Below are 144,179 nucleotides of genomic sequence, written 5' to 3'. Positions count from 1 at the left end.
TTTAGCCATTGTGCATTTGTCTATCTGTTTGTGTGAAGCCGGTTTTGTAACAGGCTGCTCACCTGCCAACACTGGAAATACCTTAGTCCTTGGTTAAAATGGTTCAGGATTTCGTTTTCTTTTTAGGTGTTGCCTTTTTGAGAGAAGTGTAAACAAGAAGCTTCATTTGTCCAGGAAGCTGCCCTATCTGCCAGTGACAATGCCCACAATGTATGCATTCTTCCTGTTGCCGCTCCTAATTGCATGCTGATATGACCACTGTTTCTTCGCAACTTCTATAGCCTCAGGCAGAGCTTCTGTCAAAGAAGCACATCTAACTAAAGTTCACTTTGCTGATCCGGTAGGTAAGTGGCAAAATAAATTTATACATCATGACCTCCAATTTTTCGTTGCACGTCCCCCAGCTTCTGTGAGAGGTGCTTGCGCACGGCTTTCGGTCTCTTCTCTGCAAGCTCCTTTGGTATGTCTCCCATGTAGATATGAAACAGAGCTGCACAATAGAACACAAAATAGGCCACATTTGAACACAACTAGATACATGATAAATGCAAAAGTGAGATTCAGAATTACCACTCTCATTGTAAAAACACAGAAACGAATGTTCGCCATTAAAGGGGCCATGAAGCCTACTTTCGTGCATACCCTTGTTGTAGCATTTAATTCCCAACACATTAAATTACAATACCCAAAACTTTCAGTTGATTCCGTGCGGCAGATATCTTTAAAACGATTTTCGTTTCCTTTGCGAACTGACTGCTTGTCTGGCAACCTCTGATTGCTGAAGACACATGGGCCTACCCACTCCGCGTCTGCTGTGTGTTGTTGGATGCATTGAGATGCTTGCATGAAAACCAAAGACAGAGATTACTCGAAACAACGGGCAATGCTATTTATACATTCTGTGCAGATATGTCAATTGCACTATCTTTGTCGCAGCAAGATCGGAGAACGCGCACAATGACTTGCCACCAGTCGTTGAGAACGCTAATTTCACAACCAAATAGATAAATCAGGTTACTGGCAGAACGGATCTTAGCGAGAGCCACACAAACAGTGTGGAGATCTCTGAAAGTGCTGTGATAGAGCCTGCATGAAGAAACGTATGGGCATAACACACCTTGCAAAAACTAAACGTCACTTTTGCCCGACTTTGCAGTTTTGGATGCAATAAGGACATTGCAGTTGTTACAAACCTCGGATACAATGAACAGGATCTCCATGACTATCACGCTTTCTGTAAGTGAGCGCGACTGTATTTGGCTGAAGCAAAGTTTGATTGCCTAGGTGTTACTCAAAGCAAAGAAAAAAAAGCACTAGCACCTTTCAGAGAAGAGACTTTTTCCGGTGTAAGTGCCGGTTTCGCCTCTGTTCTGCCAAGAGACCGGCACTTATTTGAAAGCACGCCAGTCACGCTGCGGCTCTTCAGCTCATCAGGTGTCCAATACACCTGATTAGCACCGCGGCAGAACATTGAGTCTGTTGGTGCTCTCAGGAGCATCTGCCAGGCACCAGGCTCCATCCAGAGCCCACTGTCTGCATAGACCTGCAGCAAACGTGGAGAATTTCGCATTTGTACACATTAACAGCAATGAATCAAGGGATTTTAAATATTTCATAACTTAAAACAAACAGCTGAAAAACATAAAAATTATGTAGGCATGAATGCACTCTTTTACAGCGAGCAGTGTCCAAAATCAGTAGATTTTTTATTTCTAGCCTTATAATTCGAAAAAAAAAAGAAATTGCTTGCGTGCAACATGAAATATATAGCACAATCTTCTGACAGTTCTAGCTTCTCTTCATTCCGAGTCAAATACCGCCAAAAGTTGAAATAATGTTCTCTGCCCCAATTGAAACAAACTTCAGAAATGAGAATAAATTTCACATACCAACAACTAGGCATACCTGACAGAACAAGGCAGCCTCCTCATGATCAAAAATTATTTGTGTACTAAGAATTTCCTCAGGACAAGAATAACTGCAGACCCATTATGGCATCGTCAGGTAATGAAGTACAAAAATGACAAATTAGAAATGCTGACCTGTGCCTTACATGATATTGTCTGAAACCACACATCTATGCTTTGCACACTACCCTTTTCGGCACACTTACTGGGACTAGTATAAGTTTCTACTGTAAGCTAGCATCATCCTCTAAACTGTACCCATTTCACTATGTACCAGCCCCAATTTAATTAAGAATCATTCACTCACTCTACTATGGTATTTGATACACTATATGACTTAAGAACACGCACAATCACCTTTCCATCATCCCTAGCAGAACCTATCACAGCGTCCTGCCCACCAGGCAGCTGGAGCTGGCAGTCCGCGTCGCTCTCCATCTCCTCGGCTGAGCATACTTTTTTGACAAGAAAAGGAAGTACACAAATATCAATGCACCTCAGCAGCACATATAAGCAAAAAGCAAACTGAGTTCAGTTTGACATTGTGGGCTATCAAGTAAATGAAAAAAATTAAGTATTTTGCTCTCAAGGTAACAGTGAAAGCTTTGCACAGTAGAACCTCGCTGCTGAGTTGATGGGTGCTGCATTTTCCTGGCTGCTACACATTGTAGTGGTCTAGATCTGGCATGATGATAATAGGGTTCCATGCATTATAAACCCTGCTGTTCGTTGCAATGTAACTTCGGCCACATTCCTACACAGTAATACTTGTGAAATAACACCCCATGCCAGCCTAAATGAGAAACGGTGGCAGTCATATGTTTACTTCTAAAGCGGCTTTACTTGGCCTGGCATGTCTAGCACCACTGTGTTAGGCAGACGGCCTTCAGACAGGCTGTGCCATCATCATCAACAGTGGTTGCACTTTTTTTGAAGCAGTAGCTTCACTGCTACAGGTGCACGGCTGAGATCGCCATGTACGCAACATGACCTTCAAGTCTGCCACAAATAAAATAAACAAACAAATAAACCTCACAATCAGTGGGATTCAAACTCAGGTCCATTGGGCGAGAGCCAGGTGCGCTAACCACTAAGCTTCAGACCCACGGTGTGACAATTCAATAAAACTGGAGATATACAGGGTGTCCCAGCTAAAAGTAACCAAGCTTGTTAAAAAGAGGATGATCCCTAGCCGAGTGAGACCAACTGAGGGTTGTTGATAGTCGCGTGTCCTAGTCTGCAGTATTTTTTTATTATGCAAACGTGATTAATTAGCAAAGACTAATTAGCTAACTTTTTAATTATTGCTTTCAGGAAGAAGTTGTCAATGCAGGAGTTGTAGATCCCATAGAAAAATAATCGTGTGCCTTGTTTGCAGCTAAGTACCACTGATACAACTTCTTTTATCTGACTTAAAAGAAAGCCCGCGAAATACAAAAAGAACCACGTGATAGGGAAGCAGTTACAGCGCTCCCAAACGAGCGATCAAGCAACGACATCCGCTTATGTTTGCAACGCTGTCCCGTACAGCTTTTGGCGTCTTGAGGAGGTGGCGAGATATGCACCAGGGGCGCGATTACGAGTTTTTGTCTCAATTTTGAGACTCTGACGTCAAAATGACGACACCGCGAGTTGTTGACCGCGGAATCAACCAATTAGCAGCGAGGTTGTGGTGTCTAATAGTAGGGTTCCACCCAGGAAGCATTTAGTTGCGCAATAAGGGACCGTATACTAAAGTTTTGCTGTAAACACGCCGTTAATAATTTGAAGAATGTTTTATTTCGCTAACAAACTACGTTTCAAACTGAACGACATGAAGCAAAAGAAGAAGCGTCCTCAATTTTGCAATTAAGTTTGCTCTTCAGTCACTTTTGCTGCCGCGAGGGTGCGCTGACGCTGGAAAAGCGTCGGTAGCGGCGGCTAGGCGCCGTGAGCTGCCGCCTGATTCAGCAAGGTGTGTTGCTGGGCGAGTTGGTTGGGGAACATCTTGAGAACAAACAGCGCTTACAGACAAAGGACCAGAACAAGAAGGACACACAACTGCGCTGACTAACAACTTTTATTTGGGAAGGGAGCCGAACCGCACCTTTTATACAGAACTGGAGGGAGTGAAGCGCATGCGCAAAGATCAGGAAAGGGGGAGCACGGAAAGTGCCAACACATAGACCAAGTATTCTTATCGTCACTGATAACCAATAACGCAGCAAAAAACAAGCGAGAAAAGCAGGGGAGACAAAGGCAGGGAGCGTTAAGAAACAATTGTAAAAAATCTAAAAGATCCTGAACAAGCCAACAACCAACACGGCTAAACGAATGAAGATGAAAGGTGACAAAGATAAAGGCACTAAAAACTGAACAGACTGAAGCATAAAAGGTGCAGGAAAAGCCTGCGGAAGATGTAAAAAATCGGCACGGCTGAAAGATGACGGAATTAAAAGCATTAAAACAGATAAAAGCAAAAACCTGAGAAGCCGATGAGAATAAAAACACGCAGGAAAGGAGGTCACTAAAAAAAAAAAATGAAATTGAACAGACAACAGATCTCTAAAGACAAGCAATGAATCGAAAAAAACGTGTGGGCGATAAAACCTAAGGTGAGATAACAGAAAACTTTTTACATAAATGTTTAGGATAAAAACCATCGTAATAAAAAACACGGGATAAAACCAAAATAATGCGCTGAATCAAATCGAAGCAGAGAGGAATGAACACTCTTTGTCTAACAGGGCAACTGACGGCGTGCTAACGCACTCATCTTTTAGCTTGATAATAGTGGCTGCTTCAATGATTTCTCGGGTCAGTTGATTTACGTTTTTCGCCAGAATATCTGTTTCCTTGAAAGTGGGGGAGATGCGACGGCAAGGACTGCAATCACGGCAGTGGATGGCCAAATTACCGGACCTTTTATCCTCAGCAGTAGCTTTATGCTCTAGTAACCGCTTGTTAATACATCGGCCTGTTTGGCCGATGTACTTCCTGCCGCAGGGTAAAGGTATCGAATAGACAACGCCCGATGAGCAAGCAACAAACGGATCCCGATGCTTAATTGTGCAGTCTGGAATTTTTTCCCCAGAGCCATTGACCCTTCTGCAGAGTCTAGAAAGACTCTTATTTAGTTAGGGAGCGTGCTTCCCCCGCGGCATCCGGACATTATGGACACTGTGGGCATTATTACGTGCAGTGAATGACTTTTGTTTGCAGGGCGACAGGAGTCGCCGTCGTGCCTTGAGTGACCGCTTTTCCGTAATCGAGCGACACTAGTCGCGAACTGTACGCTTGTATTTTTTGAGGAACTGTGGTCCCTTATCGTGTAACCATGGGGTCCAATAAAATTCTCTTCAGTTACTGCTGTATTTCAAGCCAGTTTTGCGACGGCCGCGAATTTTATCTTTCAAATCATCTTCAGAACCGAAACCCATGCCACGTTGGCTGCAGATTAAAAAAAATATAGTAATGGTGCATTACTGGCGCCCTGACAGAGTGGTCATTTTAGTGGCGCTTTATTTATTTATTTATACAGAATACCCCGAAAGGCCCTCGAGAGGGTATTACATAGGGGGGGGGGGGCACAGACAATTGAACAGAATAAAACAAAACCACAAATATAAAACAAACAACAAGAGCACAAATAAGACACTTTGGATGACATAACTAAGCAAAAGAATCAATCAAAAGCACAAATACGACACATTGCATGACATACGTAAGCAAAAGAATCAAAATAATGGCAGCGCGGCAAAGAACGAAGATTACTGCAGTATTCAAATTATACAAAGAGAACACTAATACAATGAATCTTTTTAGTAACAAACCCTGCAAAAAAGGAAGCCATGAACAAATAAAATAACCATGTATGCGAAGAGTTAAGCAGTAGTTATTGAAGATATAAGTTTAAAATATTTATCAGGATCAGTGGTGGTTGCGATATGTGAAGGCAGAGTGTTCGAGTCAGATATTGTGCGTGGTAAGAATGAATGGGCATAGATAAACGTTCTGCACGTGAAACGTCTAACTTTAAAGGGATGATCGCGGCGGTCAAAAATCGAAGGAGGCAAAGAAAAAAAGTCGTTATGAAGTGATGGATGATGATAAAGTTTATGAAAAAGTGATAGTCGTGCAATTTTACTGCGGAGACATAAATCCTGGAGACCTGCGCGTTTCTTTAAGGCTGTGATGCTGGTGTTACGTGAATAATCGGAGTAAATAAAACGAACGGCGCGGTTCTGCAATGATTCAATGTTATTTATTACGTAAGATTGGTAAGGGTCCCAAATAGCCGAGGCATATTCAAGCTGGAAACCGAAGGAAAGTGGTAGCTTGGAAAGCAAAGGCACATAATTGGCCCCCTGAAACATTGGACACCTCAGTCGTGCTTTAAACTACGTGGCGGTCCGTTCCCTTGGGGCAGTGGAAACTTTCAAATGACCTTTATAACCAAAGCCTTGCCACATTGGCTACCGATAAAAAAAAAAGAAGGGAAAGGTGCATAACTGGCCCCTTGGGGCAGTGGGCAGCTTACTCGCGGGTTAGGCTACGAAACAGATGAAGAGTGGGAGCTTCTAAAGCAAAAGAATGGTGCATAACTGGACCCCTGGGACAGTGGACACCATTGTCGCGCTTTAAGCTACGTAGCGTAGCGGTAGTCACAAATGTGCGCTGCATGCGTTGGCATTACACAACGTTGTGGCAGAAGCGCTGCAATGAAGCCGTAGGCCATCGGCGTACATTGTGTTCATTGGGGGTGACAACGCTTTGGACTGCGGTCATTTCAAGGCGGAAACCTTTAATGCTTCATCATTGTAAGCAGGAGTGTTCGACAGAAATGTCACACTTTTCAATTGGTCGAAATGGTCGTGACGTCACAGCGCGCGCATTTCAAACGGGGCTAATTGTACTTCGGCTAGTAACCGTGCAACCAATTAAAGGGATGATATACTGATGCTCCAAGTAAGTGCGCTTGAATTTAGTTAATTATTTAATTAAACAACTAGCCTAATTAACCTCTATAGTCAGACCAGATAAATAAATAAAACCGAGTAGGAAATTGGTCGAGTTGAGGAATCGAACCAGGGACTTCGGAGTGCGTGACGAGCTCACTAACCACTCCGACATGCCAGCTCGATGGTTTGAAATGAACAAAGGCACGTCCAGTGAATACGGTTTCTTCGTTCGCTCCCATCTTTGTCCCTTCCATTACGGCGAGGTTCAGGTGTCGATAGAGACATGCGAGACAGATTTAGTTTCCTCAAAAACCAATTTACCGACGAGCGAGGCGCACAGCCGGCCGGGTAAACTGATAAATTGGTTTTTGAGGAAAGCAAATGGCGCAGTATCTGTCTCTCATATCTCGGCGGACACCTGAACCGCGCCGTAAGAGAAGGGAGGAAGGTAGGAGTGAAAGAAGAAAGAGGGAAAGAGCTGTCGTAATGGAGGTCTCCGGTAAAATTTCGACCACCTGGCGATCTTTAACGTGCACTGACATCGCACAGCACACGGGCGCCTCTGGCGTTTCGCCTCCATCGAAACGCGGCCGCCGCGGTCGGGTTCGGACCCGGGTACTCCGGCTCGGTAAACGAGCGCCTTACCACTGAGCCACCCGCGGCGGTAAAGTGCTTTCGTCACTTCACCTCCGCTGCTCTGTGCGCATCCGCTGGGTTTCTATTAGCGACGGAGGCGCCCGTCGTCTGCTTACTACGTACCCCGGCCAGCGCAGCCCTAAACGGTTTGCGATGCTCTGCAAGTTCGGCTTAGCTTAGTTTATTAAGTTTTATTACCCTTTAATGCCTCATAATGTCGTTAGCCGCCCTGTCGGCAGCCGTGTCGGGAGATGTGTAGGGAGATGTGTTCGCGTTTCGGCGTCACTACTTAAAAAAAAACTGTGTCGAGGCTGAGAATCCAACCAGGGCCTTAGGCATTTGAAGTCATTAACTACTCATTTGGAATTTGAACTAGTCATTAAGCACTCATGACCAGTTAGCCGTAATTGGTTAATGATTAACTAGTGATGGCTATCAAGTCATGACTGGTAGTCATTAGTTAGTCATTAATCACCCATGATTGTTTAGTCATGATTGGTTAGTCTTGGCTAGTTATTCATTAACCAATATGACTAGTCATGACTGGTGAGTCATTAGGCATGGTTAGTGATGACAAATTATGACCAATGACTTATTATTCATGACCGGTTATTCATTAAGCAGTCATGACAAGTTAGTCATTAACTAGTCATGACTAGTTATGACTGATTAATGATTGATTTACTTATGGCTAGTCATCACTGGTTTGCCGCGGCTGGGTAGTCATGACTAGCTAGTCATTAAACAGACATGGCTAGTTCGTCATTAAGCAATGATGACTAATTGGTCATCAACTAATTAGTTATGACTAGCTAGTCATAAACCAGTCATCGTTTAACTAGTCATGACTAGTTTGCCATTAGCGAATGATGACTAATTATTCAATAACCAATCATAACTAGTATGTCATCAGTCATGACTAATAAGTTGTCACACAATTAGTCATGAGTGGTTAGTCATGACTAGAGACCGGATTTTAGGCAAATGCCTATTTTTTTCAACGCTTCGTAGGCGCACCATTTTTACATATGAGCACGAATTAGGTGTTGACAATATGTTTAATACTGTTTTATAGTGCCTATAAATGCCTATTTTGGGTGTCAGTGCCTATAAATGCCTATTTCCGGCGTCGGTGCCTAAAATTGCCCTATTTTACAGAAAAGGGGCCTTAAATACGCTGTGGTTTTGCTTTCAAATTCTTTTTGCTTTCGAATCCATTTCGGTTTTGAGTAGAACACGCACGTGGCAACATGAGATGACCTCGTCAGTTGGCTGTGGTGAACACTGCACCTACGCCGGCTGCGTACACAATACCAACCACGTCAGCCGAAAATATCGAAGCAACCTTTTTCCTATTTTCTGTCATTTTATCGTTGCGGCTTGTTGATGACTTTGGCGGTTAAAGTGGTAGTTGACCAGATGGCACCACATTTCGGAAAGTATACAGAACAAGTTATAGGTTCGTCGAAATAATTCCCAGTTGGTTCCAATTGAAACCAACTCTAAAATGTTCCATAAACCTGCTGGAAACAGTTTAACTGGTTAAAATTTCCACCTGGGTAACCTGCCTTACTTTCGTTCCTTGTGCCCCAGCCGCATGCCATCTTCATCAAATGGCATTTGGCAGTAATCTTGTTGGAGCAGGCCACACTAGACAGCTGGCAGTCCTGCATGCATACGAAAACGCATTCGTGCACTCAAACCATAGAGTAAATGACTCAATGACTGCTTCCAATGCTTTAACAGTGATTTCTAGATGGATGATGTTTATTTTACCATGGATCCTCGTGGATGTACGTAGGCCCGTGCAAAACTATGATTCTTTTCGACATATTCCGCATCAAGCAGCACTGTGTGTAACATTTTCTAGCATCACGTATTTATGGTTTCCAGACACTTCTGATGGCAAGCCCCATTTGATAGTCGCGTGGCTCCAGACACGTGAAGCCACAAACTATAAAACACTGTTTACACAAATGACAACATATTAAGGCGGAAGCCTTTAATGTCTCATCATTGTAAGCAGCAGTTGTCGACAGAAAATGTCACGCTTTTCAATTGGTGGAAACGGTCGTGACGTCACAGTGCACGAATTTCAAACCGGGCCAATTGTACTTTGGCTAGTAACCATGCAACCAATTGAAGGGATCGTATAGTGATGCTCCAAGTAAGTGGGACTGAGCTTAGTTAATTGCTTAATTACCCAATTAGCCTAATTCGCTTCACTAGTCAGGCCATATAAATAAATAAAACCGATTAAGAAATTGGTCGAGCTCAGGAATCGAACCCCGGTCTTCGGCGTGAGAGACGAGCATGCTACCCACTCCGCCATGCCTGCTTTTTTTTTTTTTTTCATGGTATTTATTTACATGGTTTTGTATACAAAGCATATATATACATGTGTGTGTGTGTATATACACACACAAAAACAACTATTTACAGAGCACCTAGGTAGGCGCTACGTGGCAGAAACATAATAGTAACATATTATAACTAAAAGGCCGGTAAAGATATACAGCGCATCAGGAGAGGAAACCAATCCGGTACAAAGTCCGATTTTTTGTAAATGTCCGTTACCTGCAGCAACATTCGGCTAAAGTGAATTCTGGGCGAAACAACAGGTTCAACGTTGCGATCTTGCATGCGCGTTTTCCAAAGACTATGAAGTCCAATCAGAAGAATCATATCATAAGGATTCGAGTCAGGTTGGGAAACAACAAGGTAGCGCACACTGTAGGAATTTAGGAGGAAATCTTTCTGTAGCGTCCTTTGCAACACATCCCAAAACAAAATCGCGTCTTTGCAGTCTATAAAACAATGTTCAATTGTTTCAGGCACATTGCACAAGCGACAGTTTACAGAAGACACAAAAATGTTTTTCCTATCGAGCCACGTCTTGACAGGTAGAGTTTCAGTGTGTAATTTATAGAAAGATGTTTTGGTGCAAGGAGAAATTGGCATTTTACGCACTCGCTTTAAAACATCATGACCCATGAGCCCAACGTAGACGGAACGATACAGTGGGGGCGGGAAGAGCATGGATATCAAATCCCTGTACAGATTTTTGCGCGAAACAGAGTATAAGTACTCATTTGAAAACCGAACTGTCAAAAAACGCACGGAGGCATAAACTTCCTGCATAAAGCCTAGTAAACGGGGTCGTTCAGTAAAATTGGAAGAAACTACTATGTTCGGAAGTAGAGTCATGAAGTTAACCTGCAAGAATGCTCTAATAATCGGAAGGGAACAAGCGCGAAAAAAGAAGAAACGGGCAACCAACTGTCTCACATACAGGTGCTCTAGGCCCAGGCCTCCTGCACAAACAGGCCTGAAAAGGTTATCACGCCGCATGGGCTCAAATTTGGAGGACCAAATAAACGTCGCAAATATACGATGGAAACGCTGTATGTAATGTCTGGCGCAGTGAAGGACCTGGAGTACGTAATAAATTCTTGTTGCCAGAAAGGTGTTGCAAGCCTGGGCTCGACCAAAAATTGAGAGGCGATGCGGTACAAACGTCTGAGCGTAACGCTCAACAGCCGGAACTCGCTCTCTCCAGTAATGGGCACTGGATTTGTAGGCATGAAGTGGAACGCCAACATATTTAGGAGGCACACAAGACCATTCTATGCCAGCGTACAGAGGTGGAGTTGTGCCCCATGAACCAAACCATAGGCCAGAACTTTTGGAGCGATTCATTTGAGCACCAGAAACGATGCCGAATTGATCGATTGTGGACAACACATTATCAATGCTGGGCTTGTCAATGCAGAAAAATGCAAGGTCGTCAGCATATGCCAGCAATTTGACTTCATTACCCAAAATAGGGAACCCATGGATATTACTGTTACGCAAAACACTCAAACAAAGCGGTTCCAGGTAAAGAGCAAAAAGCAGAGGAGACATCGGACAGCCTTGCTTCACAGAAGAGCGGATTGGCACAGGGTTCGAGAGCTGGCCATTAATGATCAATCGTGTTGAACAGTTGCTGTAGCAAAGTTGCACCCCTTTAAGTACAGTAGAACCCACGTTTGCTCGCTCTAGAAGTGAAAACAGAAATGAATGGCGTACGCGGTCAAATGCTTTCGCAAGGTCAATCTGAAGGAGGGCAAGCTGCTCATGACAGCTGGAGGAATATTCAAGTATTGTCCGCGCAATGTGCACATTACTTTGAATGGAGCGGCCTCTCAAACCGCAAGTCTGGTGAGATCCAATGAGTACCGACATTGCAAATTGCAGGCGATTTGACAAGACTTTAGCAAAAATTTTGTAATCCACATTTGCCAATGTAATGGGCCGATAACCTTCTACGGAGCGCAGTTTTCCTTCATCAGTAGTTTTCGGAATTAGGACTGTGTGGCTTTTTGTAAAAGACCATGCCTGCCATGCCCGCCATGCCTGCTCGATGGTTTGGAATGAACAAAGGCGCTTCTAGTGAATACGGTGTCTTCACTCACTCTCATCCTCCTCCATTCGCTTCCCGCGAGGTTTAGGTGTTCACCGACAAATGAGAGACAGATACATTTCCTTTCCTCAAAAACCAATTTACTGACGAGCGAGGCGTAGAACCGAATGGGCGATGGCGTTCTATGGACTCCTTGGCAGCGTTGCAAGACGCTGTCGCGTTCCACTCTTAGGGGCATCAGTGACCACACTTTAGGTCAAAATAGTGCCCCCCTGAATTTTGTGAGACAGTTACTGTGTAATTTGCTTTCCTCAAATACAATTTTCATTTTCTTCATTACGGCTCCTTTTTATCTATCTTATTTCACTCCCACTTCCTCCCTTCCTCTACGGTGCGGTTCAGGTGTCCACCGAGATGACAGAGAATTACTGCGCCATTTCCTTTCCTCAAAAAGCGTTGCGTTCAAAGGGCAAGGCATCGCGCTGAATGGGTGGTGTTCCGTGGACTCCCTGGCAGCGCTACATCGCGCTGTCGCGTTCCACTCCTAAAGGCGAAGCTTAAGCCTGATTAATTAGCAGTTAATTAGTATTCATGCATTAATCAGTAATTAACCATTAATTAGCGATTTGTCATCACTTAGTAATTGGTACTCAATTATATGTGACGCCACCAGTGCCACAGAAACAGCGAAGGTGGTGCGGATAACGCTTCCGCCTCTACCCACTTTAGACAGTCAAAGTGCCCCCTGAATTTTTATTAATGTTGAAGCATCGTGTATGCCTGCAATAAATAAGTTCAATTCCTGTGTGAGCGAAGACTGAACTCATTTGTCAGGTGCTTTGCACTGACAACGTTTCTATCAATTTCTAAATACATGGCCTCCTGTTAAGGTGTTCATTGTTTCTACTTTTGTACACGACAAGCGAATTGTTTGTTTCGAGGTATACGAAAGTGTTTTAAAATTATTGGTAACCGTCCCTTTTGCTCTGCTGAAGCATGTGTATTGTACGAAATGTTGCGTGACAGCTTTAAATAAAAATGGCTTCTAATGTTCGCACCTTGCTTAAGGTCCCAAATTATTCCTGCTGTGTTTTTGTTTTATTTTATGGAAGATATTGCGCGCTGAAGTTCGGAACTGTGTGCACTTTTGATAAAGTTTATAGTGCCTATTTTTCTCCGTTAGGTGCCTAAAATGCAATTTTAGCCGCCTATTTATGGCGCCTAAAACGTGCTTTTTAGTGCCTAAAAATCCGGCCTCTAGTCATGACTAGTCATGACTGGTTAGTCATTACTCATGGTTTGTCAGGACTGGCGAGTCATTAAACAGTCATGACTGGTTAGTCATTAACCAGTCATGACGAGTTATGACTGTTGAATGACTAGTTAGTCATGACTAGTCATGACTGGTTTGTCATGACTAGCTAGTCACTAACAAGACACGACTAGTTCGTCATGAACCAATCATAGCCAGTTAGTCATCAACTAATTAGTCACCACTATCTAGTCATTCACCAGTCATAAATAGTCATCACTGGCTAATGACTAACCAGTCATGACTCCTTAATGACTAACCAGTCATGACTTACCATAAGTAATGACTAACCTCTCATGACTAGTCATGACTAACCACTCATAACTAATTGGGTCACAGCTAATTAGTCATGACTCATGACATACTAGTCATGATGGGTTATTGACTAAGAGGTCATGATTGGTTAATGACAAACTAGTCATGACTAGTTAAACGATGACTGGTTAATGACTAGCTAGTCATGACTACCCAGCCATGACAAACCAGTCATGACTAGTCATTAGTAACCAGTCATAACTAGTCATGACTGGTTAATGAATAACCAGTCATGACTGCATAATTAATAGCCGGTCATGACTAATCAGACATTGGTCATAATTTGTCATGACTAACCATGCCTAATGTCTCACCTGTAATGACTAGTCATTAATGGTTGATGAATAACTGGTCATGACTAACCAATCATGCCTAAATATTCATGGCTGATTAATGACTAACTAATGACTATCCAGTCATGACTGGTTAGTCATCACGAGTTAGTCATTAACTAATCATGGCTAACTAGACATGAGTGCTTAATGACTAGTTCAAATGCCAAATGAGTAGGTAATAATTTCATATGCCAAAGGCCCTGGTTGGATTCTCAGCGTCGACACAGTTTTTTTTAGGTAGTGACGCCGAAACGCGGACACATCTCCTTACACATTTCCCGACTCGCCAGCTAACGACATTATGAGACATTAAAGGCTAATAATAACCTTAATAAACTAAGCTAAGCCTAACTTCCAGAGCATCGCAAACCGATATCACTGACCTCATGTGCGGGCAAGCTTATGGAGACGATGGTACGGGATCGCCTCTCTCCATACCTGGAGAGTAAGGGCTTCTTTGCAGTCACCATGTTCGGGTTTCGCCCTCACATGTCTGCACAGGATGTCCTTCTCCAGCTGCACAGGGATGCAATACGACCCACAACTATGCAACACAATGACAAAGCCATCCTCGCCCTTGATCTGAAAGGGGCTTTCGACAATGTGAAACACGGAAGCATCCTGGCCAACTTGAGTTCTACCGATTGTGGGGCTAGGACCTACGCGTATTTAAGAGATTTCTTGTCTAATCGCCAGGCCTTTCTTCGATTGAGGGCGAGGAATACGGCCCTTACATGATGGGAACACGGGGTACCCCTCAGGGAGCAGTGTTATCACCGCTCCTGTTCAACATTGCTATGATGCGCCTCCCAAGCCAATTGGCCCGGGTGGAAGGCATTCAACACGCGTTATATGCAGATGATATTACAATCTGGACCACTCAGGGGAGCCTTGGGGACATGGAGGACCGCCTTCAGCAGGCTGCTTCCATAGTCGATGCGTATGCTAATGACTGTGGGCTCCAATGTGTTCCAGCGAAATCAGAGCTTCTGCATGTCAGAGCGAACCCAAAGGGTAGGACAGCAATACACATCTCTCTGTCAGGAGGTCCTATTAGAGAGGTGGAGGAGCTCCTTATTCTGGGCCTTTTCATTCACCAGAGACTCAGACCGGACTCCACTATTGCGAAACTCAATAGAGTAGGCGAACAGGTAGGGCGCATGATCCGCCGCGTTTCCACCAAGCGGGGTGGTCTGCGGGGCAGGGACGCGCTTCGGCTCGTCTAAGCCTTCGTGACTAGCCGGATCCTCTACGCCGTGCCATATCTCCGCACTACTAAGCAAGACGAGGCGCGAGTAGACGCCATCATCCGCAAGGCAACTAAGCGAGCCCTGGATCTCCCGGTGCTACCTCTAATGCCAAACTCAAGGCATTGGGGGTGCTAAACTCCTACCAGGAGCTGCGGGAGGCCCACCTCGTGAACCAATACACGCGGCTCACGCAGACGGCTCCTGGGCGCCGCCTGCTAAACCGCTTACACATCCAACACGACTGCACTCCAGAGGAGGCGGAGCGTATCCCAGTACTATGGCGCCATATGCTCTGGGTCTCCCCGCTCCCCTGTAACATGGACACCGACATGCATGAAAACAGACGACAAGCGCGGGCTCGGGCTCTTGAGAGACAACACGGCTCCCCACCCGGTGTATATAATGTAGACGTAGCAGGGCCATCGCCCACAGGATTTTACTCGGCCGCTGTCGTTCACCAGGAAATGCACGTTGATGGACTCTCCTTTCGAGCCCCGAATTCAATGCGGGCCGAGGAAGTAGCGATAACGCTTGCTGCCGCCCACGCCAATTCGAGAATAATCATCACGGACTCCCGAAAAGCATGTGAACATTACTTGGCAGGGGAGATCTCCCCCTTAGCTGCTTGTATTCTACGACGGACTGCCACTGATCCAACACCCAAACGAATCATTTGGGCTCCTGGCCACCAGGGCTTACGAGGTAATGAGGCCGCTGACGCGGCTGCCCGAGCGCTTACTCACCGGGCTCCTCATCCCAGCTCTTCTGGCTCGGAGACTAACCAGCCGCTGCTGCGATTCAGGGAAATATTAACACATTATAGCGACAACCACCGCCTTTTCCTGGCCCCTGCAAAAGGGCTGAGTAAGACGGAGCAGCGAACTTTAAGGCGCCTGCAGACAGGTACTCTACTCTGTCCTGCAGTAATAAAACATTACGATCCTAACACGGATGGGCGATGCCCACACTGTGGGGAGACCTGTGATACCTTCCACATGGTGTGGGCATGTACTCAAAATCCCCACCTCCCCCCTTCCCCTACCCCTTCCAGAGAGGCATGGGAGACTGCCCTCCTCAACTGCTCCTCGCTTGAGTCCCAAAGGGCTCTGGTGAAACGGGCGAAAGACGGGGCCTCGTCGTGCGGTGTCCCGGACTAGGGACGCCGACCATGTAGCGGGGCCACTCTGTGGCTCCCAAACTCTTTTTCACAAAATAAAAGTTTTCACCACCACCACCGTGGTGGCCGCGGCACGTAGTACGCAGACGAAGCGCGCCTCCGTCCCTAACAGAAACCCAGCGCATGCGCACAGAGCAGTGCAGGTGAGATGAAGTGACGAAAGCACATGACCACCGAGGGTGGCTCAGTGGTAAGGCGCTCGTCTACCGAGCCGGAGTACCCGGGTTCGAACCCGACCGCTGCGGCCGCGTATCCATGAAAGCGAAACGCAAGAGGCGCCCGTGTGCTCCTCAGATATGTTGGGGGACAGATATGTGACGGCATCGCCGGAAACCTGTCCAGCAAACGTGCATGGCAACTCCTCCGACACCTCATTGACCCCACACGCACCAAATCAGTAGCACAGCACCACGTGACACGCCTCACACATGAACACATTGACGATCCCGACACCCTTCTAGACACACTTCAAACCATGTACACATCTCCAGGCGGCCCCATACCTCTACCGCACTACACAGGACAAGCAAATCCAACACTCGACACCGACATCACGGAGACGGAAGTCAGAGCGGCCCTCCTGACTCTCCGCGCCAACTCCGCACCTGGTGCAGACCAAATCACAAACTGCATGCTCCGTAATCTGGATGACCAATCGATCACCCACATTACGAAATACTTCAACCAGTGCTGGAGGGAGGGCAACCTCCCGCAGTCCTGGCGCCACGCGAAGGTAATATTTATACCAAAACCCAACAAACCACTCACCATTCAAAACCTTCGCCCGATTTCGCTAACCTCATGCCTCGGGAAGCTCCTCGAGCATGTTGTGTTAGCGAGACTCACAAGTCACATGGCGGACAACAATCTCTACCCGCATAGCATGGTGGGATTCCGCCCTCATCTATCCGCACAGGATGCCATGCTGCAACTCACACACGACCTTTTTGACCCGCTTCTAACAGGTCACACCAAGGCAGTCTTAGCTTTGGATCTCTCCAAAGCTTTTGATCGCATTGAACATCAGGCGATCATGACTGCTCTATCCCCATTGAATGTGGGTGTGCGCACGTATGCCTACATTCAAGCATTCCTGACTGACCGCACGGCTGAGATACACTTCGGCCCTCTGTCTTCCACCTCCTACACACTTCAGAGTATCGGCACCCCTCAAGGGTCCGTCCTTTCCCCCTTTCTCTTTAACATAACCCTCATACCCCTCGCCCGGAAATTGGCAACTATTCCCCACCTCAAGCACACTCTTTATGCCGACGATATCACCCTGTGGACCACCCACGGCAGTGACGGCGACATAGAGAACACCTTACAGGAAGCAGCCACCCTCACCCAAAATTACGCACGGACCATCGGACTGTCTTGCTCCCCAGAGAAGTCCGAACTGCTCCTCATCCGGCCTAAGAACCACCGCTGTCCCCGCTCCCCCATTGCCATTGAATTGAATGGTTACCCGGTACCTGAGGTTGGCACCCTCCGTGTATTGGGCTTGCACATCCAGAACGATGGCAAAATCACCACCACCCTCAAGAAACTCATGCAGGTTGCAGGCGCGATATCGCACCTCATCCGCAGGGTTTCGGGACATCATAGAGGCATGAAGGAGCGTGACCTATGTCGCCTCATTCATGCCTTTGTCCTCAGCCGTGTACTGTACACTACCCCATACTTACAACTATCCAAACATGACATAAACGCTTTGGATGCTTTGATTCGCAAGGCATTCAAGGTAGCACTTCATCTTCCCCTCAACACACCCACAGACAGATTACTAGGCCTGGGCCTCCACAACACGATCGGGAAACTGGTGGAGGCCCACCGACAGGCCCAATACATCAGGCTCACAAAAACTTCCACAGGTCGGTATATCCTGGACTCCCTGGGAATCAAAATACCGGCCAACGACCCAACCCTTCTCGCCATCCCACGATCCCTTCACCGAGAGCTTCTCATCAGGCCGCTCCCGAGGAATATGCACCCGTCCCACCATGAGCAGCGCCGCAGAGCCCGTGCGAAGGCACTCCATCGAGCATACGACCCCCAGCCGGACGCCGTATGGGTGGACGCTGCCTGCACGGGTGATGAAGCGACAGCAGCTGCGGTGGACTCCTCTTCATCCACCCTCCTCACACTACCTCTCCCTCCAGATACGTCCCCAGAGGCTGCAGAGGAAGCCGCCATTGCACTTGCTATAACCCGCACGGAAGCCCGGTATATTTTAACTGACTCTAAAACTGCGATTCTAAATTTTGCTCGAGGCCGAGTTCATGTCCCTGCTTTTGGCATACTGGACTCGCCCGATGCACCCCAGCCCCGCCAAGTGGAGCTGATATGGGTGCCTGCGCACTCCGGGAATCCCGGAAACGAGGCCGCCAACCTTTTAGCCCGAGGTTCTTTAAACCGGGCTCAGGTGGCCTCGGATCGGGGATTCACGAAGGATCGCATGCACTCATTCAGTGAGCTGACCCAGGCATACAGAGCCTCTCGCCAGCTCTACCCCCCGCCCAACCCCTCCCTAGATAACAGACACGCAACACTCTGGCGCAGATTACAAACACATACTCTCCCCTCGCCCCTTACCCTAACCCACTATCATCCCTCCTTCCCCACTCCTGCTTGCGCCCTATGCCCTGAACCCTTCGCTTCTTCCCTCCACATCCTTTCCCTCTGCCCGGCGGACCCTCCCCCGCGGGACCTAGAGAACCTCAAGACCTGGGAGGACTGGGAGACCCTGCTGCACTCGGGGGACCCGGCCGTGCAGACCATCGCCACCGGCCGTGCTGCCAGTGTTATGGACCTCAGGAACATAAACACTTGAGTGCAGTGGGGGCGTGCGGGGACCCTGGGGCGTGCCCCGAATTCCTTTGTAAATAAAGTTTTCTCTCTCTCTCTCTCCCGTGTGCTGTGCGATGTCAGTGAACGTTAAAGATCCCAGGTGGTCGAAATTATTCAATAGCCCTCCACTACGGCACCCCTTTCTCGCTTTCTCCTTTCACTTCTACTTTTCTGCCTTCTCTTACGGCGCGGTCCAGGTGTCCACCGAGATATGTGAGACAGATAGTGCGCCATTTCCTTTCCTCAAAAACCAATTTACCAATTTACCTCTCCCGCCAGGGTGTTTCGCGAGGACGCCGCCTGGGGATAAGCGCATGCGCATTCATGTCTTGCAACAGGAGGATTGACTGATATTGTTGCGCTTCTTTAGCAGGTTCCAGTTTGTTTTAGCGAAACTGGGAACTAGAAATAAACACTTCTGCATAAGATCACTCACACTGCAGTTTTCCGTAATGAGAACTGAGCGATGTAAAGTTGGAGACGGAAGATTCTTGAAGCTAATTACTTTTACAGGGTGCTGCAGTTGGCGCACCTTCAGGAGTGGCTTCGAAGCCGCGTGGGCGTTCAGATCCAAGGTTCATCAACTGTTAATAACGCTTTCTTTCATTCAAAAGAGGCCGTGCGCGGTGTCGGTGCGCGTTCATCGTATTTAGTGAGCGTGCTTCCCCCCGCGATGCCTGGACATTATGGACCCTTTGAACATTCTGTGCTGTGAATGATTTTGTGTGAACGGCGACAGCAGTCGCCGTCGTGTTCTTGTTTCATAGCTTGTTTGTACCGAGCGACACTAGTCGCTGCCTTGTTGTTTTTGTCTTTGTGAGGGACTATGGTCCCTTTGTATGAATAATCAGTCCAATAAACTTCTCTTCAAAAGAGGCCGCATTGTCCTTATTCCTAAAAAGTCTCCTACGTCGACATGTCCGGCAGACTGGCGCCCTATCACCCTGCTAAATTCAGATTACAAAGTATTAGCAAAATTACTCGTTCGTCGTCTACGAGCTCTCCTCCCGTCACTTATTTCCTGCCACCAGGTTTGCTCCATCCCATGCCGTGAAATACACAGTTTATCTTCTGTAACGCGAGACATCCTAGCGTATACTTTACGACGGCGCGCACAGGGTCTTCTTGTTTCCCTTGATCAGGAAAAGGCGTTCGACTTCTTAGAGCACGAGTACATTTACGGGATGCTGGATGCTTTCGGCTTCCCATCTTCTTCCGTGCTTCTCATTAAAGAGATGTAAAGAGATATTTCAAGCACTCTGTTCCTCGATGACCGGGAAAGTACCGCATTTGATGTTCGCCGCGGCGTCCGTCAAGGTTGTCCGCTCTCCCCCCTTTTGTTTGTCTTAGCATTAGAGCCTTTCCTCTTGGCAGTCAATCGCCACTCCTTTATTCGAGGTCTGGCTTTGCCAGGCAGCGAAGCGGTACGCGTCACTGCTTATGCAGACGACATCACTCTGTACTTAGCTGATGAATACAGCCTGCTTGAAACTTTAAATGTTTTCCGTGAGTACGCCTCCTTGTCTGGGGCTGCTCTTAATTACTCGAACAGTTGTTACTTTTTTGTGGGGTCTACCCAGACACGTATTACATTTTCAGTACCTTTGCAGTGGTGGGCGCAGATGTGCAATTTAGGTGTGACCTACGACTGTGCTGGAATATGGAATGGTGTGTGGTCTTCGGTCGTCGAAGACATTACAGCTCGTGTGCGAAGGGCGCAGACATTCGATTTGCCTCTGCTTGAGAGGCGCTACCTGGTTCAGTCCGTCATGCTCGGTGCCTTCTGGTACCTCTGCTACACTGTTAAACCACCCCTTCGTGTCATAAGGCGAGTGCAGACTACAGTTTTTTCGTTCTTTTGGTCAGGCGGAACCGAGCTTGTGGCCCGTACTGTTCTTGGACAACCACGGGAGAGAGGAGGGTTTGCCTTTCCAAATTTGTCCGTCACGTCCTCGCTGTTAGCGTTGAAGAGTATTTTTCGTGTCCTGCTAGGAAACGCGTCTCCGGCGCGAATCCTGGCTCGGTACTTTTTGGGCCCTTCTTTACGCTTTTTGGATCCGGCGGCCCTTGTTAATCATGGACCCCAGTCAGAGCAACCTACAGCTTTCTACGCTTCATCAGTGGCCTTTTACAGGCATGTTAGAGCAGTAGCACCTGCTGTCAACATCGTTGCAGACCGTGTGGTGGACATTATGGGCACGCTATTGTTACCTGTTGTGCCGGCGTCTCGCCGCTCACCTATGCGCCGGGTTCAGTGGGCGCGTTTAGCGTCGACACCTCTCCCAGATCTCCTACATGACTTTGTCTGGAAACTTGGCTGGGCAGTGCTCCCTACTTGTGATCGGTTAGAACGGTGGGGTGTGTTACGCTCCAGTACCTGTCCGAATTGCCCGCTCCCGGAATCTAATCGCCACGCTACAGTCACCTGTGTTGTAGCGCGTCTTTTGGCGCGCGGTTCATGCGGGATTTCGTGGGCAGGGCATTTCGTGCTTCGTCTCCCGCGGCCGCTTCCCCAGCGGCCGTTTTGCTCGCCTGTTAATAGTTGCAGGTCTTTTTAGTTTATGGCGCAGTCGATGCGTCGCGGTCGCTAGTGGCTTTCGAGGCCGCGCTGTGTGGCCAATTCTCGGCCGTCTCCGACGGGAGCTGATCAGTTTTTTGTCCGAGGAACTCTTTTTCTTGGGTGAGGAAGAGTTTCTCCGACAGTGGTCATGCCCATTTATTTCTGTAAATAACGGTCGTATTGTCTTGGTTTTTAGGCCAAACTGGCGCTAAAGTATCCTTTTCAATGTTTCAATGTCCAATTATTGCCTTTTCGCTCTTCTGACAATCGGTATAAATGCATTCCTATTTTACATCGCCCATTCCTGTTAGTTACTTGGAAATTTTTGTGGTACCTCTTTAATTGGCTCGCCTTACATGTGTCATGTGTTCTTGTAAATGTGAATGTATCTAGTAACCTTGGCAGGTGTACATATGTAAATAAAACTTTTTCTAAACATCTTGTTTTGTTACTGCTCTATTTGAAGCCAGTTTTGCGACGGCCGCGAATTTTATCTTTCAAATGATCTTCAGAACCGAAACCCATGCCACGTTGGCTGCAGATTAAAAAAATATAGTAATGGTGCATTACTGGCGCCCTGACAGGGTGGACATTTTAGTGCCGCTTTAAGCTGGAAACCGAAGGAGAGTGGTAGCTTGGAAAGCAAAGGCACATAACTGGCCCCCTGAAACATTGGACACCTCAGTCGTGCTTTAAGCTACGTGGCGGTCCGTCCCTTTGGGGCAGTGGAAACTTTCAAATGACCTTTATAACCAAAGCCTTGCCACATTGGCTACCGATAAAAAAAATGGCTGAGGCTTAACTTGGTCAAGCCTGGAGAATGCGAAGCATCATCGTGTCTCGTAATTTGGAGGCGCACAACCACAGCGACGGCGCGAGGTGGGCCCCCGTTTCTCCACTGTCGTGACGTCATCGTGCCACGTGGTGTGACGTCATGTATCACGTGATTTGGAGGCGCACAACCACAGCGACGGCGCAAGGTGGGCCCCCGTTTCTCCACTGTTCTGACGTCATCGTGTCACGTGGTGTGACGTCATGTATCACGTGATTTGGAGGCGCACAACCACAGCGACGGTGCGAGGTGGGCCCCCGTTTCTCCACTGTCGTGACGTCATCGTGTCACGTGGTGTGACGTCATGTATCACGTGATTTGGAGGCGCATAACCACGGTGAAGGGCTGAAGTGGTAGCTAAAGTAGTATGCTTCGCATAAAAAGAAGGGAAAGGTGCATAACTGGCCCCTTGGGGCAGTGGGCAGCTTACTCGCGGATTAGGCTACGAAACAGATGATGAGTGGGAGCTTCTAAAGCAAAAGAATGGTGCATAACTGGACCCCTGGAACAGTGGACACCTTTGTCGCGCGCCGCCGCGGTGACTCAGTGGCTATGGTCCTCGTCTGCTGACCCAAAAGACGCGGGTTCGATCCCGGCCGCGGCGGCTGGAATTTCTTTGGAGGAGAAATTCTAGAGGCCCGTGTACTGTGCGATATCAGGGGCGCGATTACGAGTTGCTCAAAATCGTCTCAATCGGAAAGTGTCTCAAAAAGTGTCTCATTTGCCCCGTTCCTATTGGTCGGTCGTGACCAGCGGCCATATTGGTTTTTTGCGTCACCGGCCGACGTCAGAAGTGCGCCAGAAGTGGTGACGTTGCTTGCCTAATTATGCGAGCCGATTGAGACGATTTTTTGAGACTGGAACGAGTGATCTCAAACCGCTCGAGACAGAAAATGGCGGTTGTTTACATGGCCGGTGGCCGCGCGAGCAGCGGTGCAAGAGGGTGCATGAAGACGGTTTTGACGCGCCGGGGGAGTTGTTTCGACGTTTTGACATAGGAAGGAGCATAACGGCTGTGCGACGAACTCGCCGTTGAACTTGGAGGTGTGCGGGTGAGTGCGCGGTCAGTGGAGCGGCAAGTGCCTGTGCGCGCCTTCGCCGCCGGTGGGTTTCAAGACACCGTCGGAAATGAAGTAAACGTCGGCGTAGCCCAACCGACTGTGAGCAAGTGTTTGCGGTGAGTTGCGGAGACCACTGTCAAAGTTAAGTCGCAGAAGGTGCGCGCTTTCCGGCGAGACCCCCAAGACAAGGCGGCGGCGAAGGAGGACTTGCTTCGCATAAACTTTCGCCACCGCAGTATCCCCGGCGGCGTCATCCGAGCATCATCCGAACGGAACGGCAACAACACCAACACGAATGACAAGTGCTTAACCCGAAGCGGGCGGCATGAGTTGGTTACGAGGCGTCGTGAGTGATTGTTGGCGCAGTGACCGGGCGCGTGCCGGCTCTTAATTCCCGCAGTGAGATTGCAAGCTCCCAGCAGCTGCACCGGTCTGCTCCCGTGTGTCGGCAGTTGCTGCAGTGTGATTATTCATAGTCGCCGGGTATTTTCGGAACAAAAATAAATAGAATCACGCATCGCCCTTGGAGCACATTTGCCATCGATAGCAGCCTAGGTGAGTTCACACTGGCGAGTCGCGGAGGTCGCGCGACAGGCTTAAATCGATTTGTTACGCTCCCTCCCCGCTTTACATGTGCTTCGCAAACCGTGAATAATTGACCGAAATCGGTCGCCTAGAATACTAGCGCGACGTTTGCAACTCGCCAGTGTGAACTTGCCTTGAAGCTGCCTTCGCCGGTCTTCGAGCCAAGCGCTACTTGCAAATTGATTTCGGCAGGCTCGTAGCGATCACTGCCTTTAAACAGATTTTTCCGCGCTCTTAAAGGCCCCCTGCCCACCCGCGGCCAGCAGACACTCTCTACCTCACTTTGAGCGAGCCTCCTCTCCTTCCATTCCCTCCTCGAAATTTTTCTCTCCCGCTCCTCGTCGAGTAGGCTCGGCAAGGCAAAATCACCCCTTCCTTCTCCGGTGTAAGCCGGAGGCGTGGTGTCTGTGGAGTGCGTCACAGGGCGACGTCATGGCCCCGCCTTCAATAGAATTCTTTTCTTGGTTTTTGCATTTTCTCCGCACACTGAACGATCAAGAGGCGCGATCGGCTCGACCACCTAGACTTGTTAGCGAGCGCATCCTTTCATACATCTGTTTGTCATTCCCAGTTAACGAGCCACCTTTTCATTTTCTTTTAGGCCTCCCCACCGTTTCACGAGCGGAGGGGCGGAAGTCGGTTGTGTTCGAAACACACGGCGAAGCGCGGACCCGGCAACGGCCCGTTTGCTTTTCTCCATGCGTGTTTGTATTCTGTGTGTTTGTGTCTTTTCTCCGCTCCAAAGCATATGTCATTCATTGGAGTCAAGGCGTACGCAAGATGCACGAAAGATAAGCGGTATGTGTGCGGAGCGGTAAACCCTTACAAAAATGACTTTTTAGCTTCAGTTGACGCCTTGTTGAGCTCCTGTTGAATCAACTGGAAACCAACATGAACTCAATGTATGTTGAGCCTGCTCAACACCTGCTACACGGAATTTTTGTTGAGCGTAGTCAAGAGATTTACTGTTGAGCAATTTCTGTTGAATTTCAGTTGAATCATCTCAAAGCAGCCGTTTCTAAGCCTAACTAAATGAAATCATTTCGACATGCATCGTGCAAACAGAACCTGATCACATTACACATATTAAGAACACATGCAGCACCCGTTAAAACTCTCATAAACCGCTCAAAGTCATTTTCTTGCAAAGAAAAATTGCTAGTAGTGCAATATGCTCCTTCAGGCATGCCTTCTTTGGAGGATTCGTATGTGCTCTCATAAAAAAGGGCGCTTAATTAATGCTTTATTTATGTTGTTTATGAATGAATCAAGGTCGTCAAATAATAGACCGTTGCATATGGGCTTGATTACTTCTACTACACATAAAATAAACAAATATTAATAGTAATAACTGAGATAACTTTGCTGATTGGCAGGCCATAACCTGCGCAGGTCCGGACACCCCTTAGTAGGAATATATAAGGGCGAAGCCGAGGTTGCACTTAAGATCGTAGGCTGAACTCTTAGTCAGTTCATTGAGGTCGCCAGAACTTTTCACTTACCATTCCATGAGCGAGCATATCTCATTAAAACCAGTATCATAGCATCTCTTTTCTACGTCGCCAAAATTGCGCGCCCTCCTCGCCGCGTCCTTCAAAGGTTAGCCACCGCGTGTGGTTCTTTCTTTTGGGACGGTAAGACGGAGAGCGTGGGAAGGGTTTTCGTTCGTCTTCCTACAAACATGGGTGGTTTTAGCATCCCAGACCTCGAGATCATGTGTCGCGTGTTGGCCTTAAGGGCCATGTGGGATCTTATCTCCAACACAACTTACCGAGACAGAAGGCTCTCTGCCTACTTAATGGGGACATCACGCCGTTTCTTTGACCTATCAGATTGGAAGGGCCCTGCGGCTGAGAAGCCACCAGCATTTTATTCATATGTGGTGAGATCGCTACATTTTCTAAAAACCATCGTGCCGGAATGTCAACTGAAAGAATTGTCCGCAAGTGAAACGTGTGAACATGTAGCTTTTCTCACTCTCAATGAAGACCAGCGCAGGAAAGCACGAAAAAGAAAGCGGAAACAGGGTGTTGCTGTCTCCCTCCCTGCAGATGTACATAATTTCACCTGGCTTAGAAAATGGGAAGCGTTGCCCACAGCCGACCGCCTTGCGACGTGGGGCGTGGCGCCCTCCGCCTCATGCCCGCAATGCGGTCGAACAGAAACCTTAACTCATACCACTTTTGAATGCCCAGTCGCACGCAGCTTTTGGAGACTAGTGTCCCGCATGTTCGAAATTCGTGTACAATGGCACAGTCGCCACCGTGACGCCTTTGTTTATCTCATAATGTGCATTGGCACCTATGTGCTCTGGAAACGGAGAGGACTGGCTCTCTTGCGGGGACGCCCGCAGAGAGCTATGTTTCCTCTGTTGCATCGCCTCCGAACGTTGCTTTTGAAACATTTAAATGAGGAACTTGTCGTGCAGGGGGAGGAAGCCTTCCTCCTGCACTGGTCCACTAGATTCATTGTTGTTGTGAACAAAAGAGTCACCACGCCTATCCTTCCATACTAGGAAGGTTGACAAGTGCTGTGTTTTCTGTTTTTTCCGTTTGCCTGTTTGTACATAAGTACGAGATGGGTTTACATAAAACCAGCTCTTCTTATCTTGAACTGTAAAAATCGACCACTTGTGATGTGATTTTGAATGCAGTCCACATTGTGAACTTGTTGAACATGTCTGTTGAATTGTAGATCTTTTGGTAAACAATAAATTCTCTTAAACAGCCTCGTGTGCAGTACTCTCCCAAGCTCTTTATCTGATGGAGGTGTAGGGCTAGAGTGTATGTATTTATGTATATTTATATACATACGTGTTTGTGCGTATATGTGGAGCACTACGTCACAGGGGATGATGGCTTCACGTAAACGAGAAATTGCATCAATAAATATCAATATACCGCCGAAAAGTGCATTGGTAGTCGGTCCATCTGGCACAATACGAATGTATTCCCAGGATTTTTTTGCTTTTTTACCCCAGCCAAGATTAAGAATAGCGTGTTGATTCCCTCCCGTAATTCCAACATGAATTCAACATGAACGCAAAGCAGAAATTTCATTGAGAAGGCTCAACTCTAGCACAGTGGCCACTTTTCCAATGAGTTTCAACTCGGCCACAATAATACACCAACACTAGCCCATCCTGGTCACAACAAAAATTCAACATGTCGTGTTGAGTCTGCTCATGAGAACTTCAACACTGTCTCAAGAAGCATTTTTGTAAGGGAAGTGGGCGAGCGAGGGAAAGGCTCTGCTGCACTACTAATTAAAACCTTGTTTTGGGGGGCTCGCATAGAAGAAAAGAAACTGAGAAGGGAGCGCGCACGCAGAGCGTCTCGTGACGGGATCACGGCAGGGGGGGGGGGGGAGGGGGGGGGCGAGCCAACTCCCTCAGTTTTACTGTTTTTTTACTTTTTATGGCTAGGGTTCAAGGGTGTCGCCGCACGCTCCCTCCGCAGTTTTTTTTTTTTTGTTCCTTCATGCGGGTTTGTAGGCATGAGCCAGAACAGAAGGCGCTGCGGAAAGCGTTGTGCAGACGACGCGACGCCAAGGCTACGCCCAACCTTCTCCCGTCAGTCAGAACGATGCACCAATGGAGTGCCTTTAGCGAAAGTAGCCCCCCTTGACGTCAGCGGGGTGCAGAGTAGTGGGCCGGGCCCGTTTTTGAAGGAAGGAAAGAACGAACGGGCTTTGATTTGAATTTTCGCAGCTTTTCGGGGCGCGCATGGCTCTAGTATTTTGCAGAGGTTATCTTCGATGCCTCATCTATGCAGTGGGCTTGTTTTTCAAAAATGTCCGGACCCTGGTCAGTGGCCCTTTAAGACGTCTGCGCAGTACTTTGATTCTACGTAATGTGTAAAAAAATAGGACAGCCCTCGAATCAGCTGATTTTTTTTTCTGTCTGCCATGTTTACGATGGGTGAATATGTGGGTGGAGGGATAAGGCTGAATGTAGCTGAATCCTTTGAATCAGACGGCAGCTCACGCCACCTAGCCGACGCTTTTCCAGCGTCAGTGCACTCTCGCGGCAGCAAAAGTGACTGAAGAGCGAACTTAATTGCAGAACTGAGGACGCTTCTTGTTTTGCTTAATGTTGTTAGGTTTGAAACATAGTTTGTTGGGAAAATAAAGCATTGTTCATTTTATTAACGGCTTGTTTACAGCAGAACGTTTGCATACGGTCCCCTATTGCGCAACTAAATGCTTCCTGGGTGGAGCCCTGCTACTAGCCGCTAAAGCCCCTAGCTAGGGACTTCACTGGCCACCGCTGATTGGTTGACTCCGCGTTCGCATCTTGCGGTGTCGTCATTTTGACGTCAGAGTCTCAAAATTGAGACGAAAACTCGTAAACGTGCAGCATGTTCGCTCGCGAGCACTTTGCGCATGTGTAGCAAATAGAGCTCAGGAAATGTACCCAGGCGAGCGTTTCCAAGCCTAGGAATTGCGCATGGAGTCGCGGGTGCATGAGCCGCACCCTGTTTTGCGACCGTATGTACTGTACCTCGTGTGCATTTTGTGGGAACAGCTTCCAGCCAGATGGAGTTCCGCGGCTCATACCACACGAGCGGAACAACCACAGAGGTGCTAAAAACATGATGTTGGGCTAGTCGGTTCATTGTATACGCACGACGTCGTGTTTGCCAACCGGAAGTTTGTACACGCACGACGTGATACGGTTGCGCCATCTGACGAGAAAAACGAATATCAACTTTGTTTCTCCGTGGCCTCCGTGATCGGCTCCGGATGCGTGCCGCTGTTCTTTGCTCTATCGCGGAGGCCACGGTCCCACCGCTCCGTCCTAGCCAGTCATGACCAATGACATGACACTCCACACACTTTGCAATTACGTAACGTCCTTGCGCTCGCATTTGTGTGGTCTTTTTTTACTTTTCTTTTCCTAAATGCGGGCCCGAGACGAAAGGCGGAGGAAGTGGTGAAAAGTCGTCCGCTTCTACGCACCGCGTTTGAACTTGTTTGTTTACGTCAGTCTTGTTTACAAAATTGTCAGTCCAATGTTTCCAATGCTGCTACAGTCTTGATGCGTCCGGAGCAAAATGTGTGTGTGTGTGTGTGTGTGCGTGCGCGCGCGCCTGTAGCCTGTACAGACGCGTGTTCCAGAATTACAAAGCCGCGAGCGCTGCATCGTTTTAGAAGTTTCAATGATAGGCGAAATACGAAACAGAAAGAAAGCAAGCAAGCGCGCACTTATGCTGCCGCTACACATATGTGTAGCGGCAGCTCCCAAAGGCGATGCGCTCGATGGCAGGCTCGACTACGGAAAGGGACGCCGAGGGTGGCTGCAGCCGTCGGGAAGGGGTTTGAAGCTCCGCTGCGGGACGGGCGAACTATAACGAATGTGGTGAGGGGGAAAACCACTTGCTTAGAAAAGCAAAAGGTGCACGAAGGTCAGCAGCACGGGGGCCGGCCAACCGGCACATATAGCTAGTTCGCTTGCCAAAAAGCGCTGCCGAATGCGGCGCGGTATCTACTAGAATAGTTTAGAAGAGGCAAGCGGTGTACCATTACGAGAGCGCCTAGGGCCCGCCTCGAAGGAAGCGAAAGACGGGAGGTGGCGGTGAGGGAAGGGGAATGGTTCAAACAACGTTATAACTCTGTCGTCTTGCATTCGTGAAAACCACTCAAGTTACAAATTTCCGAACTTAAGACTCGCGTCATGCAGGCAAGCCGAAAAAGTGCTCGTTCACAACGCTGCATTTAGTCACGAACAGTGTATTTGTTCTGACTCGGAAAATCTCTGAACGCTTGTTTCGCGAACTTCGCAAAGCTGTCATACTTCTCCCCTAAGCACATCTCCATCACAGCAACGCCGAAATGCCTGTCGTCCACGCTAAGCCATTGGTGATCTGGTGGAGGCCGTCGAGCATGGATGGGGAGAAAAAAAGAAAAAAAAACGCAGCACGCGACTACGCGCGGCGAGAGCGAACGCCAATTTTCTTCGCTAGACGGCGCAAGCGACCCACGTCGTGCGTGTACAAACCTCCGGTCGGCGAACACGACGTCGTGCGTATACAATCACTCAAAAACTTATGAAAGCGAGCATGTACCCTGCGCACAGTTCCGTACAACAGAGCTGGTTTGGTTTTGGGTTTTACGTTCCAAACCGACTCAGGCGGGGGACGCCGTAGTGGAGGGCTCGCGTACTGACATCGCACAATGCACGGGCCTTTCGCATTTCGCTTCTATCGAAATGCGACCACCGGGGCCGGTGCCGAACCCGCGTCATTCGGGTCAGCAGCCGAGCATCCACTGAGCCACCGCGGCGGTCCATATGAGAGTTCTCCGAGCACGGATTTTCCACTTCGCTCCGCGATGTCGGCAGACCCACTTGTTAGCCCTGTTATTTGTACCTATTGCGCTTTGAAATGCATAGTGCAAAAAGAAAACAAAAACAGGATTGGGCGAGCTGCACATATGGGACAAGTCTATGAGGCATAACTGAACAGCTTTCTACAATACCACATAAGACATTATTGCTGAAGCAAAAATTATGCAACCTAGTAGAACAAGTATATCATTTCTTGATGTGCTTTCTGCAGCAATGTGTTGAGCCTGCAGCAAGCGATTCAGATGCTGTGGCTCTTCCTAGAGAGGTGCGAATATTTCTGGAGCTGTTAAGACAGCAGTGCTTTAAAGAAGTTCATTTTGCCTCATGGATGATGCAAGGCGTATGGTTTGCACTGGCACATCAACAGGAAACTTATCAACATGAGTATATGACACACAGACGTCAGGTTCAACCCTCATTGTGTCAGTCTTTTGCTTGCCATGTTAATATGGCATTGAATTCTGACTTATTGTGTTTCGTCTCAATGGTCATTAATAAACCTGGGCATGAGAAAGAAATCCATATTTTGTGTGTGCATATTTTATAACCACACCAGTATTATCTGTTTTCAGTAGATTTGTGTAATTTCTTTTCAGCTGGTTCACAACTCTTCCTTTTTGAAATTTTTGTAATGTACACTTCACGCCTGGAGTAGCTAAAACTAAAAGCATGCAAAATAATTCATGTAAACTTCAGTATTGCTAAAAATACCCTTCCCTATGAAGGGTATTGATACAACTTTCCTTAGGAAGGGTATTGATTGACAGCTTCTGCAGGTATTGATAGCATTAGTTTTCCCCGTATCTCATTGCTTAAAATTTAAAGCCTCAGCTGCAGACAGCCAAGAAATGGTGCATTCCACTGCAACTGTAGATGGACAGACTTATCAAAACTGGCCGGATGATACATGGAATATATGTCCAGTAGGGGCATGCGAGTATTCAAAATGTTCTATTTTGTCAAGTGAATCATACAGTAGACGCTCAGTTGTTTCAACCTAATCAACTGCGTTCTTGAGTTCTAGAATAATTCTATGCAGCTACACGAATAATACCACAAAGTTTGAGTAAGGCGCTTTCTAGCTTTCTTCAAAGACAGGATCCGCAGTGCAATGTACTTCATTTGTGTGGTAGCATTCGTAATTCTCACACTTGGCTTGGAATATTGGATGATGTGGCAATGCTCCGATGTGCTTGGCAAAGCCTGATTTGATGCCCAATCTCGCAGGCTATGGCTCATATGCACCTCATGCCCCTCTCATCTACTGAGATGTGGTGGTAGTATATTCATAGTATATTCGTAATGTATTCGTAGTATATTGGTAGTATATTCGTAGCTACTGCCGTAACTTTATAAGTTACAGCGTCAAGCAATTAGCTGTATTATTTAGAGCAAATATCTGCAGAAGTTGAGAATGTTTGTAAGAATGTTCGATTCGGTTTTCGAAAAAAAATAACTCGCACATCCCTAGTGTGCAGTTATTTGCAAGGGTACTTTTTCTTTTCCCACAGATAAAAAAAAAACTGCATTGGTACTGTGTACTTTGATAGCACCTTTATTTAACACACCTTTTTACAGCCAACACATCATGAGCTGAACATTTACTGCCATCACTTATCGGTAGAAAACATTAAAAATCACACAGCACTGACTACTGATGTCACTGCCCTTCATTTCCAGTGACCACCAAGAAGAAGCAGGCCAGTCGCTGGCCGATGTTCTCCTTCACAAGGAACGAAATATTGCCCGTGACAGCTGCTTGACACCTGCACACTGTGCGGAAAAACAAGAACTACTGACATGAGCACGGTGGGCAGCCTTCTCACTGTCAAGGGGAATTGCCCACTGCAGCACATTTTCCTCTGGAGAAGCCAACCACTGGTTGCAGGCAAGGCTGCAGGCATCTTGTTTTCTGGCTCGGTGCTGGCTTCAACAGTTCGGTTCCTGCAATCCATCGGGGTGCAAGGCATCACAGAGAGGACATACTGCAACTACCAACGGGCATACTTGCTTCCTGCTACAAATGAGGTTTGCCAATGATGATTCTGTAATACTCGGAATGTATGTGTATGTATCATTCATGCCTAAAACTTGATGGTGCATGCTTTCATAATGAAAACTGGATAACTACAGTGCAACGCAACATAAGTACTGCACCAGTGCCTGCAGTGCAGTGCCACTGACCCGGCACTTATGTTGTCATGGGTTATGCTTTTAAAGACCAACTGCATGTGCTAGTATTGAAGTCATCAGCATTTTTTTCACTCTGTTATCTTGTTCAGTAAATGTGCTGACAAAAAAATCCGAAGTTAATGAAGTATTTCAAGAAACACAAGAAGGAAGGATGCCTTGTGCTAATGCGCATTACTGCAAATACATCACTGTGAGCTTTGTATTGTATTATCTAAACTGTACATGTTCTTCTTTGCGGCTTTTTCCGCAAAAGCAAGCGCAACTTGCCAGTGGCCTTGTGGGCATGCAAGTAGACCTGGCAGGAGATGGCCGGTGCGACTCGCCAGGTTACAGTGCTGGCTGTGCAGACTGGAGCCATATTGCACACTGCACAAGTTCAAGTTGGTGAGGTAAGCCTGGAGCATCTGGAATGATTATTTTGTCACCATTTTTATAATACGCTTACTGTTTACTTGTGCAGTCGCCAGAGGTACCAAACAGTGTATCAGTGGAGAAGCAAGGGCTCCTTAAGTGCTTGGCTGCATTGGAAGATATGGGAATAAACATTTGTTCAATGGCTACACGTAGCATTCCTTGTTCTTGCACTTGGATGCATGTCACATATCACATAAGATAATGCGAATGCACAGTGCTGCATTGTTGCCTACACTCATTACATATAATAAACACACTCATTGCTATCTTTACTCTAGCAACATTAACACTACTAACAACTTGTTGGTTGCAATTTTCCATGATGTACTGTCACCAAGTGCTAAAATACCAAAACCAGATTACTGGCCAGAATGATGGCATGAATAAAACCAGTGGAAAGGACATAGACACAGTGAGGACCACAGGAAGACGCTTGTTTTACACTAGCTTTGCTCATTATGATGGCGATGACACTTATGCATATGGTGACTTCATTTTTGGAAGGTTGCATATGAAGAAGGTTGCCCATGGAACAAGCATGATTCAGTACAATGGAGAGCATGGCCAGTTGGTACTATCAGGGACAAAAGCAACTGAACTTCCTCCAAGTTCCGAACTGTGTATCACTGCATGCGGGCATCACCTGACGCACTCCTAGCATCAAGACCAGTGAACTTGTGGTGTGTAATTTAAAGTGGAGATCAGTTACTTTTGTCCCAGATAGTACACACTAACAAGAATAAAACCAGCAGAAAGGACACAGACGCAGTAAGGAAAGGCGTTTCTTACTGTGTGTCTCTGTTAGTTTTATTCTTCCCAATATGTATCAACTGGCCCAATTCTCCACTTTGATATGGATGTTTTTGATGAGACTTTGACACCGTCATCACGAATTGCTCAGTATTTAACTGCGCTCTTAACATTTTCAACGAGCCCAATCGCTAAACTTCATTTTTTTTTCTTAGACCGCCACCCTGCCATCAGGCGGTACTGCAGGATTAGCCGGCCAGACATCAAGCACTGGTTCGACGTCTGGCATGTTGCTAAAGGCAAGGAACCATATTTTCCCCCCACCTTGATAGGCCTGTTTGTAACATTTCTTTCCTCATTCAATGTAGGTCTCAAGAAGAAGGTGCTTGCTGCCAGCCGTAGGCATGCAGTTCTGACAGCATGGATCCAGTTAATTACCAACCATCTTTACTGGGTAGCTGGAGCAGCAAAAGTTGATGAAGAGCTTGTTATTAGTATGTGGAGAAGCCTGCTGAACCACATCTGCAACAAGCATGACGGACACAATGGCCCTTACAAGCATTGTCTACATGAACCGCTTGAGAACAGGAAATGGCTGAAACCAAGTATGTAGCACCTGAAATGCTACTATATACAATGCTTATGTTGTGCCCCGTTAATATGACCCCCATTAATATGGACTGCGCAAATTATAGACAATATTTCTGGAGACCACACTTGACAGTGTTGGTATTCGGGCCTTGTTAATGCAGGCACCCGCTGTCCAGACAATGGACATAGGAAAGTGCACAGTATTCATTATGGCAAATGTGTTTTTGAATTTAGGACGGAAGAGAGCAAAATTTCTACTGCCACCACCACAGCGGCCAGCATGGGGGGAATAAGACCCCCCCCCCCCCGTGAGCCTTTGCGATCATTTCAATAGACTTGCAAATCAAGTAGATCGGTTAAAGGAGTAGAGACACCACATTTTGCGTTTCGGTTTTATGGCTTTGGTGGATGCCTAGTTACCCAGTCATCATGGAATGAGACATACAAAGTTCGAGCGTGCCACAAATAATTTAATACACAGCGATTTTTCGCTGTCAGTTTTGATTTCCGATATTAGCAGCACAAACTGGAGAGCGACGTTGGCGATGTCATCAAGGTGCACGAGCAACAAGCTAGCGATCACGTCAGCTGAAAAATTTGTGACGCAACAGCATACGCTTCCGTCTGCTCTGAAAAACACGCACGTGATACAACAACACATGCGTCCGCTCTTACCCATGCCATCGTTGTCCCAGATTTCTTTGTGGCCATCCTCGCCATCGTCGAGCGACGTCGACGATATATGGACGGATATATCTGCCAATGATGCGGGCCTGCAGAACCACTTCAGGTTTGACCAGCTGACAAGCCTGCTGCCTGATGGATGCCCATCGCAAAGTGATTCCAATGAGGCTGGCGACCATGACGTTCACTGAGGCAACACAGACTGGTAAGTGGCCGATGCCACGCATGATTTCATTGTGCCACCGCTACGGGTATTTTTTCTCCTTCGTTCTGCACTCACACTAGCTCGCAATTGCACGACAGCGTACCGCCTGGTTTCCGTGCTACAACAATGCCAGGGCCATATGAGTGATCAGAAGAAAGCAGCTGAGTACATGACAAGTTAAATTATAACTTTTTTTACATCCACCTGTGCTAAGATACTGGCAGATGCAACACGGCTGCAGTGCAATCAAAATTAAACAGCAGAGACAGTGTCTTCAGAACTGCAGTCATACCGTGCTGCTACATGTGTTCTATCATGCTCTCCCATTTTCAGCCGGCACAGGAATGCTGCATATCGACAGTTTGTGAGATGGGTGTACCACAAGCTCGGCCAACACAACCGCACAGGGCTGCCAAGCTGCGTTGTGAACGCAATTGGAGATAATTTTCCCTCTTGAGGAGTACAGTGGGTATAGATACCCTCTATATTAATAAAGAGAACAAGCACAATGGGAAAAAAGTGTCTTTAATCCAACTTGCCATTTATAAGTTAACATATGAAAGGGTGAAAACCTCCCTTTCATGTGTACATTAGTACTAACAGCAGAAGTGTCAACCAGGGCACAGAACAAACCGCAATTCATGTGCACACAGTAAAACAGTATTGCACAGCTTAGTTAAGTCCATTACAGATGTATGTTTTCATGCAGACAAGCTGCCGGTGAAATAAACTCCATGCATGCCAAATGTGGCACTAACAAATTAGCTCATCAAATGCAATGAAAGATGGACATTGCTTGCCTATTCAGCATGTGCCAATGTCAAGGTGCGGAGAAAGCACAAACTGCAACCAGTCAATGCATGCAGCTGGCATGATGTCTCATATGAGGAGTCGGCAACAGATGCTGATGAGCAGACACCTAAGCACTCATCCAACTCATTTCGAAGTGACGGCATTTTTTACTGGAGACTGTTACTCTTTGCATAAAGTAGCAAAATCCTACCAAGAAAAGCAATGTGAACAAAACTTTGAAAGGAATGAAACAGGCCTAATCCTGTCGCTCTACAGGAGCAAGCGTCTGCTCAAATTATGCACAGGGCAGAGCTGTCCAATATTTATGGTTGCAAGCACAAGCCCCATTAATTGCTTTGAATGACAAAAGAAGCAGTGCATCAGCAGACAGGCATTACCCCTAAGCTGCAGGAAACAGGTGGGCGCTGTAAAATGTTATTCTGTGCAATTTGCATTAGATAAAAGGTCTCTTTGACTTGGCTTTCACCAGTTTCACTAATTCTGAAAAGGTGCCCCGAGCGAGCAGCATCAGTTCAGTCAGTTCAAGTGCAGCTTAGCACTGGCTGCTTCCAAAGGGAAGGGTCTAGTGCAGACCTGATGATTTGCTAGCCTTGGTGTTGCCGCGAAATCACAGCCAGCTACGTGCTTCCGCCATCAACGGCCGTCAAAATCCTGAACCATGTGAATTTTCAAGCAGAAAATCGCAATGATGTGTTGCCATGATCCAGCCCAAGGAAACCGTTTCACCGAAACGATTCACTGACTGGTTTCATCGCACCTATCACACACTATTTAGGCATATGTGCTGAAATGCTGCCCTCTGAGCTCAACATGACTGCTGAGGTGTACAATTCTGACGTCACAAACTGCTGCCTGGGTGTTACATGGTGAGAGAGAGAGACCAGCTTATTTATATTCTGTGGTATATGAAACCTGTCTAGCACAGGATATAAATTGGTTTTGGTTTTATGTAGTTCAACGCCCCAAAGCAACTCTGGGTATGAGGGACGCGGGTGAAAATTGGGCTGGGGATGACTGACTGCGATTGCATAGCAAAGTGCAAACAGGGTTTTATGCCAGTGACGTACACATTGTGTAGTTCAGTGTCTTTCTTGGTGTGGGCCATGAACCACACATAACCTGAACAGTGCTCAAGGTTGTCTGTGCCGATTCGAAGGATTGTCGCAGGAAATGCACCGCTGGTAAGCAACAAAGGGCAAGAGATGGTTTGCCAAAGCCCAATGCCATTTCTGTGCACAGCAGTATGGCACAATATGGAGAGGTTCTGAAAAGGAACTTGCAAGCCCCACTCTGTGCCATCTTTCCCAAAAGTAGTCGAGGAGCCACGTTGGCGGCCGGAGCGGGCTTGCAGCCGAGCTGCAGCGCTGTGGTCCCCAACACTGGCTGCTGCTGCCAGCTGTGAGCGTGAATTGGCAGACACAAGCTTGTGCCCTTTTCCTTAGATGATAGGAAGTTGGCAGGTATCATGTGCAGGGAGAATTTCACTTGATTCAGAATGTTGTCGTACTGAGCGAGGGCATAGCCTTTTGTCAGCCAGTTTATCCTCGCAGCCAGGGGGCAGCATCGAGGACCGCAGTTCCGCAAGCTCGCCCTCCCAGCCAATGGCACAGCCGCTCAGTTACTTTGGCAAAGATCACATTATCCCCATATCTTCACAATTTTGCCTTGGAATGCATTTTTAAAAACTTCACTACATGAAGCAAAATTAAGTATGAAGAAGACATCAAATGCTCTTGATGCTCACAGTTCCTGCGTTCTCCAGCCTGCAAATCCCACCTTCTATAATGACTATGATTTTTTTTTTCGCATTCCCATGAATGCAAAAGACATATGAGGTACAAAAGTTAATATCATTATATCGGGTTTGCAGTAAAATGCACACAATTGCAATCACAAAAAAGGCCTAGGAAATCAGCAGCACAAGAGAATGGTACCCTAATGCCATCATATGCTTTGAGTCTGCCAAATAGCTGAAAAATTGAAGGTGACCCCAGCAGGTGATTGGAAAGTAGCAGGATACACAAATTCATTGCAATGAACGCCAGTGCACCATTAAGATGTCATGCATCATATTTCGGCTAAAGAAAAAGCCGGCAAATGAAACCACTGACTCTGTTGGCTGTGCTATTGGCTGAGTGGAGGCCAGATGCTGAGGAGTGGTGAAAATGTATTCTCTTGTTGCAGAACAAGCAGCCTATTTTGCTAGCATTCTGTGTACATGGTGACAGTGCTAACCAAGTGGAGCGTCTATAATCCCAAGAGACATGGCAACATTCAGTTTATCCCTTTAAAAAAAGCGCTCCACCAACATTTCAATATGCAACTTCACTTTGCTCACAAAGGAAGCAGTGAAAAAGCACTTCATTACCGAAATGTACTTTAACCTCTACTACTCAAAAAAAAAAAACTTTGCACATACCTAACCACTGTCACAACACTGAACTTCCCTTCACTCTACACTCTATCACCAAGGCACCGCTACGGGTGCCAAACTTCACTGCAACCTATATTCACTTCATGCACAAACACCAAACCACCAAACTTCTTTTCACTGCACGCACAAACACTAAACCAAGAAACAAAGCTGGAACGAGCACAACACCTCCACATGAAACCATCACAACATGAAGCCAAAGGAGATGTAGGTTGCTGGGGCACAAAGAGAAGATGAAGCTGAGCAACTGAACTGTGAATCATGCTGAACACACTGTAGCACTCGTAAGGTGCACTCTTTTCCTTCACAATGAAGCACAATGAAATTCCTGAGAGCACAGCAACGCCTCGCCTCCCTACTTTCATTGCTGAGCAGTCCAAGCTGACTTCTATTGACCTCACTGTACAAAGTAGCCGCATACAGTGGCTAAGCCGAGACATAACTTGGATGCACGCTCTTGTTACACATGGTGGGATATTCACTCTGGCGAGCTGCGCGAGGTGGGCTTGCACTAGTGTTCGACCGCCTTACTGGTTCTCAGCATGTAAGAAGTTTCAACATGATTTCAATGGTGAGCCCGCCCAGGGCCAACTCCTGATTGTTCAGCTACCCCGTCTACAGTAGCAAGTGTTGGTGAAAGACTTGGATCAAGGCACTGCTTCCAGTTTTCTCCACCAAGCCAGGATCACATCACGCTACTTTACTAGATAAGTGGCCAGGCTGAGAATGTCTCCAGACCCTTCCAACCCTCTCGAGAGAATGTACAGATCTTAGAAGCTCTCCTGTCCCTCCTCGAATGCTTGCTCCTTGCCTGTCAGAGACTGCTAAACTCTGCAAACTGATGCGCAGTAGCGTGAATGGCAGTGCCGAGATTGCAACTAACGACATGTCGCGCATCAGCTTCCTGATCTTTAGGAAGGGAATGTGATCGGTTGAGATCGCAGACCTGAAGAAGAGAGGTAACAAGTGGGCACCTCCAGGCACCCCTAGATCCGACATTGTTGACACTGCAGGTGGCAACATACAGCGCAATTAGACCACATATGCCACTCCCACTGAGAAAGTGGTATGTGCGTCATCTGTAAAAATGTGGAAGGAACACAGATTGGTTAGATCAGCAGGTGTTGCAGGAGGAAGGCACTCAGGTGAAAATCTTGAAACTGAAGAGGGATGCTAAACCCACTCGTCGTATGGCATCTGGCCATTAGTGGGGTGAAAACAACGAGAACCACAAATAGCAGGTTCGTTTAAAACAGGAAAGGCACGATTGAGAATAGAGACTGGAAAATTCTATTTCAAAGGGAAGCATCCAGCACTTGAAACGCAGCCATCTGTGTACTGCAACATACGCCAGTATGAGCCAACAGGTGAATGCTCTTTGCGGACAAGGTTAGGTGGACAAGGTCATGCTACTCAGGAGACAGGCCACCAGACAGGAGAGGCATATGCGATAGCCGGAAAAAATTGGGACAATAAAGAAAACGGAAGAGAAAAGGCGAAACTGAAAAATGCATCAGAAGAAAACCAGAAAATTTGGCAGTCAGCAACTCCACTAAGTCAAGTGACCAGAGGAGGTGGTCATGGAAGGTTAGTTTAGGATCAAAATAGATGCCGAGAATCCGGATAGGTGTACCATCTAAGCTAACAGTAGGCTTGCCATAGACCATGTGAATGCCGTTCAGAAAGAGCAGAGCAGACAGCATGAATTAGTGGGACTAATTTGCACGTTAGCGTTGGATGTCCACTGGGACAATACGAGTGAGAACATCAGCAGCCACGTCTTCAAATATTCCTTGAGGAGCACCTGGGGTCACCAGAATGTTATCACTATAGACTTGTATGAGAACCAAAAATAGGACCGGGCTATCAAGCAGTCCATAAACTACAATGTTATAGAGAAATGGCCCAGTGGGCTTCGTCTGCGCAGAGGGAGAATGCCCCAGATGAGCGAAGATGAAGGAGTTGAGGTGCGAACGTGGTGGTTGTGGTGTAGGTTGAACGCCATTGGGAATTGACTAGGCACGCCTGGCGTGAACCTTTCTGGAGCAAATTTTTGCATCTGTAACAAAATAATTAAATTAAATCTGATGTACAGTGTTCTACTAGACAATAATAAATATTACTACCTGCTTCACTGCAGGGATCAGCACGGATCTCCTGATGTGGTCTTAGGTCCGCTCAGTGAAGCAGCTGATGGCAGCGTTCTGCAGGAACCAGAGAGACGGTGTGGGGCTGCACCCAGTAAAAGAGATGCAATCTCAACGTTGCCGAGAGGAAGCTTTCTTCTCATCAGCTGGCTGTGCCACTTGTGTACGTGCCCGTCCTGGCATGTGGTAGTCACCATGGCCAGGGAGCCACACACCTGGAAAAGAAGGCATGAAATATGCTACCAGTTATATGCAGCCATACAACCTGCTGCCACACCACTGAACAGGGTGCATCACAGTTGGCCTCTACATCCCCTTCAGGCACAGCACCCACATTTGTGCACGTGGCATAAATGCTGTCAAATTATCGCGCAGAAGGCGCAATGTGCACAAATTAGAACACTGAAAAACGCCCGAAATTGCGCATAATAGTCCATAGCACCGCATCAAGTGAAGTGAGTGAGATTACCAAAAAAAATCGTTTTCATGATGAGTGCGTGTGCGTTTTATGGCAGAGATGGTACGGCTGTGATTAGTGCAGACTTGCTTGTTTTCCCAAGAGTAGTGCTTTAAATTGCTTAAGATCAACTTATTTGTTTACATACCGAATTTTGCTGAAAATACTGACGAGAAAGCAGTGTTTTGTAACCTGTGTTGGAACACACTGTGCGGATACGAGGACTCAAAAGAAAGTGCTCCATTAGGCATCTGGGAGGAAAGATAATTTTGCTGCGCAATCATGACGTGCTCTTCTGATAAAATCTGAAGCTTTTAACATTCCAGCTGTCTGGATAATAGTTTGTCCCTGAAGGAGATTAAAAGATCTGATGTTACGTGTTAAAAGAAGGTAACACCACTCAAGCAGATCAGGAGCATGGTCAGCAGCCAAATCTGTACGTAGCAGCCAGTGATAAGTTTGAGGTATTTTTCAGGGTTACATGCTACTTACTACCCACGTTTCCAATCAATGCATGCAAGCACAATACACATTTGTGAAACACATGATACGAAAAGCTAGGACATGAATAAAAATGCCACCAAGGGCATGAAACAAACATCCCTTGCATACCTCGTTGGACGATTCTGAAGGAAGGTGGTAGATCCAGCCAAATTTCGTCAAGTCCAGCAAGCACTGCTCATACACTATGAACTTTCCAGTGCAGAAAGGCTCATGTGATGATCTGTGAAAAAAAAACCCTGCTGTAATCTTGCAGGCAAACCCCAGCCTAATCCTACTTTTTCGCAAGAGCCGCTGTGGTGGCTCAGTGGCTATGGTGCTCGGCTGCTGTCCCAAAAGACGCGGGTTCGATCCCAGCCGTGGCGGTTGAATTTCTTTGGAGGAGAAATTCTAGAGGCCCGTGTACTGTGCGATGTCAGTGCACGTTAAAGAACCCCAGGTGGTCGAAATTTCTGGAGCCCTCCACTACGGCGTCCCTCATAGCCTGAGTCGCTTTGGGACGTTAAACCCCATAAACCAAACCAAACCTTTTTTGCAAGATGTGGCGCCTCCTGGTGAGTGGCAAAAATTCGTCTGTTCCTGGTTGAAAACAAATGCACGTGGGAGATGCAGGCACGATCTGGTTCCACGAGGGGCCAGCTACAGCTGTGAAATGGCGAGTGTGTGTGTGTGAAATGGCTGTGAAATGGCGAGCTGCCCCCATCAGTCTCATGTGCCTGTCACTGACATGACCTGTGCATTTGTTTTCAACAACAGTTCAACAACAGCAGTTTTGTTTTCAACAAGTGAACCTGGAAGAAAAGAGGCACGCATGCGCAGAGCAGCCTTGTGAAAAAGACGGACTGCACTCTCCGAAACTTCATTTCGGGCGTCTTCAAACATTACACTTCTATTCCCACTTGGCTTTACTTTTACATGCCATATTATTCCCCCAACTACTTTTGTACATTCTTTAGAGGGCAAGAAACTTTCCACCAGCAAGCGAAACATTCGCATGGAGTACTGTAATAGCTAGCATGCAAATCTTTCAAGAAAAATTCAAGTACACAATTAGTTTTCTTAATATGTTCTTGGTGACTTTCAAAGTAGCTATGAGTCAACCAGCCAAAACTGTGCTATGTTTAACGTGCATCTTATTGCCTGCAAGCCTTTTGCTGAATGCAATCAGAAAAAATTCTTTTTCTAGGCTGGCATGCTGAGGAACACATCTTATGTTCCAGAAGATGCCGTATGGTCACCTGCAAGCGTGCCCTGAATGCAAGTGCGTTACTTCGAAGAAGAGTGCTGCCTGCTTCAAACAGGAGCATAATCCAATTTAACCCAGTGCTGTGTGCAGCATAGATGTAGTAGTTGGAACAATATTCCAGGGCTCCTTACGATCTAGAACTGTCCAGAGAAGCTTGGCACGAGGTGTCACCAGGGTCATCTTGATATGTATGGGCTGTGGAGTGGACCTGTCATGAGGAATGCCTAACAGCAGCATGGTGGTGGACAGCTCATCAGTTTGGCATTCTGAAAAATAAATCATACAGGTATTTTGCAAACTTGAGCAAGGTATGTTGCTTGGCAAGTGGGTTGTTTGCTGGTCCGACTGAAATGTTTTGCAATCCTTTAAATCACAAAATCCTGACACAAAGCTGGGGCAAAACTTTCTATACAGACAGTGTCACAAAAAATAAAGCAGCCTTCTGGTTGAAAATCAAGGGGAATCTGTGTGCAACCAAGCTTTCAGCAGAATTGCAACAATGCTTTGAAATTAGCCCCTTTTTTAAGTGAAATGTAGCCTTATGCACCAACATCTTTTACTTCAACCTTTTTAGACATGTTCACTCTATTTGTCTGCACTTGCTTAATGCCCTTTCTGAGGTGAAGGAGTGTTTGATAATGTGTTTCGTGTTCAGTCATTCACTTGTTCAAGTTTGTTATTGTTTTGTCCGTTGTGCTTACATGGGTTTTCAGGCCTTGCATTTCGGTGATCAACTGGGTCTGGCCAGTGCTTAACTTCTGTAGTTCAACCAGTACAGCAGCACTGCAGTGAGGACCAGGATTAGTCTCAACATCACCCAATAACATGAGCAAGGAATGAATTATATGAGCACACTCAACGGCAAAAATACTTCCTTTTTGGTGCTAACCTACCACCTCCCCCATACCCGGACATCGTGTGCACCCCCTCCTGGGAAAACTTCTGCGGACGCCCTTGTCCACCACTACCTCTTATGGTCCAGGCAGGACCAAAGGATATGAAGGACACACAGAAGTCACTATGCAAGGAATCTTTGACTGCATCAAAATGACACAAAATGGTCAACACTACTGCCACAGCCAGGGTTAGCTAAATTAAGAAGTAATGAATTTGTACTTATTACAGGGAAAGTGTGACGCCATGTTATCACGGAAAAAAAAAGACTGTGATGCCAAAGTCATTTTGTTGGTGTATTAAAACAAACTGATTCCAGAATGTCAAGAGCCACGTAAGACCAAGCAGACACTTATAAAGGAAGACCAGATCCAACTTCCCCCCTTGTATGAGACAAATTTTCTGCACTTTCTGGATGAATACAACAATCAAAAAGTACATGCAAATAAAATGGCATTGAACATTTTCAACTCTCGTTTTAGTCATAGTATCAAGCAGTTTGAATAACCAATGCTAATTCTAGCCTAGAACACACAAGTGAATGAAACGATCTCATCAAACAACGGGAATCACTGAACCCACATGTGATCCTGCCAGCAAAACCATGCAGGGAAGATGCAGCAGTCATAATATAATATGCGTGTTCATGAAACTTCAAGAGACTGTCTGTGAAAACACAAACATCCCACTGCTCTTTAGTTTCTTCAAGCCGACCTCATCATGGGAGAGGAGTAAAAATGAACAGGGACATGCTTACATACAAACGAAACAACTGTCATTTTGGACCAAACAAGGTTCCAAACAAGGCAACTGAAGTGCATCACTTTTCCACAATACAGCAAAACTCACTATTCGACTTCAAGGGACCAGAAAAAAATGTTTTAATTGCCGTATGACCCCAAAAAAGCTGACAGGAACAGCTTTCATCGAGATGTATTTTACAGTGGAAGCTATATTAGCTTTGTCCAAGCCATTCAGTAGAAGCAGTTTAGGCGGTACAACAGCAGCCGTGCCACACGTTATGCGAAATGCGCTATGTGGACACCACCTACCTCAAAGTGTGGTTAAGAGGTCCAGTGACGCAGAGAGCCAGTTATCCACCTTTCCATTCCTCAAAAACAACGCAGGGTTTAGACTGCGACTGAGACAACACCAGGAACTAGACTATTTGCTTCGTGCAAGCAGGCCTTGGAGTCCACGAAGTGTGCCAGGAATCTGATCGAACCGAAGACCTCAAGCGGAAGAAGGCCAAGTGTGCACATGAGTGTAGAGGTGCCACAACGAGCCTGTGAGATGCCAAAATGAGCAGCCGCCTGTGAAACGTTGAAATGGACCTGCCAGTCCATACCTCTCTGTAGCTAATTCCAGTCAGCTTTCGCTGATTACTGAGCTACGACGGTACGCTTACATCTAATAATTTTTTAGGGTATCAAAGACTGCACAATACTCATCTTCTTTCGAGACAAGCATAGCGCCAGAGACACTATCTTTCCCCATCTCCATCAATGCTTCACTACGTGCTCACTGGACACAATGAGCAGAACTGTTATCTTTAAACTTTCTGTACATACACCACTGCTTGCAAACCAGTGCATGGAGACCTGCATTGAACCATAACCAGTCACCCGTTCACCGTGACTTTAGCAATATGTAAAAAAAACAAAATGTTAGAACATAGTGCTGCCCCTGACAGACTTATGAAAGATTGTCGATAATCTCAATCAGCAAAGTGTGTGTGTTGAAGGAGAGAGCATTTCTAAAGAGAATGAGCATTATGGTGATGAAACGGTTCATTTGAAGATTGCACATACATATGGTACATCATTTACACAGACTATAAGAGACTATGAAGATATGATCGCTGGTTTAGCAGATTTCCATGGCCAACACTATGTTTGCAACACCACAAACATTACCTGCTCACTGACACACCTTCTCTGGATGATGAAAACAAACTGTAAGGCATGTTTTTGGTCACTGAAAAAAATTAATTAGTGGGTCACTGCTTGTACAAGCTTGTTTAGCCATTCAACCCTTTGTGCAAGTTTTGCTATTAACCTTTATGATGTCATCATTGAGTTATGCAAAGCACTACAATTAGCCATGCAGCCAGGTTCCGGTTCTCTGTTATTTGCCATTTTAAACTTATTCTCATCAGTAGAAAAAAAAGCAAGTTGTTGCAAGAAAAAGGATTTCTAAAAAAATATAGTGCTGTCATCATATAGAATTATCCTGAGGTTACCGTTACATTCTGTGCAACCATCCAGGTTCTCAATGTGAGCTTTTGTACTGCAGTGCTCTATTATGTTTACATTTTTAAACATCTCTTAAGCATTTCTTGTCGCTGGCATCACAAGGTCTTCTCACTCATGAGTAATCTGTGCACATCCCTGTCAATGCTGCTGGACTGTGTTCAAAGATTCACATTCATGAGCAGGCAATTCTGTGCCACATGGACTTTCTACAAAGACGTATGCCCCTTACTGAGAATGTTCAGTCATCTTAAACAAGGCACAGTCAACAGGCTTGGCAATTCTCATGCTTAAGCCAACTAAGTATGCATCTTGCTACTGCTGCTACTAAGTCCAGTTTCTCTTTTAAGGGCAGCAGTTTGCGCAAGTAAACAGTTTGCTTTTCAGTGCATCCGCAAGCACCCTTGCCTTAATGTCATCTGTGGTGTAGGACAATATCACCTGAAAGTATCACCTGTGCATTGTCTCTGAACTGCTTGATGCCTTAATGGAGCCAGTGCACAAAGCTTCTATATTTTTCTGGCCTGCTATCCAGTAGTATCCACAACCAAGTGATCCCTGATATTGTGCTGTTTCCCGAGATTGTGCCAGCCACCCAGAGATGTTCTGTACATGTGGACATAATCCTGTGCCAGACTGCCTCCTAACTGACAAGAAAGTCAGGTCCAAGACTGAACCTGACTGATCCAGACTGTTCCAAGGAACAACCAGGAACAAGGAACAACCTTTCACTTTGAGCAAGCTTGAACAACGGCTGCATTTCCTTCTCATCCTTTCACAACAAACGAAGCAACACTTACCAGACATGGTTGGTGTGGTACAGACAGACACAGCCCGGCCAGTCAGGGACCACCGAGAACTGGTAGCGGTGGTGCTTGCGCCTCCGGTACATAACCATTGAGTGTAGCCATGCTGCATCAGAAGCACGATCATATGTAGGAGCTGGTGGCATTAGATAATGAGGCCCTTTTGCAACAGCCATCATTTCATGACTTCTACTGGATACTCTTGACAATGAATACAGACCACAATGCCAATGGTTCGCACAGGCACAAGCTTCGCACTGGCCACCTGGGTGGCATGTGAAGAGAGCAACGCTTCACTACTTTTGCATTTGAACAGCACTTGCCACACTGCTTTCCAGTTGTGGCAGTTCCTCCCACGTCCATGAAAACAGTGCTGCACATGAAAGGGATGAGCCAGTTGTGACCAGCAAAGAACTGACTTCACAAAGTGCAGTTACAGGAATTTTCAAGGGGTATTGCTACAGACTTTTACTTTAATGCAACTTCATGGCGAGTGAATTGAGAGAATTTGAAAGTTCAAAACTAGTTTAGAATTCTACCGCACATTTTGTCTTTGACGACTACTATTTTCAAAGTAACACGCGGCTAATAAACACTGCTCAGGTTGGGAAATATTAAGAACAAAGAATGAATAGTAGGTTAGAACTTCCTATAATATAGACCTTAAATTGGCCAGTGTAAACAAACTGTGCAGTTTCTGTCAAAAGTAACCAGGTAGCTGAGACCATAGAAAATGCAGGCTGGCGGCGGATTCTCACCGCTGTGGTCGTCAGCCCTCGTCGGCTGCGAGCATAACCTACATGACTGACAGGAACCTCAGCTAGCACCATCCCCCTCTGGATAAAATAAGTCCCTTAATAGCATCAGAGTTCGTAAAGACAGCCTGCTTACTTTTGCCAAAGAAGCCCCATTCTACCACTTCACTTTGCCTCTGAGAAAAGTCGTTGTGATAACAGAATAATGGAAAGCTGGGCCAGTTGGTTCCGTTTGTAGAACATAGAACAGTAAAATGAGGATGACACAAAGGAACACAGAACAGGTGCTAACTGGTTTATTCCAATGGGAAAGCAACATATACAGGTTACCAAGATGATGAAGTCATACCTGGCCTTGCTCACAAAATGCTCTGCAATGGCGCAATCTCATGCTACTGCAGTGTGACAGATGGCACAGTAACGCACGTGGTGTCAGGATTATGAATATGACAGGCTTCCACTAGCTACCTAAAAGTTTATTTACTGTGCCAAGAACACAAATGTAAACAGATACCAGTGGACAGCCAGGTTACCTTCCTACACAGAAATCAAAGTGTTTAAAAGCTAGTGAAAGCCTTTCATATTCATAAGGCCAGTGCCACCTGTGTTAGTGAGCCATCTATCACACTGCAGGAGCATGAAATTGAGCCACTGGAGAGCATTTTGTGAGCATGGCCAGATATGACATCACCACTGCTACCTTAAATTGAAAGAACCACATGTTCCCACTCTCTTCGTGCCACCCTTGTTTTTCTGCCCTATGTTATATATGCACTGAAGGCTTGGAAAGTATGTGGCCCGGCTAATGTAACAATGGCTCTTTTTTGCACATGAAATAACAGGGTGGAAAAAGCTGTTGCACCACCAGCTGTGAGCCTGATTTATTGTCCATTACACTCCTAGCCAGATATACGGTTCATGTACTTGTATCACCTTGCAGCAATGCCTTCCGATGCTGCAAAACTTTACAAATGAATAGACAGTATAGAAACAGCCCTGCCCGAATAGCTACGCACTACATCAATGTAGCCAGTGCATTTTAGCTGCTTGCAAGGCCGTTCTGGAAAGATTATTTGAATAAACATCTCATGGAGAATGTAAGCGTCATCGTCGTCACAGCTGCTAACTAATCTAATACCTACCTGAACTGATGAAATAAGTGCAATAGTAAATGAGATGATACTACTGCAAAACATTACCTGGCAATGTCTGAAAAAGTGCTGGAAACAGACATGTCTGGCCTGGCCATTCCTGAAGTGATAGCACCACATCCTCAGAGTTCTGGAGAACTCTTACCTCCCGTGTCGCAAGATGGTTAAGAACGCTATTCCCTATCGCCACAGACACCAGTAGTCTCTCCTCATATGTCTAGGTGTGCAGCTTCTTGACACCTTATCAGTCACACTGTGCAGTCCATTCCAAGATGGAGGCGTACAGGTTGACGAAGGAAATGAAATGCCAGGCAGCCCTTGCCGCTCTGGCCACACAAAACAGGAACTTGCACATAGACCTCTTCCTGGTGTAAACAGTGTAGCTTCAAAAAGGTGTGGTCCCATGGGCAAAATCGTCCACTTTTGGTTCTGAGCTGGTTTTTTGCTGTCCCCGCTGCCTTAGTTCTCGATTCAAGATGCCTCACAGCCGTTTTTTTCCCAGTGAGAGCCCCATCAGCCCAGAAACATGTGCACTGATGACGCAGCCTCGGACAGGTCTATTACCACCTTTCTGAACGTAGCGAAGTCTTATGTTTACAAAGTGTGGGAAGAACTGATGTGCTCTGACGGGGATATGGCATCTGTGATGGAAAGGAAAACCCGTCAGTGGTCAGATTTCACCTGACTGCATGATTTTCTCCAGCGGCTGCAAGTCATCTTGACTGACCCAGGAAAGGCAACGAGGGCCATTGCAAGGGAGCTACAAGACTGTCAGGCTCGCCATGCACGAGGTCTTGAGGTATCACTCCTACACAGTGAGGTTGGGGCCATACACATTCGATGAAACTTGGGAGGATCCTCTGCTTCGGTACAAGCACTTGCTAAGCAAGCTGAAGAAGGCTGAAGTGCAAGGATTTTTGTTTTTGCAGCCGAGACGCAATTTGACCAAGACCAAAAAAGCTAACCGCAGTACGGACAAGTGGCTTTGCTCAAGCACTGATGAGGTTTCTACAGTGATGCACACAAAATTTCTGTCGTCTCTGATGGTGTTGACTGGGTGCGGCCAGTGTGACGAGGACTGCATGGCATTTCATTTTCTGCGTCAATCAATACGCTTACATTGTGGAACAAACTGCGTGCCTATATAGATGTGGTTAAAGTACTGCTGTCTATGGTGATAGAGAATTATGTTCTCAAATTCCTTGCATACCCGGCATGTTCAGTGGACTAAGAAATAGTGCTTCATCAAAGGGTAAACTGCTCCAAGATGATGAATGAAAAACGTCAGCCTAATTCAGACTGAACATCAAAACACAATCTCCACAGAGGAATAAAAGAAAGCTGCTCTGCATGATCTTCATCAATTCCATGCAAAAACAAGATTTGCAACACAACAAGGCACATATGAATGTGCTTGTGCGTTTTCCTGCATCCTTCATCTGGTTTTTATGCTGAATTCATTACATCATGATATGCAGACAGGTCCTCAGAAATAATTTGCAATGAAAAAAAAAGCTACTATGCACCTTATGTGTGTCAGCTGACATGTTTGTAATGCCATGATAGCGGAAGTCAAAAGGAGGAAGAGGAACCCCACTTCATACATGAATGGAAACCAGAAAGCCTCCGAGGCAGGTGCCAATGTGGAAAGGGATGTTGCACTTTGCCCCCAAGAGGAAACGGATGAAACTAGTGAAGCAGAAGCCCAATGACGAGTTAGCGGTAAGGGGGGCAGTAGTGGGATCCAGGATATCGCTGCAGAAAAGATGTTCAGCTTTGACTGAGCAAGACTATCTTAATGTTCAAACAGTGAACGATAATCTCGTAGCTATCATTACCAAATGTGCAGTAGAAGTAGGCGGTAGGCTGGTTCAACAGGATACTGGCAAGCTATCTCAGGAGACTAAAGATCTTATTAAGAAATGCCCAAGCATGAAGGCGTTTAACCCCACAGACAGAAGAGATGCGGCAGAGTTAACAAAGTTAACCAAAAAGCGTAAGGTAGCCAACATAAAGAAGGTAATATGGATAGAATCAAGCATGTTCCGAAGAACGAAGGTAGCCTAAAAGCAGTGAAGAGAAAGCTAGGCATAGGCAAAAATCACATGTATGCATTAAGAGACAACGAGGGCAATGTGATTAGCAACATGGGTAAGATAAGTAAAGTAGGCGAAGTGTTCTACACAAACCTATGCAGTAGCCAATGTAATGAGGATGTAAATGAGACAGGCAGTGTCACACAGCAATGGGACATCCCGCCAGTAACGATAGAGAAAGTAAAAGAAGCCTTAGGAGCACTGCAAAGGGAGAAAACAGCCGGTGAACATCAGGTAACAGCAGATATGTTGAAGGACGAATGGAAGATTGTGCTAGAAAAACTAGCCACTCTGTATGCACAATGCCTTATGACCTCGAGCATAACAGAACCTTGGAAGAATGCTAATCTAATCTTAATCCATAAGAAATGAGATGTCAAGGACTTCAAAAATTACAGCCCGATAAGCTTACTGTTAACTGCCTATAACGTATTCACTAAGATAATCGCCAATAAAGACAGGAAAACCTTAAACTTCAATTGACTGAATTATCAGGCAAGCTTCAGTTAAGGACACTCAACAACAGACCATTATCACACTATCAATCATGTGCTTGAGAAATGTTCAGAACATAACCAACCGCTATATAGCCTTCATAGATTATGAGAAAGCATCTGACTAAGTCAAAACCTCAGCAGTCATGCAGGCACTGTAGAATCAGAGTGTAGAAACGACTGATGTAAAAATACTGGAAAGTATAACAACCGCACAGCTACTATAGTCCTTCATAAAGTCAGCAATAAAATTAATAAGAAAGGTTGTCAGGCAGGGAGACATGATCTCGCCAATGCTATTCACTGCCCATTTACAGGAGCCATTCTGAGGCATGGATTGGGAACAGTTGTGGATAAGGGATAATAGAGAATACCTGAGTAATCCGCGATTTGCTGAAGACACTGCCTTGCTTAGTCACTCAGGGGATGAACTGCAAAGCATATGATCAATGAGTTAGACAGGCAGAACAGAATGGTGGGTCTAAAAATTAACATGCAGAAAACCAAAGTAATGCTCAACAGTCTCGCAAGGGAACAGCAGTTCACAGTTTGTAGTGAGGTGCTGCAAGTGGTAAGGGAATATGTGTACTTAGGGAAGGTAGTGACCACTGATCCGGATCATGAGAGGGAAATAACTAGAAGAATAAGAATGGGGTGGAGCGCATATAGAAGCAGGTTCTCAGATCAGGACTGGCAGTTTACCAAGATCCCTAAAGAGATAAGTATACAAAAGATGTATTTTACCAGTACTCACCTATGGGGCAGAAACATGGAGGCTAACGAAAAGGGTTGAGCTTAAGTTAAGAAAGAAAAATAATAGGTGTAACATTAGAAGCCCGGAAGAGGACAGAGTGGGTGAGGGAACAAACGCGGGTTAATGACATAATAGTCAAAATCAAGAGGAAGAAGTGGGCATGGGCAGGGCATGTAATGTGAAGGCAAGATAACCGCTGGTCCTTAAGGGTAACAGAGTGGATTTCAAGAGAAAGGAAGTGTAATGGGGCAGCAAAAAAGTTAGGTGGGCGGATTAGATTAAGAAGTTTGTGGAGATATGGTGGTTGCAGCTGGCAAAGGACAGGCTTAATTGGAGAGACATGGGAGAGGTCTTTGCGCTGCAGTGGGCGTAGTCAGGCTGCTGCTGCTGCTGATGACAATTGCGGACTGTTTCTCTGCACAGTGGTGGGCAGTGAGGTGGAAATCTGGCAATCGTGGAGCTCCAGGTGCTTTATTCAGATCGCCATTATCTGTGAAATAATGTGGCGCTGGTTTAGCACATTTGGAGCACCTAGCAGTGCACGAGATGAGTGATGGTTCCTCTTGGAGTGATGAAGTATCTCCTACTACGTCTGTTCACACCTCAAGAACTCTGTACTCACTCAGCTGACAGCTGCTGAATGTAGTTTGGAACGCAGCTCACGGAAAGAATTTTTTTCGCAGCCACTCATAAAATGCAGCAAATGATAAGGCGCATCGATCAGGCACCTTTCCACTGTAAAGCATGAAATCACACACACATACTGAGGTCATCTGCACTTTTCCACTGCCTTTCACTGGTGTTCTCCCCCTTAAATACAAGGGCTAGAACATCTGGCACAGGCATTTGGGAATTTGTCCTCATCGCTGTCCATATTAATGGGGAAAAAAAAGTCGGCAGCCACACTTAAAGACTGTTTACGTGTGACGCAGCTTAAGCCTGCCCGCTCATTTTTGTGAACGTAGTTGCCGTGCGCTGTGGTGCGATGTAACCCGATGCCATGCACCTGGCAATTCTAACTCTGCATAGTGCTAGCAGCTGCTACCGTGATGCTGCTCCACTCCTATTGATCTGCATGCTAACTTCGTGAAGGCAGTCACCACCGTACGGTGGCCCATGCTCTGTACAGTGGCCCAAGAGTCTGATGCAATAGCTAGTGGGTTAAAGCCCATATATATACAGAATTGGTCCTCCTCTACTTAACATTCATAGATTCCTGAGAGTCCTCATACCACTGCTGGTGCAGAGGTTAAGCGGTGCGCCACTGCCCTGGGATTGCAGGTGGTGCCACCAGTGGGACTGGTGCGAACCAGGTTGTCTCGAGCAGCTTCGCGTTGCCAGGTTGTACGAGGACGGCACTTTTTATAGCTAGCATCAAGTGTTAATGCCCGTGCACACCCATTCATGCACAGAGAGAGAAAGAGAGACTGGTTTTTGCTGAATGGGGAAGTAAGGCTTAAGAGTAAAAGTACAAGAGTCCCAATGGGCTCCATTAATTTTGCAACCTGTCCACTGTCCGGACAATGAGTTTTGGTAGTAATGAGGCATAAATAATTTGATAAAGTTGGGTCCTGAGAAAAACTGTGCATAATTAGAGTCGTCCATATTAGAGAGACAGAAAGGAATTTTAATGAGGGAAAGGTGGAGAGGTTGGCCGGTGGTAACATGGCCTTGGCTGCATTAATGGGGCATGACTGTAATCTGAAAGAAGGCCATGCCAATGCTTGCTAATGGCTGTTTAAGATAACTCCAAGTTTAGTGAAATGAGTCTCTGCACCCCATAAGCCAAAGTGAAGCCTTCTCTGTAATTTCTTGAATGGGGTCTATGCAGCCATATGGGAACTGAGGTGCAGATACCACAAGATGCCGAAGAGAACAACACTCTTTTCTTTTTTTCTTTTTGCACAATGGCACAAAGTAAAATAAACAAGAAAGTGTTCACAACAAAGTAGGCAGCCTTGAAAAATAGAGGTAGATGTCATGGTTCATTCGGCTTAGCATCACACTTGCGTCTTGTTGCAGTTCCTGAGTGAGACTCTAACATTCTCACTTCTTCCCAATGACTTCATCTGCTTCACATGATTTCATTAGGCGTATTCAACTCATTTTTTCCTTCACATGTATTTGTTTTTTCAATGGTCATGCAAGCACTACCTACATGCTCTCTGTATGCATATTCAAGAGCACAAGTTACGCATCTGCTCATGCCCCTAAAAGCTCCCCACTTGGTGCTATGCTCATTTTTTAACATCTAAAACACATTTGACATTTTCAAAAGACGCAAACGACAGAATGCCTTGCTCTGTATCTCAAATTCACATTCACAGTAAAGCAACTGTGCTTTTCATTATACATTCAACCACTAGTACATACTGGGTTTCGTAGACCAGATGACTGACTCAAAAAGACCAATTAGTTTCCTCTGTCATATACTGCCACCCTTAGTTGAGCAGTGACAATAATTCCATGGAACAAGCACACCTGAAAAAGGTCAAGACACGCTCTTTGAAGCAGCAGTTAGGACAGGCAACTTTTAAAAATGTACCAATATGTACAAAACACTGATCACTGTTTGCCTCTGAGCCATGAAGGTGCACTAGTGACACATGTGCCAGTGATTACCTGCTTTGACTACTGTGCATGAAAAGCAGGCAAGTCCAACATTCACCTCCACAAGTGTGGTCTTCACTGATTGGCCTATAATGCAGCCACGTGCTTGTATTGTTGCTCACGTAACTTGGAGACTTTTGTACCCGAAACTACTTCAAGCCTGTCAAAACTGGCACAAGACCTTACGTTCAGAAGACAGTGAAAACAACAAACAGAGAGGGTAGAAAATGCAGAATAATGCTGCACTATCTCATCTTTGTGCATGCCATTTTCCATGCCTTGATAGAGTGGGACTACACCAAGGCTGGCATAATTTGATGATCCTGAAACTGATTCTGTTCCATTTGTGTATTTTCTACCATTTTCACTCACTTGAAGTGGTGCCGTGCACACAGCTTGTACTTCATTATTGTCTGAAGCACAGTAATGAGAAGGGTGATGGAGGCATGAGGCAGATTCAGCCAGTGACAACGAGTTGGAATATAGAAAGGGTTTGGTTTTGGTTTTTTTGGGGTTTTACGTCCCAAAGCAACCCAGACTATGAGGGACGCCGTAGTGAAGGGCTCTGGAAATTTCGACCGCCTGGGGTTCTTTAACATGCACTGACATCGCACAGCACACGGGCCTCTAGAATTTCGCATTCATCGAAATTCAGCCGCCGCAACGGGGATCGGACCCGTGTCTTTCGGGTCAGCAGTCGAGCGCCGTAACCACTGAGCCACCGCGGCGGGGCAATATAGAAATGGAATCGCATTGTTATGTTATAGGGAGTGTGCATCAACGTTGTGGTGCATACTGTATGGCAAAAGGCTGCAGGCATATCTAATCCGTTTGGCTTATCACCACCTGTTCCAGCTCTTGCAGTGCTGAAACTGCGTGCTGAGCCACAAAAAAGTGCCCACGAAGTCACATGAATATCTCCTATGCGAGCCAAGCTAGCCCCATTCTACGAAGTCGCTCACCAGGTTGGTGTTGCCGGTGATGGCCGCCTTCTTGTTCCGCACATCAGCCTTCCTCGTCTCGGGGTCAACCGGAACATGGATCGCCTTGATCTTCAGGTATTCACCTGCCTGCGAGGAGACACAACAGTGCATGCAAAATTCTGCAGTCAGCTCATACAAACTGACAACTTATGCTTACTAGTACTGGCTTTCCCACAGGTGCCAGTGACATCAACAAAGTTAATCATGAAGTTACTCAAAGTCAACCATGAGGCTCTGCATTTGTCTTTAAGCGAGTACAAATGGGCAGATTTACCCAATGTTTTCTGTTAATTCAAGGCTGCTATAAGCACCTATACAACAAAGCAGCTGCAGCAGCTCCTGTGTGGGCAGTGATGTAGCGATGATATCCGGCAAGTGTAGCTCCTCTGGCGGCACATTCAGCGGGGATGAGCAGCTGACGGGCAGTGGGTAGCAAAAGCCCCGTCCGTTTCCGGTGCACAGCACTGTGCACACCAGTGACGCCCAGGCTGACAAGCATGCCAAAGTCGGCAGCAGCAGGCTAGCAGACAGAAAGGAAGGTCGCCTGCATCACAAAGGTAAGTGGATTAGATGGCTGCACCATAGTACAGTCACTCAAGCCAGCACTACCGCAACTTTCGTTATGACTATGAGGGACGCTGTAGAAGGGCTCGGGAAAGTTTGACCATCTGGGGTTCCTTAACGTCCACTGACAATGCACTGTACATTAGCCTCTCAGATTTCACTTCCATCGAAATTCGACTGCCGCTGCTGGGATCAAACCCGTGTCTTTCGGGTCAGCAGCTGAGCGCCATAACTACTAAGCCACTGAGGCGGCACACTCAGGAAATGGGAAACGAGTTGGCTCACAGTACAACTCGAGGTTATGCCAGCCGAGCAATGAGTTGGGCTCAGTCCCCAAATTTCCCGAGAGATGCCTTTATATCCTTTGACGACACTAATCATATTAAACTGGAAAGGAGGATATATCTGCTACCAGACAAGAAGCTCGACAAAAGGCAGGAGGTAATGTGGCGTTGCCACCAGACATGAGCCTTCTTTAGCCCGTAGGAACTAGCACTCATGCACCCAGTGCAATACAATCCTACTTACAAAGAATGCGGCGCGATAGCCAGATATGATCACATTCTAAGGAGCTGCAAAAAGGTGCTGCCACCAGTGGACCTACTACCAGTCCCTTCTCTGCAGTGGTGGGAGGGTATACTGGCCAACTCAGACCTGCTGATACAAGTACAGGCCACTGAGTGGGCTCACAATTTCGCCGAGAGCCACGGGCTCGAAGCCTTCCAGTATAGTGCCCACATAGGGCTCAATGCTGACAATAAATGTTTTCAAAACCAATACATCAAATGAGGGCCTACTTCGTGTTCGTTTTGCCCTTGCAACTGGTGTGTGCCTACGTGTGATGGAGCAGCACAGGCTCCCCAGCCACAACATCATGGACAGACAGCAAATGCCTACTCGTTGTGACCCTCGACCAGTGAGGCTTCAGGCCTGTCCAGGTGAGAAGGTGACCTACGGTCAACACACTCACACCTCTGGGTACACAATGCCCTTTTCATAGTAGCCATAGCCTCTGTAAGCTTTGCAGGCCAGAATGAGGCTCTCAGTGCCACCGGATGTCATCTGCACATAAAGAAGGCTCATATACAAGCCACGTTTGTTTCGCAAGGGCTTTATAGCAGGCAGGCACTGTTTTGAAGCTTCTGCTCCAGCAAGATTTAAGCCTGGGTGAGTATGTGCACTGTGTGGTAAACTTTCGGGTACTAAAAAGTATAGCACAAGAACAAGTAAGACAAGCGCTTTACAAGTGTATCATGATTGCCCTTGCCCAGTCTTTTTTGGCATGGAGAAAATCACCACTTTGTTTCAGACTAAGGCATGCTGAATATCTTGTTATTTAACTGCCAAGGTACTTGAGGAAGGTTGTTTAAATAATTGTGATATCCATCCATTGAGGAAAAACTATGATGGATGACACACATTATAGTGCTTAGGTTCAAGATAGGCTACTAAATTAAATGACTACCAAACATGCATCTCATTTTTGCTGCCATTGGGCTTCTAGCTTTTGCAGGTCCAAGCCCACATAGTAAGTTGTGCACCTTCTAATCATTCCATTCTTAACTTGCGCCATGACTCACATGTGACAATGTGCCACTTTCTTGCACCAGTGAAATGCTTTCGACCATATGAGCAGCTTATAAAATTTAAAAAAAAAACCAGAACTCCAAAAAAGCCACAACTACGATTATTAAGCGATCAAAGTGGGTTTTCCCAACATTGAATTGTTATGATATGTCTGCGTCCTGATGAAGTGGAGGCTTACATCTGCACTAAATGTATGACACCATGGTGAAAACGAAGCTTCCAGCAGAGATACTTGGTTGTGAACACATGACAGTAGCAATTCACTAGTTTCAGGAAATGGAGAGACAGCTTTCTGTCATCGAGTGTGCCACAGCTTGTGGAGGTAGTTATGAAAGGGCACGAAACTTAAAGATCACTGCTATCATCAATTACTCTGTTACTAGCTGTTTCTGCAGCCAGTCATGTCCTGGAGGTAAGAAATTTTGAATACTGAGTTTTTTTCACCTGCAGGATTCAGTACACTAGAGGGACTGATTAGTTTTTGAAGAAATAAACTAAAACTATGCAAAATAAAAGTGTTCACACGCATGTCATCAGAGAATATTTTTGAGATGAAATGCAAAAAAATTTTCAGAAGAGTATTGAAAAATGAAACAGTTAAAATGCAGCCACAATGAGGCTGTGTGGTTGGTAAAAACAATTAATATGGTATAGCAGAACCTCAATGAGTTGCATCCCAAGCAGCACACTACGTCAGGACTAATGTGCAGCTACAAAGTGTGCCCCCTACTTCTTTTCGTGTTTTAGAGTGCCACAAAACTTCTACATATATAGAGCACCTGGAAGGCCGCGCATTGTCTCATACAGCCCAGTCTGCTGCAACATAGCCTGACAAAGAGCACTGCAGTATCAAGAACTGTAGAATGGTGCCAAAGCAAAGGAAAACAGATTTAGGCTTCCCAAAGTAAGCACTTTCTAGCCTCCTGCCGTCTACAAACTGCACGCTTGCACTATGAAGTCATACTAATACATTGAAGTAAAGATTCTTCCACACATAAAATAAATTGAAGTAACGCAGTTGGACAGCAGTTTGGGTGGATGGGTGCATCACGAAAGAAAGCTGGAAAAACTGATTAGTAACAAGAGGAGAATCACAGGAGAGTTTATTGTTTCTGCACAGTTTTCTTTCAAGATAAAAAGTACCGCAGGCCTTAACAGTCTTTGTATTAGAGTATAAAAAAAAAGAATGACTTCTCAATAAGCACTTTCTACAAACCACATGAGAAATTCCCTTTATATTTGTTACATGTTACCTTGTGAAATATTTGCATAGTCTCTCTACATCAGGTGTATACATTGAAACCACGTACCGTGCAAGACCTATGCTTGTACTGGTTTGAATGACTGTCACATGCCACATTTGGCAATTAACTGATACTGCGTGACATTCCCCTGGCAATAAATCCTTCCTCCTCTGAGGAACAAATCATGCAGAGAATAGGCCTGTAGCCCGCTCTAAAGTTTTTATAGCCAGAAGGGAAACCGCTCTGGATATGTAAAGAAAAAAAAATCGAACCTGAAAACGAAGATAAAAAGATGTATGCCACCAGCTGAGATATCAGAGCACACTTATAGCAATTACCAATATTATATCCAGAAACACGTACGCTGGAAGAATGAAGAAAGCTATAATGTACAGCATACTGGACAAACAAAACTACAGTGAAATGTTTACAGTGAAAGAAATTTGTCTTCACCTGCATCAGCCCTCCTTATGCACTGCCTTAAGTTACAATCTGGCAAATATATGGCATCTCCGCCAAGGTGGAAAGAGACAGAGCCACGCAAGTGTCTAAGTGGAGCTGTCAGGAACGACGCTCAAAAAGAATAATTCCGGATTTCTCCAGCTGCACTCAGCCCCCCGTGCAGACTCTACTCACGATGCACAGCTGTCAGGACCTCCGTGAAAGGGATTCAGCACCAACGAATCACCTCTGCCTCCATCTTGAGTGCAGCCACAAAAACGCCCGCTTGCACCATTTCACTGGACAGCGCGTCCATGTTGCGGTCTCGCTCTTCAAGTATGGCCTCCTGCAGATGGCAAGAGCTGCGCTGTGCCACATGTCAGTGCGCATTAAAGATCCCCAAGGGGCCGAAATTATTCCGGAACCCTGTGTTAAGGCTCCCTTTCCTCTCTTTCTTACATTGACTACAGCCTCCTTCCCTCCGCGCTTACGGCGCGGCTGTGTCGTCCAACGCATACCCTTTCTCGATAGCATACCTTTGTCCCTTCCTATTAAATGTTTTCTCTCTTTCTTATAATGACTCCCGCTCTCGTCCCTCCACTGAGGTGTCCACCGCATGCCCTTTCCCACAGATCCTGTCCCTTAATTCCGATTAAATGTTTTCACCACCACCGGGTGCGAACGGGCGGGAAACATTGGATTTGTCGGGAACGGAGGTGGGCAACACTGGGCTTGGCCGGCTGCAGCGGCTAGTGAACTGAAACACACTTAAAGGTGTTGTAAAACATGTACAAAGGCTTTAAAGATGCATTTGCGCACGCATGTTTTAAGTGGTCTGTACACATGAACCCATTGAATAAGAGTATTACTTACGCGCTAATATATTTGCGCAAGTAAATATGTTCTCTCAAAAAATTTTCAACTATGTAGCGCCGTATTGCGTGTTTGAAAATGTGGCACCTTCGCAAAGCAGGGGGGCTGGCGATAATACGCTAACCGTTTCCGGTGGCTGTGCATTTCCATTAATGTGGATATAAGTGTCTGATCTTATATTGTGAACTGGCGTGTAAGGAAGGAAACAAAGCAAAAGGAGAATAGGTCACTCGGCAAGCCGTCCTACCCTCGCCAAAACTGAGTGGGCGGAAGCGTCTTACCTGAGAGAGAGAAAAACTTTATTGTAACAGGAATTCGGTGCACGTCGCACGACCCCGCTGCACTCAAGTGTTTATGTTCCTAAGGTCCATAACACTGGCAGCACGACCGGTGGCCGGAGGTGCCGTAGTGGAGGTCTCCGGAATAATTTCGACCACCTGGGGATCTTTAACACAGCACACGGGTGCCTCTTGCGTTTCGCATCCATCGATACGCGGTCGGGTTCGAACCCGGGTACTTCGGCTCGGTAGACGAGCGCCTTACCACTGAGCCACCGCGGCGGGTATCCCCGCTGAACCGTTTTTGGGCCCACATGTTCTTATATTCAAGTGCATAAACTTTTTGCAAGGCGGATGTGGAATGGCGGCGAAGGCTGGGCATAGATTCTCAATGGGCTGGGCCCAAAAACGGTTTAGCAGGGATACCCGCCGCGGTGGCTCAGTGGTAAGGCGCTCGTCTACCGAGCCGGAGTACCCGGGTTCGAACCCGACCGCGGGGGCCGCGTATCGATGGATGCGAAACGCAAGAGGAGCCCTTGTGCTGTGCGATGTCAGTGCACGTTAAAGATCCCCAGGTGGTCGAAATTATTTCGGAGACCTCCACTACGGCACCTCTTTCTTCTTTCACTCCTCCCTTACGGCGCGGTTCAGGTGTCCGCCGATATATGTGAGACATACTGCGACATTTCCTTTCCTCAAAAAACCAATTTACGGGGCTGCAGCATAGCCACTCTGGGGCCAAAACACTTATATAAAGAAATTCAGAAGTACAGATAAAAATGATATGAAACGACAAAAAAATGAATATTTTAATCCCACGTTTTATAAAATAGGTAAATTATTTCGGCAAAAAATTACGCCGAATTTTTTAATTTTTTTTGCAACGCGCTTGTTGCGCCCCCTGTTTATGAGCGTGCGGTGCATTTGCAGCGCGACTTTGCAGGCCTTGTTTCGGTACGCGGCCACAGTGGCCGCGGGAGCTTACGAAGCGGTTTATCTTCAGCTGTCTGCAATGGCGCGCCTGGGAAAGCGTGTAAATTAATCTAGTTCACTATAGTGTAAATTAAGCTCGCCGGTCTCCAAATGGCCCTTTCGAGAAGTTTTTGTCGTCCTTGCTCGTCGCTTCTCTGTCACTGTTTGGTTAGATTTGCACCCCGCCGCACCGCTGCAGCAGTTTTATTGGTTCTATCGTTTCCTTCGGTCTACGGCCAGTGCGAAACCTTTTCCCGTCGTTGTGTCACGCTCGCAGTGTTCGTTTGAATCCTTTAGCTCTTCATTTCACGATGAGCTCGCGTCATGTGAATAAATTTTGCTCCGTGGCACATTGCGGCAGTGTGGACTGTACCACGGCCGCTTGATGGACTGTACCATCGGTGTCTTACTACACCGCTTCCCACTGTACCTGTCTGTACTTTCACAGGTGAGCTCTTGCCATTGTCATCTGCTGTAGATGTGCTTTTGTCGGAATTTTTGCGTCTGTTTCGTAGCTGTAGCCGTTTAATGCGTACTTGGCTTCATGTTATCGGGGATATTTAAGTAAACCGCAGGGCACGCACTTGCAGTGCGAAAAAGGCCCACCGTTTGTCTTTTCGTGCAGCCGACTGTCGCCAACGTGAACTTGATATCGGGCTCAACCACGAGCCCTCTACTGGCCGCAAGGCCAATTTAAAAGCATCTTGCTGCCTAACTGCTATGAGCATGACATTAATAGGTTTTTCAACCCCGCGAAGCCAATTTGAGGATCCTCTCGCAACGCAATTGAAGTATCGAAACTCAACCACGTGTATGTGCGCCGCCTTGACGATGCCTTAACTGAATTCGGTCAGCAGTAGTTATTGCCGTTCTACACATTACATGACCGTCAAAGTAGTTTTAAACTACTTTTGCTGCTTCTCTTTCGTCACTCTTTGAGCATAGAAAAACAGCTATAGTAGAATACAACTTAAAAAAACAGCAGTTGCTAACAATGGGCCGCGGTCCGCGGCGTCCTGTATTACTCCGCTGGCCAATCGGAACTGTAAACGAAATCGGCTTTTTAATGTTTGACTATATAAAGCAATCCACATATCATAATTCTAGTGCTCATAATATTTTTCCTGTGATACGCTTCTTGTTTAGGTAACAAGAAACGTTTATGCAGCAGACTACTTTTTTGTCGTGGCGGAATTCTGTGCGCGGAGGCTGAATATGGGCGGAGCTTCACTGCAGACTTAAGTTGTATCCCACTATAGTCGCGTGGTATCAGGCGAGTGTAACCGCACAATGAGGCACGGAGGCTTAGCGCGAGCATTTACTGCAACAGTTAAAATATAATGTACTGCATTTAGGTGAAAGGAATCATGGCGTATTGACATTTGGAGTGTATGGTATTCATTTGGGTGCAGTTGTAAACGTGCACGCAGCATCATTTCCTGGTGCGAAATGTGGATGCAGTTCTGCCACAATCTCACCTTGGAGAAGACGCCGTGCCAGTTGCGAGACCTGAGGGTTTGTTCCAAGCACTTCGCACCGTCTGCGTATCTGTGGCCAGGATGGCTGCGTCACGATGCCGTGCCTACTAGATGAAGGACTGGCTTTATTGAATGTCCTTGTACTTCACTGTAAACTGGATCTCATGTATGTTTTAGTTTGAATAGAATCCCAGTAAAAAAAACCATTGGAACCAATTGGACATTCCAAATGGAACCAAGTGGACATTCCCATTGGTTCCAATTGGATTTCCCAATTGGGACCAATTGGTTCCAGTGGTGTTTTTGGACTCCCGACCAATTGGACCCAACTGGACTAGCCAATTGGACCCATTAGGTCAGGCAGTTATTTCACCCAGAAAATATTCACAATATATGTTATGTTCATTGAGAGAGGTAGCTAAATGTTTGTGAATAATATGCTCTAGAATGTTGGACAAATATTTCTACAACAGGGCCCGTATTACGGAACTTTGTCAAAAATCTGTCAAAAGTTATTGACAGTGACGTCAAAATGACGAAACGATGTGACGTCGACGCCTGACGCAACGAGGAATCAGCCAATTACAGCTGAGCGGCGCCCCGAAGCATTTGCCTGCACGACGAGGGACCGTGTGCTAAATTTTTGCTAAAAGAGTAAAGAAATGCACAGCGATAAAAATAATTATTTTATTTTGCCAAAAAATGATGCTTAAAGCTAAAAAATATAAAGAAAAACAAGAAGCGAAAGAAGTTAGGCTATTAAATTTGCTAGTGGGTAACTTTTGCTGCCGCGGGGGTGCGCAGACGGCGGTAAAACGTCAACAAGCCGCTTTGCACGGAAACAGCTGTTCCACGCCTTGATACTGTTTTCTTACGCGGCGTCGAAAATCAAGGCACTGTGCGGTTGTTCTAAGTGCGAAAAAATCGACGAAGCCAACTTGTTAAGGTCTGTGTTGTTCGGCTCTTACGATCGATGAAAAAAGTGTCAAAGCGTGAAGCGTTGCATGTGATGTGTGGTCGTCTGTTTCTTTTTCCTCGACCGGTAAACAGAAGACGGCCACGAAGTGCGATTTGCAGGGGAAAATAAAGTTCTTTGCCAGCATAAGCATGTTTTATTTGTATGTAGCTGTGGCACAGAGGTGTCGTCGGCTGCCGAAGCTTGCATGAAAGCCGCCGGTCGCAAATAACCGCTGCCACCCGCCGCTGCACCGACAGCGCATTCGCACGCAAACCTCCAAATTCATCGGCGAGTTCGTCGCATAGCCACACCGCAGTCTGCCTCTCCAGTCGAAAAAGGCGTCGGAACAGCTCGTCCGGCAAGTCAAACGCGTCTTCGTGCGCCCTCCTTCGCCGTTGCTCGCGTCGCCGCAGCCACCTCAGCCACACATACGACGCCGCTGCCGCCGCCGCCATTTTCTGTCAAAAACGGAAGGGTCCAATTTTGACCGCCTCGAAGCCGTCAAAAAAAATAGTCAAAATGCGCCTGCATAATTAGGCGTGCAACGTCACCACTTCTGTCATGTCCGTGACGTAAACGCCAGCCACCCATGACGCAAGAAAGCAACATGGCCGCTGGACACGGCCGACCAATAGGAGCGCGGCTACGGCGGGGCTTTTTGACGAGTTTTTGACGCGTTTTTGACAAGTTTTTGATTTGACAGTTCCGTAATACGGGCCCTGAACATATAATATGCAAAAGGAAAACTCATTTATGAGGACAGCAGGGAGATGTCGTGCCTAGTGCCAATCAACATTGTTCTACGGAATTGAGATTAACAGTTTTTATGGAAATCAAAGTCAACAGGCACAAATACATCACACGCAAGCAACATTCAGGCACTAGTAGCATATATTAGCTTAATATGTACATCCACAGAACATACTTCTGCTCCAACTTATATACCCCATTTGTGAGGCTCTCATGCTGGGGCCAGTGGCGCTCGCCCACTGAGCGCAGTTATTTAATTTAATTTCAGCTGCAGTGGTGGTGCCGATGATGAATACAACTTAGTAGGTTAAGCTGCTGATAGCTCTTATTATAGGAACCATATTGGTTCTACCTTGTTTGTCAAAAATGCAAACATTCATTGGAAAAATTGGGTGCAGTTGGGCGGTCCAATTGGATGTAATGGGTAAGACCAATTGGGCCCACCAATTGGAAACCCAAATGGTCCAATTGGATAGTCCAAATGGACCATGGTCCAATTGGATAGTTCAATTGGACCATCCAATTGGAACACCATTCCAATTGGAACCAGTTGGAAACTCAACTAGTCCAATTGGAACAATTTGGAAATCCAATTGGTTCCAATGGTTTTTTTTTGACTGGGATTGCTTCAAATTACTGCAGTTATCGACAAGAAGCAGGTCTCGAGTTTGTGCGCAGGCCCTACGTATGTTGTAATGCTCTAGCGTTGAGCAGGTTTGTTGATGCTAAAACTTGTTTTTAATATTGTCATGCAGGTGTAAACATAGTTGCTGTATTCTTTCAGTTGAAGAAATGAAGTGTGAAGAGTAGTGTCAGTGCTCTATGCCCCATGTGTATCTTGGGGCACCTATTTGATGTCATTTTTTATCTCAATTGAAGTTGTCATAACATGTTTTCTGTACATTTAAATCTTCCAACTCGCAACCTTTGTACCACTTCAGGGCTTTTTCCTGTCTGCACTTGGTCCATTGACATGATAAGCCAACTTAAACAATGCTACTGTTTGTGCTGCATGTGACATGCGTTTCCGATTTTGTGCTTTATCACTATATTCGTGTGGTTGATATAATAAACCATCAATATGAAAACGATACTTGCCATACACTCTGTTGTGAACTGTGCACATGAGTCAGTGCTTTGTGGATCACACCTTGCTATACTCAGAGACCAAGTACTTGTAAAGGTACTTGCATCAGTATTTGCGCTGCGAATTATGCATGCCTAGCCTGTGTCTAGGGTTGCTGCCTTTCTATGCTGCCTTCTTTGCCAGCAACATTCATTGGGTTTCCAATTGCTCACAAATAGAGACATGACTAGCAGGAACTCGAGTACAATTGACTGGCAAAAGTTGGCGCGCGTTGAAAGGCAACAACCTCCAAGGGACGCGGTCTCGAAAATGCGGATTCTACAAAAAAACTGATTTATAATTCGCGGGAAAAGTGATTAACGTCACTCATACGTAGGTTGGCCCCCAATATAGGGGCGCTGGAGTGCCCCATGAGCCGCCATTTTTTGGACCAATGGGCGTCTATGGAGCCTTCGCTGTCATGGTATATCTACCTTGGAACAGGCGCAGATACTCGTCATGGAAGGAGAACAAGAAGCAACAGACAATGCGCCAGGAAAGTGTCATATCTCAGTGGACACCCAAACCGCGGAAAGTGTCATGTCTCGGTGGACACCCCGACCGCGCCTAAAGGGGCACTGCGATGATTTCCTCGGTACCAGTTATATCATTAAATAGATTCATCATGCTTCCAGAGACCAGAGCAAAAAGAATTATTGAAATCGGAGCATGCAAACGAAAGTTATTCCACTCTGAAAATTCGAAGTGAAAAGCTCAGACGAAAACGCATTTCACTCGCCCATTTCACTCACCCAGTACCGAGATTGGGCGCTACCAATCAGAACCGCGCCTAGCGCACACGCAGCGGAAGCGTGCATGCAGTTGTTGCTTTGTCGGGGCTGTCGACACCCGCGCATTTTGACGGCGTCTTTGCCCCGCGTACGCGACGCCGTAGTCAGGGCATGGGTGACTAACAACAAAGGAAGCTCCCCGAAGTTTCTTTTTTAGTCGGACTAGAAGGCTGTCGCAGTATCCCCCCCTCCCCCCCCCCCCCCCAAACTCGACTCCCTTCTCCTGTCCGGCCTTTCTCTTCACAATTTTGGGCAAGGTGTGTCGACTGGCTTTTTTTTTCACTGCCGTCTTGGTATGGTCACGGCCGGTCTCGACGCGCGCGCTTTCTGGTTTGAGCCAACGTTTTTTGAACAGCGCTGGCCGCCACGAAGGTTTGAAGCGGAATTGAAAGTGTCGCCCCTAGCTGTATTCTTGTTAGTTTTCGTTCGCTTTCCCTGCATCTTTCCAGTTTTTGTGGCATGCGAAAAGCTTTCAGTACTCAAAGACATAATATTTTGGATCCATTTCGCAAGTATAAATGAACAATATGCAAACTGGACGCCCCACCAACGAGAAAGGCAGCGCCATAGAGTTGGGCAGCGCCCTATCTGGATGCCACGTCATTTCCGCTGCCGCAAATGGCCGCCGCGCTGCGACACCAACGGCTCAAAAAAAGCATTTCTAGCGAAGATTAAAATATCAAATATTATGCTTTCGGTGATCTCATTGCGCGTTCAGGACTCACAATGTCCCTTACTCTGCATATACAAACCCAAGCAACCACAGATATCCGTCGGATGTACGAGCTAGATCCGAACGTCCTTTGCCGAGATCGGACGTCCATCGGACGTATGAACACAATCCGATTTCGGATATCCGTATTCGTACATCCGCCGGACGTACAGATAGTGTTCACTTTTGTATATCCGCATGAGAGTCGAGGTGTACGTCCGAAGGATGTAAGGACGAGTATTTTCCTTGGCAATGAGTATGGATGTTTTTTTATTTCACAGAAAATTCGCGTCTTTCGTGCATGTATACTGTTTTATTTGCATCAGTTGGAGGGTTTGACGCGAAGACGTTTGTAAATTGGTGCGATTCCACTCCTACCTGCAGTGCAAGAGCCGCCAACGAGCTAAATTTATCTACGAGGAGAAGCAGGTGTTGCAGAATTTTGCAAGAACTCAATGACTAGTTATATATTTATAAAACTTCTCCAAATTAGTGGAGTTGCGCGACATGTCCGCCGTTTTGCTAGCTAAACTTGCCATTCAAACCATTCGTATCAAAACTCCCGTGCATTCTGCTATCACCATCATCATAGATGTCAGTTCGCGGTCAGTCCACTCCAATCCATCAGTACGGCTCCGTAGCGCTTTGTTGATTTGTCGCGTAATGTTGTCGCGCAGAGCTTTATAGCTCTGTTATTATAATGTGTGGCTTTGTTCGGTCTGTGGACGAAAGTAGTATGTAACTTAAGCAATTCCGAAAGATACGGGAAGCGCCTGAAGCTCTTCTGCAACACCGGAATCCCGTACTGCGCCGACCTTGGTTTAAAGAAAGCTTAGTGCACATGTGATTGCAGGTATGTATCCAGTACACTTCTTGGAACTTGCTTCTAGGACAATGCAGCATGCTCATACAACATTCGTTCACAGGACAGTGGGAGCAGTAAGCGCGAGGAGATGGCTTCCACAAGTGTGTGCTGTTCTCACGCTCTCGGGAGCCTACATCACACAGCTGCGGGAGCCCTCAACTCGCGCGGCTAATTCCCACTCCTCTTCAAAGTTGCGGGACGGAGTATTTTCGCATCTTGTTAATTTTTAAGGCATCACTAGGTTCACTGGGCCTATATAAAGAGTGACAACGCGCGAAAGGCAGAACATAGGAAGTACGTGTAGTTCGCAGTGGTTCGCAACGGAAGCTTTGCGGCTTTCTGTGCACAGTCGCATACAGTGCTGCGTAGGTTAGTGCCCTAAGGCCCATGAGAATAAAGAACAGATACATTGTCAAATATGGTGTGGAAACGTGAGAGCTGTTATTGCCTTATACTTATTGAGGTGTTTGTTAAAGTGCATTGTCTGTTATACTTGCAGCATTAAACACTTCTATTAATTGGTTCCAATGTTTTTACTTGGGCTGCTGCATTGTGCCATTTGTTTCACATGACTGATGTTTGCCGCGTTCATTTTATTTCAGAAATCCTGTGGGTGGGAAGATTACGGATGTGTGTCCCAAGCTTGCCACATTTGAAGAGTCACATTTAAGAAACTTTCCTAACATAACCCATTGCTCTGCTGATGTATCATCAACCACAATAAAATATGCGTGCTACGCATCAAATTGTTTTTGGTTTTATTGCATCGCGCGGAGTGAAAAAGGCACGCATGCACCATATATGCGAATATTCGAGAAAGATCCGCCAATGGACGTACTCAACTGGACGTCCGTCGGCGGGCGAACCGTATACCTTTGGCCACCTTTCGGAAGGCCGATGGACGTCTGCCGGCTGTTTGCAGTTCAGCGGACGTACAGAACATCCGAAACAGACCTCTGTCGGCCGTCCGAATGATATCGGTGGTTGCTTGGGAAAGAATAAAGACCCCATACTTTATCTACGTTGCAGCGCACCTTTAAGGGAAGGGAAATTAAAAGAAAATTGGTTTTAAGGACAGCAAACGGTGCCTGTCCCTCTCATATTTCGGTGAATACCCGAACCGCGCTGTAAGGGCCTTAAGGAAAATGAAATGAAAATTGGTTTTAAGGAAAGGAAATGCCTGTCTCTCATATCTTGGTGTACACCCGAAAGGAGTGACGTTACACGCGGCACAAATAAAAAATAAATAAAAGACAAGCAGTGCACCAGGAAACTCGTATCTCGGTGGAGACCCGAACCACGCCATAAGGAAAGGAAAATGAAAAGAAAGGAAACGATGCCTGTCTCTCTCATACCCCAGTGGATACTCGAACCGCGCCATAAGGAAAATGAAATGACCTTGGTGTACACCCGAAAGGAATGCACACCACAGTACATGTCTCTAAAGCAACCTTCTAAGGCAGCACCATATTCACTACACGCGCGGCTCCTCCTCCCCCTCGCTACAGTGCTCTAGACCCTCGCCGCAACTTTTCGCTTCGAGATATCCAGGCTTAACCTTTGCTAAGCCACAGCCAATATTTATGACTGCGCAGTGTAGGCGTCCCCCGACAGTCACCTTTCCTTCTAGCCAACGCGCGGCGCGAAATTTGAATGAACCGCGGTGGAATTGGAAAAATTGCAGATTCCCTCAGTCAGATGATTATGCAATCGATGAGAGATCGATACGTGATCGATGAGTAACCGATAAGTGATTGATAAGTGATAATAAGTAATTCATGAGTAACTGATAAGTGATCGACGAGTAACTGATAAGTGATCGATGAGTAACTGATAAGTGATCGATAAGTAACTGACAAGTGATCGATAAGCAACTTATACGCGATTGATACGTGATATATATGTCATCGATAAGCCAATTAAATGGACAGTTGTGTGTGCGATATAAGAAGAGTCATTTATTAGCAATGGGAGGCAATTAGAAGCCAAGAGAAGCGACGAGTGCCGAGGAGGCGTCAATGCTTTCGCATTCTCCCAATGCTGTTTCTGCAGTGCCCGCTAGTGTTTTTGGAAAGACTCATTAATAACGTAGTTACAGCCATCGCAACCAAGCTACTTCGCCATGCTCCTCTCCTTTGGTTTGTTGGGAATGGACAGGCTTTTTCATACATAGATCTCTATGGAGCTTGGCTGGACCAAGTGGTGTAGTTCGAATTATCCACAAATTCTAATTATTGAGGTTCAAATTAACGAGCTTTCAGTGTATTGGCTAACCGCTTAAGTAGTGGCTCATGCAATGCCTCGGTTAAAAACGTAGTTTCCGGCACAGTTTGGCTGATACCGTGCTGTGACAAAAAACATTTTCCACCTTTCTAAAAATCATTATCAACGTGCGGATCGCTGGCAATAAAACATTATGGCCATTTCAGCCACGTTCCGATGAGTACGACGATGTCCATGTCAACAGGGAGTCCTGGAAGCGTCGCCCACTTCTGTGTTTGTGTGCAAACGCCCCGCAGAGTAATATTGTCACAGCAACCATCACTAGCTGCCATGCTTGGTGCACTATGAGCAGATAGGGGAGCAAGCCTGGAAAGGCACCAGTGGAACTTGGTTTGTTACCAGATTCTAACTTCAGAAAATTCGGTCGGTTCAATTAATCAAACTCCCATAGTTCTATCATTCCTACTGACATCCACAACAACAAAAACATAAAGATAAGAGAGAATGTGGCTGTTAATACATAGCTCCTTGAAGAGAGCTGAAGCCTGCAATTTTTGCGGGATAATGAAAAACTAGGGTCCTCAGTTATGCACAACATGGGAATATTCAAGAATACCAAATGTCTCATTCCCAAGTTGAATAACAGGCAATACTGAATTCAACTTTGAATCTTGAGAATGTGCCATTGCCTAGTTTAGAGAAAAATGACAAATTCGTTTGCTGTGTTGATGGCACAGTCAACAACGAATGCTCCATCTAAATGCGAAGGAAAGAGGTAAAAAGGAACAAGAATTATACTGCCACACCTGATCATTATCAAGAGCAAGCGCATCTTTTCAAAGGAAAGCAGAAAGAAAGCAGCAACCACATTGCACCCAAAGAAAAAACTGTATCAGTGACTAACATACTCATCGAGCTCACTGTATACTGCAGGCGCCATCTGCTTCAAAACGTATCAGTCGGTAGTGAGCTGCCCCAGAGTTATCACTTTTCTCTGGAACCATGGGGCTGCTGTCTCTGTATGTACACTCAGGGGGTTTCATTCAGCTGTGTGGCTTGTTATGCAACTTCACCGTTACAAAGTCTCTTGAAGGTGAGAGGAGCTCTTGACCTCACCCTTCAGAAGCTGAAGAGACCCACTACATGGCTTGGAAGTAAGACCCTTGGGCTCTAATCTTTTGAGAAAGGCTGTACATCCATAGATGCACGCAGATGTACAGGCGGTTTAATAAACCTTATGCGACTTGAAGTTGAGGATAAATGCTTCACCACTTCCACATCGTTGAAGACCACATGAGCTGCACCAGTTGCAGATAGAATCATGTCTCCCTAACGAATTTAAAAAAAAAAGACGGCATAAAATGCGGCATAAACAGTGTCAGCTGGCTTGTGCTCCACCCACAGATCAGGACCAGATGATCTGGACCGTCGGTGACGCATCACTGGCAGTATATGAGCCTGGACACACACGTTAGTGCATAAGCATTCTCACAAAATCCCGAACAAGACAAGTGTGAAACGTGCATGCATACTGCAGTGCTTGTTATGATGCAAACAGTCCACAGCAGATTGCATCATACGTCGAGGCATCTCGGATTTTATAGAATGAGCAACATGCTATGCGCTTTTTAGAGCACGTCATCACAACCTATTGTTTGAAACTTTAAGCTTTACAAATTGTCGCATTGATTGTGGCAGATGAATGAATTGCATAAGCTGGCCCTACAATTAAAGGCCCTTACCAATAGCAACCATCAAAGATCACAGCCAACTGTCTCCAAATGATTCCCGGCATACAAGAAACAGATGTAGACTGACAGAAAACACACTACAAAGCACCGTAATTCAACTAGTTTATTTCCATGCAATGTGCCTGCATTTATACAAAGCAACGCATAAGTGCGCGCAGGGAAAACCCCGCAAACGTACAGGCGATACATTGGGCTCCTCCTTGATAGTGGCAACGAACAACGTGCTACGCAAAGCAACTGCACAAACTAAACAAAAGCATTACTGTACACTGAACAACTAGTAAACACATGAATGGGCAGTCTTTGAACAACCGCTACTGCGTCATTATGCCCAAAAAGTGGCACTCCTTGCAACTTAACAGTACTGAAGGTATGCTGACACAATTTTCTATGCTCTGTGATTTCCCCAGTGTCAACAATTTCCCTTGCGGTCTTTTTGGCACATCTGCGCAGAGCTGTGGTCTGCTGAAAGGAAGGCCCTTGTTGCTTGCAGTGTTGGCAGTTACAACAATGCGTGCCTAGTTGTTGAGAGGCAACTGTGACATTATAGTTGTGCTCCCTGAGCCTTTCATTCAAACATCTGCCAGTCTGGCCAACGTAGGCTCGTCCACAGGGCAAAGGAATTGAGTACACTATGCTTTCTGTGCATGCAACAAACCATTGCTGGCACCTAATGGTGCAGTTCCTATCCTGACTGTCGGTAGAGCTGACCTTCTTGCACAGTTTTGTTAGCTTAGCCGGTGCCGAAAAGAAGACTTGCACACCCACTCATCTGCCTATTTGTTTCACTCCATTTCATACATCAAGTACAACTCTGTGAAATATACGGAAGTAGTCTGCATGAAAAAATAACGGCAGGAGAGTTGCTCCGCGCTTGTTTTGTGGCCGAGTGGCCTAAGACACCAGAAGGCAAAAGCGTGCCATCAGCACTAAGTGCGCATTTAATTAACAAATATGTCATGTAATACACATACAGGAAAAAATTCACTACTTACTGCTCACCGCAAGTAACATCCTACTTTTTGATCACGGATGTAGGCAGTGCAAACCAGAGCGCTATCCTTGACAGCATTGCACCTGATGCATGAAACAGAGTATAAGTTTGGCAGTACATGTTAACAACTAGCTTTTCAGTAATTATCAACACTTAATTCACTGTGAAGCTACTTCAAATGAAATGTATAACAATCTGTGGCAGCCCCTGAGCCACAAGAAAGCTCTGAAAGTATGCCCTAACTTCACGCAGAGCAGTTCTGCTGCTGAACCTAGTGCCGTCATCCTGGTCAAGGGTGGCTTGCATGTGATTGGGGGCCTTGTGGAGCGGGTTTTGAGTTTCCCACCTCTCAAATTCGAGGCTGCAACTGGGCGAAGCACACGCTCCTTGAGAATGCAGGGGATAGTGTGACTGCTATTAGCTACTGCATGCGCTGACGCAGCAACCTCTTACATCTGCCCCCAGTATGCCATCTGCTCTGGCTTTCCTTGTTTCTGGCAGCCTTTGTGTTTTGTTTGCACTCTTCACATTTTGCCATTTTTCGCTATGACTGTGTATACGACCTATTGTCATGACCTTTGAACAGTTTTGTGCAACCTGTTGATTGTGTGCGGTCGACGCGTGGAACAAAGTTCGACATGCTAAACGTGTTCGGAGCCCAGAAGCAAAGCGTTGTATGAAGTTAGTCTGTACGCCACTAAATTCAGAAATTCAGTGCTGCGGTAAAATTTTTCAGCAAGTAAATTTAGAAAAACGGCCTTTTCTAGCCGAGAGGAATGACCAGGAATGAATATAAATGTCCTTTGCCTTTGTCTGCAAAGTGCATTTCTGGTCAAGAATGAGCATTCAGAGCAAAGAAATTCAAAATGACTTCCAGCATATTTTTAACATGAACAAAAATCTGAAGCTGAACTGTAGCGAATACCAAAACACGATCATTGAAATATGATTGACTCACTGATGGAAGTGAAATAATTGAAATATTGCCTAGAAAGAAATTCACTGTGCATCAACAAATGTCATGGGCTTCGCAATTTCTTGTTTACTGTGAACTCTTATGTTCCACTCTCTGGGCATTACAAAAAAAACTAAAATGTCAGTTTACTTTGAGCAGGATAATGAATGTTGCAAGTAATGGCATGATGTGGAAGTAACAAGTACACTAGCGCCCGCACTGCCTCTGAAGGCAGCAGACATTAACCAGACAAGAAAGCACTCCTCATTAAGGGGGGGAAGCTAGTCTTAGAAAAGAAAAGTTTATTATTAATGAAGTCAGTATTCTTAAATTTTCAACAAACATTTTTTTTGTGTGCCAATTCCAATTATGTCTTTTAATTTCATATAAAATAACTCCTTGTGTATTTATGAAATATGTAAGTTTTTTGGCAAAAGCCTTCAAGAAATTTTGTCCCTGGGAACTTACTGAAATGCCTACCATAGAAGTCAAGTTAAGGGATTCTGAATGTGCCACTTCAGAAGAGGGAAGAAAACTTTTGTATTCCTGTTCCTAGAGTGGCAACTTCAAAACTCTGTACCTCAAGTTCTACGAAAGGCAAGAGAACAATTTTACCCTTACTGCATTCCTTGGTGTCAAGACAAACTATTGGCACGCACTTCAGCAAGTTCCCTGCAGCAAACTTTCTTACGATTTCTCTCCAAAATCTTGCATAACACATTACACAAGTGAACAAGCAATTAAATGCCATATTTGGAATTGCAGGGGAAAACACATCTTCCCAAAATCATAATTGTGACTGACATCAATTTTTTCTAAGACCAGCTTCTTTCTTAAAGGACCACAAATCAAGCCCATCTTGGATGCTGACTAAACCTGCTCAAGATTTTGACTACATAATTAAAATTAAAGGCGATTCACTATTAGAAAATGAAAAGCAAGCTACACTGAAACTTCCCTTTATATAATGGTACCAATGCAGTTACATATTTTTGCCTAATTTCAGGGGGCTGCATTCAGGGGAACAACAGTTTACTGAAGTTTGTGGCCAGCTAACAAAGCTTGCTCACTAAGCTGAAGATACACCAACAAACACAGTAACAGTGTCAGGACAGGACAAAAGAAGGGTATGACACAAGCACTTTCCACATCTTTTCATTACGCCATCACACCAGCCAGCCGGTACATTGCTCACATATACCACCTCCCTCGTCAGTTACCACTGAGCTTGACACACACAAATAGGAGACATGTCAGCTACTACTGTCCGCCTGGTACACCAGGTACAGCAGTTTCGAAATGTTAATTGCAGTGAGATTAGCAACAGCACAACATCACAAAGCATTTGGCCATATACAATGGCATGTCACAAAAAGTGTTTATTTGCCACACGCATGTTGGTCCCAAAATAAAACAGAAGGAAGAGAAGTCAGGTGCCAATGAAAATGCGACTAAATATAATGAGGCCCTCAAAAATGCTTCGTTGTGTTAAGTTATTGCATAACGATGACTAGGTGTGGCAACCATTGCCCTTTAAAGCAAGTTGTCCAGCATAAAGACACTTGTGCTTGCACTGATGCATAAAACCATGCAGCCCACACAAATGACACAAACAAAAAACAGATTTAATTAACTCTTTGTATCTAATGACTTAGATGAAATCATGAAAAGAAGAGAGTGTACAGCCATGCACCTCAAAAGTCTTTATGAGGCTAGAACGCATTCTTTCAGAGTATGAACACAATTCCAAACTAAAAGAGCTGCAAATTCACATGCAGCAATGAACGATTACTAGATGCAAATTGCGTAAGCAAAGCATGCACGCCTTTTCTCAGGCTAGAGCATAAAGATGCATTGCCCAAAGGTACAAAAGCAAATGCACAGCAAGCCTGCATTCAGTGAAAGGAGCAGCCATCATATGAATGCATGTCCATCCACATAACGAGTGTAGAAAAAAGCAAAAAAAAATGAAAAAAAAAATGCACGAAGAAAAGGTGTGCTTCAGTGCTACATTCGATGCACTAATTCAATGAGACATGCAAAATGAAGCGCAAGCATTAGAGCAAGCATCAGAAATGATAAAGCGTAGTCGCAAACACTGTTCACTGCATATCAGCATCACTGAACTGCAGTGTATAATTGTAGCATTTGTCACAAGGTTGACACTGCAAGCAAATTCTTGCACAGATGCGCGTGCTTTGAAGGATGCAAGAGAAAACGTCTCTCACTTTTCCAGGCTACTTCAATAGGAAGGAGCATGGAAGCCGCAAGCATCAGCATGCTCGGGAAGCTGGAAAGGTGCTCCACCGATGACAGCAAAAGGCTAACGGTGCCCCGGGGTGTCACCACTCACTGGCAGCAGCAGAGGAGGTGCAGCCGGTTCGGGGTTTCCCGCTGATGCCGTTGGCGGCATGTACGAGTCGGTGGAGTTGAGCACCTCTCGAAGAATGCGCAGCTTCTCGTTGGCCACGCTCAGCTTGGCCTCCACCTCGGCCTGTTTGTCAGGGAAAGACATCGACCAGGATACAGCCTCTTCACAGAGCGCAACAACAAAGCCATCGAGTACTAAATGGGTCTCTAAACTCAACAGTGGGGGCGTTGCACGTGAAATAGCTCCTGGTCTGATCAGCGCCGAAATGGCTGATGAACAAGAGCAGTTGTTTGTAGCAGCAACCATCCCACCACAGAACAGAATAGCACTCTGAGACCTGAAATGGGTGGAAACTCCACTGCATAATAAGTACAGAACAGCCTGAATGAGCATTCGTAATGAGCTTAGCTGTTCACCTGCAAGCTTCTTTGGCATTTCGGCTTTCTGAATCAAAGACAATGCACCGGAGTGGACCGTATGCTTTAACATGCTCAGCTGTAGCAACATTCCTCTGTGCAGCAAAGCGAATTTTTTTTTCCTGTCTACCACTGACAGAACTAACTAACAGCACCATCACCAAGGGCTCCAAGAGGCAATAAAATGCACCCTATGATAGGCACCCAAAGAGAGTGCGCAGTCAAATGTCCAAGTGCTCTTTCTGCTAGGAAATTTCAATGGAAGGAACAAATTTATATTATGCTCCTCAGCTGAACTCATGATGCCCATGGTCTATAGCTCAAGAAAAAGATTTTAAGGAGGAACGCAGGTCTTTAAATTTAAATTTTTATTATTAGACACAGCGTAATGAAATTAGATGTGTGTTGGTATTTCTTCTGTTTTCAATAGTATAATTAGTTTAAGTATATTTTGATTGGTTTCCATGTTATAGAAAAATAGGTTGGTTTATGGTTGGTTTATGGGGTTTAACGTCCCAAAGCGACTAAGGCTATGAGAGACGCCGTAGTGGAGGGCTCCGGAAATTTCGACCACCTGGGGTTCTTTAACGTGCACTGACATCGCACAGTACACGGGCCTCGAATTTCTCCTCCAAAGAAATTCAACCGCCGCGGCCGGGATCGAACCCGCGTCTTTCGGGACAGCAGCCGAGCACCATAGCGACTGAGCCACCACGGCGGCTCTTATAGAAAAATAGTTCAAATCTAATAGGGTAATTTCTTACGGGTTGTTAAGACGCTTTCCTTAAATAATTTTGGTTCCATTTGAAATGGAGCTATAGCCAATGATCTGCAATGGGGAACTATGCTATTTATATTGTTACTGAAATAAATTATTATAAAAATATGGTCAGTTATGTCGAAGCACCATAAGTATGAAATATAATTAGGTAACATTACTGTTCAGAAAATTTTATGTTTGACTGAGCCATTAAAGATAACATAGCTCCATAGTTCAGTTCTTTCTGACTTCAACGGTATGAGGTTAATTTAACTTGCACCATAAAAAGATTATGAAAATTTCTGTAAGGCTAGTCATGTTGCCGAAGAACGCGAAACAGAAAAAATGCATTTGAATTGTGCTCGCCAGCCATTTGGAGGCGTTGTAGAGACCTAAACAAATGGCAGAATGCGGACGTCGCAAGAGAATTTCACAACAGCGAGTAGCACCAAGATATAGAGAAGGGCACCAGCTTCTGAACAAGACCAATATGACGATCATTGGGGACACGATTGTGGGAAGAGATGGGAGTGAAGTTCTCCGGCATTTTGCTCCAAACTCAACACCCGATATATCGATTTTATAGTAGTCAGAGGTCGAATGAGACCTTGAAACTTTATAGGCAGCTACTTTAAAGTATATTGAATCCAAATAACGTAATTTTTGAATTTTTTTTACCATTTCAAGACTTGCATTTCCCATTAAGCTGGGCGCAATATGGATCGACTTTCGGAACAGTCGGACTTTCGGAGTAAGCAGTTCTCGCAGTACACATGAAATATGGTTGAAAGTAGTCTACATGCATGAAAGTAGTGTCATAAAAATGCACCAATTATGAGTGATGGATCAGGTACAATTGCCGTCGCTACAAAATTAACAGAAAGGTGTGATGGTTTGAAGTATGCTTCTGAAAGCACTGCTATGTAAACTTTGTATCTGTATGCTCCCACCTGCTTGGTCTTCCGAGACTGCAATATCTCCCAAATAAACAAACAACATGATCAAGCCAACACCCACCATGGCCGACTTCATCCTCTCCCGCTCCAGCTGCATCTGCACCTTTTCCGGGGCCTCCCGGTCCAGCAGCCTCTGCTTCTCGCTGAGCTGCACACAAATGATGAAAAGTCTGAGCTAACTTGCAGCCAAAAACATGTTCAAGCACCGAACACCTTGAAGCAGGCAGCTACTGTCTCCCAGAGGACAAAAACAATGCGAAGGGCCACAGCTAAGTTGTTTCATAGGCGATTTTTTTTTCCACGAATGATCGAGTTTCTGGTCTGAATGCTACTAATGACATTACTATCGCACAATAGTATTTTTCTGCAAGCTCTAGAAATTTCCAAACGTAAGAAATCCAATTTACTTGCACAGTTTGTATTTTGTTAAATTTGGAAGTCAGTGTAGCTAAATTTGCCCCACAATGTACAGGTGCTGTCAAAAGTAAATGGAAGGCAATATTAATGAAACGGTTTAATCACTGCCCACTCAATTCATGCATCCTTGAATACATACGTGCAGACTAATTGTGATTGTGCGAATTGCAGTGTGCACCAAGAAACATGGATCATTATGCTTTAGATTTAAAGAAATTAAGTTTTTTTGATGAAGTCGCCTTCCATTTACTTTTGACGGCGACTGTACACAAAATGCAGGCCACAGGCACTTTATAATTAAGCATGGTGCTCAGACAACCAATAAATATCAGCTCAGGTGAAACGCAATAAACTAAGGCACACACTTCATTACACACTTAATTAAGTAAAGATGTTATTTTTAGGATGGAGATGCCATTTGAAAGGAACAACCCTTTTGTACAGCTCAGAAGTGAAAAATATAGAATGTTCATGTTTGCAACAATCGCTGCTTGATCTGGCTGGACACTGAAACATTCAGATGTAGTTGCAGAACCAGCAACGCATGCCTTATTGTCCAGGTACAACTGTTCATGTGTGCCTGCAAATTCGCGTACCTGGCAGTCACTTATCACCAGTATGAACAAAGTCAGTGCTTTGCAGAACCAATATGAACCACATTATCCAAAAGATGAGAGGTGGGTACTGCAACCTTGCATGTTCTGAGAGGAGCTGCATAGCCTGGAAGCAGCCGTATAGAACGAAAACTTTACGTCACAAAGAGTCTTTCATACGTACAAATGTTACCCCGCTCTTTTAAATTTGCATATATATCTCATGCTCTCACTTGGCCCATTATAATTAAATGACTACAGAACTTAATTTTATTACATGTTTTCTTCTGATGTGGTGTTCAACTACAACTGCTAAATAATTTGTAATCGAATTCCTCCTCTCATGCTGTTTCGGTTTCATCAACCGAACGATGGCTGTGATGTGCAGTTGTGCCTTAGGCTCTGTGAGGCACAGCTAAAGTGTAATATAAATGTGGATAAGTAGTGTTAACTCACTACAGCACTGAAACCAGCCAGCGTCAGGATCTAGAATTACAACAAATGGCATATCAGCAGTTATATTGCCATTTTTTTGTGCCTATCCTGACCTGAAGTTCAACTACTACACATCACAGCCATAATTTGGTTGATGAAACCGAAACAGCGTCAAATGTTAGAGCCCATAATAGCATATCATAGCAAAGGTCAACAACAGGCGTAAGTAAAAAGGACATGACTGCGATGCACTGACCATGTTCTCCACAGTCCTCTTCTCCTGGGCCATGCCCTCCAGCTTGAGGGTGAGGGCTTGCACATACTGCTCGGCATGAGCCACTTTCTTTTCAAGCAGAACGACTTGCTGCTCTTTGGCTTTCAGGTCCATCTGCATCACCTTGATATCCTGGACACACCACAGAAACAAGATGGTCAGATGAGGCAGCGCACCACATTAGAGATGCCCTCTGCTTGCTTCCGGTTCTTGCCCTTTCACATCTACCTTGACAATGTCATTGTTACCAATGCATGCATGCCCTACCTTGGAATCCACTCTATCACCCTAAGGGACCATCACTTACATTCCTTTCACATCAAGTCTCGCCCATGTCCATTCTTTCTTGATTTCCACTAAGGACAGGTCAAAGGATACCAGCTCTCATTTGTTCCCTAACGTACTCTGCTCTCTTTGTCTTCTAACTTTACCCTTTCAGGTTCACCGACAGTTTGCTAGGAGCTAAAAGCACAAGTTTTGGGAAGTGCTATGTGCAACACCCGTAAAGATTGTCCAGCCACCACCCATCATGCTACTTCTCCTTGGGGAAAGGCTGGCTGAGGACTGCTTTTTAAATGCAGTAGTGAAAAAACAATGCCACAAAGGTACAAAAGACGAAGAAAAAAAAGCATGAAGAACTGCAGTTAAACTACTCCCAATGTAGAAATGCAGTTTCAGAAAGGAGAAAGTGGACACCCCCTTTTTTATGTGCGATTTTTGTCCATATGTTATATGTGATGTCGGCACTCATGAGTGCCCGCATCACATATGCAATGCTCAGCTTAAAGAAGCATGCTTAAATTATTGATTCCTTCAAGTACTTCTAGTATGCCATACTGTGGACCCTATTATCAAAGGTCTTAGTATTAGTTTGACAGTGTCACACAATATAAGACCTTCGAAAAATCCACAACAGCGGCCCATTTGTGGAGTTTTTACATCAATCGCATCAAAGCATTTCATTTTCTATCAAGACAGCTTGGGTGGCATGCAATTTCTGGGGGGGGGGGCCAGAATCCTATCATTGTATTCATTATTTCGCCGATAATTGTATTCTTACGTATGGTTTATTTTTACACAGTGGCAAAAAGGGAATTAATAAATCTAAAGAACTTGATCATTATTAGCAATATATAGTTATATCTGGTATCCTTATAAGTGAATTACACTGCATAGCACAACAAGCACCTCTTAGATACTCTGCGTTCATGGCTGAAAGGTGCATCCAACCTTTTTTTCTTGTTATTTCTCCTCTCCTCCCATCTGCAACACAGCAGTGAATGACCCGGTTGGTGCCGGTCCACACAGCTCCATCCTTTCCCGCTGGCTGGTCCACAGCACAACCTCTCATAAGTGCTGTAGCTTTGAGTGCTTAACAAAAGTGTAAGAGTGCAGGCCACACAGCTGTGAACAGAATACAAATTAGTAGAACATTTGTGTGCATTCTGCATACCAAAAAGATCACTGCACAGAAGGCAGTCATTCACAAAAGGAACTCCTAAACGAGACAAGTGTTCTCGTGATGCCTGAAGCAAACGCACAGGCCGTGGAACTGCACTGCACACAGTAGTGGCCTTAATATGTGCTGCCGACTAGTTGCGGCACTAAGCTTAACCCTTGCGCCTTAGCTTCGCATGAGTAAGCCCTGATACGAGCCCACAAATGCAATCATGTGACTGCAATAATCAGCCCGGTGCTTTCAACTGCAACGCTCTCCACTTGTGCCCTTGCTTGTCATACCTCTTTCAAAGCACTGTTCTCTGCTTCCTTCTGGGTGAGCTTACTCCTGAGGTCATCAACTGACAAGAGAAAAAAGCAGGTGAAAGCATGTTGAAAAAATGATGAATACACAAGGAATTGAGTACCAAAATGAACGCTTAGGAAATAAGATGGACAATTACTTTCAGCAGCATTGTTTGGCTTCATTTTTTTCTTGGGATATCTCCTATTGGTCTGCTGCTCGTCCTCTCGCTGCAGAACATCACTGTCAGAGCAGTCGCTGAGCTTCAGAGAAACAAAGAAAGGGTAAAAATATTTAAATCACCAAACAAACCAACGTTTAAGCAGTGCAACGGTACTCTCGCAAGAAGATTGCATCAAGGGAAGCCACCTTCAAGCAAAGTCTGCATATTGTACATCACATACGCTCATGCTCAATGATATAAATATGCATGTTAGTTTTTAGCAGAACAGCTCAGCTGATGACGATGTTGAATTTTAATGGTGCAAGGAAATCTGTGCCGAAGAGCACCATCATACAAGGTATTTTTCATCCATATAAGGTCCCATTTTCCAAGCACTTCACCCCAGAGATGCCGAGCATCAGGCCAAGGAAAAGCTTGTACCCACTTCATCACCGGTGGATACCCACCGGCACTGGGGATTGAACCCCGCACCTTTCACATGAGAGGGGAGAACAGCAGAATTTTAGCAGAACAGAAGGTCAGTTGAGCTACCATGCCATATTGCTATCGTATATTAGTCTCTCTGCATATTTGTCGGTGTGATATTGCAGTGACTGCAGCTTTTATCCTCCGCAAAAATATTCCAAAAACACGCCAATTTTATGATTACCGTTTCATGACCTAGGTTGCAAAACATGCAAATAGTGGTAAGCAAAGCCCATTTTTGAAAGTGATGCATGTACTACAGACAAAAATAAAATTTGCTACAGCATTCTTAATGACAATATATAGGTGAATTTTGATGCCTGGTCACCTGCAGTTTTTTTAATGAGCACCAGAATCTCAGTGTATAGACATTTTTGCATTTTGCTTCCCCTGAAATACAGCAGATGAGATCATGCCTATGACCTCGTGCTGAGTAGCAGAACACCAAGGCCACCAAGCCACAATGGGTGTTGTCGTAGTCTTAATCCATTACAATGCCTGCACCGCATTCAATGGGCTCAAAATAGCGGCAAAAGAGTAAATAAATTATGGGGGTACCTAAGCAGTTATGATGTGTAAATGCGAAAGTACTGCTTGTGGCTGAGCGTGTTGCTTAGTTGTTGTTGGGGGATAGGAGTGAACGTTGTTTCGGAGCAGCGGCTCGTTTCGCACATTTTGTTGCATTATGGTGGCTGCAAAATTTGTTGCCAGTGAACTGCTGCCTCCGGCCACGCTTTGCTGTCTCGCCTGACGATGTAGACGTGAGCGACTCCATGGTGCCACAACCTCATTCTCCGAAAGCTGAAGGTCAACTGACGGCAGTGGCGGAGACTTCCCCTTTGTGTAATCTCTAGCCCCGACAGTGGCGCACCATATTTCCTAGCGTATCTCGCGGAGGCGGTGTACATGTAGCACTTCACATCAGACGAGACAGTAGCATCTCGCCCAGTGCATGGGGCAGAGGGGGCCATATCTACTCCCATCTTGAGCCTGGTCTGCGCTGTTATCAGCGTGAAAAGATATAGTGTAGTGACCCCAGTGAGGAGGACCCTCAAACCTGTTTCCATTCATCGTGGAAGTCGACTTGCCCTTCTTAGAGGGAGAGAGTTTGCCTGATTTCATTTGCGTGCAGCGCTTCTGCCCCATGTTCCTGCCACAGCTGTCTGGCTATGGCAGGGTTTTCGCACAACGAGCCATGCAATGTTCTCGCGTTAAAAGGTGTGGGCGGCGGGCTAACGTGAAACGTTCACACACATGAAGTAAAAAATGCACCCTGAATACAAACAAAGCAGACAGCCATACCGGCATGCAGCTGACTTCCCGTGGTGGTTCTGGTGGTGGCATTGTGGAATGCTCTTTCAGGCTCCCTGCAGACAGGGTAAAACAGAACCTTTGAGTGAAAGAAACCAGCAGTCAAAGAGCAAATTTTATGCTAATAAGGTAACATAGTACCCCTAACTTTCATGCAAGCACGTCTTTAAAAGGAAAGTGCCTTCACCTCTCCAGTTTCTCCAAGGACAGATACTGTAATTTTGAACTTGTGTTCTCCTATTAGAGGTGAAATGTGAGCAGTATGCTGTGCAGCCTACTACGCTGGAGCCTTAGTGCAAGAAGCATTAACGCATTCCACTCATAGCTCATTCCATCTTCAGCTCCAACCATGAAATTTGCTGTCAAAAAGTAGGCACCTCAATCTTTTTCAACACAATCTTCTGAAATGCCAGTGAGTATCTTTAAAGAAGGCTTTGTGATGTTATAGCAGTATGCTCTGCTCTGAACCTCTGGATACAGGCTGTCACTCAGTCTAGTGGTTGGTGTTCTTTGGTGGTGCTGAGGTTATTTAATTGTAGGCAGACCGGTACAAGGCAGAAATGCAACGAGTATTCAGCATAAGTGGAGAAGTAGAGGAAACACGAGTGAAAACAGAAAACCACACCTCACCCTGAAACTTTGCCGCGCGCGGCAAGATGGGCCGGCGCCGGCCTGCATGCAGGTGGAGGGCTGCAGACTGTGCTGTGGCCGTAGGAACCAGAACCTCCTGGGTCATCTCCGCAAACTTCATCACATGCTGAAAGCAAGGAGGATGTCAAATGAGAGCACTGCCCAACTATTTTTAAAGCATATTGCCACACTGCTGTCTTGACCCGTTGCCAAGCGTCTCTCTGTCTCGAACGTTTAAGTGCAGCTGTTCGGTGATCCTCGCCACAGCAGACTGCTGTGCTGTCCTGTTCCTTGCTGTGTTTGTCGGTAACAGTGTGATATCTGAACTCCTTAACGGTTGAAAAGAAACTGCACATTTTCTCTGACACATATTCTGGCTACACCTGTTTGTTGCACAGAGTGCTCCAGTCTAGCAGTACTAGAACAATTTCAGCTGCACCAGTTTACTCAAGCGCAAGATACACTGGTGATGCGAATGGCCATGCTCTCTAATCAAAAATAGTGTCCAAGAAAGATTGGTTTCGAGGAATGTGTCAAACAAGCACCGACTATTCCCAGCGGTTTAATGTTAAAGAGTTGACAAAAAGCACCGCTCATGAATGAAGCCAGTTAATATTTGTCAAAGCGTGCAATACCACTTACAAGTGAGAACAAATGTAAGCACACTCATGTAGGCAGCGTTCACCGACATAAAATTATATGGCACTACATATCAGTTACCCGCGGCAAGCAGCGCACACTTGGCGAGCTGCAATGCGATAAGAAACCCTTGGATGAATTAATATTCTTTCCTCATAGTAGTCTACAGAGATTTGAAGCTAGAAAATATAAACATTTTAAATATTAAATTATGCGCTCAGTGCAATACATATTCGATCTGAACTCAACCTAAATATTCATCCAATCTAAAATGCAAGCTTAACACTGAAATTACGACTGCTCTGCTATATACTTACGAATGTTTCATCATAGTCATCTGGTCGTGGGTTTAAACAAACAATCATGCGAACTTTGCCTTCGCCATCAAAAAAGTTCTTGAACAGGTGAGTGATCTTTGTGTCCCTGTATGGCACAAGCTGAAAAATAAATGCAAGTTTTAGAGAGGAGGCCCCAAGACCACTTGCAGAATATGAAATGCAGGGTTGCAGTTTTTTAGGGTCGCAGGTAAAACAAACCAAAACAAATAAACAAAAAGTAAGCTTAAAGCTGCTATAAACAGGTTTCTTGCCCTGCTGAAAGTTCTAGAAAAGCGCACAGTGACCCGAGTGAAGATCTCCGAGACAAACAGGCAAAGAGAAAAAGCTTCATCTTTAAGACGTTCATAATAGCACCAATTTATTTACATAGCACAAAAGCCAATACATCACCTTATTTGACCCAGTTGTCTGGTTCTCTCGTAGTGTTTCAATGCAACTACGCAAAACCATCAAGGAATTGTTGATGTTCCCTGGGGGGGGGGGGGGGGGAAGGAAAGAAAACAGGTCCTGAACAAAATCTCACACAGCATCATTTCTAAATGCAAAGATGAGCGTAGCAACATGCTGTCGCACAGAAACAAGGAACAGGGTTTGTTGCATGCATGAAATGGTGGGCATCTATGAAACAAGCTAGCTGTCAAAACGAGTCTCACCAGCTTCCCTGAGCCTGTGGCCAGTGTTCCCAGTCCTGCCTGTGCGTTCACTGCCAGCAAGGTCTACAAGCGAAAGCTGACTAATGACAAGTGTCCTCTTGTCCTGAAAATGAAGAGAAAAAGAGTGGTCAGGTACTAACACCATGAACATAGTCTTGGATTGAATAAAAAGGAATTTAAACATCCCAGCTTATGCACAAAAATGAACGCAGCAGTCTTCTTACCAATCCTAGCAGCTGACAACTTTCAACTCTCCTAATTCACTAGAGTGCTAATAGCCAGAATCCACATTTCTGAGAGATCTGAGAAATATAGCCAATGTATGAGTCTACATAGGCCTGAGGGAATAATTTTCTTTGAATAATTTCGAAGCGAATATTTTGAATGCTTCTGGTGCACAAAAAAGGTTGAACGACACAATAGGCAATTTCAAAATCATGTATTCTGAAAATAAAAACAAACTAAGAGTACATCACAGCTTTGCAACACTGCTTCAGGCTGTGCTGACTTTCTGCAAAACTGGCCATCGGAAATTGGAGGAGTCGACCTGCCGACGAAGTCGACATATTTGTCGGACATTTGCGACATTTGTGGGACATTCGTGGGACCTCCACCTGCTTTGAAGAAGCTACTTCATGGACACCTGCTGCGCGTACATATCCTGCGCCTCTGCAACCAGTGCTATCCCTCTTGAGGCATCTGAAAGAGGCACCCATCTCCATGCACCTCGTGCTGTAGCTTTAGCTTCGCGCTCACGCAACTGCACTTGATTGGCGAATTTCGCACTGATAAGAGCAACTGCGACAGCTACACCCAGCTCGGACTCATCATGCAAAAGTCGAGGGAGCTGCACGTCCTTCATTTCATGTACGTGTGCACTGCAGGTAGCGCAGACACAGTTACAGATCTGGGCGTCGCACTCACGGCTGCTCGTGTGTGCTGCAGTGCAGCATTACATGCAGGCATGTGGCGCGAACATTCTCAGTAGTCCCTTGCGATGAGTGCAGAGGCGGTGTGCCGATGCTGCAGAATGTAGTGCCAGTGCAATATGGACATATGAGGCACGAGGGACGGTGTGCTTTAAGGTGTGCATACACCAAACGCTATTTCAAATTGAGCCTTAAGGGGGAAGAGGGTCTTAAAAAAATTATGTCACAATATTGAAATCATCAAGGAACACGTATTTTTGTGTCCTGATTCTAAATATGCCAGTTTCATGTAAAAAAAGCCCTTCTGCACTAATGTAGTATACTTTATGCAAGCTTTTTGCCGAAGGCTTACAAGGAATTTTTACTGCAGGGAACTTGCTAAACTGCATGTCACTGGTTTGTCTTGACATCTAGAAACACAGTAAGAGTGCACTCATATTTTGTATGCTATTTCTCAGAGTTGACGCTTTTGTATACTAAAATAAAGTTCCCAAAATGGTGACGCGCTTCGAAGCAGTACTCTTCAATTCAGAGTGAATTCGTGTCACTGGGTTTTTCAGCACTTCCACTGGTCATAAATGGAGCATTGGGATTTCAGGCCACTCCTAGGAATAAAAAATAATGTCTTACAAAAGTGGTTTTCTTTCTAAAGAAACGAGATGGTGCCATAGGCTTAGGTTATCGTTTCGTATGCTTTTGCATACGCTGAACTAAAAGTGAGCGTATGGCAAACAGTAACATCTCACAAAATACTTCCGTTTAGCATACATAAGTAGCATACGTAAGCATACCCTAATCTGAAACTGACTAATGTTTCTTCATTTCCCTTTTTCAACCATATCTGCAAACGACGTGAGCAGACGAGGCAAGAAGTGACACATTTAGCACGCTCTCCTGACCGGCTAAGGATTTCTTGAGCTTTCACAGTCCTGCGAAGATCTTATGGAATTGCATATAGGAAGTGTCCGTGGAGTCGGTTTGCACCATGGTGCCATCGCAGAGGGGGTACACTGAACCAAAACCACACAGAGCAAGGGTTCTGTAAACGCTGCTCACACGAGACAAATGATTAATACTATAGTCGGATACAACCCATGAACAAAGTTTTCCCCGTCGCAGGACCCCCTTCCAGCCAATGGCGTCGATCGATTCTTTAGACCGTGCTAGCGTGACAGTGCAGGGAAGGGACTATCCCCTTTCGTCTGCCACTCCCTGCACTGTCACGCTGCAAGGTCATGAAAATTGGCCCCCATTGGATGGAAGTCAGTTCTTTGACGGGGAAAAGCCGCTTTGTCTTTGAGTTGTATCTGCCTATATGAGATTTCAAGTACCAAACATTTGGATCGAATCAAATATCACATAAACTAGTCGATTGCATATTTGGAATTATCGAATACTTGCCCTACAGCAATAAATGCCAGAGAAATTTAGTTCATTTGGATGACCACATACCTGTCCACAGATTCATTGGTGATGCAAAGAAATTTTAGACTTGCATTTCATCATTTTTTTTTGTCCTCGTGGACAATCCAATCCAAAAACCCTATTTAAAATTGCCGTTCTTTGCTGAGCAGAAGCAACGGAGTCAAAGACACATTCAGCTTGCATGGTCAAGAGCAAAACTGCATAAGTTAGCGCAAATCATTCTTCCACCATTATAAGAGCTACAGCGAGTACTGGGTGGCCTTTAACATTTTATTAGCCACATTCTGGTCTCTTGGTTTCTTTAGGAGCATGATGTTTGTGAGCACTCTTCGGCAGATGACCTGTGCGAGATAAATTTTACGAGAAAAGGCTAAAACCCGCAGCAACTGTTCGGCTGAGTAAGCATACTCTAAGGCGTATCCGAAAACAGTACCTTCAGAATGATTATCTAATGCTTCCTGGTGAACTCATCACTTATGCCATCTCATTTACAGTTAAATAACAGTGCTGATGTCCTCTCACCCGACTTGACATCTGGGGTGTTAAGTGCCTTACAAGCTGACAAGATTTCCAGCATCCAGCTGTGCTTGCCTCAAAGGGAGTCTACCATAATTTGTAGGTTAGGAGAGTGATTAGGGAAGATTTCAGCGAGTCACTAGTCCGACCATCAATACACAGTGTGCATATTTGGATTCGGCATCATAGAACAACAGAACAAAAATGTACCTGTATGATATCTTGTCCATGGGCATCAAGAGGGGCTTGGACCAGCCTAATGTTGAAGACACTGTGGCTCCTGCTTGATTCCGCATTGAGGGCTGTGTGGGCCACGTGCCTGGACTTCTGGCCTTGACACCAGGCTTCAAATGCCTCGTCGGCACTCTTCACTTCAGTCTCAGTCACCCCCGAGATATACACACAACGCTTGGAATCTTCTCGCAGCATCTTCGCTTGCATCTGCCTGGATAGTGGGAGGAAAAGAAAAATAACCACAGAGAACTGTTGGATGGCTGCCCAATGGCTAGTGCCACATGGACTTAGGATGATAGCGCAATGACGGATCAGTTGTGGATGGGTACACTACATAACCTGTTCAGGCCTGTGCGACCATCTGCTAGCATCAAAAAAAGCACAGCATTTTTCTTTGAGTCACGTAGCCAAGTTGTTCTCTTCAAAGCTAAACACAGCTTTCTTTGTATAACCATGTGTTTGTATAACCGTTATCATGTCGACGCCATTTCGCTCGCCTAACCTTACTTCACAAACTGTATCACCATCCCACCCTCCACGACGACTCCTTTTTGCCACACCCTGCAGTCTTTCCTCGCCGCGACCACAATAACAAAATAAAACGCATCACATGCCGTTCATTGCTCTACGCGAAATCATTCATTCCTCGCACTATAATAGATTGGAATAACTTGCCATCACACATAGCTACTGAGGTTAACCTACAATCGTTTCAGCATTCGTTAAAGCAAACCATGGACTAACAGATTTGGTATTTTTTGTTGTATTATGCGCATTTACTAATTATCTTTTTCTGCGTTGTTTGTTGTGTTATTTGTGTACATTACTAGTTTTAATTTATTATTACGTGTATTTTGTTTCAGATGCCTGTGCCATATTTTTATGCTTGTATCGCCCCCCCTATGTAATACCCTCGCACGAGGGCCCTTAGCGGGTATTGTAAATAAATAAATAAATAAATAAATAAATAAATAAACTGTTCAGGTAAGCAGGAAACATTTGTGAACACTGAATGCAAGTCCAAAATAAGTACATATGAATGCCTGGCATGTGAACTAAAATGAGCCACCCAGCTGGAAATCATTCACATGCTTCAATTCAGTGGTGTCGAAGGCAAGGCAAACAAGCATCCAACAAGGATGGTGCTGTGGTCCTGGTGCCTAAAAAACAAAGCTTGTGAGTGGAGCCCTAAGTACTAACAGTGAAACTTTATGATAAGACAATGAGCATGTACATTAATGCTTAGGTTAAAAACTCTTCACACTGTAGACCCTCCAAAGCAAAAAATTTGTTCCAATTATTCGGAAGGCTGATGCAGCAAGGCCCTGCACTGAATGCTGGGCCATGTGTTCAAAGCACTGATGTGACTGACTGGTACGGTTACTGGTGCGTGGCTTCTCAGTGTGGAGCCAGAAGCGAGCCGTTGTGTTGTGCCTTGTCAGCCAGGATAAGTGGGATAGGCCACCGTTCCCCCACAAACTTTGTAAGCTCATCCGCCCACCTAACCTTCTGCCACCCCCTGCTACGCTTGCCTTCTCTTGGAATCCACTCCGTTACCCTTAAGGACCAGCGGTTATCTTGCCTTCGCATTACATGCCCTGCCCAAGCACACTTATTCCTCTTTATTTCAACTAGGATGTCATTAACCCGTGTTTGTTCCCTCATCCACTCTACATCTCTCAATCAATCAGTTCAAATTAACAAGATTATAATGTAAGTCAAGTCTTTAAATCTGGTTTCTGAACTTTTATGCATTTCCACAAAGGATGACACTCATACAATCTTTTATCGCAGACAGCAGAGGTATGGGTGACTCAATAGTACTGTAAATGCCCACCTCTTGCAACTACAGACTTGTTGCTTACGCCCTGAATGCAAGCAACGTTTGTGGAACAAGTCTAATATTTGGCTTCTGTCACAACATTTCAACATTATTTGATTCAAGGTCAATTCAGTGAGATTTCCCAGTAATGTGTGGAGTTTTGGTTCTCAATGTATTGGACTGGAAAGAGCAAAAGCTGTAGGGGAGCCAGAGTTCTAGCCTAGAATGCATTGCATCATGCATATAGCAAGCTGGAGATGATTCAATGAGAAATAAGTGTGAAGGAATAAGGGATAGTCATCAAAACAAACATGACAAGCGCTTATATGTGGTCAGTTGTGACCTAGCACTCCCCTTGTCTGTTTCCACTGACTATAGCCACCATGTGCTCTTCATGCCTCAACACTGATGAGTGACAAAGGATGCTCTAACAAAGCTCAATGCTGCCGTGACAGGCACATTTTGTCACTTTACATAGTCTCAGTTTCTGCTGGTACTGATTACATGAAATAGCTAGTAGCATAGATTTTAAATTATCAAGAAGAGGTGTATGCACCTTTAAAACAAACAGATTAGCAGTTGGTTTCGACAAATAGTAAGTGCAAAGCAAAATACGGATCAGGTTACACTGGTTGAATGTACTGAACGTGTTTGGTGCAATATGCTACAAAGAGATGCAAATAAAGATGCCCAAAGCAAAGGTAATTGAAATTTAAGACAATGATGAACATGGGTAAGGTAAAGCGCTCACTTTGTGTTAGTGTCAATTGGATTGTCATCCAGGAGATCGTAGACGTAATTATTGTAGATCTCAATGTATGACACAAATACTGCGTATGCCGTATCAGGGTCGACGTCTTCCACTTTGCCCGTTTCATGAGCACGAGCAGCCCAGTCCACTCCATCGTCATCCCTCCTGAAATTAAAATATTGTCAACATCAGCAAGGTGTACCATTAAGTGGCACAGTAGCAATCACAAATGTGAATAATGCACATTCCAGTACATTAACAGCTGTGCAGTTGCTTTGTGGGCATGCATGCATCTTGAATTCACAACAACCATTTGAGGTCAGAAGAAGCCAGGCTGAAGAAGAGCCGGGAGAGCTTGGCAAGACTAAGGATGGCGGGAAAGAAGACTTCACCGAACAAAGCGTTACGTCAACTTCCCACCAGGTGTGTCCTTTACACACTAGGCCCAGGACCACTCCAGCCACAAAGCTGCTTGTAAAAAGCAATTACATCACTTCTTTGCGATCACATGTGCGCCTGACAGCAGTGCGGCCAAAAATAATGAAGCATATTATTGCGCATACCTTCTTATTTTTGGTGCCTTGGGTGTCATAGGCACTGTCTCGCGCTGGAACTCGACCAATGCCTTAGCCACTGTTTGCGTTTGGAAGCCATTCTGCTTGTCCAGCTTGAAGACCTGGGAGAAGAGTGCAGAACAGGCAAGGTCAATACATTCAACAATCTTCTGCGGAAGGAGGCAATTTTTCACCAGAGATGAAACTGCCTGGAGGACATTTTGCAATCCCCTGTGTATGTCAGTTCAGTTTAACAGCATTTAAGATGTATCTGACAGGCGCTAAAAAAACTACCTACTTACAGAGATCGCTCACATTGTAAGGCTATCACCCTGGCTCTGCTGTTGGTCTTTCAAAATGCCTTCATTTTATCTTGCCTACCAGTAGCAGTAGGACCTATACTTTTTGCTGCAGTGAGTAGCAGCTGTATCAGCTCCCAGTTTGCACAAAGTGAGTCATGAGAAAATGAAAGAAATACTGTCTGCTTTGTAGAAAAAAAAAAACACGGCAAAAGACGCAGGATGAAGAAAGGCACACAACACAGGCGATTTTCTTGGTCCTGTGTCCCTGTTTGCACTGTTTTTTCCTACAAAATGAACATCACCCAACTCGCCCAGCTTGCCATCTACAGCAAATAAAAATTGCCCTAGAGTTCCCCACATTTTCCAAATGCCATGAAATATATTTAAAGCTTTTTCCAGGTAGCAGATTCACTAAAAAACAGTGCTATCAAAATGTCACGCATAGAGGAGGCTTACACCATGCATACTAAATACCTGTTTCTTACAGCTAGTATTTTGCATGCTCAGACGCTCAATCAAGAGGTGTTCCAATGCCCCAAGGCACCTTTTAGGCATCACAAAATGTGCCGAGCCGTACACATTGTCAGCCTGCAAATTACACAAGCTTCATATCCATTCTCTGCCAGCAACAATTACTGAATGCATCCAAAAACACTTTAGCGTGCTATTAACTTCACATCCACTGTTGGCCACCAAATGTGAAATCACAAGAGAGCTGCCACACCCATGCGATGCCAAATTTATGCTGTTAAAAAGCGAATCTGCCAACAAACTTTTGCCATTACTGGTTCTGCTTCTCCAGCTGCTCAGTATAGATGCTAGAGGTGATATTCACAGACACACACAAAAAAGAAATGAAGTTCTAAAGTACAGTTCATTACCTTGTCTATGAAAGGTGTAGATTAAAGCACTTACTATCAGAAATTGCGTAACTAACCCTCTCACTGCCTGGTTTTTCGCAAGAGTGACGCACCCCCAGTGTCAGACCTGTGCAGGCAGCCATCGCAAAGCAATCGTGCACACAGAGGAAGCACTCTCCATGGCCTGCACAAAGCTAGAGTGACAACTTGTGAGAGAAAGACGAAAGAGAGACAGAAGAGTGCAACTACTTCTCCTGCCACTGATAGTGGTGAACGAGCCCGCGGAAAGGCAGCGGTACACGCTCCTTACACTAAACGTGACATAGCGGACGCGGCGAGAATAATAAAAAAAAAGCTTCTAGACAGTTACAAGAGATGGCAGAGCCATTCTCCACCACCTTTCAAGAGTTGCACGCGTGGAGATAGTGCCGAGCAACTAAGCCCCCTTGGAGAGACATGGCCATGGTCACTCAGTGCACCTCAGCTTATGAAGAAAACACAAGCACGAAATGAAAGTACAAGCTTCTAGATGGATAAAATAGATGATGGGAATGCCCCAAGCAGGCCAGCTATGTGTTCCGGTGCACATTTCCGAAAGCAGAAAAAAAGAGAGTAGAGCTAAAGTTCAAAACATACAAGTACGTAAGTGACACTCAAAGGGCTAACTACCATGATGTGTCAGCAGGTGTACCAATATACTACTGAAAATGAGGATGCAGATATGATACCTAGCTGTAGTAGTGATGATTTCAAAGGAAGAAATGCAAAAAATTGATCTCCCAAAATTGAAGCAAATAAAAAAGAAAACAACATGGACGGTAAGAATGAAGCCTGAAGCTTACCACCATGCCATGATAGCCAACACTGCATACACGGTGTAAAAATACATTTTTAAGAACCACTTAACTGAACAACAAAGGAAACCTACGTATTTCCTGGCTTGGTATTCGCCAATCGAGTTGAATATGACGTCCAAGCAACGTGGCAGAATGCCTCCATCCTGAGGATTCCCAGTCATTGTATAGGTCTTGCCGGATGATGTGATTCCATAAGTGAACAGAAGCCCTGGAAGAACAAAAGTTCCCAATGAAAAATTTACATATGCTATCCAATATGATATTCTAGCACAGGAACTATAAGCACATTGGTACACATTAAACTGCACATTCATTCCCGTGTAAATATGCGGCAGGTACATATTCACACAGTGCCTGCTGCAGTGGCTTTGATGCTCAGCTGCTGACCCCAAGGTTGCAGGATTGAATCCCAAACAAAACGGCCGCATTTCAATGGAGCCGAAATGTAAAAATGCACACACACTATGCGATGTGTGACAGCAGTTTAAAGAACTTCAAGTGGTCTCAATAAATCCGGAGCCTTCCACTTAGGCATCGCTCAAAGCCCATGTGTCGCTTCATGGCATTATACCCCCCATACCAAGAGAAAAAACTCGTTGAGTCCAAAAAATCGGATAATTAATTCAGAAAAACTGAACAATTTTGGAAAATTCGATCATTAAGAAAAATGAGAATTCAAAAACTCCGTTCAGTCACGGCAACCAGGTGATAATGATGGTGAGTGGGCAGATTAAAAACCTGGCCACTATAGCACCAGGCAGCCTTGGCTTGTACTGTGGACTGAGGGGTTTTAATGTCCTGGAGCAACTCTGGCTTTGAGGGATGCCACAGTGGCGGGCTCTGGATTAATTCAGAGCACCTGGGGTTCTTTAACACGCGCTGACATCGCACAGTGCACGGGCATCTTTTGTATTTCGCCCCCATTGAAATAGTATGGCCATTGTGGGGCCGCGATCACACCTGCGACCAGCAGCCAAACACCATATACAGCCACTGAGCCATCACGGCGGGTCCAAGTGACGCTGTTGTCGAGCAAAATTGCAAAGGCAGCGCACTCATCGCTACATTAGTCAAGAATGTACAACAGGATGCTCCGACATTTTCTCTTTTCCTTGCATGCACATCGCTGACTGATAAGCAAGGTGTGTGCAGGGGTAGAGAACATGTGTGCGATTGGTTCATCCCACAGCATGCATGCATTGCACTGTTTGGCAAAAGTAGGAGGAATACTTACTGCTGCACATATTTCTCTATAATTTGGTCCTCAGAAATTAAACACTCAGTTAATTCAAGCATTTTTTTTCCAGTCCCATGAAATACTAATTAACAGGGGTTTTACTTGCACAATTATCACTGATATTTTGTAATGTTTTGAGTGAACACACAAAAGTCTGCAGGCAATCTGCAGTCAAGGGGTGATAAGCAAGTGGTATACTACTATAGACATCCAGCAAGAAAGAAAATACGAAATGCAATACAGCTTGAGTAGGAGCTAGTTTGTACAGTAAAACGAAGCACTTGAGAGCTTTTCTTTGGCTATGGTTCTCTGTCTGGTAAACAATGTTGCACTTTTTCCTATTCTTTATACAATGCAAATACAGTGGTGGCAGAGTACAGAACGGTGCACCACAGAAGTACTGCCCAAAGGCAAAGTGCCATCACCGCGTGCATCATAGCTCTCGCATTGCGCCAGCTCAGTTCTGTCCCTGCTGCCAAAACATTCGGACGTGCGTAATTCCCTCCAAGAACAAGATCCCTCTAAGCTACAGCAATGCTGAAAAGCTGAAGCTTGACACTGTCTCATATTTCTTGTATCACATTGTATGATTGCCTGGCAATTTTTTTTTATACGTGGGTCATCAAAAAAATAAGGTCACCTATTCTTTTAGAAACGCAGAAGTACGTGAATTTTCAACAAGTCATATATCCGTTTAAGTGTTGAACATCCTGCTGTTTTTCCACATATTCGGCAATTCAGTCGATGCATTTTTCTAGGCACTGGGGTAGTTTTTGTATGCCCTTGTCATACCAGCTCACTGCGATCTCGTTCAGGAGGCGTTGAAGCTGAGCTTCCACTCCGCCATCGTCTTAGAAGCGCCTTCCGGCTGGATGCTCTTTTAACTTTGGAATCAAGTGGTAGTCACTGGATGCCAAGTCCGTAAAACAGGGCGGGTGAGTGATGATTTTTCCTACGAACTGCTGCAGGAGAATGACAACGTGGCGAGCGACATCGGGGCGAGCTTTGTTGCGGAGAAGTCTCACGCCCTTGTTAAAGATTCCTCCTCGATTTTGAACCGCGCGTCTGAGTTATTTCAGAGTCCCACAATACCTGTTAGCATTTATCGTGCCCCAAAGAGCCATAAAGTCAACCAACAATACGATCTTTCAGTCCCAAAAACAGTTTTCATGGCTTTGTCGGCAGACTGCGCGATTTCGCGGCTAAGGCGAAGAGGAATGTCGCCACTCACGTCGTTTTTTTTTTGTCTCAGGTGGGAAGTGGGACGCCTAGATTCCTCACCGCTAACCATAGAGTCCAAAAAGTTCTTGTTTTTTTCTGCGTAACGCAGAAGAAATTCGTGGGAAGAGCAGGCGCGTTGCCCTTCATGGTCTGGTGTGAGCATTCGCAGACCCACCTAGCGCACACCTTCCCATCTTCCAATTTTTCAGCCATAATCCTACGCACGGTAGCTCAAGACACCTCAGGAATCAAAATGCAGAGAACGACGAGAGTAATCTTCCGATCTTGCAACATCACGTCTTCAAGCTTCGCGACTGTGTCGTCAGAAACTGAAGGTCGGCCACTTCTTTCTTCATCATGAATTGCAGTGTGACCAGCAGTAAACTCCGTACAACACTTGCGCTCGTTTTTGGCGTCTGTGCACGAGCATACCTACACTTCCATCAAGTGGTAATGAATTTCAGCATACTGAAGAGCTCTCGCGTTCCAAACCCGAATAACTGCGCCAACTGCGCACCTGGCGGCAGTGACAAGCCGGACCTCCTTACAAAGATGGCTGCCGAGCCCAGACTGGCCGGCCCAGAAGGACAAGCGTGAGCTTGTTCGGGAGAGGAGGAGCAGTGAGCAGAGCAATGTGGCCTGAAGCAGCGTCAATAGTTTTTCAGCAGCGCCAGTGCTTTGGAGACCTTACTTTTAGGATTACCCTCGTAGTTACAATTTATGATTTTTATTAGGGGCTGTAGTGAGTGCAAACAAATCCACTGATGCAGACAGAAGAAGGGAAAAGCACGATATGCTTTAGACATTTTAGTAGCTGTAGCAGAAACCTGTCTGTTTCCCTCACATGTAGTTAAGACAAGACTTTTTGTTTTCGCAAAGTTAAACGTTGCTAAATGAAGTTCAGGGTGGCAGACCTCCATCAAAGAGGAGGAGACAATCTCAGCAATTCCAGCAACAAAAGGAATGCTAAGCAAGCCTTACAAACACATCATAATTCAAAGAAAGAAAAAGAATCACAATTCAATTGGCTATGTGAAATATTGAATACTGAGAAAGCTTACCAGGCTTTCCGTGAACAAGATCACTGACCAGGGGCAGGCCAACGTGGTTGAAAACCTCCTTCTGACAAGCATTTCCATCAAACAAATACTTGAATCTGTAATTGTACTGAAAGAAAAAAAAACACCATTAGTCACTTAGGTTGTCTCAAACAATCAGCTTTATTTAAATTGTACATCATAAAGGACAGCTCTGCTGTAAACAATCTGGGATCAAGCGTGTTCACTATGACAGGTTCATAACATGTTCGTTCATGCATCAATAAAGTGCCCAAAATGGCAGCAACTGCACTGAATATGCAAGTGCCGTGTCACTCAGGAGGTTCTCTAGGCATAAAATTTGGACATACAGCTATTGACTAGCATCAGCAGCACTCAGCACTTTTGCAACAGAGTATAGCCGCAGTAGAATATCAACCCCGATACCAACTGGTTCAGGCATCATGAATTTTTCTTGGCTCCCAAACGATGCGCAGCCATTTTGCATGTTTGCTTCGCAGATTTCAAAGTCAATGTCTTTGTCCCACTCACTGAAACGTGTTTGCAGCATTACCACAATCTGAGAATGGGCAAACCTTTGTGAATGGTGTCCTGAATAATTCAGTCCAGGGAAAAGGCACCTGGCTCTACAAAGTTTATATTTACAGCCTTGTTACACGATTCCATAGTGCCATGACAGCACGGTTTGGGAACGGAAAAGATGAATAGATAGCAATGTCAACCAAACTGAACATACCTCAAAAATGCACTGCAGCACAGCACTAGTCAGGGGTCTCAGCCTTGTCAATCCACTGCTTTTCACTAGGGATAATCAGTATTGTCAACATAAGAAAAAGGTACTAATTTGAAATTGGCAAATCAATTTACTACAAGCATAGGTGTACTATAAAAAAAGGTGCTTGTTCTGCACTGAGAAGACACTATTTTCCAAAGAACACCTACGTTGCAGCAGGAGCCAAGAATTTTTTCAAACATGGCAAGCCCACAAAGCTTGTGGCATATGCATATTCAAAATCTCTCAAGCTTGCCATCCAATAGCAAACTAACAGGTCCCCAAAACTATTTTTCGTTTCACAATGGTGACAACAGTCAGCTGCAGTGTAATAGTCAGTGCAGGCGCTGTTATGAATGTGTGCACAAGTAGCCCGAGAAAGGCTACTAAAGTCTGCAGAGCTGACGAGCGGTTTGGACAAGCTCCAGACAGGTCTCTGCCCTTGATGGAAAACCAAAGAACAACCTTTCGTCTTGCGGAGCTGAACTAGAACCTACATTACATAGCACTGTGGCATTTCTGGACCTCAATAAGGCCTATGAAGGTGTGCAGAGGTCTATGCCATGGGAAACCCTGCAGGAACCAGGCCTCAGTGGAGGGGTCCCTGTACGTGGACCTAACAGCCAGGGTGGACTGGTGTGGCATTACTGCAGCTTTAGTGACAACTAGCAGAAAATGAGGTCATGCAGACAACACACATGAAGCACCAGTGTGGCACCTTGTGTGAGTTGTCTTCATGTCCTTGTTTTCCACTGAGCCAGTTGTAACTGAGGCATGTCTGACCAACTCACCCAATTGTTTATGTTTCATTTCACTGAGCAACAACTTTGGCAGGAGTGTCTGCCTAACACTCAGGTTCATGTTGTATAGTCGACAAAGTGTACAGCCCAGGGGAATTTGCTTTTAAGCCGGGGCTCTTGTACCACGCAAAAGAAGTCTTCACTATTGGCGGGGGAGGACGACAGTTCATCTCATCTTCAAGAGTTTTGGAACTCCGAGGATGCACAACGAACAACACAGCATGGTCGATAAGCCTGGAACCCCTCTGGGTTCCAGACTTTTGACAAGTGCACATGGTTAGTCGAGGCAGCACAAGAAACAGGAGCAGCCTGTGGTACAGGAGAGCTCTGCTTTAATGTCTGCAGATGACATTGCTCTTCATGCAAAGAGCCTAGCCCAAGTGCAGAACCTGCTTAGTGCATGTGGTGGGACAATGAGTAATGTTTGCCTATGGTTTAATCAGTCAAGATGAGGAGTGATGGTGTAGGAAGTGGCACAACCCCTTTCAGTTGAGCGGCTTCTCCAGGGCGGCTGTGTATGACTGACGATCACAACAAAATGCTTCGGAGTTCATCTCAACTCAGGTTCAGATTAATTTGCCAAGCACAAGAAAGAACTGAAAGTGAAAGTAGCACGCAACAGAGGAGTGCTTTGCGAACACTCTGTGGGCTTTCAGCAGGTAAGATATACTGAACAGTCTGCAAAAGATTGTTTGCAGCACCAGGATTTGACACAAGAATTCCGTGTTATGCCCATCATTAAGAACAGAGGAATTTCTGGAAAGACGCTAGCCGGATTGCACTGGCTGTGCACACATAACACATACAAACTTGTGTAAAGTATCCAGAGGTTGTCTACATTCGTGGATTGGTCCCGAATTTCGCTCGGACTTCTAGCTGACCAATGCTCTGAACTTTACAGCCGTCCACATATGAATGCTGGTAATAATTTTATTCAGTACTCTTCACGGATGGCCCAGGCTTGCATGACTAGCAAAAGGCAGTAAGTACTGCCCACGCTGCAAAGGCTTGCTGACCCTGTCTTGGGGCCCAGGATGATGGAATGTTGGATATGAGGAGCAGAAGAGAGATGAAAGACTACGATAGCCCTTCACAATACCTGGGACATCAGAGGCATGAAAGGGGAAGGAGCAGGTGGCAGAAAAATGTCACCACAGAGATGGCAAAGAAGAGCCAGGAAGATTCACGACATGCAGTGCATGCCAGAAGCGGTTAAACACAGCCACTCCGGCCATTGGGCTGTGGGCAGTGAATAAGCGTTTGCTGATCCGGTGCAGTCAGGCAGTACACTGGAGGAGAGGGCCTCCCAGAAGATATGCTGGAGAAGGGTCGCAGATGAGATAGAACATATACGCAGCGTGATGCTGGACACTGGCGAAGCTGACACGATAAGAAGCAGATCGGGCTAGCCCAACTGCACACCAGTACTCAAGGATGGAAAAGGCAGTGTAAAGGCCCCACAATGCAATGGGAGGCATGTCTGCCATAAGCCAGGTGATGAATGAGATGAAAAGGACAAGCGTGCAAGTGGCAAGGAATGCCATGGTGGTGATGGCTTCCAAGGGTCAACACTGGCAGCATGTGGTGAGTGCAGCGCAGGGTTGATGAAGTCACTGTAGAGGACCTGCTAATGTTAATGGGCAACTGGTGTTCCTGGGCCCAGGAATGAGAGGTGCTGAGATCGATTTGAAGAGCCGAACAGTCTGCTAAGAAATGGGTTGCAGTAATGAGACCTCATCAGCATGAAGACAGCAGAGATTTTCAGTGATACTGTCTGTGAAGATTGAGTAGGGCCCAGAACACCGCCTTGGAGTACACCAGACAAAATGGTGCTAGATGTGGAAGCGGATCCTCTGAATACGCTGTACTGAGTTCTGCCGCTGACAAAGGAATCCAACCAAGAGAACAGTTCCGGAGGGCCCCTTGGCTGCAGCGCTGAACAGGAGCACATGGTGAGGGAAATGACCAAAAGTGCATGAAAAATCCAGCCAAAAAAGCTTGCAAGGCATCTGCTTGTCAAGGAAGTGGGCACTAACTATGTGGGCCAGCACATCAAGAGTAGTTTTGCAGGTGCAGTGCTGGAGAAATTCATCTTGGGTGAGTGACAGAAGGCTATTATCTTCCAGGTGCCTACGTGTCTTGTTCGGGATCCTATCAAAGATGCGGCACACGATAGGCGCAGATGCAACTGGGCGGTAGGAGGACAAGAGGTCAGCACGCAACCCCTATATGCAGAAGGAACCACTGCCAAATCAACAACGCGCTGAAACTTGTGGCATAATATAGGTGCTATAAAAGAGGCACTTTGTACATTGAAGGAGCAGGGGATGAATTCCATCGGGGTAAGGGCTCTGAAATGGTCGGATGTAGGAGCAACCTTGCATGACGTCAGTAGTCGGAGGACAAAGTAGGCACTTGACTTGGGAAGGGCTCTTCAAGAAACTATGCCAGATCAGGCCCAAGCATGGGTTGGTCCATCCAAATGGAAGAGAAATAGCTACTCAATACTTCCGGGATGCCACCAGGAGAATAATATCTCACCATCAGTGTGAAAGGAGGGGCACCAAGATTGCTTCTGATGAGAGTTGACATACGCCCAGAAAAGCTTACATTTCTTTGCTGCTTGAGCAGCAATGTGTTCCATAAACGCTCGACGAGCCAACCAAATTTGATTCCTCAGAGCGCTCTGGTGCTCTTTGGCAGCAAGAAAGCTGGCCGGCAGCCAGGCTCTTTGGGCACCCTGAAACAGCTCTTCCTTCTGCTTGCATAAGATTATGATGTCTCCATTAATCCAAGGAGAATAGAGTTTACGTCGAGCTCTTCTAGATAGTATAATGTCAGAGGCAAGGGCGCAGTCGAAAAGGGGTCATCACTGACACTGTGCGAGACACTGGAGTTGACAATTGGCAAAGAGGAAATTTTTTATAACTCATATGATCGCTCAGGCATGTAATGGCACAATGCACACAGGGCACCGAGTGTCCTGCTACAATGACCAACTGTGCAGTGTAGCAGAGGAAACATCAACAACGTCTGTCATTGGGTATTAACATCTCTAGCCACCCACCATGACAGTCCAACTGCCAGTAACACTCAGATTCATGAAGTGAGTAATGTACCGCCCAGATGGGAAGCCGTGCAGACAATAAAATGCCACCTTGAACACTGGTGGCATTGCGGGGCACTACATCAGTTTTGAAAGTTCAAGCGAATGCAAGCTGATCAATGCGCCTGTTTTCTAATTTTCAGAACTTTATTTGGCACATGGGTACCCAAAAAACGGATGGAGGTGCTGGGTAGAGCAAACAGAATTTTCAGGAACCAACTTTCAACTTCGGTTTGGTTTGGTTTATGGGGTTTAACGTCCCAAAGTGACTAAGGCTATGAGAGATGCCGTAGTGGAGGGCTCCGGAAATTTCGACCACCTGGGGTTCTTTAACGTGCACTGATATCGCACAGTTTCTCCTCCAAAGAAATTCAACCGCCGCGGCCGGAATCGAACCCGCGTCCTTCGGGTCAGCAGCCGAGCACCATAACCACTGAGCCACCGCGGCGGTACTTTCAACTTCACAACCTCAAGCTGTCAAACTATACTTCGCACATATTTACAGCCTGCCACTAATTCAAATCCAGATTAATTATCGAGTATCTACATAGTACACAGAAGAGTAGGGAATCAGTGAATTTTACAAGCAGGTAGAAGAGAGCAACACTTGCTGTCAGAGCCAATATGACTAGGATCATTTAGTTTTTCTAGTGCTGCAACAATACAACCAATTTTCCATTCGTTCCGCTTACCTGCTTTGGAGGATTTCTTGCCTGGCCATTTGTCTCTTGCGGTTTTAACTGAACAACCCTGTTATCGATGACTCCCACAACAGGGGCATCGTTTGGGTTGAGCAGGGGGCGTATGCGGCAATAAACCTCCACCGGGTCACGCGCTTCTGCAGAAGCCGGCCGGGATGATTCCCTCCTTCGTCGCTTTGTACCCCTCCTACGTGCAAAATACACAGGAAACACTGCTTGGTGACACACGCCATGAGGTGGAGGACAACGGATTAAGCACTTCATGTTACCCAAATTCGTGCGTCGAGTTCGGTAACCAACTTCAAAGTCATGCCACATGAACCTTAGCCGGCAAAGAGCTCAAAGCAAGCGAACCAAGGTAAACGCGCAGTGACGTATGGCCGCGTTCCTGACGCGGCAACGATGCCGGTTCCATGAGAATGGTGCGGCCATTCGAAACGATAACCCTATAATGTTAGTATGCGTCTATTGCAATAAAGACGCACCATATCCTGACGGGGTCACTCCTTACTTTGAAATATGTCTCAGTTTGAAAAAGTTATGGTTAACAGTCAAACCGCATGAAACGTTCGCTCCGAACAGAAACGAAAAAACAGCGGGTAACTTACCCAGGATTCATGTCCAGACACGACGTTAAGCTGCCCCAAAAATACACTTAATACTGTCGATCGAACGCTTTGGCAGTTTCCAACTCTCAGCTTGAAAAGGTTTGAACTACGCGCATCAACGGTTAATTGATGGCCGAATGCGTCGAAGTGCAGTCAGCCAATCAGCGCCCCCGGCGCTAGACTCATGGTTTCCAGCACTCCCAATATTTGTTGTCAATCTTGTTCTTAAGAAAAAAAAGCAATTTTTATATTTTCAATTTTATAAATAAAAAACTATACTTTATATAAATAAATTTTACTTAAAACAACCAACTCATGCAACTTTATTCATGTAAAATTTGTTAGTCGACGCCTGTACGCCTCTACGGCCAACGGCCAATTCAGCTTCGGTAGCTTCCGTTCGGCTCAGCCAGCTCAGCTGATTGTTGTTGTCGCGCTCCCATCATTTGTGCGATCGCTGATAACAGTCCAATAACGCTGATTTTTTAAAGCTAGCTTGGCTCAAGGTATTTCTGAACTTGTTCTAATATGATCCTCTGGACTAAAACGAGGTGTCGTCGAAGTACACGCCGAGCTTTGAAGGATTCTAATGCACGCACACTGTCAGGCTGACTCGCACGCTTCTTCGCACAAGGCCAAGAAAAACGTGAATGAAATTCCTTCTGCTCACTGATACGCAATATTGGCTCGGACGCATGACAATGACTCCCGACACGAGCAGGAGCGAAAGGATACATCGCCTTGCAGCCTTCCTTAGGGAGCGCGGTGAAGCTTTCATGCCCTCGGCAGGCATTTGATGCCTGCTAGGAGACGTGGTGCTCAACGGAACGAGACGGCTCACTTTGACCACATCATGCCTGAACGAGCTGAACTATATATTTCGTCAGTTCTTGGGAGCACAGGAGAGTGAGTCCTTCGATGTCCCCTTGGGATGCAGTGCAAACTCGGACTTTGTCCATGACGCCTTTTTTTCTCCACGGCTTCATGCAGAAGACTTGCTCTCTGAAGGTACTTGAAACAATCCGCGACTCTAGCATGGTCGCTTTGCCTGCTTCTCTTCTTGTGCACCAGCGTGCGTGTGCCCTCGCAGGTTGATACTTCAGTGCGTCGTTTATCTGCCCCACATATCCATGATATCAAAAACAGAAGCCAAAAGTCTGATGTGTCAGGTTTTCTCTATCTCCAGCTACCTTCGCAGGGAGTGACAGCTATCAGTACCGAGTCTCTTACAATCCAATTAATGGTGCCGCAACTTTTTGAGTCAAGCCTGCTATTGAGACGGCCTAGGGCTAGTTGGAGGGATAAACTTTGCCATATATGCAAGAAAAAAAAAAAAAAGTGACCTTGCGAAGGGGACTACGTTGAAGTAACTGTGGCCATAATGTAAGAGGTGATGTGTGTTGTCTTTGGCAGCATGCAACCTGCGTGTAGTACATGCCATTTTTAAACTGAAGCTTGTACAGAGGTGTGCCAGGGTGCCCTTGCCATCCTTGTTTCCCTCTTCAGTCTGGCATGTGCAGTGTGTGCTTCCAACTCCGAAAAAACAACTGAGCTTGCTTCAGAAGATTCCTGGCCTGGCTGCTGTAAAGTCATACTGTCACAGCAAAGGAGATACTGCGCTTAGCTGTTGTATGCTTGAGTCTGGAACATCATGTGCTCTTTGTACTCCAGATTGTTCACAGTTCTCAGACCATTCAAGGCAGCCTCGACCTGTCCAAGTTCCACGGCCTGAAGATCCTCGAGTTGAAGGTTTGTTTTGGTTTGGTTTATTGGGGTTTAGCACCCCGAAGCAACACAGGCTATGAGGGATGCCGTAGTGAAGGGCTCCGCAAATTTCGACAACCTGGGGTTCTTTAACGTGCACTGACATCGCACAGCACACGGGCCTATGGAATTTCGCCTTCATCGAAATTTGGCCGCCGCGGCCGGGATCAAACACACGTCTTTCGGGTCAGCGGCTGAGCATTGTAACCACTGAGCCACTGCGGCGGGGCCCTTGAGTTGAAGAGAGTTCCACCACATCTTCTAGTTGGCTTTGATTCTTTGGTGTTCCAGCTGGAAACACTGATTTGCCAAAGAAATATCTCTTCAGTGATGGTGATTGACAGTCCCAGCACATGTCATTCCTTGTCTGAATATTGGGCGCAGCCCCCAGTGTGCACCATTTTTAATCAGCACATGAAACTTAATATAGTGAAGAAGTACCACCTGTCTACTGTTTTGTTAATGTGACCATAGGCCCCGACATTTTTGTTCTTAAAGTTAGTCAGGATGTGTGTATGAAGGGTGAGGGTAGGGGAGAGGGGGGAGCTTGGCCCTGCCAGCCGTTCGTTGATTATTGCAGATGTTCTTGGCTTGACAGGTCTGGTAGATTTGAGCGTGTTCTTTTTAGTGATTTTCTCATTCTACTCTGGTTGCCTTTACAATCTCTCACAAATGTAGGCAAGCCATCTGTTTATCTGCATTTATCACGGAGTTTCTGTGCACTGAACTAAATCTAACTTTTGGCTTTATGGCTGGTTAGCCTATGCTTGAGCAGAATTTTGCAGGACAGTATAGGACCAATGCTAAACTATTGTACAAACACCGTGCATATCATATTTGATAATGATAGAGCTAACCTTACAGATGCTTTCAGTTTGCCGCGTCGTTCTAGCATGGCTAAACACTTAGCTATAGATTGCTAGCATGACATAGACTGAACTTTTTGTCCCCATGTTTGCGCTGGAAGCTGAGAGCATACCTGGTTAGCTTAAAATGCCGCTGTCATAAACGGCTCACAGTGAAGAGTCGCATCAAATTTTTTACTAATTCTTCTGGGATGGGCATGGCTCTGTGCAGGAAGTTCTCCGAAGTCGCAGTAAGGTGCCACAGCCATGGGTGAAGATTACAGTGGCCAATTTCAGCTATGATGGCATAAATGATAGCCTGGTAAATAATGTCACACCATATTAAGTGTGCATGCCTGCATAATAAATGCATGTGTATGTTAGATTCATGTAGCATGTAACACAGCATTTTTTTAGTGCAAAAATCACTTTTTTTTTATTTGTTTTGCAGGCTTTACCTCCAAAGCTCTAGTATTTTGACTGCAGCAATAATTCTACATCTGATGCTTCTGGCGGGGAGGTTGGACATCACTTGCTTTTCATAGCATGAGCCAGTAAACGCTGCCAATCGGGTGACCTCTGAATGCCACTTTTTCCGTCTTTTTCAGTACCTCCTGAACATCGGAGTGCTCAGCCTGTCATTCAGTTTTCTTGAGAAGATAAATATACAAAGGAGAGGAGCCTGTGGTTCGTTAACCGTGCTATACTTGAGGAACGACTTTATTGAAAGCACCTCAGGTATGAGCAACCAGTTTTTAGAAGTGTACTTCCTTTGTTTTACTTCCCTTATTTCATGTAATAACAGTTGGCTTAGTGATTATAAAAAATATGAATGCTACAGCAGTACAACAATATGCAGTGGCTGTAGTTACAGTTCTTGTTCACGTTTTATTTTCTAGTTATTGTATCATTTTGTTATTCTTTTACAATGCTAGCTGTTAAAGCGAAGCTTCACAGTCAACATGTTTCATCGTCGACAAAAAGCATCTGCGCACCCGAGCATGACCAGGGAGATGGTGGTACTGTGCATGAGGTGCCACATCGTGGGGGACCACCACATGCACATAGCTCGCGCCTTGCGCTTCACGCGAACTTTCCCAAACCAAGACAGAGGTTCCCGGAGAAGGCATGTTTGTGTTCACAGTCATTTTAATTTCATGCAGCCAAGCTTGACCAGGAAGAGGGGGGCTGAGTGACACCCACACGGGCATCCCACATGGGCGTGATCATGACAACCCTGTGCACATAGGCGGTGTATTTTCATTTCAGTGAAATGAAACACCCTTCCCAAAACAAACACAATCACCACGTGCTCATAAGTGGCAAATGCGACTAGTTGCAACTCACATGGAGGTACTGCTAGTGCTGATCACCTGCATTGCCATTAGGGCAACTGCTGTTAAATCTTTTCAACTACAAGCCTACTTAATACTGCATGCCTACTTTGAGTCTGGCTCCACCTCTTGCAGACAAAAAAATAAAAAATTGCTGTGGCACTCTTTGACCTTGCTGCATTTGTACAAAATCACATTATCACAGTCATCTGCATGCCTGCTAATGGTGGCAATATTTTGATTGGTGCTAGTGCGAAATAAACTTATATGTACTAGAATTTCAGCATGCATCAAGAAACTTTGCAGGCTGAAATTGATTGAGAGCTCTTCGCCGTGGCCACCTTCATAGGTCAGCTTAAACTTTTTGAGACTTGATGATCTATCTGTTTGCCTCTCTTAATCTTGAGTTGTGCTAATTTGTGATAGCCATTTTTGCTGCTAGAAGAAGAAGTAAGAGTACGTGCCATGTGGGGCTTGCTGTATACAAGACAGAGGACAGCATGCATAGTTGGTGTACTTGATTGCTCTTGTCTATTCCAGGATTCAGCTGGTGCTTCAAAGTCTCCTTCAGGTATCGAGCGGCTGAGGGAGCTTGGTCTCTCCTACAGCTGCCTTGCAGAGAGCTCTTCCTTGACTGGCTTCAAGCAACTGTACTGCTTGTCTATTGTAAGAGGATAATTTTTATTGTAAAAATGACAACAACACTAGTAGTCATTGCATGATCAGTAAAATCCTGATTTTGACTTCATACAGCTGGATGTTTAAAAGATTAGTGGTGACTTTGACTGTGCATTAGTAATCTTTTACTTATTGCATGTACTGTAATGTGCATGAAATGATACCCCTTTTCCGGTATTTAAACTGCCTGCTCAAATAGTTCTGGAGAGTGCCTTGTGAGAGATGCTACCGGTGTGTTTTTTTAAGCATTTTTTTGTTGTTGACTTGAGGGTATGGGCAGCCATGTAGAGACATAGGTGCAGGGATACGTTTGAAAGATTTGTCATGTATTGGAATGCCTAAGTAAGGTGCGGTGGCATGGATACCTGTCTGTAATTTGTTTTAGCACCTAATTCTCTTTAAATTGTCTGCACCGTAGTTGTTGACAGACAATGAAAATAAAGTTTCTTTATGTGTGCCACGCCTCTTAAGCTTAGAGCCATGCTGCTACTAAGTCTGGCTGTTCATAGCTTTTTGTTTTTTTTTCTGTTCACAGTTTCGGCTTTCAGGCAACCCTATCGCCTTCGACCAGGAATATTTCTCCATAGTAGCTTGTCACCTACACCGTAGAGCTCTCACAGAAAAGTTCAGACTGGATGAGGGGCTGTTACCGAAAAAATTGATAAAGGTAAAATTGCATCCTTGTGCGCGGCCTGGCCAGTCCTTTTACTCTCCCTGCTTGATGAAGAAGTGTTTTCTTTCTTTTCTTTCGTCCTCCTACCTTTTTGATTCAGTAACAGGAAAGAGTTTCTTGTAAATCTTATGTTAATCATATCCTTCTTAGTGGAATCTAACCTCTTCAGAGAGTGAAAACATTTGACTTTACCTTGAAACATGCGCATCATTTAGAATATGCGAGGTGTGCTCATGCTTGTGTGTATTACAGTTTTGATTTGGCTCAAGAGACATGTGCATGCGTGGACATGGGCGTTATTAGGTAAACCTCAATTAACTCATTAAAGTTGTATCATTGGGATGACATTGTGAGGAAATTGTGCTACCTTCCAACTACCCTCTACCTCTTTCTTCCCTTCCCCCTCCCTGTAGTATGGAGTAGCAAGCAACGGTCCTATTTTCTCTCGCCAACCCCTCTGGTTTTCCTCTCTTTAGTTTTTTTTCCTCTCTCTCGGGCTACCTGACAGGTGTCTTCATGTTTTGCATTGTTATCACCAGAAATTTTGTTGCTGTAGCTAGATGTTACTGTTATAGCAAGCCACACTTTTTATCACCCAACTTTAACTGAGGCACGTGTTGCAAAAGTACAAAATCCAGCTGTCGCATACCGAAAATGAGACAAATGCTTGAATAACCTATCTCACCCTAATCTCTGCTCTGTGTGTTCACACGGTTCCCTCTACATATCAGAGGCAAGTTGTTTACTGTCTGTTTGTTGTCCTCCGCAGCCTGTGAATGCAAGGCAGCCCCAAGTGAGGCAGGCCGATATGCCGTTACCAGATCTCATAATCTCTGTGCCGTCGCTGTAGAATGAAGTGGAGGCGTACGACAACAGAAGCCTACTGGAAGAGATGGCAGGCCAGCATGGCAGATTGGCAGTGGCCTGCACGTCTACTCCGCATGGCTTTGAGGCCAGGCTCTCTGCACCGGTCGATCCGGAGTGCAGTTCACCGAGCAGTGTTGAAGTGATGGATGCTGCGCTCAGTGTAAAACAGAAGGATGGCAAAAAACGCAAGAAGCGGCATTCTACCAGAGTGGCAGCCATTTCAGACCAAGGAGGATATGTGTCCTGTGCCAAGGAAACCAGTGCCAGTAAGTTGTCTGATCAGAGTTTCAGGTCTTGTAAGATGTGCAGTTTTCACAGTAACCCAGTTTGGTTGCAGCTGTTTTGCTTTGGCAGGACACCCTATACCGGGGCTCCTCATTCTGTTTTATCCTTGTAACACCTTCAGAAGTGCTGTGTAACCCTATGTGTCTTGGCTTCTGCCCTTTCCTGCCTAACATGCATACAAAAAGAATGCAGGCACTTAGCTCCTCAGTTAATAATGACTGGCAGTATAGTGGAACACTGTACTTATGATTAGTGTCAAAATAAAGTGGGTAAAGGAAAAATGCAATTTCAGTCATGCATGGATTTAGTGCTTTGGGAGCCCTGTTTGAAAACCTGTGCCCTGCAGGGATTCTAGCGTGCAGCAAAGTTTTTTTATTTTTTTTGTGCACCTGCTTTGTAACTGAAATGTGAACCTTTTTTTGAGCATTAATAATGCATATAATAATAAATCACACAAATGGGTTATTTATTGAAACATATCATAGGCTAGATGTGCGTGCCTCAGTGATAATTGCCACTTTGCCAGAGAATGTTAAGACTGCAGGGTTTCTTCAGCGCTGACTTCATGAGTCCTGAGATGTGCACATGTGCATGAAACACATACTTGTGTGCATGATATGCGTGCTCATGGGCAGTATATAAAGCATATGGTCAACTCCAGCATCAAAAAGTTACTGTCAAAAGGGACACCACAGCATATGGCCGCAGATCAGTTTTGGCCACCGGGAATTCGCAAACCTGCATCAGAATCATAGTGCATGCAAATTTTTCATTTGTCTTGCTTCAGGCTGCTGTGTTGAGCCTGCCTTGAGCCCGTGACCCCATGCTTAGCAGCTGGATATCATATTTTAGGAGCCCTCGCAGCAGCTTCAAATTTAGTACTGCCTTTTGATCACCAGCAGAATAAAGTTTAGCCTGTAATTCTTAGAATTCTTAGAGCATTCTGGTTAGACCACATGTCAACTCGCACACGTAGATGTTACAGCCTCCCTGCGCTTGACCATTACAAATTAAAACCGCAAGTCCCCCCTGCAGGAAGAAGAGAAGCTGCAGCTGGCGGTCAAGGACCTGACGGTGGCCCAGCTGCAGCGGCTGAAGCTGTCCCCCTCGGTGCACGAGAGCCACCCCTACGACTTCTACGAGGATGATGGGGAAGACAACCAGCCCTTCCCCACCCTGCAGCACGTGCTGGAGGCAGTGGACCCTGCGGTCGGCTTCAACGTTGAGATCAAGTGCCCCATGCAGTTCCGGGTGGGTAGCACTGCGGTCAGAAGAAGGGATCCCTGCTCAGGAGGTGCCCACCAGTTCAGTCCCACTAGCATGGACTGGAGCAGCTTGAGGTGTCACATGGCATTCCAATTCTCTCACTCATTTTTAACAAAAGGGAAACAGTCCTGCTGGTCCTATTTTAATAAGTACCTACTATCAACCAGTTGTACATACTGGTGGTGTAATGTGAGCACATTTTCTTTCTTCTTACCTCTTTTTTTTCCTCTCCCTGGTGATGGAAAATGATTTGCGCTGTTAAAATTGCTCTGTGTCTTGCCAAAATGAGGGTGGGGTGAGGGCAGACTGTTGTCAGAAGTGTTAAGCTTGGGATGCTTTACCAGTGTAGTAAGTCAATACGCACTCGTTGGTTTCCCAATCAACGCTGTCCACGAAGCGAGTTGTCCACAATAGTGATTTGTGAATAACAATGAAACATTAATCCAGGAAAAGTACTTTGTGCTTAAGCTCTGTTTCTGCGCGTGACTGTGTGCAGTGGAATTTAATTTAGGCAAAATCTTGGCGACTTTACATGTGCATCATCCTATGCATTGTGTTCAAAACTTAGTGCAGTTTGAAACGCCGCGGAGGTTATGAGACACAGGACTGCATGTCTCCTACCATGGCTGTTCACATCTCACAGTCCACTGCTTGTAAATGTCTGCATCCAGACGGCCAATAGGTGCTGAACATGTCAAAGTAGCAACTGCTGAGAAAGCTTTGTTCACAGGCATTCATACAATACGTCGAAGCATATGAAAGAGGCAGGTACAGGGTCGTCCACTCTTGGGGTGATCACCGCTCCCCGTGGCTGCGCTCCGCGGAGCGCCAGTGCGTCCGGCGCGGCCGCGCATCGAAGCAAAGCTGCGCATGCGCGGGGGGAACTAGGGGAGGTGCTTCGCGTCGTCTGCTACAGCGCTGGAGCGCGCCGCTCTTGCTTTGCTGTGAAGCGCACTTCACTGAGCTCCAGCGACTGAGGGACCGAGACGGCATCGCGGGAAAGAGCACTTTAATCGCGGCAGCGTATTGGTTTCGCCTAGAGCATGTGAACAGCCTGTTTCTTCACCGTCAGAAAGTCAATTCAATGCAGAAACTGAAACAAGCATCTCCGCAGATAAACAACTTAAGCATTGCCCCCCCCCCCCCCCCCCCCCCCCCCCCCCGATTGATGAGGATAAAATGACTAAAGCGCTATTCTTTTGCGCGCTGTGCTGGTGCTATTTTTTGTTGTTGCCGCAACTGTTAGTGCCGTGTGTCTGGAGATCCTATCAGGCGCGCTTTTCTTGGTTTAGGGCGATGACGTGATGAGCATAGCGCGCAGTTTCGTGCATCGCTTGATGCTATATCGAATTTGATTAATGGGGCTAATAAAACGGCCAACACCCGTCGCTCTGCAGATGGAATCCCACACATCCGGCACGCACGAAGGCTGATCAAACTATTTGGTCACCGCTGAGGCCTCTGGTTAATATAAACCGCTCGGGGTTTATTAACGTGCGTTTCCATAGCAGAGCCACGGGCGTTATTGCATTATGTCATTAAAATTACCGAGGTCACTTAACACTGCTTGCGTGCTGTGAATGCGAAATCATTTATGGGTCATCATGAATTCTGCTGCGTGTTCTATTAAAGGTTTCCCCCACCTTTACCATAAAGGCCTTTGTCCAGAAGGTCTTTGGCCTATAATCATTTACCACAAAAAGCGTTCGACCCGAAGGCATTTAACAATCTCATAATGACTATCAGCATTTATTATGCCCTTTACCTAAAGGCCTTTTAGCTAAAGGTATTTGTCCTAAATGCCTTTGACCTAAAGGTCTTTGCCATAAAACTTTTTTCTGAAGGCCTTTATTGTTTATCATTAGTGCCTTTCACCATTAATAATAATGTCCTTTACCTAAAGGTCTCTATTGCAAAGGCCTTTCACCTTAAGGACTTTGTCCTAAAGACCTTTCACTATTATCACTACTAACTATTAATACTGCTAACTATTATCCCGTACACACATCTCTGATGTCTAGGCTATATTTCAATTATGATGTCTGGCTTTCCTTGATTACGTCATCTGAGTTTTTGGACCACTTTTGCAAACAGCGACATCCGGGTTTCGTTGCCGATAAGCCATATAATGTCGCTATAAAGGTGAAATGTTATAGGGCAAAAGAAGGACGAACACAGATAGTCCATGGACAGGACAGCCGCTGCCCGCTCCTGGCCACAGGACAGCGCCTGTCCTGTCCATTGACTATCTGTGTGTTCGACCTTCTTTTTGAGTTGCAAAAGTTGACCTTTCTTCAGAATGAACCAAGCAGCCGTGGAACACGTTTTATTCTATATTGTCTCCATCGAAGTACTGCCTCCGCGGCTGCGGTTGAACCCGCAACGTTTGGATCAGGGGCAAGAGCGAAAGTCACTGAGTCACGGCAGCGGGTTTCTCAATGATACGAAGCCGCACAGCACCAGCGCGAGTTCAGCTTGAATCATGTCCGAGATGTATAGGATGGCGGTCTGTGGTAGCCGAGTCATGCTACCCGCTCTTATCAGCTTACGATGCTGATACGTGGCTGCTCATGACTGCTCAACGAAGGGGCTGGCCACTCTCAAGCGAATGATTCTCGGATTGTTCGTAAAAGCGAAGGCCAGCGGATGTTTTTACTCTGACCGCAGTTCTGTCGGCTTGCATGATCATCGTGCGATCAGCTTTGGAATATGGATTGCTTTTATCTTTTGCTGCTTCCCATGCCCCTTCGGCGACAAAAACTCTTTGACAGCGCAGGCCCATTTCATTTCCCGGTGCACTTTCGAAAAGGTAGCCATGTCGCGGGTGCCAGAAAATGAAAGACGGCGCATTGTAGATCTCTGCCTTCAAAACTATTCCCAAAGAGTTATATCAGAGATGACTAATCGGCCATTTAAAACTGCGAATCGAATCATCCAGGCGTACAAAAAGGAAGGAAGAATTGCTGATGCTCCCCGTAAAGCCCGGCCCAAAGTGACCACGGAAGAGGACGACATGGCCATTGTTGCGGCGGTGGCTGACAACCCCACTTCAACTGTTCGCGAAATTAAGAATAACCTCGGGCTGGATGGCGTCTCAGACACGACTATCAAGCGTCGCCTCTACGCGGCAGGTCTGAAAAGCAGAACGGCGGCGCAAAAGCCAATAGTGAGCGCGGCCAACAAAGTAAAGCGCGTAAATTTCGCCCTTCAGCATGAGCAGTGGACCGAAAACGAATGGAGAAAAGTCGTCTTCACAGATGAGTCCACCTTTACAACAAGATGGGACCAGAGGCAGCGAGTTTGGCGCCCCGAGAACTGCCGGTAAGCATAATTAGCGTGAGCTCTCATGTCTTGCAAGTGCGCAGGAACTTTGCACAGATATGGAAACGAAGATGTTGATAGCTTGTTACTCTATTCAAAAAATTTCAATGATAGCATGTGTTCAAATTATAATTCATGTTGCGCTTTTTCTTCCGTGTTTTAAAGGAAATATTGAGCTAATAAATGTAATCTCGCAAGCCATATTTTCAGCGCAACGATTTTTGGGTTTCATCCCAGATTATATATACGTTTTTGTATCCCGTATTTACTTCCTGCCAAAGAGTTTAGAAAATTTTGAAACCAAAGACAATCTCCGATTTACTAGCGTTGTGCTGGACCCACGAGCGAAGAAATGTTTGCCTGAAGCTGGGCATAAATCGTGATCTATGTTGGTGCTTGTATTTTAGATTTAACGTCTTATGTCACATAGGCTATGTGAGACGCCATAGAACAGCGCGCTAAAAGAACCTTGACCGTCTAAGCGGTCTTTAAAATGTTATGATATCGCATACATCAAATGCGTTTTACATTTCGACCGCTCCTAACACGGCCGCCGCGGCCAGGTTTCGTTCCCGCGAGTTGGGATCGGTAGCCTGCGCCATATTGTAATGAGATCAAAAATGACAAAATGTGCGGCCACCGGGGTCTTTGTTCATTCCTTTCGTATTATATTCCGTGATAACCACTGGAATGACAGGAAAGGCACGGTGGCTGTATATTTGACTCTGGGGACGAGTTCAATTGCGTTTCAGCCTGTTAGTGCCAAGCCAAAATCTTAAGAGGTCAGAACATTTCGGTATTCATTACTCTCAGTCTAGACTCTGCATCTGCTTGTTTAAAAAAGGAAATACAATTTTTTTTTATAGATACATGCCGGAGTTTATCCAGCGGGTCGCAGCTAGCGGCCGCTCTGCTGTGAGCGTCTGGGGCGTAATGACTGCTGAAGGACTTGGACCTCTTGTTCAAATCCAGGGCCGCTTCAATGCGGACTCATACTGTTCAATCCTGGACGACGTGCTGCTGCCGTATCTAGTCGGAGGACCATTTCCGGACAATGAATTTATCCTGCAGCACGACAACTCTCCGATTCACAAGGCAAGAAAGGTCGGTGCCTACCTGGACGACCGTGGCGTGGCAGTTCTGGACTGGCCACCACAATCACCCGACATCAACGTCATCGAGAATGTTTGGGGCAGAATGAAATTTTCTATGGCACGCCGACAACTCCACAGCCTCTCAGCGGACGCGCTTTGGACAGCTGTGGAAGAGGAGTGGGATCGCCTTAGGTCCAACACTAGCTTTTGTCGTTCGCTGTACAGCTCCATGCCAAGCAGAATGCGAGCTGTCATTGACGGTGGTGGCGAAGCCACTCGCTACTGAACAGAGTAGAGTTTTAAGAAAGAACTGCTCTGCAATGACGCCAACAGCGATTAGAGCGAAGATATGGGCCCAGGAGAAAACAGACCAAAAAAAAGGCGCACCAGTAAGCAAGAAACGCTCACATATCCATACCAAAGTATCGCACGAGCCCCATCGCTTGTCTCCTCCTTTCAACTTGGGTTATGCATTTTCCCCCACCCCGACCACTTTTTCTGAGGTGAAGGGCACCCTCACAAGTACCGTCTTCAAGAGAGATGGTGACTCACTTCGTTTGTTTCCAGGCAGAAATAGTTGTGCCTCTTACGTCTAAAGTGTCATGTCTTTTACTCAACGTCTTTTCCGTGTCTAACTGTGCAGAAAATGTTTTTGTAAATATATGTCACTCATTTCTTTCCTCTTTCACTTGACTTCTCTGCGTTGCTTCTTTCTCACAGAATACAGCTTAATTGTAAGCTAGAAAACAGACACGTCTCTCATAGCTTTTCCCCCCCAACCGCCTATTCAAAACGAACACAAACAGCATTCTCAGACAGTGTGCATTGATCCCAGAGACTCAAAAAAGAAAAAAGAAACGTCAGTGCTACCTGCCTTACAACAGCTTATGAATGTAATAATCAAAGAATTGATTTGCGATTAATCTACCTTAGAATGCGACTTCCCGCGTCAGGTATCCCACAACGAACCGGAACTGCTTCGGCGATTTTACATCAAGTGATGGTAATCAAAATAATTTGTTAGTTGGTTTGTTTATCGGGTTTAACGACATTAAGCGACTCAGGATATGTGGGACGCCATAGTGGAGGGCTCCGGAGAATTTCGACCACCTGGGGTTCTTTAACGTGCAATGACATCGCACAGTACAAAGGCGCCTTGCGTTTCGTCTTCATCGAAACGCGGCCGGGATCGAACCCGCACCCTCGGGATCAGCAGTCGGAAGCCCTAACCACTGAGCCACCGCGGCTTCACATGACGTAAATAAGTTGTATTTTTTATCGGATCTAGAAATATGACTATGGGGCGTAAGGTTGCGACCCTTTGATCGCAGAAATCAGTTGCTATGCCGGACAGCGCAGTGTCGCACATCCCGTAAAGCGATCCACGAACACCTACGAGCGACATTAACACAACAATAAAATAGCCGCGGAGAAGCTGAGATCACTGATTAGCTTCTGTCAAAGTACTGTTTTTATTGCCCGGCTTAATGGTAGAAGAAATGACAAGCAAATGAACAAAATATATATACGAGTGAACAATCGCTCAATTTTTTTTTCCTGATTTTACACGGATGTTGGCCATTTTATTAGCCCCATTAATCAAATTCGATATAGCATCAAGCGATGCACGAAACTGCGCGCTATGCTCATCACGTCATCGCCCTAAACCAAGAAAAGCGCGCCTGATAGGATCTCCAGACACACGGCACTAACAGTTGCGGCAACAACAAAAAATAGCACCAGCACAGCGCGCAAAAGAATAGCGCTTTAGTCATTTTATCCTCATCAATCGGGGGGGGGGGCAATGCTTAAGTCGTTTATCTGCGGAGATGCTTGTTTCAGTTTCTGCATTGAATTGACTTTCTGACGGTGAAGAAACAGGCTGTTCACATGCTCTAGGCGAAACCAATACGCTGCCGCGATTAAAGTGCTCTTTCCCGCGATGCCGTCTCGGTCCCTCAGTCGCTGGAGCTCAGTGAAGTGCGCTTCACAGCAAAGCAAGAGCGGCGCGCTCCAGCGCTGTAGCAGACGACGCGAAGCACCTCCCCTAGTTCCCCCCGCGCATGCGCAGCTTTGCTTCGATGCGCGGCCGCGCCGGACGCACTGGCGCTCCGCGGAGCGCAGCCACGGGGAGCGGTGATCACCCCAAGAGTGGACGACCCTGTACGTTAAGTGGGCACATTTGACCGCAAGGCACGAAACCACACAAAGCAGGGTGCCATTGCTGAAGCAATTGAGCTTTTGCAATTCCTGTGGCTTGTGTGCTGACCTCAAAATACTACATGCAAGGAAATCTTGTTAGCAAAGCTGAAGTCTTGTTCGCGTTGCTATCCATATTTGCACTACGAAAGTACGTGGGCCTCAGTGGGCTGTGTGTAATTTCATGTTGTTATTGTCTGAATGAGTTTTCCCAGAAATGCTGTTCATAATTCGAGTTATCCAAGTTAACAGGGGCCGCAGGTACGGGACATGACTGTATTTTGCTTTGCCGTAAGTCCACCGCTGCGTTGTGTGTTGTTGCGACATTCTCCATTGAGCAGCTGCAGCTGACACCACTCCTCGCTCAGCTGCATGGAGTAGCAGTGTGAAGCAGTGTGCAATTTCAAGCCGTCTGCTGGTGGTGGTCTGCACAGGATGGAACGTGGGAGATGGACCTCAACTTTGACCTCAACCAGTACTTGGACATAATCCTGTGGACCCTGCTGGACTACAGTGGCAAGCGTTGCATCATCCTGTCCTGCTTCCACCCAGACATATGCACCATGTACGTTGTGGTCACAACTGGAGATGGGCTCTCTGAGCTTCTGTGCCAGCTTTTATGCCGGTGAATAGGGCAGTCTGGGCTCTGAACTGTGTTGTTCCATGCATTAAGGTTTGTGCCGAGGTGCACTTCAACTTTTCAAGACTTTTGTTGGGGCTGTTGACTGTGGAGTGCATCTTTAGGAGGGGTGAGGGCGAGAGTTCATCGTCTCACTTTCACGAAACGCTGGGGGTGCTTAATGCACTGTGGACAAGAACCAAACCCTGTGGGCGCTAAATGTTTGCTCTAAATGTTTGACAAAGTCTGTACAGGGGTTGAGACTTAGAGTGGTGTTCCTGCTTGGGCTGGACCTGGAATGCAATTACTATGATTGAAAGCATTGCTTTGCAGGGAGTTTGCTGTTTTGTCGCCTCCGGAGTGCGAGTCCACTGTTACTACAGGCTGTGCCGGGTAAATGTTGCTTACGGAAGTTGTTGTGAGTGGCCCTCCCTTGAAGCGGCCTGGCACGCCTACCTGTTGTAGTCTGCAGTCGTAGAGATCAGTATGCCAGACAATGAGGAAGCATTTTTGTGTAGGGTGCACCTGACAAATTGCCTCCTAGGGACACAAGTGAGCGTTTGTTCATGGCAGTGTAGGGTTCTGGATGCTGCTAGTTGTAGGCCCTGGGTAGGGCGTGTCTGTGCACACTCGTGCCTGACATGTCACGGTGCCTCGGGTGCTGCAAGTTTAGCAGAATTCATGATAGCTGTGCAAGCTCTGTTTGCTTCTTTGCAATGATGCGAAAGTCATTAGTACAGTCGAGCCCTCTTTTAACGGCCCCACTTATAGCGAACACTCGCTTAGTACGAACAAAGACGTGATTGTCACAGTTTACATTATGGCTATGGCACCGAATCTCAGATGGAGCAAACGTCCGCAGACACAAAATTCGCTTACAGCAAACATGCAGGCGCCAGGAACTCTGGCATGCAGCGAGATACTCCATTGTGGTCCCACAGGAACATCGATAATGTTCTCACTTTGTGCACAAAAACCTTGAAAAGGGCCGGTTACACAAAATGAAAGTTCGCTGCTGGCACACAGCGTCACTACGGCCTCCAGGCACTCAGCTGTGCCTGTTCCAGGAAACAATCTCATGGCAGGGGAGGAGCTAAACTCTCATGGATTATCAGTGGTGCTTTCGTCCTCTCCTTCAGACACGGTACTGCACGAATGTTTTTACGGCAGGTCGTAAAAAAAGAGAGATCTTAACGTGCGTGAATGGAACTACGGAAAGAGAGGCCAGCTCACTCTGCACTTGGCTGCATTCGTCAGTTGCCGCCTTATCTGCTGTTGGCCGAGCAGATAAGTGGCCAACAGCAGATAGGCGGTTGGGCCTCGCTGGCTTGAGCGCTTCTTTCGAGCCTCTCATTGAGGCCCTTCCTCTCTGCACTGTGTCTGTGCTAAGCTCACCACCTGCCTCTGCACTTTGTTTGCCTCAAAGACGGGCTCAAGCTAGAGAAGCCAAGAGAGTGCGAAACGTTTCCTGGGTGCAAAAACCGGCCACCGCCACTGCATTGGCACGCAGCTTTGACGTGATCTTCTATGAAGGGCTGACCCTTGCGGGCACAAATTTCGTGTCTGGCTGATATATACGCTACTTTCATCGCGTGACGTGCCATGCCTAAAAGCACGGCGCCAATGAGATGTGTGAAAACATCCCAACCAGCATCTAAACTCTGCTAGGCGGATTGCTACTGGCAGATACCGCACAGACAGCTCGCCATGAAAGTCTGCCTCGCAGTTGTAACCTATATTATGATCAGTCTACTTATACCAAACACCCGGATATAACAAACAATCGATGTGCAATGGTTGTGTTCGTTATAAGAGCGCTCAACTGCATGTATACATAGATCACCATGTGATGTTCACCTATGGCTGCCAAGTAATTTATGACTGCATTTTTGCTCTTGTGGTTCTTTTGGTTTCGGTTTCAGCAGTCAAAGAATGGCTGTGCCAGTATAGGTTGTGTGAAACAAAAAAATAATGTTCCTCTGTAATCACTGCTTTGTCACTTTAATTCACTAAAACCCTTAATTGAGCCAATATACCTGAAAACCTGGAATGACAACAAGTGAAGAAGTAGCGATTATGTTGCAGCTTTTGCATTGCTTCACATCACCTGATTGGAACATTGTTGATGCCGTAGCCATTGTTCGGCTGTTGAAACCGAAACAGTATGAGAGAAGAAATTCAGTCATAAATTCTTTAGTGGTCACTGGCAAATACCATGTGGGGATCCATGTAATACTAATGTCTTACAGATGACTGCAAAAAGGCAGCACAGAACAGAAATTTGATGTTTTGATAGCCCTTCAGGAATTTCACAATATCGCTGATTCAGGGGTAGATTTTTTTTTTAATGAACGAACAACCCTCGTTACCTACAGCCAATAAATATTGAAGAAAAATTTTGAGATCAGCAAAGTTGGGAAATTTTCTGAGTACTGATTGTATGTTCTAAAAATTTATGCATTTAGCTCCCATCGTCAACTCCATTGCACAAACTAAGCACTTAGTTACGACATAAGCAAGGATTGTTCTGTGTAGCAGCTGAAAGAAGAAGGATGCACAACCATGGCAGCAAGTGTCACCATCCCCACTGTGGCTCAGGCACCATGGCCACCCGTTGTGGGTGTAGGAGGGGGGTGCCCGTTACTCTCAGCATGTCCACTCTCTTCTCTGCCTGGCCATTGTTGCCGGGGAAAGCAGACTCTCCTCACATCTCTGCTGCGAGCTCCTTCAGGCTTAGAGCACATGCGTCAGCAATGCAAGGGGTACGCCTGCGTAAACTTGCTTGTTAGTTCATGGTATGGTTAATGGCAAGACCTTTTTTGGGGCCATGAAGGCAGCCGTCTGTCGGCTGTTTGTGTGGGTCTCCACCAGCCAGATTTGGAGATGTGTAATCAAATTTTGCCACAAAAAGTTTTCAAGGCAAGCAGTCACGTGATGTCTATAGGAGTTTATTGCAGGACCTAAAAAACCTCGGAGTTGGCAAGGGTTATAAGACTGTGGCCCATCCCCCGTGCAGGATCCGACTGAAGCAGAACAAGTACCCGCTGCTGTTCCTGACCCATGGTCAGACGGAGAAGTACCCGCCATACCTGGACACGCGCACCTCCACCATCCAGATGGCCACCTACTTTGCCCTGTGCACCCACATTCTGGTCAGTGCACCACCCATTGTGTTTGGCACAGCTGTGTGGAGACTGTGTGAGAGAGAACTTGAGTGCCAGAAAACTGGGGGTCTCGAAGGGATCTCGAGCTCACTGTTCGGGAGCATTTGTGCCAAAGGGGAAGTTGATGCGTGGGTCACTTTTGTTTATGTTTACAGAATGCTGTGCATGTGAAACGTGGCGAGTCCCTTTCTTGACTTCGCCTATTCGGAGCAGCTGTAATCCTTGTATTCATCCAGTTCCTGTACAATGCTGTACTATCGGAGCCAGAAGTAACTGATACCCCCCCCCCTCACTGCATTTCTGAACTGCACCACACTGCGTGTGGGCGTCACCTGACTGTGTACTGCTGGTGTCGAGACCAGTGCATGGCGCACTGCGCTGGTCTCAAAACCAGGAGTGCATTGTCGGGTGGTGCCTGTGTGCAGTGTGGTGTAGTTCAGAACTTGGACAGGGGGGGTATCAGTTAGCTTTGTGCCTGATAACACATCTTTTACATGTACTGTACTGTACATCCTGTATATTACTGAGATGCATGATACAGCAGACCCACATTTTGGAACTTGCATACTGTCGACAACTCAGAATTTGGACCGCTTATTTTTCGGACATGCTTGGTTATTCGCACTTTTTTTGCAGCACCGCGACATGGCCCATCAAGCCAATGTAGAGGAGCGCCTGAAATTTTGGATGCGCCACAACTGACTGCCCAGTTTTTCGCACTTCGTTCATACTTGCCACCAATGCCCAAGCTGCCACACAATATGTATAGTAGAACCTCGTTAATTCAAATTGCATGGTAGCTCGGAAACTTGATCAGACAAAATGAAATCCAAGATGAAAGAGAGCCTCTTAAATGGCGGGGCCAATATTCTCCGCGAGTCAGCACATTGCACCCGCGTGGCTTCGAATTCGTACCGTTTTGGGGCTATGTCCTCAGCGTGACTTTGAACAGTAGTTGCAGTTCATGGAATTCATCTATGCAAAGCCTGTGATTCTGACTACGGGAAGCGGTAACAGTGAAGCGTGTGGGTGGCGTACAGCTTTCCGGAGATGGCAAGCGCGGAAGAAAACGGTGTTGCATTTCAAAGTGAGGTGAGCGCACCCACAGCAGAATGCACCACAACCCTGTTTTTTGTATTGTAAAGCCATAAAAAAATTCAGGGGGCACTTTGACTGTCTAAAGTGCGTAGAGGCGAAAGCGTTTTCCGCACCACTTTGACTGCTTCTGTGGCACTGGTGGCGTCACATGTAATTGAGTGCTAATTACAAAGTGACAACAAATCATTAATTAATGGTTAATTACTGATTTGTGCCTGAATACTAGTTAACTGCTAATTAATGACGCTTAAGCTTCGTCTTGACGAGTGGAACGCGACAGCGTGTTGTAGCGCTGCCAGGGAGTCCACGGAACGCCACCACCCGTTCAACGCGATGCCTTGCCCTTTGAACGCTTTTTGAGGAAAGGAAAGGGCGCAGTAATTCTCTGTCATCTCGGTGGACACCTGAGCTGCACCGTAGAGGGAGGGAGGAAGTCGGAGTGAAAGAAGAAAGACAAAGATGGCCCGTAATGAAGAAAATGAAAATTGTATTCGAGGAAAGGAGATTACGCAGTAACTGTCTCACATATCTCGGTGGACACCCGTCAAAATTCAGGGCGGCACTTTTTTGACCTAAAGTGTGGTCACTGATGTGTGGTTAAGATGTTAAGCTTCGCCTCTAAGAGTGGAACGCGACAGCGTCTTGTAACGCTTCCAGGAGTCCATAGAACGCCATAGCCCATTCGGTTCTACGCCTCACTCGTCGGCAAATTGTTTTTTGAGGAAAGGAAATGTATGTGTCTCTCATATCTCGGTGGACACCTAAACCTCGCCGGAAGCGAAGGGAGGAGGATGGGAGTGAACGAAGACACCGTATTCACTAGACGCACCTTAGTTCTTCCCAAACCATCGAGCTGGCATGGCGGAGTGGATAGCATGCTCGTCTCACACTCCGAAGACCGGGGTTCGATTCCCGAGCTCGACCAATTTCTTACTCGGTTTTATTTATTTATATGGCCTGACTTGAAAAGTTAATTAGGCTAATTGAGAAATTAAGCAATTAACTAAGCTCAGTCCCACTTGGAGCATCACTATACGATCCCTTCAATTGGTTGCCTGGTTACTAGCCAAAGTACAATTGGCCGCGTTTGAAATTGGCGCACTGTGATGTCACGACCGTTTCGACCAACTGAACGTGACATTTCTGTTGACAACTGCTGCTTACAACGATGAGACATTAAAGGCTTTAGCCTTAAAATCTGGCATTTTGATGACAGGAAAGACACCTCTCATTATACGCAAACCTCATGAGAGTGTGTATCGTCAGTTGCAGTGCCAATTTTGGCTTTAGTTGTTACGCCTAATTACGAAGGCCAACGCCGACGGAGAACTTGCTTTGATCGTTTTTTGGTTCTTATTGTTTCACCACCTTTGCCTTCTCGTCATTCTGAGCCATTCTTACTGTGGGCGCAAGTGCAGTTCCTGCAGCGCTTTGATGTCTGTACTTCGTCGTGAACCATGCGTTCGTTGGTGAAATGCCAGAGGCAATGCGACCGTTGTACAGTAAAAGCTCGTTAATTCGACACTGACGGGACCGCGAAAAATTGTCGAATTATCCGAATGTCGAATTATCGAATGAACAGCAAAGAAACAATGTTTGCCGCAACCTTTATTTGGCAAAGAAATCTGTTATCGTTGCCTGCTTTTTCGAGCGAATTTGAGCGACTACGATAGCTCTAACAGCTGCCAGGTGCTGCGCGGCACACGCACCGCACCGTCAGGGATTTTTTCACAGAAGTCCTCCTGCACGGACAAGGCTTCTGCGGCTTCTTTCACCGTGCACTTCGGCATTTGGGGCAACTGCTCACAATCGTCACCAGCATTTGGGGCAACTGCTCACAATCGTCACCTTCCGACGAATCGTCGTTGTCAGCGCCTGTCACTTATATTATTACATCCTCGGTCAGCTGATAGGACACAAAGGCGAGGCACGCAGGCACTGCGCGCTACCCACACGAAAGCAGCGCGGGGAGGAGGTGAAGCGAGCGCGGCTGGCGCTTATCTGTTCTTTCAGCCAGCGTCCGCTTCGCGGTTGCTGCTGCGACGCAACGCCCGTCTTATCATTTCTCTTTATCTTTCCTCTGATCTTCTAACTCTCCTCTATCTGCACTAGGCAGCGTTGGTTGCTCGCCTGAGCCAGTAGGCAGGCCGGTGCAATTTCCTTTCACCCTTCTCTCAGTCGCAACAAAACAGCAACAGCAAGCAGCCCAATAAACACGCTGACAAAGCGCGCAATTACCAAAAAAGGCGCGGCCTTATGGTTAAACAACCGCGATCGTAGCAGCAAGAACACGTGGAAAAGACGACACACGACACCAACACGACTGCTGCGAAGCACAAAAAAAAAAAAAAAAGACGCCAGCCGCTTCGGCCGCCGCCGTGGCCGCCGCTAACCTCGCTTCCCTCGCCATTCGCTCACGCTGCTGACGGCGATCACCATACAGATGGCCTATCAGGCGTACAGCAGCCCCGCTTGTGGCAGTGTTTTTTTTCTTTTTGCTCTCGGCACACCGGCTTGGCGGGCTGCGGAGTGAAGTCGAATTAACCGACGCACAGCAAAATTTGGTCGAATTAATGAGAGTTTCGCCCCATAGACTCCTATGTATAATTGTAGGGACCTCGCGTGCGCGTCGAATTATCCGATTTTCCGAATTAACGGGGGTCGAATTAACGAGCTTTCACTGTATGCAGAGATTCTGAAAGCGGCCGCCACCCGTCGTCTGTGTACGTGACACACGGCGAGATTTGATCATGAGGAGCTTCAGAATGTGCACATAACTACTGTCCCTTCCTCAGGCATATTGGAAATAGGTTAGTGATTTTTTCGGTGAAATTTGATTTTTCGGACATTTTCGCGTTCCTTAGAGAGCCCAAAAAATCAGTCGTTGACTGTATTTTGAAATATTGACTGAGTTGAAAGTTTTAATGCCATGTAGGGAAAATCCCAGTAGGTCCCAATGGTCTGCAGACCCTCAGACCCATGCAGACATGCAGACCCTCGTAAACTGTTGACTCTTATTCTAGATAATTGCTTCTGTAAGGGGCTGAAAATTTGTTTTCTGCAGAGTTCGGTAAATGGGGGTCTTTTTTAAATACTCTCGATTTTGGCAGGTTCTGAGCATCAGTTTGTATAAACTGGCTGTTCAGATTTCAGTAATCTTCATTCGATGAGCCCACTGTGCAGTGATAGATTCCAGAACACAGTCGAACCTCTTCATAACGGAATGGTTTATAAGGAAATATTGGATACAACGAAGGAATGATGATTCACTTTGGAAGCTCGTTCAACACGGCCTATAATGAAGCTACGGCTGTAACGAAGTAATCACCGGGGCCCTTCGACCTCGTTATAGCTAGGTTCAAGTGGACAACCATTTCTGAGTGGCAAACTCCGGAAACATTGCCTGTTGCATTCTCTGATGAGATGCACCACATTTAGAGACTGGTATTTGTAACACAACACTGTTTTGATGGAGAACAAACTCGAAGTTAATGATATTGTTGTCAAAATCTGGACGCGAAATGGGCACGGGTGGGGCATGTAATGCGAACGGAAGATAACTGGCCGTCACTTGGAGTAACGGAGTGTATTCCGAGGGAAGGCAAACGTAGCAGGCTGTGGCAGAGAGTCGGATGAGATTGTGAAGTTTGTGGGGATAAAGTGACTGCAGGTGGTGCTGTTAACTGAAGAGGCAGGACCCTTCCATTGGAGGCTAGATCAGGTTCCCTGAGAACCAGGCAGTACAAAAGCAAGTACTATACGTGAACAGAGAGATGATATCAGTATAGCCTGCAGGAGCAGTGTAGAAAACATTAGACATGTTTTGGTAGAGTGTAAAGCTACACAACCGGGTATCAGAGAGGATATAGTGAGCCTTCCAGCAGATTTGGGTTTTAGGGACGGTGAAAGCAAAATTAAGTTATCAGCTGTAGAGGCGAGCAAGAGAAGACTGGCATATTGGTGGTGCCAAAGAAAAATGCAGAAATTACGGAAAAAGTCACAGAAATCAAAGTAATGTAGCTTAGGATATGACAAATAGCATTGAATGAAGAAAAAAAAACAACATGATTCAGAGTGCAAAAAAGGGAGGGGAACGAGTAGAAAACAAATAAAGGTCCACTTCAGTTTGCTACACAAGGTGGCATTTTGCCACCGCCCCAATACGAGGGGGAAGGCAGTAGTTATCTCTTTGGAGGCAGAGGGGCCTTTGTCCTGGCCTGGGCATAGTTGGGCCCCTGACGACTGTCCTCATTCCGGGGTGCTGTGGCTGCTTGCTGCAGGGCATCAACGTGCACACGGAGGAGCTGCTGCGCGAGCCAAGTCTCATCACTTTTGTGAAGGAGCACAGGCTGATCCTCTTCTGCTGGGGCAAAGACAACAACCATGCCGAGACCATCACCAGCCTCAAGCGCAAGGGCGTGGACGGAGTCATCTATGACAAGTGAGTGCTGCTTCAGGGCTGCTCCAGCAGTGGCTTTCATGTTGCACCTGCTCTCAGCTCTTCTTGCAGCACCAGTGATGACAACAGTTTGGCATGCCAGCAACTGAGCTTGCACTGGATAAAGCCGCTCTATGATACACTGATGCTTTTTTTAAGTACCGCCTATCCTTAAAGCCCACTGCTGCCTTTTTTTCCACTTTCACATATTGCTCTGCCTGTTCTTATTTCCGTTTCCGCGAGTAGTAGTCATCCATTTTGTATCCCCTCCTATCCACGCCTCGGGAACTTTCCAGCAGACCTTTTATTGTAGTGTTGCTGCACTGTTTCTCGGCCTGTAGCAGCCTGTCCGCCTTGTTTTGTGCACAGTAAGCAATAGATGAAACCCGCAGCTTTGTAACGCAGCCGCAGACAGACTTGCCCCAAGAATTCAAAATGACAGCACTTCCGTTCGAGACCGTAAGCCTGAAAGCTGTGTGTAATTTTTTTGGATTATAGGGGTTTTCAACCACCTGGGATTATTTAACGCGAACTGACAGCGCACATTGCACTGGCCTCTAGAATTTCTCCTCCATCGAAATTTGACCGCCGCAGCCTGGATCGAACCGGCGCCTTTCTGGTCAGCAGCCGAGCTCCACAACCAGTAAGCCACCGTGGCGCGTGACAGCTATGTGAGGAGGAAATGCTGTTGGGGAGTGGTAGGCTGACACTACTTTACCTGGTCGGCAGAAAACTCTGTAGAGGGGCTTTGGGACTGCTGTGCCGACAGAATTATAAAAACAATTGGGCATGTTGTGACAGCTACTGTGCTCTCCTTGGAACTGAGTCAACATGTCTCGTCAGGGCCAATTTTGATGTGCCTGTGGTGCCCAAGGACATGATGCACCACTAGAGATGAGGTACTTGGAAATGTTCTCGCACTTGTGGGGTTCTTTCCTCATGTATAGCATGTTTGAGATTTTTTGCGTGAGAGGGAAAACTCGAAGGAGTTTGGTGCGTGCCCTTATGCTGTCACAAATCTTTGCAGTGTTGGCACTATGGGCCTCGTTTCCATGGATGGATGGATGGATGGATGGATGGGCGGGCGGGCGGGCGGGCGGGCGGAAATCGTACTGTGTTGGCGATTCTTAATGAGAATTGCCAACACAGTACGGTTTCCTACAATTCTAACCTTCAACAGCAATTCTAACCTTCAATAGGAGGCATGCTGCAACAGTGCCCCTAGTGGCAATTAGAGGAACCAACTCTCATGGAGCTACCGGCTGTCGAATCGAGGGAAGAAGTGCGAGAGGAAAATGGAGAGAAGGCATGGAGCAATAACCCCCTGCCCCCACGGAGCGCAAAATCGGGAATGCACAATGAAAGGGTTGCTATTGAACACGAATTTGAAAAGAAGCTTAGAGTAATAATCCTGGTGCAAAATTGCCGCTTCACATTGTATGATCGCCTGTCAAATTTTTTTATGACACAGCTCGGGCCCTTTGTAACATAACCAATCGTAGTGCGGGACTGCATGCATCCAACGTGCTGTTTTCGAGCGCAAGTTTATTTCCCATCCAGATCACAGCAGTGGTGTACCACTTAAAATGCAGTTGCCCACAGCACGAGACCATGGTGCTGGTGGAGTTCAAGGAGGACTCACCAGAGCGTGCTGTCCAAGTGCTCTTGAATTGGGGGCATAAAAGGGAGGGAAGTGCAGCGTATTCCTTGGATGTTTCACGCAAAGTGAAGGCAGCCTCTCTCCGGTTGTCACATGAACACTAGCGCCAGAAGCAGTGCTAAAATGTCAATTCGCAGATTGCGCGTGAGCCCCTTAAATTTTCTGCAAACGCAGTTTCACTGACATTCTTTGCACTGGCTGTCAGGTGTGTATCCACCAGGGCCCGTCTTCGGGATTCTTATTGGCCATTTTTCCAGAACTTTGCCCTGACAGGGTGGCTGGAGAGAAGCACATTGCGTCTTGCTTGTACTTGCTAGGGTCTGAAGGGCTTCTTAATTGCACTGGCCGCCGCGATCTGCTCCGGCGGCCACAGCACGCGCCGTTGCCTCTGCAATCTGCTCTGGCGCCGCACCGTTCGCGGAGGCCATGCGCGCGCACAGGAGCTTCCAAGTGCCGTCTATGGATGGCGCCCGAGGCCGTGATCATCATCATCACCGTCAACTTTTTTCTCCGCCGCGATTTTCCGCTATTCACATCTGCATCGGTATCGCTAGCTCCAGCCTTTTGTGGCGTGTTAGCGCATTCATTGTAATAGTTGTGATTGTGGCTTTCGCATGCTGCCGCCAAGCTTCGCAGTTTTAGCGCGATGGGCAAGCACTTTAGGCTACACGGCTGGGAGTTAGCTCTCGAACACTGTAAGCGTGCGGCGGGCAGGAAATTCGACGTGGCCGAGAAGTGCGTCCGATTATCGTGCAACCAAAAGAGAAACGCAAGCCGTGCGAGTTTCACAAACTGGAAGAAGAGCTGCTCCTCTATGTGATGGAATTTCGAAACAACGGCTACGCGTTGACAGCGGACATGCTGCGCAGCTTCTTTTGGGATGAGCGTGCACCAGAGCACAGCACCAGCTCAAGAGTCAAAATACTCTGCGAGTGACAATTGAACGTAGAATACCGTATAAACGCGTGTAAGGGCCGCACGCGTGTATGGGCCGCACCTCGTTTTCCCGAAGGAAATGTTTAAAAAAAAATAAATCCGTGTAAGGGCCGCACCCGAACTTTCCACGACCCAGGTGGGGATAGCCTTCTAAATGCATGCGCCGTGGCTTCCGCTATCAGCTCCGGCTGCGAGCAAAGTGCACTTGATCGCGGAGCGCTTGTTCGCGGAGTCCACGCACGCGCCACGGCCGCCTCAATCACGCACGCGCCGATCCAGGTGGCCGCGCACGCGCACAGGAGCTTCCAAGTGCCGTCCATGGATGGTGCCCGAGGCCGTCGTCATCATCATCATCGTAAACTTTTTTCTCCGCCGCGACCTCCCGCCATCCACATCAACATCAGCATCGCCACCTTCAGCCTTTTGTTGTTTTTGTGGCGCGTTAGCGTGCTCGCCGTTGTTGTGGTGGTTGTAGCTTTCGCGTGGTGCCGCCGAGCTTTGCAGTTTTAGCACGATGGGCAAGTGCCTTAATAGCTGCACGGCCGGGAGTTAGCTCTCGAACACGCAAGCGTGCAGCGGGCAGGAAATTCAACGCGGCCGAGGAGTGCTTCCGATGATGGTGCAACCAGAAGGATGCATTGAGAAACACAAGCTGCAAAAAGCCCGCTTTCCGAGGCAAGCCGTGCGAGTTTCCCGAAATGGAAGAAGAGCTGCTCTCTTATGTGATGGAAGTGCGGAACAACGGCTACGCGTTGACAGCGAACGTGCTGCGCGGCTTCTTTTGGGATGAGTGTGCATCAGAGCACAGCGCCAGCTCAACGTCGAAATACTCGGCGAGTGCCGATTGGAAGCAGAATAAATGCCGTTCATTCCCTGATTGGTGTGTTTTTACTTTAAAAAAAAAAATTGTTTCGCAAATCGCGTGTATGGGCCGCTCCCCAAAAATTGGCCCTCGAATCTGGAACAAAAAGTGCGACCCTTATAGGCGTTTATACGGTATGTCGCATGGAGAAATATAGTCATGAGGACCTTTAGAATGTGTGCAATACAAGTGGCCGCTTTCTCCGGCATACTGGTAATAAGTTAGTGATTTTTTTAGTGAAATGTGATTTTCTGGACTGCCCGATTTTTTGGTCGTTTTCGCGGTTCCTAGAGAGTCCGAAAAATCAGTCGTCGACTGTAGACACAATATCCTTATTAACTTGCATTGCCTGATTGACGAAGTTTGGCTCCATGATCAAATTTTGTCAAGATGAGATTGGAGCGCAGCGGCATCATTATTGTTAGAAATTACTTGATATGAAATGCAGTCTCAGCAGGCGTCTGTGCATTTTGCCAGTGTCGATGCATTCGTCCACGCTGCCTGCTCCTTAATTGGAACAACCGTCCTGCAGGCTGGATGTGCTGCGTCCTGCGGAGAGTGAGAGTGTGTTCCTCGCTCCCTCTGGTTCGACGGTGAGTCTGCTCGAGGTGGCCAGCTGCTGCTCCAGGGAGACCCTGCCCGAGAACGGTGTGGCTCCGGCCGCCCCCCTGCAGCATGGGCGGATCCTAGCTCACACCAACTGTGTCCCTTGTAGAGAAAGGACTGTTTGGCATCCTGCTCAGCTCCTCTTGTGTAGAGAGCCTTTGTCTGTCATACGCATGACATATATGCTCGGGTGACCTGCTTCAGAGCAAACTGAATAGGACCAGTGATGGTCGCCCACGAAAGGCAAACCGGTAGCATTTGTGAGGTGGGTGAGATGCCGGTGCAGAGACAACACGCGTGCTCAAGAGAACTGCTGTCTTTCTCCTCCTTTCCAAGCGGCATGTATCCAAAGTGCCTGCCTCTGCGGAGTGTTTGTTGGCGCTTGTGTGATGAAATGTGCAGTAGCAATACCAGCTTGTATTTCAGCCCAAGCAATGCTGGTGTGACTAGCAGTGTGCTTGTCTAAAATGTTGCAAGATGTTGGAGCTCTTGACTGTACTTAACTCGCTACTTATGTGCCAGGCAGGCTGGTCAGTGCGTGCAGGGCAGTACAGTATAATCTCATTACAAGAGACCTCGATGGTGCCCAGGGTTTTGGTCTGTTGTAAGGGAAGTCTGTAGAATCCAAATACTGTTACAACAGACTTTGGTCTATAACCACTCATTAGTCTGTTATAAACAGAATAAACTACAAGCAATGCCTGCCGACAACAAAAGCTTTATTGTCCACTTAGCACTTCTGAAAGAAGTTGGTCAACTTTGGCTGAACTGAATATGTAACAGCTTTTGACACTAATCGTGCCTCCATTAGCACAAGGCGATTTACTTCGTCAGGTGCAGCATTTTGCTCGAAAAACGATTTCAAGCCTTCGATGTGCTGCAGTGCTTCGGAGGTGGTAACCTTTCGAGGGACAGTGCCACCTTCGTCCTCTTCATCTTCCTGCTCTTCTATGGCAGGCACTTTCCTGACTTGGGCAACAATCTCGTCGTCCGTCAACTGTTCCGTGCTGACTAATTCAGCATCCACGTCCGCATACTCCGTAAAGTCTTGCGTGCCGAATGCTTCTTGCACAGCTGCCCATAGCACTGGATCTGGCTGGTCTGGATCCTCTGCCAGAGGTGCTGGTGGCTCATTGTTGCTCAAAACAAATCCAGCTTTATGAAAACAATTCTTTATAATATTTGCATTGAGTTGCTCCCACAAAGCTGAAATTATTTGTACAGCAAATTTTAAGTCTATCACAGACTCCCTCTTCTGCTGCATGTCATAGAGCAGGCGCTCTGCAAGGCGAGTGCGGTATCTGGCCTTCAGAGAGTGAACAACACCCTGGTCTATTGGCTGCGCTCTGGATGTTGTGCCAGGAGGAAAGTACAGCACTTTGGTGGCCTGCAGCTCTGGTACTTGCATATGGCTCGAGCAGTTGTCCAGGAACAGTACCACATTCCTCTTCCCTTTCCTCATCTTGCTGTCAAAGTTCAGCAGCCATTTGTTGAAGATGTCCTTTGTCATCCAGGCACTTTTATTTGACTCCCAGTCTACAGGAACATGCACTTTGCGCAAGCACAAAGGCCTTTTAGATTTTCCTATGACAAGGAGCTTTACTTTTTCGCTCCCATCCATATTGCAGCACAGAAGAATGCTCACACGTTCTTTGGATTGTTTCCCTCCGTGACATGAATCTGCAGAGAAAGCAAGCGTCTTTCCCGGTCTCAGCTTATAGAAAAGTCCGCTTTCGTCAGCGTTGAAAATGTCCCGCGGAGCGTAGCCCGCAAGCAGACCCGGCAGCGAATGGTCTTTCCAGCCCGCCACCACACTGTCGTCGACGCTGTCCGACTCTCCAGAAATGCACTTAAAGGCGATTCCGTGCCGCGATTTGAAACGGTTTAGCCACCCTTCACTGCATTTGAAGTCGTTGTGGTCTAAAACGAAGGCAAGTTGTTCCGCCCGTTTCCGTAGCAGAAAACCATTCACGGGTATGTTTCGAGAACGGGCGTCACGGAGCCATACCAGCAGCGACTCTTCGACGTCCGGATACGAAGCCTCGCGGAATCGAAACCTCTTAGGTTGCAGGTCGCCGGTCACCTGCTTTGTCAGGATCGCATCTTTGTTCTTGATGATCGTGTGGACAGTCTGTTTCGATAGGCCAAAAGCCTCTGCGACGTCCGACTGCTTCTTCCCCTTTTCGACTTGCTCAATAATTTTCAGCTTTTCCTTCAGGGATATTTGCTTCCGTTTCTTTGACTGCGAAGCCTGAGAAGGCCCTGCAGTCACTGAATCTTCCGCATCCATCCTGTCCACACACTAACTACCACGCACGCGGGCAGGTCAGGCGAAACGTGAAAAGAAGCCGCTGCAAGCACAAGGGCAGGTCAGGTTGAACAAGCCGCTGCGTGAATACGAAACGTGCGCTAACAGTAACTTCCGGAAACAGCGAAAAAAAAAAAAGCCGCTGCGTGAATACGAAACGTGCGCTAACAATAACTTCCGGAAACAGCGAAAAAAAAAAAAAGCCACTGCGTGAATACGAAACGTGCGCAATCAGGGCCATCTTTCGCACAGCAGCATGCAGCAGCCTGTAACTTCCGAGGCGTGCGTCCGAAATCCAGCCGCGCGGCGCACTGTCTTTAGCAGTTTGCTTATCTCTGTCTGTTCGGCTTACTGTTTACCGAGTAGTTATTTCGGAAGTCAGAGCACGCGAGTGTGGCAGATACGCTGTTTTATCGCTTTCAATCTCCTTCCAGCTGTTGGCCTTCTGAGGCGCATGCCGCGATGTCAGCCGACCGCGGACCAGCAGATAAAAATGCGATAAGAATCGTGAACAGCGTGACGCCTACGCGCTCCGCTGCTCAAATTTCCTTTCATCGCTCTTGCTTGCCTAGGTCGTCGTCCATCATTGCATCATGGACGATTCTAGCATTTTTTCGTTACCACCCGGTCCCAAACGCGACGAACGAAAATTCGAGCAGCGCGTATATGCGCACAGCTTGAATTTTTTTCACCGCCTCTGTACGTCGAAAAAGTGCTTTAAGAAAAGTTTACTGTACTGCTCCAGTGGTCCATAAAAGAAAGGTGAGTGAGCACTGGATCACGAAAAAGTAGTGACCGAGGTGCGTGCAGCAGGCAATTTTTGCTTGGCCAGTCTGGCTGAAAGCGGAGCAGAAGTTGTCGGTTTATGTTTAAAGTCAGTCTCTGTTTTCTTTTTTTTTTTTTCGGCGAGCCGCGGCTGCGAGCTGAGCATTGACAGTTTACGTTCGGAGTTTGTTGGTACGCAGCAGCTGTAGACGGCGATAGCAAAATGGCACCCGCCATCATTGCTTTTGCCGGCCGCGGTCCGAGGACCGTTTGAAAATAAGCCCCATTTACTGCCAAAAAGTCCGCTGTAATGAAGTGCGAATTCAAATTATCTCCAAAATCTGGTCCGTTCTATCCGAGTGTCCGTTGTAGCCGAATCCGCAGTAAGCGAAGTTCAGTCAATAGAAAAAAAGAGGAAAACCGACCAAACTTCGCAAATCGGTATGTTATATCCGAATATCCGTTGTAGCCGGATCTGTTGTAACGAGATTATACTGTATTCTGCAGCCATGCACCTACCTGGTGATGCTTGAATTCAGCTTCTTGCTTTTGGAGCTTTGTTTATGTCTGTACTTGTAACGGTGTGCAAGTTTGGCCTAGCGAGTTCGTGACAGGCTACACTGACTTCCAAGAAGAAACTGCTGTGCTTCATGCCTGCATACTGTCCATAACTCTTCGAGCGGATGCCTGGTTCTTGTTGGACACTGTTTACAACGTTGGACTGCACCACAAGGGATGGCATCAGGTAGCTCGTTCACATTTCAAGTGCACCTTTTCTTAAAAAAATAAATTTTGGCAGGCAATACCCATTGCAAACATTTTTCAGTGCAGTAGATTATATTTAGATTGTATCAACAACTTTCACATGCGAAAGCGTATTCTATGTCTCTGTAAGTGACTTTGAGCAAAGCTTGACCTGTGACTTCTTTAATTGTAGCCTGTTGCCATAGAATTTATTTATTTATTTATTTCCTCAAGGGTCTCGGTTGAGACATTACGTGAGGGAGTGGACGGTATCTGGCAAACAATGGTAAAAAATGTTAAGATGAAAGGTTGGCGATGCTCCGCTTGAATTCTAGTGGGTTGATGATAATGGCAACTTTGGTGGGCAGGTCATTCCAGTCTCGTGCAGTACGCTGAAAAAATGACTGCTGAAATGTCACAGTATGGGCTTGTAGGGGATACACTGCGTTACTGTGGCTGAACCGGGTGATGCGGTGGGCTCTTTTTATGTAGGGGTTATCAAGAGGCAAAGAATGGAAAAATTTATGAAAAAGGTTAAAACGTGCTATCCTACAGCGCGAGGCTAGGGGGGGGGGTAAGTTGATTCGAGCTTTTAGTGCTGAGATGCTTGAGTGGTAGGAATATTTAGATAGAATGAATCGTGTTGAGCGGTTCTGAACCAATTCGAGGGCGTTAGTAAGATTATTGTGGTGGAGATCAAAAATAGCGTTAGCATACTCAAGCTTGGGTCGCACAAAGGTTTGAAAAGCAAGCTGTTTAATAGGGGGAGGAGCGAGTGAAAGGTCATCCTGTACATCTACTACAGCAGTGTCATCTACTGCACACATTTATCAAGATTTTCTCGGGCACTCCATGCATACCCAACACTGAGGCCTGAGAACAACTCTGCTTCATTATTACTGTATTTTACTCACATTAGACGTGCATTTTATCGCCTCAAAACTGATGACAGTTTTAGAAAAATTTTGGTTGCACATTCATTTTGCGCGACAAAAGAGAGCTTTAGAATTTGGGAACCAACTTTAGGGGCCCCCTCTTTGTACCGTGTTACGTGGCCTTGCGCTTTGTACCTGCAAAGGTTTAGGGTAGGGGCCAGCTGCATCTGAACTGCGTTTTCCGCTCACAGTGCCATTCCGGCTGTGAAGTGAACTCTCAGTTGTAGATATTTGAAATTTAATTTTATTCACACTTTTATTTACACCGGCCTAGGCAAAAGGCAGTAATAAATAATAAAAAAAGGTACTATGAAATTCAATACTTTGCATCCTGTTTTATAAATGATCGAGACCAACCTGTTGCAACATCCCGTGCTTTCTGAAATGATATTTGGAGGGAAATCAGACAATGTGTACTTGCCAAGCCCAGCAGCTGTCGAAATCCAGAAGCAGTCATAAAATTTATGCGGTTTTTATAGCTAGAATTTTGTGGTGTGGGCCCCTTGGGACAAGCAAAAAGCTCCATTCACCGTTCATTTGCCATGAATGTGAGAAGCAGTGAAGTGGCAATGACGAATTGGTGGTGAGACAAGCAGCCCTACTTCGGTGAACTTTGCTATGTTGGCCGACACTGCCCAGCGTTACGGGGCCATGCTATTTCAGTGGTTTTGGGTTAGGATCGCCCGCTAACCCAAAGGCACAAGGGGTATTAGCATTCTGCGCATGCATACTCGCCTCGAGTATCCTATCTATCCCCCTGACTCATAGGGTCACATTAGTCCAAAAACTTTTTTATGTAATAGTCAAAAGTTACATTTCGGCAACCATAATAGCTGGTGTGTTCAATATTCTGAGAGGAAATATGGTACTTTCTGCACTCGCTAGATCTTGCCAGTTGGTAAGGTGCACTTAAAAAATTAACAGGCCTTTACCCCAAATGTATGAAGAGTGATCATGCTAGCTGGTTTGTCAAATTATTAACGTCATGCATGACGATACGGCCATTGTGTATACTACGGGCGAGTTACAGTAAGTGCTTTGTGTTCAAAGAAATGTGTTGACATGGGTTTGCGGACCTTGTTGTGCAGCGCATACGCGGACAGTGTCCCAGGCACTTTCCTCCTCTATTCCAATGGCTGCATAGGCATTTGTGCGCTCTGGCCTTCCACACACATGCATCGTTCCAAACGCTTCGCTTCCTTTTGGTGCAATGCATGTGACATGTTGTCACTTGCTTTTTTGTCATCACTGTGGCAGCGACGCCTCCAAAGTAGAGCGAGCACTGCCTCGTGGGAGTGCCTGTACGCACGCAACCGGTGTTCCTGCATGCTGCCACGTGTCCTCTCCTCCTCCCTGTTAGTTGTGAGAGGGACGATGATTGCCCAGTACTGGGGGAACAAGACTGAGGCATCTGGATAGGCTGACACGGCCAGTGCGCGGAATTTTAAAGGTGCAGTCTTCTTATGTGAACACCTCACTTAGGGATCATGAGATGGCTTTGACAGCACTGTTGGCCAAAACTTTTATGTGCAGTATCGGCTGCAGTGCCCCCCCCCTTCCTTTCTTGAAGTGTTGGGGTATGTATAGTTTCTCAGAACCCGTTCACGCTCTTTTGTGTGACTGCATACTACCTTGTAGCACAGTTAGCATTCCACCAGTCTGCTTGGAGCCCATGCTCCACTTTGTCCATTAGCGCGTGCCTTGGGCTCTGCACGCTTGCCTTCGCCTGTGGGGAACGGAAAGTTTTCACACAAGCACACTTTTTTATGCAATGCCTCGGTACTCGGCTCAAAGCTGAAGCTCACGGGTGTCTGTGCTTCTGTGTGTCATTTTTGCTTGCCCAAACTGTGTACACTTATATTCTCGCTTTATTCGCTGTTATTAGGTACTAAATATGCATGTATGCAATGTCACTTGTAATTTGTAGGGGTGTGCGAATATTGAATTTCTCAAATACGAATTGAATACGAATATGCAGAAAAAATGCTTTCGAATATTGAATGCTTGCTTAGAGAAAAAAATGAACAAAAAAAACAAACATTGTTCTTCTTGTTTATAAGCTGCTACTTCTTTGTTAGGGGCAGCTTTTGCCTGCATTTATTCCTTGTTCATAACCACAGGATCGAAAGCACTCCACACAGGATGCTACCGAGGGGCACGACGTTGATGGTGCCTTGACTGTGTCTTCATTGGGTATCACTTCAACCACCTGAAGTTCCCTTGCCACAAGATCCTTGAGCCACACCAAATGGCCAGATGCATTATGGAGTGTTGCCTTGAATCGTGGGTTCAAGAACGTAGCCATACTTGCAGCTTCATCAAAGAGATACTTGGCAAAGCTATGGTTGCCACCAGTAGTTTCAAGGCAATGCAGTATGCCAAAGATAACTGGAATCTGGCAGGAAAGTGAAGGGTACTTCTCAGTACTTGCAATCGCAGTTGCCTCTTATAATGGCTTCAGGGCCACCACAAATTCAGTTGCATTTCTTCACTCTGAAAAGTCCAAACTATCGGCAGCAGTGTTGGACAAGGCAAACTCGAATGTGATGGCTTCCTTGAGTTCAAGCAACCGTGAAAGAATGAGGTACTGACTATTCCACCTTGTTTCCACATCCTGACCAACATGAAGCACTTCCATGTTCAGCTGCTTCTGCCGGTCCTCAAGTCTTTTCTGTGCTGCAGGACTATTGTCCTTGCTTCCTTGCACAGCCTCCTCATGGCTGGTGTACATGATCTTGCGTCACTGATGGCTAGCTGAAGCGTGGGAGCAAAGCATGCCCACTCCAACCATGGCAACGTTCTGGCAGCAGCTCAAATGTTACGGCCATTGTCTGTTACAATGTACTTGACACAGTCATTGGGTATCTCCCACTCGGAACATAGCTGCTCCAGTAAAGTAGCAATGTTAATAGTTGAGTGAGCTTCAGGCATATGGCGCGTGTTCAAGGTGAACAGTGTCATCTCGAACCGCGGACTGAGGAAGTGGCAGGTTAGGCTTAAAAAGCTCTCAGTAGCACAGGAACTCCAAAGGTCACTGGTGAAGGTGCAGGCGCTTGTACCATCTGCAAGAGCTTTATGAAGCTCACATCTCATCTTTGCTCTTGTATCATCATACAGGCACGGAACAGACATGCGCGCTAGTTTTGCATGAGATGGCAGAGTATAGCCCGGCACCGCTTCTTTCATAAGCGCTCTGAAGCCGCTGTCTTTGACAATACTGTATGGCTTAAGGTCCAAAGCAATCATCTCTGTGACTTTTACATGAAGCGCATTTGTTTTCATTTCAGATAGGGGCTGCTGCGTGCGAAATAAGTCATGCAGCGTTGGTTGACTCTTTGATATCACTTTTGCAGCATTTCTCTTGTAGTCTTGCATTAATGATGGATGCTACTTAAGATAATTTTGAAGCGTCATAGTCGTTCCGGTCGGTGTTTGAGGAACACGTTCACACGACTTACATTGCATTGTTGACGGTGACAGCCTCGTGTAATAGTCCCATAGGAGAGGCTTTCTGCATTTCTTCCCTGGTTTGCTTATCGCTGGTGGCCGACATCCTCGCTGTACATGTGTGCACGCGCAATTCAGATGGGCAGCACTGTGCGCAAACTGCCATAGAACGATACCACTGCGTGAACTGGCCGCATGAACTGCTCAACCAGGGGCACCTGAACAAAGACGATGTCAGTCACTTGAGTTTTGGATTTGGATTCGATAGACAACGCAGTCGCAGTTTTGGAACTGCTATGGTCCATGGCAGTGTAGCTGTTGGCCTGATTCTGCTTGCTGTCTTCTTTTGATAGTTTTCTTGGCATTTCTACTCGACCTTCGGATAATTCGACCGGGTATATTGCGGTCTCTTCAGGATCGTGTTGAGGGAGTCAGCTGTATTCGACTGCTGCCAACAGATGGAAGACTTGAATATTCAGTATTGTTCAAATATTTGCACAACCTTGATGTATTCGGTAATTTTTGAATATTCAGAAAACTCCGAGTATTGATTTCTCGAGTCGAATATGAACTGAATAGCAGAAATATTCGATTCGTATTTGAAATTTCGGTTATTCGCACACCCCTAGTAATTTGGCTTGTATAGTGTACCACTTGCTTGAGGAACAGTGTTGTACAGGAGGAATTTTCCTTGTTTTTGATTGTTATTTATTGAAAACTATCCATGTCTGTATCATCTTGTGAGCAAAATACTTTCTCTGCCAAGGTGCCGTTCTTGAAGCTATGTTTGGAATTACTGCTGCCTTGAGCGCATCCAAGCAAACTGGAATAAAACTGCACTGTGAAGACTCTTTTTGCTGGTCTGTTTCTATTGGAAATTTACGAGCGTTATCACTTGCCATATCGCTTTCGCCCTTTCCCTCCTTCGTGTTTCGCTGATAGCTCGAGATAGTTGCTTCTTGGTCTGCACTCGATCTGACCCCTCTTCCCACACTAAGCTATGTACATTGGCCTACAGCACCACAAAAAGTGCCATTCTACCGAGAGCAGTGTCTGCGTCTACTGACACCACGGCCATGCCATCGTGGCGGTTTAAAGGGTCGGTCTATTCATGGAGAAGAGTGTGTAAATAATGGCATAGTCTGGTAGTTGGCACCCGATAACGTCAATAACGAGGGTACTGCTCCTGGTTTAGGCAGGAATATATATTTTAATTTGGCGCTACAAGTCACGCAAAAGTGCATCGTGGCGACCCCAAACGTTCTTTTTGTTGCAGCATGTGGTACACTTTTTTTGGTAGAGAGAGAAAGGAATTTTACTGAGAGGAAAAGGTGGAGAGGTCGGCCGGTGATAACATGGCCCTGGCCTGCTACTCCACACAGGGGAAAGTGCGAATGAAGGCTGATGATGGCATAATATGAGTTTCATGGGTGATGTCCACACACACACACTCACTCACACACACACACACACACACACTCTCTCTCTCTCTCTCTGGTTGCACATTGCTTTGAAGCATAAGTGAATATACTATGTACCGTTAGTAAGCCCCAATGTCACAGATAGGTACGTTTTGTTCTAGTAAACTGTAGAAGGCAGACCACTCACTTTTTCTGTAAATAACATGAATATTTATAGTTTAACTTTGCTTAATCATATTTTTAAGTGTTTTTCAAAAAAGAAGGGCCTCACCAACATCGCCGCTACGCATGCATTGGTGCTTCAGTCTCTGTGTCTGCTATAAGGGCGCGTTCACAATTGTCCAAAAATCCGGTGAGCGAAGTGGATTCGCTCGCCGCAATAACTAGGACCTGTTCTCATCTGTTGACGCCCGGCAAGGCGGAACCGCCGCGCCGCTGTTTCTCACTTTTGCACACCACGTCGCCGCTCGCGGCTTACACAGATACGGTGAGAAAAGAGATAAATCGACGCTGTATACGTACCATAAGCGTATGCACGCTTATGTGCACTAAACGAAGGCGCATTCCCACTTTAGTTCCGTGTATGCTAACACAGACGCAAAAATAAACTCAGCCTATAGTGGCGTCATCTGGTTGTAAGGACGGGAAGCATTACTGCAAACAAACGGACTCTCCTCTTAAGCCTAGAAGCGGCAGAATCGTCACTCTAATTTAAAAAAAATAAAGCAGATATATCACTTATACGTTTTCTTATAGGTGAGGTGACACGAAGCGAAAGACCGATGCCCCATTTATGGCCAGTGAACGAACTGAAAAAGGCAGCAACAACGAGAATTCAGTCCAAAGCGAGGGGTCCGGCTTCGAAGGGCACTGCCATGTTTGTCGCCGCATAGCGGAAATCGTTGGGATCATCGCTACTCTCGTCATCACTTTGGCTGTCGCGACTGCGTTTATCCGGAGTTGACTCATATGGGTCAATGTTTTGTTTGTTCATCCTTGGCAATATTCTCTTTTCGACTTCGCTCAGATTCTGCAAGCTTGACATACTGCCTGACAAACAAGATACCATGTGCACCGTGACGCCGCTTCGTCTTGTATTGGATTAATTGCCATACCCTTTCATGGTCATGGTGCTCACGTTCCTGTATTTTATTAATGACAAACTACGGCTTCATATAATTTCGACATATATAACCAATGTCCTTTCAGTGCCGATTTCTTTTAATCATCTCAGCACTTGAAAATTGCACATTATAAATTGCTGTTGTTTGTATTTTCATGGTTGCCAGATGAGTATACCATCTCATACAGGTGTGTTCCCACATCAAAAAATTCCATTTTAATATTCTATCTAATAACAACTTTGTTCACACCTGAAGCCCATTCAGTCACGGGTAGGGCAAACTTAACAGCACACAACTGTTGGTGTTATTAGACACCAGGTTACACCTGACATACTCCTCATGTAACCATTAATTAGAGAAATAGCACCATAGAATTCATACGTACTGCTTTGGAGTGTTAAACTCCACAAGCATGCTGCTTTCGTCAATTTTCCACAGGACGGACCATATGTGAAACTTGCAACGTGCACAAAGGCCCCACTCAAGGCAGTGGATCAGCAAAGTAAATTTTATTTTTAGGTGCTTGTTTGACAGAAGCACTGTCTGCGGCTTTAAACAGTGGTCATATTTGCATGCAATTAGGGGCGGCGACAGGAAGGATGTACACATTGTGGGCATTGTCACTGGCAAATAGGGCAGCTTCCTGGACAAATGAAGCTTCTCGTTTACGCTTCTCGCAAAAAGGCACCACCTAAAAAGAAAGAATCAAACACTGAACCATTTTAGCCAAGTTCTAATGTATTTCCAGTGTTGGCAGGTGAGCAGCCAGCCTGCCACAAAACCAGCTTCAGACAGACAGATATACAAATGCGCAATAACTAAATGCGGTGAATGGCCACTATGAGCCCCAGTGCACTAAAACTACGTCTCGTTGACAACACGGGCCCCTTCATGATTCAAAGATATTTTTAAGGCATCCTCAGAGAAAATGTTGATAGAGAACCTAGTAGCTTATTTCTTTATGTTTAACAAATAAGGCGTGTAACTGAAAAAAAAAATAATCTAATAGATAATCTTACAGGCCATTAGGTAGTCTGGAATTGTGAAGTTGCTTTCAGGACCAGCAATGGGGGCAAGTTTTCTATTTGAAGCGCACATAATGCAACCATCTTTCAGAAACACAAAGGCATCACAAGGACAACCAGTCCATGCAGAACTGCAGTCAGCTCATACAAACTGATAACCTTCACTTATGCTTACTAGTACAGCCTTAGAATGGCTTTTCCCAAAGGTGCCAGTGGCATCCACTAAGTTACTCAAATTAACCACGAAGCTATGCATTTGTTTTAAAGCGAGTACAAAGGGGCAGATTTACCCAGTTTTTCTGTTAATTCAAGGTTGCTATGAGCACCTATACAACAAAGCAGCTGCAGAGCTCCTGTGTGGCCAGTGATGTAGCGATAATATCCGGCAAATGTAGCTCCTGTGGCGGCACATTCAGTGGGCACGAGCAGCTGACAGGCGGTAGGCAGCAAAAGCCCCGTCCG

The 144,179-nt window shown here is 46.1% G+C and overlaps 2 protein-coding genes and 2 long non-coding RNA genes across 5 annotated transcripts; 2 read left to right on the top strand and 2 right to left on the bottom strand.

The window, feature by feature from the left end:
• Window positions 1–37,947: 37,947 nt before the first annotated feature.
• Window positions 37,948–43,141, bottom strand: LOC149326137 (uncharacterized). Its single transcript, XR_016285992.1, has 4 exons — window positions 43,078–43,141; window positions 41,812–41,923; window positions 40,722–40,957; window positions 37,948–40,654 (listed from the first exon to the last, which is right to left on the bottom strand). It is a non-coding gene; the product is annotated as an uncharacterized LOC149326137 (long non-coding RNA).
• A 32,506-nt stretch (window positions 43,142–75,647) lies between these two features.
• Window positions 75,648–103,949, bottom strand: LOC149326136 (kinesin-like protein KIF23). Its single transcript, XM_089564486.1, has 18 exons — window positions 103,932–103,949; window positions 103,623–103,680; window positions 98,989–99,053; window positions 98,256–98,361; window positions 94,808–94,944; window positions 92,727–92,839; window positions 92,164–92,328; window positions 89,567–89,801; window positions 86,487–86,589; window positions 86,224–86,303; window positions 85,813–85,932; window positions 84,857–84,983; window positions 84,218–84,282; window positions 82,427–82,529; window positions 82,266–82,324; window positions 80,508–80,657; window positions 78,868–78,954; window positions 75,648–76,797 (listed from the first exon to the last, which is right to left on the bottom strand). Exons 1-18 carry the CDS (start codon window positions 103,947–103,949, stop codon window positions 76,627–76,629), a joined length of 1,962 nt encoding a protein of 653 aa, XP_089420612.1. The 3' UTR covers window positions 75,648–76,626.
• A 689-nt stretch (window positions 103,950–104,638) lies between these two features.
• On the top strand, window positions 104,639–107,587 carry LOC149326135 (uncharacterized). Its single transcript, XR_016286359.1, has 5 exons — window positions 104,639–105,247; window positions 105,911–105,988; window positions 107,081–107,170; window positions 107,300–107,368; window positions 107,457–107,587. It is a non-coding gene; the product is annotated as an uncharacterized LOC149326135 (long non-coding RNA).
• A 2,719-nt stretch (window positions 107,588–110,306) lies between these two features.
• On the top strand, window positions 110,307–140,998 carry LOC149326134 (glycerophosphocholine phosphodiesterase GPCPD1-like). 2 transcript variants are annotated; one of them, XM_089563753.1, is made up of 6 exons: window positions 110,307–110,666; window positions 111,721–111,936; window positions 119,000–119,130; window positions 122,201–122,336; window positions 127,727–127,887; window positions 131,875–140,998. In XM_089563753.1, exons 1-6 carry the CDS (start codon window positions 110,574–110,576, stop codon window positions 132,140–132,142), a joined length of 1,005 nt encoding a protein of 334 aa, XP_089419879.1. In that variant the 5' UTR covers window positions 110,307–110,573; the 3' UTR covers window positions 132,143–140,998. The 2 variants fall into 2 exon arrangements, with proteins under 2 accessions (XP_089419879.1, XP_089419880.1); XM_089563754.1 differs by having other exon boundaries at window positions 131,820–132,041.
• The last annotated feature ends 3,181 nt before the right edge of the window (window positions 140,999–144,179 follow it).

The sequence above is a fragment of the Amblyomma mixtum genome, chromosome 10, assembly GCF_055824585.1.
Source record: "Amblyomma mixtum isolate Tamu chromosome 10, ASM5582458v1, whole genome shotgun sequence".
Taxonomy (NCBI): Eukaryota; Metazoa; Arthropoda; class Arachnida; order Ixodida; family Ixodidae; genus Amblyomma; species Amblyomma mixtum.
The sequence above is the reverse complement of the archived record's forward strand: the minus strand, read 5'-3'. Positions and strand labels throughout refer to the sequence as shown.

Coding starts and splice junctions, on each gene's coding strand:
- LOC149326134 (XM_089563753.1), top strand. CDS start 110,574: ATGGCAAAAAACGCAAGAAGCGGCATTCTACCAGAGTGGCAGCCATTT. Junction 110,667..111,720: donor TGCCAAGGAAACCAGTGCCA/GTAAGTTGTCTG, acceptor TCCCCCCTGCAG/GAAGAAGAGAAGCTGCAGCT. Junction 127,888..131,874: donor GACGGAGTCATCTATGACAA/GTGAGTGCTGCT, acceptor ACCGTCCTGCAG/GCTGGATGTGCTGCGTCCTG.
- LOC149326136 (XM_089564486.1), bottom strand. Junction 86,304..86,486: donor CCACAGGCTCAGGGAAGCTG/GTGAGACTCGTT, acceptor CCCCCCCCCCAG/GGAACATCAACAATTCCTTG. Junction 84,283..84,856: donor GCGCGCGGCAAAGTTTCAGG/GTGAGGTGTGGT, acceptor CCCTGTCTGCAG/GGAGCCTGAAAGAGCATTCC.